Here is a 136,625-nt window from a genome sequence, read left to right on the forward strand (position 1 = left end):
TAAACTTTGACCCTTGTTTTCCTTGTGGTTTATATTTGTGTTCCTTTTATTAATAAGGTTGAATATTTTTTTAAATGCTTATTGAAACTTTATTCATTTGTGACATGCTATTCATGTTCTTCTTTTTGTCCTTTTTTTTTTCCAGTACATAGGTTTGAACCCAGGGCCTCATGCTTGCTAGGCAGGTGCTCTATCACTTGAGCCACGACCCAAGCCCTAATATTTTTAATATGTTAGAAAGTCATTTATATTTTACCTTGCCTTTTTAAAAATAATCTCTAGTACTTAGTACACTTTTGCAAGTGGAAACTGAAAAGTATTTTTTTCCAAATTATCTTAATTTTACCTTATTTTTGTTTTGTTGGTACTGAGATTTGAACTCACAGCCTTGTACTTGCTATGCAAGTGGTTTGCCACTTGAGCCACACTGCCATCCCTTCATTTTTACCTTGCTAATGGCATTTTTGCAAAGCAAAGTTTTATAACTTGGTGAACATAAATCTTGTACTTGTTTTGTTCCTTTTTGTGTTTGAAAGGTTTATGGTCCCTCTGAATGTAAGATTAGTCTCGTCCCCAAGCTTGAAGTACCATCCATAGCAGTACTAAATTTTCTTGGGGGCGGTGTTGCATTTGAACTCAGGCCTTGTACTTACTAGGCAAGAGCACTACCACTTGAGCCACACAAGCTTGTATTTTCAAATAGGGGTCTTGCGTTTTTACTTAGGCCTCAGACCACAGCCCTCCTCCCAGGCCTCTTTGTTAGTGTATGTTAATGGTACAAAGCAAGTGTGCATTTAATGTACGTTGGTCACATTCACCCCTCTATTACTCTTACCTTCCCTGCACTCAGTACAAAATTTTTGTACGAATTTGGACCTGTTTTTCATGTGCCTATTGCAGTTTTAAGTAGATCTTTTAAATAACTATATAACCTGGGTATTTTTTACAACTGCAAAGAGGAAGTGAACCTTCTGTCAGTATTTTCCTGTATATGTTTTTTGCATGGTCTTTCCAATCTAAATTTTTATAATTAGCTTGTCTGGTTCTTGGGTGGAAATTGGTACTTTTACTGAGATCAGTATTTTTAAAAATAGATTAAAATATGGAGAACAGACAAGATACAGAGCCTTCTATCTAAACCCATGAGCTTTTCAACTGCCAGCCCTTGGACCCTGCACACCTGTAAAGGTTTCTCTTGTGAGGTCTTCTGTTATATTTTCAATCTGGTTGCACACAGGACAGCTATTGATCCAGCTACCTTGTTGAGTGCTCATGAACAGTAGCTTTTACATTCTCTTGATACACCTGAAAAAAATGTCCATTTTACTCATTTTTTATATCCTTTTTCTAATTCTTGTCTGTTGGGACTGGTATATCCAGATTATAGTGAGAGCATACATGCTTATCAGTCCCATCCATCAAAAGTCTATTCGTTTTAAGAATTTATATCAAGAACAAGTTTTGCATCTTATTTCAGCAAATAAAAATTTACTTTTCCCTTTCATTTTGTTTATACATATTTGCATGTTCTTTTTTCTTTCTTCTTTGGGCCGGTGTTGAACCCAGAGCCTCATGCACGCTCAGCACATGCTCTAGCACTGAGCCACACTCCCAGACCTTTTTTTTTTTTTGGTACAACATAATGCTTGTTATCTTGTTATAGATGCACATGGGTAAGTAACACACTGGCTCATTTAAGGCGAGTGTACCTGAATTGTCTCTTGGCAACTTGCCAGTGTCCAAGTTCATTCCCGTCTTCTTGTTGTACCTTAGCCCTCCTAGGCGTATCCATTCACCAAACTGCAACTTTGCACTCTGTGACCTACACCATCTCATTTTCCCCTCACCCCTCCTAACCACTGTTACTATCTCTATGTCTCTACATACTGGATTTTTTTCTTTATTCCACCTACAAGTGAATACAAGTGTTATTCTTCTTTCAGCAGTGTCTGCCTTATTTCACTTAGCATCATGTCCTGCAGGTTGTCACAAATGGCAGGACCTCCTTTTCAGATGCTGAGTATTTTTGTGTGCTTGCATACCTACCACGATTTACCCATTTTTGTTGATGGACACTTTGGTTATCTGCACATCTTGGTAACTGCGGTGAAGACTTCATTTCCTTTTGAGTGCATGCCCAGAAGAGGGGTTGCTTGGTCCTGCCATAGTTCTTTAGTGACTTCCATGCCACTTTCCAGTGTGGCACCAGTCTCCATTTCCAACAGTGTACAGGGTCTTCTTACACCCTCCCAAATTTGTTACTTCTTGTCTTTTTGATACTTGCTGTTATAACTGTATGAGCTACCTCACCTTGCCATTTCCTGATCAGTGACTGAGTACTTTCCTGTCCCTGTTGGCTCACAATCTTTTGTCTCTGGAGAAATGTCTGTTGACATCCGTTGCTCACTTTTTCAGCAGATTATTTGGGCTTTTTACAGTTGATTTCCTGTATATAGTTTTGAATATTAACTCCTCAGATGTGGCTTGCAAATGGTTTCTAACCCATAGGCTGCCTTTTCCTTTTGCTGTTCCCTTTGTGGTAAAGCTTCTTAGTAGTCCCACTTGCTTATTTTTGCCTGTGCTTTGGTGTTCTAGCCAAAAAATCATTGCCAAGAGCAGTGTCAAGTTTTTGTTTGTTTTTTATGGTTTCAGGCAGGACTCATGTTTAGGTCTTTGGACAATTTTTGTGTGCAGTTTAAGACTAGGGTCCACTTTCATCTGTCTGTACATAGGTCCTGCAATACATTGGATCTGGAGACTCAAAAGCCCGTGAGTTTTAAGGCTCAGTCCCCAGCTTGGTGCCATTAGGAGATGGTGGAAACTAAGAAGTGGGAAGGTTTTAGGTCACTAGGGGATGCCCTTGAAGGGAATACAGGGACCATGAAGCAAGAAGCTTTGCTCCACTATACACTTCTTCCACAATGTGCAATCTGCAGGGGCCAGCCTAGTGCCAGGGCCAGTCCAGACACTGAGTCCCCTGGTCAGGCCTTTAGTCTGGGGCCACAAAGGCCTGCCAAGTGCTGGTTTTGAGGTCCAAGGCATCGGCCTGGCTGCTCAGTAGGACAAAAGTCTGGTGCTAATGCCCGTCCTTTCCCCATGTAGATGTTCCTCAATGTGTAGCCTGGGGCTGGGACCCTTGTGTCTTATTTCCGTGTTCTTGGTGGCTTCCTCAGCTCCTGTGAAGACATTTCTGCAAGAGGTTAAGTTGTTCAAATTGATGTTTCCAGGAGGGAGGAAGAGGAGGAGTACTGGTGTCCCAGAAGGAACTGTTGCTTTTATTAACAGTCCTTTCTTCCTATCTCTATTTGAATTCAGTGTTTTTTAACTTATACCTTTTACAAGAGAGGTATGAAGACAGGTAAGACACCTAAAAAACTAGATAGCATTTGTTGCCCTCAATGCAGAGAAACTAAAGCAGATAGTTTAAAGCAACTGAGGCCAATAAGAGAAGGGGACCAGGAACTACAGAAAAGGTTAGTTCAACCAGCATTTGTTGCCCTTAACGCAGAGAAACTAAAGCAGATACCTTAAAAGCAACTGAGGCCAATAGGAAAAGGGGAACAGGTACTAGAGAAAAGGTTAGATCAAAAAGAATTAACCTAGAAGGTAACACCCACGCACAGGAAATCAATGTGAGTTAATGCCCTGTATAGCTATCCTTATCTCAACCAGCAAAAACCCTTGTTCCTTCCTATTATTGCTTATACTCTCTCTACAACAAAATTAGAAATAAGGGCAAAATAGTTTCTGCTGGGTATTGGGGGTGGGGAGAAGGAGGGGGCAGAGTGGGTGGTAAGGGAGGGGGTGGGGGCAGGGGGGAGAAATGAACCAAGCCTTGTATGCACATATGAAAATAAAAAAGAAAAAAAAATTTAAATAATTAGGTCCAAAAAAAAAAAAAAAAAAAAGAATTAACTTACAAGGTAACACACACACATGTACAGGAAAGTAATGCGAGTAAACTCCCTGTATAGCTATCCTTATCTCAACTAGCAAAAACCCTTGGTCCTTCCTATTACTGCTTATACTCTCTCTTCAACAAAATTAGAGATAAGGGCAGAATAGTTTCTGACGGGTAGCAAGGGGTAAGGGGAGGTAAGGGGGGAAAAATGACCCAAACAGTGTATGCACATACGAATTATAAAAAAAAAAAAAAGTTGAAAAAAAGATCAAAGCAATTTAAATACTTAAGGCTCAGACGAACCCACTGAGCTGACCAAGTCCTGCTACACAGTGGCACTAACACATTACCTGCGCATCCCATGTAACCGTTTTCCCCTTTCAAAGGGAGAAAGGAACACTGGCAGGTACTGGCTGAGACACGCTCCCTATCAATTATGGCAACTGTTTACTCTGATTAGAACCAAAAGTATAAAATACAATCAATCTAGTAAGTTTGTTACCAAACGTTTATTTGGCAAAGTATATACCCGATCAATGTCTTATTTTATGCTAAAATATTTGATACCGAGGGGAGGGCAGTGCAGGCCATCATTTAAATACTCAGGCTGCTGAAGGTTTAGGTAACTGTACTACACAAAATAGAATTTGGAAAAAGGCTTAATTAGATAGCAAAATTCCCATCTCACTCAATCCAGCCCTTACCTCGTTGTCATCACTAGGGCTGTGGGGTCCAGTCAGTACGTTCACCATGAGCCACATGTGGCTACTGAGCATGTAAATTATAGCCTGACAGTGTAAGTGTGAAATGCCAGATTTTAAAAACTTAGTACAAAAAAATGATGAAAAACAGTATTTGAAGTACATTTTAAGCTCTCTGAAGGAGACTGCTCCCTCCCTTTATTAGCAACCTTCCCTATTCTCTTCTGAGATGCCAGTGTGTACTTTCAGTGGTCTCCTTCCATCCTGCTGCCGTGTCTGCACAACAGCATGAGGCTGCTCCGTGGTTCTTCACAGCCTCAACAGCAGGGGATGCAGATCTATCTCAGGCTGAGCAGCAGTTCATTAGCTGGCAGACCCATCACCCTAGAATTCTTCCTAGGTCTCCCTTCCTTCATCAGCACACTTAATATGCCTTCCTTTGGCCATATGAAGACAGCAGCACCACGATGCCAGTTTAGTGTTAGCATTTATTTTTAAAATACACAAAATATAAATTCTTTACATCAAAGTGTGATAACCTCACTTATACATTGTTCCACACTTACCTGGTTTTGTTTGCATCTTTATGCAAACAGAGAAGATGGATTTGATTCTAATTTTTTGCTATGGTTCATGTAAACAGTAGAGACTGCTACATAAAGTAGGTTGTTGTAAAAGGTGAAGTGGCCACAGAAACCCAACGTAAAACAATCCAATTTGATTTAACGAAATTGGCAGAAGTCTTAGCAGATAGACAATCTAAGACTAGATAACTGGCTTCTGGGCATTTTAAATATTAAAAACCTTGAGGTTTTTCATCTTGTAAACATAACTTTGACTTTGTTGGCATTAAGTTTAACAAGGAAAATATTAAACCATGACTTTCATTATCCTGCATGTATCAGTTACACTCTCTTTATTATGAGAATGAAACCAAATAACAAGCAAATTACACAGGAACTTCAAATTGTACTGCAAAGGTCTGGCTGGTCTTTGCTGGGAGCGATCTCACTTAAGCTGATCCTGCCACTGGCCGAGTAGGAGCCCCTCTGTCCGCTGGACTGTGCAGTGCCGCAGGCCCTGAGGCGGGCAGTTGCTCTTGCTGTGTCTTTGGAGGAAGTCGACACTCTACTTCCAGCTCTGCCATCCTTCCTTGGGCTTGGAGTCGTTGGGTTAGTGGTATACTACTATTGTCAAGACTGCACTGTCCCTTTAAGGTACCACATGCCACCATAGCTTACACAGCAGTCCTAAGAAGAGAGAGGAACAGGTTAAAGAGCAGACTTTACCAGGAAAGGTAACTTTATTATATCCAGGGTATCAAAATCTAAGTTGGGCCCCAGCAATTCACACCTGGCATCCCAGCTAGGCCAAAGGCTGAGATCCACAGGATGGCAGTTTCAGGTCAGTCCAGGATAAAAAAGTTCCTAAGACTCCCATTTCAACAGAAAAAAGCTGAGTATGGTGGTGTACCTGTCATACCAGTGATGGTGAGAAGTGTAAAACACAAACAGTAAATCAATAAAAGGATAACTACTACTGTGGTGACTACCTGGTCTCTTCATGGGGTTTAGGGCCTTGAACCCTTTCCCCAGGGTCCAGTTCCTTTTAAGAGGAACTGTAAGATGAATGTGCTTTATAAACACAAAATGTTATTAAATTGATTAGAACAAAGGTGTTCAGTACATTGTATCACTTACATGTCTTGACTATTTAACAGGTTAAAATATAGGGGAAACATCTTCAGCTTTCTGTGTCCAAGTCTCTGTAAATCGCAGACAACTCAGAAAAGCACCAGGTGGTATGTGAAGAACTCTGACATATCAGAAACACTATTCCTTTCCAAACTTAAGCTTAAAAATGGATTCTAGGGCTGGGGGCATGGCTCAAGTAACAGAGCAAGCTCGAGGCCCTGAGTTCAAACCCCATTATCGCCAAAACAAAAACAAACAAAAATGGATTCTATCGAAGTTTACATCACACAAGTGCTACGTTTGTGGCCATGGCAACAATCATGAGAGCAGTGCAAGACTGATGGGTTGGAGCCAGGACTCTAATCTCCAGGCCTTGTCCTTTGAGGACAACCCTCGAGCTCATGCCGTGTGCAGAGGGTGACCCTCTTGCACATAACACCAGACCAGAGTCCTTGCACATGGCCAGGCTTCCTCATGCTAAGTCAGTGGGCAGAGCTGAGGCCGAGTCTCTGGGTGTAGTGATGCACGAGATGCCCATACCTTTAGCACTTTATCCACCTCCTGTTTGCTTAGGTCCTCTCCACACTCTTGAGTCAACCGAGACTGGATCAGATTCCGGCGTACCCGATAATTTTTGGAAAAAATTTCAAGCAAAACCTGTCGATGCTTTAGTAGTGAAAATGTGTTATTATGGGAAACAGTGAAAACAAACAAGACACCCAAAGTTGTGGGTAACCCACACTGTAAACTAGTAAGTGCGTGGCCCTGCACTCCTGGTTAAATATTAGCCAGTTTGGCCAACTGTCATCACTCCAGACCCAGGCAAGGTTTATGGTAGCAAGAACAAAAGCACTGGCGAAGGAACTCAAGAGGATAAGCAGTGTGGACATGCGTTCTCAGGACAAACCCTAGGAGTGAAAACTGACTTAGCAGGCAGAGAAGCCACAATCTGGGAATAGACATCAAAACTGGTTCAGAGTTTTGACATGCAAGCATACCACCCCAAATAAACATTAATTAGAAAGATAGCTGAAATCTCCCCAAAAAGAGTTACATAAGATTAAGCCTACCAATTTAATGTGTAACAGAATTCCACAAGAACAGAAAAAGATAAATTATCAAGTCACAGGATTTCCTAAGAACTATTCAACTAGTAAAATAATAACTTAAAAGAGTATATAAGAAATTGCACCAATATACAGAACAATGTAAAGCTCTTCAGGCTGTGATAAAGGGAAGATATGGCTCAAAGGCCAAGAAGAATGTGACTGAGCTTCAATGACTCTGAAACAGAAACCTTACATTCAGAGGGAACGAGGGAAAATGACTTGCCCCTTAAAATTCTAATTCCATCATTACAAGCGATTCTTGAGGGCAAAAGAAAGACATTTTAAGTCATGACAATCTGAAATGAAAATCAGAAGCTGAAATAAAAACAAGGAGGAATCAAGATTCTAGAAAGGAACATGACATGGGGTAGAACCAGTCACCCAGCGAAGCAGAAAGCAGTGTCAGGTTCCAGAGACTCACACTAACAGGTGTCACTGCTGGTCTGCATGTGTTGATAACTTCTTTCAAGTGGAAACATCAAGTAGTATAAAAGTGCCAATCACAGTGTGCTACTGAATTCTGGCCCTGTCATGAACACGTCATCAGACTTCTTTCGAGTCTGATGCTCTGACTGACTAAACTAAGAGGCAGTGCTCAGACATCTACCGCACCTCCCCACATTCCCCCAGCACAGCCACAAGGAAGCTAGTGACAGCACCCAGCCACACAGTCAAGGCAGCAGCACATTCTGTGCATTACACAGTGGCAACTCTCTCTTCATGGATCTACTGGGAGTTATAGGCGGCCTCTCTGAGGGGCAGGTGTAGGGTCCAGCAAGGCGGAGTCAGCTTTCCCATGAAGTTCCCAAAGCCTCATCTTCCAGGAGGTCTTAACTACTCCCCACTCCCAGGGAGAGGGCAGCGAAGGTCACCTCACCTGATCACTCATGTCTCCAGACTCCCAGAGGGCAAACACCTTCTGCTCATCCGGGGAAGCAGCAGTCTGTGGGGGAAACTGGCCCAGACCCAGACATGACGTGGTTATTTATGTGCCATGTGGACCCACAGCCCTGCCTGCCTCACCCCTCAGTCTGCAGCAGCCCAGCACTAGAGAGCTGTATTCTAAGCCCAGTCCTGCCACTTGCAGGCCTCCATGAGGAGTGTGACACTGGTGAGATGTCAACATGAAGCCTAGAGGGGCTTAGGGTGAGGGAAGACAGGTCCTTCCAGTTTTCCACCTGTCTGGCATTAGCTCAATCCTCAGGTGGGTCCTGAGATGCCCTTCCCCCTCACTCTGGAGGGGTAACCGGGGCTCCTTTCAGTTGTTCCGCACAAGCACTGAATCAAGTGTGGCCCAGATCCCAGGACACCCATCACACTTGGTTCTTGGGCCAGGAAAAGGATGGTAAAGGCCTGGTACCTGGAGAGGGGACACAGGAAATGGGCCCCTGAACAGCGGGCTCCAGTTCTGGTTCCACAAGTGACACTAGTAACCACTTTCACGTAAAGCCCCATGTAGGGCTTCATACACTCACTTGATCATTAGAAACTGAGCAGTCCAAGGTGTTGCAATCCCCTTTCTCCATGGCCACACAGCTAACAAGGAACAGAACCACAAACGCTCAAGTCTTCCCTTTTTTAGGGGTATGGGAAGGATTTGAGACAGACTCTCACTATGTAGCCCAGGCTGTCTTCCAATTCACAATCTCCGACCTCTGCCTCCTGAGTGCTGGGATTAGAGCCGTTCAACACCACACCTGGCTTAACCTCAAGTCTTTGTGAGTCTACTTGCTCTCTCTAGGCCTTCTCTCCCTTGTGTAAAAAAAAGAGAAGGCTGGACAGATCCAAGGCCTCTTCCACCTCAGACAAGCCTGTGACATGGTCCGGGATCAGGATCACAAGAAAAGAGCTCCACAGGCCATAGAAGGTACTGGGAGCAGGCAGGGGCATCTAAGTGACCCAATCATATCTCCCACCTTTGTTCACACCAGTGGCCCAGGGCAACCTTGCCAATGTCAGGCAGACACCCATCCCTGATGCAGCCCAACATATACAGAAAGGACTGCAAAGAACTGCACTCACTTGCTAGGTGGGCAAGAGTCCCAAACCCTAGTACCTCCTACAGAAAACCTCACCAAGGAGGCTCCCTGCCAGCAGGGCCAGGTCCCCTGAGACAGCCCAGCCTGCCCAGATCCAAAGAGCCTCCTGTCCTAGATTCTGCCCCTTACGTACACAGGAGTAGCTTTGACCTAAGGACATTGCCCCAGGTTGCAGGTGCTTCTGACCTTGGCACTGCACATGTCAATACTCCCTTTTCAGGAGCTAGCCCAGTCCCATCTCATCCCATTTGCTGCCAGGGCTGGGCAGTGTCTGGGAAAAGAGAGCCACCACCACAGATAGTTGGGTGCCCTTGGCCTTAGCAAAAGGCTCTGCCACTGCTCCCCCGTGGGGTCCCTCCTGCTGACAGGAAAGAATCCTGGAGGCGAGTGGCTCCATACCCCCAGGCCTAGAACAAGTAATCCAGAGAGGCACAGACACTGTGTTGTCAGCCGGCCTGACAGAAAGGGAAGTCCAGCAGGACATAGCCTAAGCTATGTGTAGGGGTGCTTAGCTCATCTTCATTGAAGCAGATGAAAGGAGCCACTGTTCAAATTTCCACTCTACCACTCACTTACCCCAGGTCAGATGCAGGAAGGAGCATGCATCTACTGAGGCCCCCGCCTGTGCCAGACAGCAGGCAAGGGCCTTCAGACCTCTCACTCACCCCTTTGTAAAGAACCATCATATAAAAGCCAGCACCACACCACTGCAGGTGAGGACACACACAGCCACACACAAAGGAACCCTCACACCAAAGATGCCACCTGTGCCCCCCATCTGGCCTCTTAACAGCTCATTTCTCCAAAGTGGACAGGGCTCGGCCACTCCTGAGGCGTGTGGACTTCTCATGGTACCATTTGCCCACCCAGAAGCCCTCCTGAGGGATTGTGGGTGGCCTGGCTGTCCACTGCCCCAGCAGGCACAGGCTCTACTTACAGGCACCAGTATCTGCTTGCAGCCGGCAGCCAGCACCGTGTCCTGCAGCATGCGGTCTGAGATGCCACTGAAGAGCGTGTGTCCAGGGGGCAGGCTAGCTAGGTGCAGGTTGAAGAGGCGCTTGAGTTCGCTCAGTGTGAGCACAAACTGCCTCTGAAAAGTGGCCTTCACGAACGCCCCGAGTTCCCGGGCCACAGAGGTGCTGGAGCAGCCAGGGGGCGGGTGGCCATTGAAGCTATCTCCACCTGCAGCCCTCCCTGTAGGCAGCCCATTGGCCAGTCTGTTGCTGAGGCCACTGCTGGGCATGGTGTCCATTGGCTCCTCCTCCTCGGCTTCCTGCTCATCCTCATCCTCGCCCTCCTCACTCACTGGCTCCTCCTTGATGCGCACGCCACCCATGACTGTGGATGCCTGGATCTGCTCCTTCCGGCGCTGCAGCTCCCGCTCCAGGAAGGCATGGTTCTGCTGGGCCTTGCTTTTGGCTACTTGGACCCGCTGTTCCCCAGACACCAGCACAGCAGGCCCTGTGAGGACAGGCAGCATTGCTCAGGGGGGCACAGGTCTGGCAAGGGACAGCAGAGACTAACACCAGGAGCAAGGATTGTCTTTCTTCCCCACCTTGCTCAGTTGGGACTTAGCAACCCCACAGTAAGGTAAGAGAGCTGGCAGAAGTCAAAGTCTCAGGTGCAGAGTCCCCAAGAATGGGTCACTGGGGAGTTCCTGCCAATAGCTATTCCCATCCCACTGCCTATTAACCTGACAGGGCCAGGAGACCTCAGAGTCTACACTCAGCTCTGGAGGATGGCAGCTGTGCTACTGGACAAGCATATGCTGAGTCTCTGGGGGCAGGAAGGGAGCAGGGGACAGGAAGGGCAAACAGCAAGAGTCTATGTCCCTTATGCAGGCCTGTGCCCTGACCCGCTCTAGAAACTTAAGTAACCCTTTTGGACTAGAGTGTCCGAGTTGGGGGCCTGCCCAATCCAAAGTCCCACACACCTGGTTGTTCATCCAGCTTCTTTGGTATGGCTTCCTTTACAAGATTATAGACCTTTTCTAACCTGAAAAGAAGAGTAAACCCTTTTAACTTTTAAATCATGTCCCCTACCACCTGCCTCACACTACAAACAAGCCCTCAAGCTCAGGCTGCTCTGGTCACTGGGAGAGCATGCGCTCAAGAGCTCAGCCAGGTCCTCTGGGGCCAGGGTCGGGAGTGACCCACGGCTCCCTCTTCCTTTGCTGGTCTCAGTACCTTCCCTCCCCTCCCCGTGCCCTTAGAACACGGGCAGCTCTGACAAGCAAGGACTGTGCCCACCTCAGTCCTGTGCTGGGAGGATGCGAGTCCAGCCTGCAACGTCCACCTGCACTGAGGAGGGCAGCAATGCACAAAGGCCCCAGCTGCCTGCACTGTCCAGATGCAGCCTGACTGCACAGAGCTGCCAGGACTGCATGGCACAAGCCTCGCTTCATCCCATCCCACAAAGCTCTTACTTAGCCTGGATGCCTGTCCACAGCATGTGCTGTCGCTGGACCACATCTGGATGCTTCTTAATGAACTCCCGGTCATGAGGCAGTATGAACTCCCAGCCTTTGTTGATCCTCACTATGGCCATGTGCTCCAGCAAGTCCTTTACATCCTCTGCACAGAGCTGAGGGGAGGAGCAGAGTGAGGCCCAGAGGCCCTTATGCCTCTGCAGCAGGCTCTGGGGCTCAGGTCGCAAGGACTCCACTTACTTTGGTCACTGTTGCGACCTCCTTCCTCACCACCCAGCGACTCTGCGTGAACTTCCACATCTGAGAGAGAAAAGCAGCAGGTTCCCAGAGGCTGCTCAAAGGCTGCCTTGAGCCCACAGTGGCCCTGGGCCTGGGTGGCAAACAGACCAGGGTGCACTCCTGGCCCTTCCTCCCAGTCATGTGCCTTGGATAGTCCTCTCACCTGTAAGCCTCCTTCACTCTGCTCTGTAAAGGACCCAAGATTCCATCCCCAAGGCAGCTGGACCACCCACCCCACCTGGCCCAAAACACTCCCTGGGCCAGGCTCTGCCCATCTGTTCACTGCTGCATCCCCAGTGCCTCTTGAGAGGGTCGTGAGGATTTCGGGAGGTGGTATAGGGAACCAGGGCTCTCAGGGTGTTCTGCAAGGGCACCACACCGTGGTGGTGGCTCCTGGAGGAGCCACCTCAGCAGCTCTCACACCCCCAAACTGCTTCGTAGGGGTAGAGATGAGGGTAGGTGTCTGAGAGACACCCAAGGAAAGGATGACTGATTGTCCCCTACAACAACTCAGATCTGACTTAGACCCTCTCCCTGGCCCCCAAGCTGGAGGCATCTGCATGCCCAGAGAGTGGCTGAAGAAAAAGGTACCTACCCTGGTGAGCACACCTGGTGTATGCTACACTGACTTCACAGATGAAAACACACCACCCAGACCCCTGCACACTAACTGCCAAAATAAGCTGGGGAGAAAATGCAGACAGTCTTCAAGCAGCCTAAGGTCTCCCTGTGGGACAAGGCCTGTGAGTGGGTAGAAGGGCCACTACGAGAGGATATATTATAACACACATGAGTGTCAGGGTCTAGGGAGGCAGCACAAGTCCCTCGGGAGGGATTTAAGCTCAATGTGTAGTGAGGCATGGCACGGGGAGGAGGGGCAAGACAGCTCAGGAGTCACAAGCACCAAGGGAGCAAAGGCGCTAGCCTGTGAAGTGGAACCGTTAGCTTATCCAAGCTTGTGCCAGGGCCTAGAGGGGCTGGATTGTCCAATTATTCTTGATAGAAATGTGGTTTGTACCAAGATTTCTTTTCTTGGGTGGCGGGAGCCATTACTGGGGTTGTTGAACTCAGGGTCTTACACTTGCTAGGCACTTCCTTTACTACTTGAGCCATGTCCCCAGACCTTTTTTGTGATGGTTCTTTTTGAGATAGGGTCTCATTTTATGGTCTGGACCATAATCCTCCTATTTGTGTTTCCTGCATAACTGGGATGACAGGCATGTACCACCACATCCAGCCATTAGTTAAGATGGGTTCTCATCCTCTGGATTTCCACCTACAAATCCAAGCTTGTAGCTAGGATTACAAGCTTGAGCCACTACACCCAGCCTATACAAGATTTTAACCCATACAAATCCACAGTGAAGGAAAGCTTTGTAAAACACCACTTGGCCAATGAACATGGGGTTCCCAAGAAAGGAGAAGAAAGGTAGTACAGAGCCCCACAGTACAGCCTCCTCACCCATGGCTGATCCCTGGAACACTACTGCCCGCTCTGGGGCCCATGCCTACAACCCCGTGACCAGAGTGCCTGGGTACTTACAACAAAGTCTCGGCCCCTGCACAGCACCTCAGCAGGCACACCACTATGAGGACTGGATGAATCCTTGGGGTACAGGATGTCACTGCCAGAGCAAGTGGGGGTGACAGATCAGTCAGTCCCTATCCTCAGCCCTCTCCATTATGTTCTTGAATCCCAGGCTTCACAGTCCGAGCCTAGCCCAAGCTACACCTTTTCCCAGTAAGGGATGGGTACAGGCCTGGCTCCACGAACCCATGTGCTGGAAAGAACAGCGCCACCCTACCCTGAGAGTTCTCCCTCCCACTCGTTCCCAGACCAGACAAGGAGGGGTCAGGGGCTCAGACACTACAAGCCTGGGACCTCAAGGAGCCCAGGACTGCTGGGTAGACTCTAGTCATACACATGAAGTTGTTTATGGCACCAAGAAATACTGGTGCTGAAGCAAAGCAAAAACCTTCACCACCTGCCCAAAAAGGTGTGTGTGTGAGCTTAGGTCAGAGGTCAAAGGTTGGGTCTAGGCAAGCTCTGGAGCATGAAGGACTCTGAGCCTTTGGAGAAGACACTCAAGACCCAGTGGACTTCAGGATAAAGGCTGGGGACTCTGTAACAGCATGAGTCTTCCTATCCTCCTTTTCATCCCTAGCCCAAGCTGGGCCTGCCTGCAGGGCCTTTGCTACCAATGCCTGGTGCCCCTGCTAGAAGATCCTCATCGCTTCTGCCATGCCAGTCCTGCCTTGCAACTATGACCCATGCTCCAGAGATGAGCTCCATGGAAACAGTGACCTGGCCTCAGCTGTTCTGGGTGCCGAATGCAGAGAAGGCATCTACTTCCTGTGTCGTGTGCTCTACTTCAGGAGGCTAGACAGTGAGCAAATGGGAGCACAGCCAATGGCACATAACATGGAAACAAGGCTTATTCACTGAATGAGTTCTTATCTCTTCAGAAGCACACAAAGAGAGGACCTGGAAGGACCATGACCACAGGCCTGGGCACCTCAGAGTAAGGCTCAAAGAAGCCCTTGGGGATGGACAGAACATCTAAGCCCCAGGGACACATGTAGCTCCTGGCTGGACGGCCCCTTCTGGCTTTCATGCATTCATTGCATAAATCCACGCAAGTGGTTGCAGTTAACAAGTGATGAACCATCATAAAGTTCATTCATAACAGAAAACTTGGGTAACTCAGACAGCTGGCATGTTTACCAGTGAAATGGCACCACCATGTGGCAGTATGACAAACACACTTCACAACCAACTGTGAAATAATAGACTTTTTGCAGCTAAAAAGGAAACTGGAGTTATTCACATTTTGTCAGATTATTCACCTTACACTACACTATTCAGATTAAGTCTTTATCAATGTATTTTATATTACACCATTGTACATTACTAAAATTCAAGCATACATAAGATGTGGCCACACTGCTTTTATCAAGATGTCTGTGAGTGCCAGGAACCACAGTGGGCAGTAGGGACCGAAGAGAATCAGAACAGACTCTGCTGTCCTATTCCCGCGAAACTGCTGGCTTGATGGAGAAGGCAGTTAAGTCTACTGGAGGAATCAATGAAATGAAACTACTGAGAAGCCTCAAGCCACAAATTCATGGTCTATATAAGAAATCCACACTTTGACACAGCATAATGAAACTGCAGAAAGCCAAAGCAAAGAGAAATACTTCAAAGCAGCCAGAGATAAGCAAAGGAAGATGTTCAACAGAACAAGAAATTAGACTGGCAGTGGGCTTGTCAATGAAAACTAAATCAGAGTACAACAAAATCATATCAACATGTGGAAGGGAAATAATCATCAACCGATTCCTACACTCCATAAAATCACTCAAGGACAAAAGTGAAATAAACATTTCCAGATAAACAAAAACCAAGGAAAGTCATTGCCAGCAGACCTGCACTGAAGGAAACATGCAGCATTCTTTAGGCAGAAGGAGTTATCCTGACAGAAACTCAGAGATAAAACTCATCAGGAATGATAAGCCAAAGAAAATGGGAAATATGTGCAGATAAAAAGATACTGACTGGCCAATGTAATGTCTTGTGGGACCTACAATACTGACAGAATTAAAAACATACAAATACTAAAGCATAGACTTGGGAGGAAAACCAACATAAAATAATCAAAGACTATGAACTATCTTAAAAGAGTAAAAAGCAGCAATTAATACAGAGCTAAGTCATGACTGCAAGCTAAAAACAATAGTGTAACTGCTAAAAAGTCAAGAGAATAACCTCCAAGTTAACAGGAAAAAAAAAGGAAACATAATAAGAACAATGGCTGGGTGCAGGGCTCAAATGGTAGAGTTCCTGTCTAACAAGAGGAAGGCCCTGGGTTCAACACCCAGAACTGGGAAACATGAGAGTGCAAGAGAGATTGAGAGAGACAGAGAGAGACACCAGTAGCCAGGCATGGTGATGCACACTTACAATCCCAGCAATGGGGGAGGGGAGGCTTGGCAGGAGAATTACAAGTTTAAGGCCAGCCTAGGCTACACAATGAGACCCTGTATCAAAGCAAAACAAAATCAAGAACCTGTATAAGGTAAGAATGAATATGAAATATAAGACAGGCAAGACAAAGAGAAAGCACTACGGTATATAGTCAGATCCAAAACACCACTAATTCCATCAATTGGATCAACAGACTACAAAGTAACTTACCTCTTTACCACCCAGTTTCCTTGGACTAACATTGCCACCTTCTGGATACCACGCAGAACAGCCACAGAGTCCACAGAGGGGCCCAGGAGGCTCATCAAGTTGGCAAAAGGCATGACCTTCACTGAGGTGGACACCAGAGAGGGCTCATTAAAAAGGGAAGGGAGGGGGGCTGACAGAGTAGCTCAAGCAATAATAGTGCCTGCCTAGCAAGCATGAGGCCCTGAGTTCAAACCCACTGCTACCAAAAAAGAATAGAAGGGAGGAGGGGACTGATCCTTCCCTCTTCCCCACCAAGAGTCTGCAAGCATCAAGTTCCCACAGCACCCTCAGAATGGGAGCAATATCAACATCAAGAAATCAATAGCTAGCCTCTGCCGGCCGCTGTGTGGGCCAGGGGCTGTCTGTGCAGCTTGCTGCGTGCTGTGGAGAATCTCCAAGAAAGCAGACTCTGACCCTCAAATCTCACCTGCATTCACCTGGTGAGAAAGTAGAAGAGCCAGGATTTAAGACTAGGCCTCCAACTCTGTGCCCTCAGTCACCACTTTGCTGACCCCCAAAGGAGCCTGGGGTAGACGCAGCATCCTCTATAGGCCATGGGCCTGGCATACTGGCATCCCCGGCACAGCAGGAGCCAATCTAATCAGGCTCTGAGACCTCGAGCCGGCATCTCAGAGAACCTCAGGTGCTATGCATGCACTCCTGAAAACCCTGAGAAAAAGACGGCAGACCCTACTGGGCAGAGAGCCAGGAGAGCCAAGACACCTTGCAAGACAAAGCACTTTACGACAAAAATGACCCATGCAAGGCTCTGAATTAAGACTTCTCGCATCCTCATCCCTGAATCTCCCATCAACCCCCAGAGTTGCTATTAGATAGATAAACTGAGACTCAGGTCAGTGACCTATCTAGGTTCCTAAATTAGGGACATCACAAGGAAGAAGGTTCAGAGCTGTCAAAAGAAGCCTCTGCACCATTGTGGTATATTACTAGCCCACACAAGTGTGGAGATATAAACCTAGGCAGCATGAATCTCTGGCCTTGCCCCTGGGGCCTCTGACTGTCCCATAAACTCCTCTGTCCCTGGGAGAAGAGGGCAGTACCCACCGTTCTTCATCAGTATCTTGATCTGGTCAGCCAGGGGCAGCGTGCGCAGCTGAGCCATGGACAGGATGTTGCTGGGGGCCACAGGCTTGTCTCTGTTGACAATGAAGGTAAGGGGGTTAGAGAATGTCCACAGGAGAGGGGGAGGGAAGCAACCAGCCCCTTACTCACTTCTCCTCCTCCTGGCTAGGTGGCATCAGCATCATGAGGTACTCACTGTGGGGAGAGGGCAGGGGGTCAGAGGCTCTAGCCCTCATATGACCACAGGCTGCAGACAGCCCTGGCTTCCTTAGGTGCAGCCTCGGCTCTGCAGATGATATAAAGCCCTACCAAAGTGGGGCTCACGTCTTCCCAGGGGCAATAGCTCTCCCTCCCTTTTCCATGCAGAGAAGGGGCCACAGTACCAAGGAAGGACTGCACCCCAGGAACCCTCCCAGGCCATCAGCCAATGCCAGTCCCACCTGGGAGACTTGACAAGCTCTGTGTTCTCCACCCCGCTGGAGCCCTGGCACAGCAGGTACTGACGCTCATGCTCTGAGCGGCTGTCCTGTTGGGAAGAGGAGCAAGGCAAAGGGTTATCCAACGTCCTCCATCCCATCCCACTCCAGCCCTGCTATCCCGCTCCAGTGTCAGCCACAGGGCCCCACTTTGCCTCATAAGTACAGCACCCCAAGCATCCGGCTTTATGGCTTGCCTGGCCTCAGCGTCCTGTCTATAATGCAGAAACACTGCTACCAATGGCCAAAATCATAGCTGAGCACCTATCATGTGCCAGGCTCTGTTCCAATGCCTGTGTATGTACAAAATAATTCTGTAAGGTTTTTATAATGCCAATTTTACAGATAAGTAAACTGAAGCTCAGAGAAGCTAGATAACTTGCCCACAGTGAGTGTCTGGAAATCTGACCCTAAATTTAAGGTTCTGTCAATACAAATCTCTTCCAAGGAGTTTCCAAAGAAATGAAGAGCTGTTCTCCTTTGCAAAGAACATTGGGGAGCTGCAGTCCAGGTGTCCTTGGGAGCTAATATTCAATTGCTTTCCTTGCTAAATACAGTTTCACAGCTAAGGTTCATAAATTAATACATGAATTGAAACCTAGCGTAGTGAAAATTCCCCCAGGCAGGTAGGAATTGAACCTTAAAGCACAAAACAAATAGCATTCTCTACCACAGCCACTGATAAAATGCCTGGCCTGCAACTAGAGCCCATGATATGCAAAAAACACATTCCAAACGCTAGCCCCGCTGGGAACCCAGCAAGCCACTTCCCGTCCTGCTCCAAGAGAGCCCAGAGTCTAGGAGGAATCACAGGCTGGCATTTCAGCCTCCCGTTCCCTCAAGTGCATGTAAGTAGGATGGGGGAAGGGACAGAAGCTGCCTACAGGACTTCATACTCTTTCATAGTGTGGTATTAGCATGTGGCAAGGACAGCGTGAAGGAGCTCAGACGGGAGACAATGCACCTGGCTCACCCTCAGGCCACAGTAGTGCAGCTGGACCCAGGGCTCTTCTGCCTGCCTCTTCTGCAGGAACTCGTAGGACTGTACACGCCGCTGGCGGGCCTGCTCTGACTCCGGTCGTGAGAACCGTACCTGATGGGGTGGGGGGATCACACTCTCAGCCTATAGTCCTCCCTGGGCTGAGTCCCAGCCCTTACCAGGAAATCAAAGAACCCCATATTGTTCATTTCTACTCTACCTCACTCGTTTACTGACATACGCTAACCACATGCCTGTCTCTGTGCTGCCCAATTGGGGGACAGCTTGCCCTGCTCAGGGGTTCTGCCAATGTAAAACCCTGGGGCACCAAGGCACACCTTATCAGACAGGGGTTTGAGTCCCAAGAGGGAATGAGAGGTTTCTAAGGTTGCCCACCAAACTGCTGAGAACAGGACAAACCTCTTGCAGGCTGACCATCCTGTCAGTTCAGGATGCATACAAATATCCTTAAGGGTGCACCAACACCCACAACTTCAGTCATATCATGTGCCAGCTACATCAGTGTTTGTGCAGCATTTTTCTTTCAATACTCATTGTAATCTACATCCTTTTAAATAATATTCTTCAAATAATCTTTCAAGTTCAGGAGTAAGTATGAGAATGACAGCTGGTCTTCAGTGCACCATTGGAAGTGCAGAACGACACGAGTAAATGAACTTTGTGTGCCTACCTGATGTTCAGCAGGGATAAGCCATGGCTTCCCTCCACTTCTATCCCCAACCCAGGATCCTACACCTCCCACACAGAAAGAGGCTGTCCTCCCACTCACAGCAACACACCCAGCTGAGCAGAGTTAGATTGCTGCCTCCAGGCAGCCAGCAAGTAGGCCAAGAGGATGGACAGTCTCCATCACACCCAGGACAGGCAAGTCCCTTCCACCCCTTACTGTCCTGCAGCCTAGGCTGCTCCCTCCCATCCAGGGCTAGAGCTCACAGTGATCTGCTTCACATCTTCTTCCGCCTCGTCCTGTGAAGAGTCCCCAGCTGCAAGAGAAGCAAGCCACTGCTCTCTGCCTCTGCTGGGGTTGCTGGCCCAGTCTTGCCTGAACCCTACCCACAGGGAAGCCAGTCAGAGTACCTGCCCACTCGCCAACAGTCTTAGGAACCTGCCTCAGTCAGTTGTCTCCACTAAGGGCAGTTTACCCCAAGGGGCATTTGGCAATGTATGGAGACATGTTTTATTGTTCCACATGTGGGTGGGTGGGTGGGTGCTGCTGGGGAACAGTAATGGGTAGAGGACCTTTTTCCCAAGCAGGGGCCCAAGTCAGCCCACAAAGACAGGTAACAGAGCTAGGGATCCAGGGCTCACCTTCATTGGCGGCTTCTCTCTCACGGTGCTTGGCGTCTGCCTTGTCCAGGTAGGAGAAGCTGGGCCGCAGCTGTAGGATGCCATGTAAAGGCGTCAGGTGGAGCTCACCTGGCAGAGGAAGAAGGGCTTGAACCTGCCTCTAGGAACTGAAGGTGACACACCCAAGCTGACTCAAAGGACTCACCACATCCCCTGAAGGCCTAGGCCCACTGCCAAACCACTTCCCATGCCTACTCCACCCCTAGACACTAGAGCCTTGGGACCCCCAGGCCAGGGGCCATTCCTAATTTCAGCAAGTCCTACAAAGCACAGCAAGCACAGACCCAGCCCAGGACAGGAGTCTGGATGCTTCTGCTCAAAGCCACTTCCTGCAGGTTGCCTCCCAATGCTCCCCAACACTCAAGGCTGCTCTCCTAGCACTGTTTGCACCAGCAAGGATGGGTACCCGACCCACTTTCCTTTCCCCTCCAGGCCTCACCAGACCTCTCTTGCTTCCCCACCTTGCAACCCACTTTCCTCTTCTCATCCTCCCACCTCTTCTTGCCAAAATCCCATTAAAAAGTCTGCTAGTGCCAATGTGGGTGGAGAAGTGGCACTGCCAGAGCCTGGAGGAGTCTGTGGCCTCTGACTAGGACTATGACCTATCCTGATGGCGTGGCTGCAGGAAATGTGACTTTAAGGAGCTACATCCTTGAAATACAGTTCAAAATATAAAATTGTAATTGTGTGACCCTACTTTTGATTGTATTGTTTCTTCGGTGTTCAGATTAGTTTCACTTATTGCTTTCTAAGACTCATTTTTTATCAAGCACCTTCTACTTTTCACCAGTTTATTGAGCTATGACTTAGATACCATACAATTCCCCCACTTAAAGCACACCACTGAACGTATGTTAATGTATTCAGAGTCATGGCCCCAGCACCACAATCAATTTTAGCACATTCTCATCACCCCCAAAAGAACTAGTCAATCCCAACATCACCCTCCCCTTTGTCCCTGGAAACCACCTATCAGTTCTCTGTCTCTGTGAATTTGCTTACTCTAGACATTTCATAGAAATGGGGGCATACAGTGTGTGGTCCTGAGCTTGGCTTTCTCCACTGAGCTTAATGTCGGCAAGGTTCATCCACAAGAAAAGCATGTATCAGGGCTTTACTCCTTTGTATGGCCAACTGCCACTTCATTGTACAGATGACACCATGTGTCACCCATACATCAGTTGGTCACCTTTGGGTTGTTTCCACTTTTGAACTATCATGAATGGAATCTCTGGGTCATAGGTAATTGCAATTTAACAAAATCCCACCACCTGGTCCCAAAGTTATGCTATGCTCTATGAGTGTAGGAAGAGTTCCGGACAGTGTATCTGTGTCCCAGGAAGAAGAGATTTTGGAACCAGGGCTGTATCAGGTTGGGGTGTGTCTAGCCCCAAGTGCCACCCCAGAGGCAGTCCCTTCTAGTGCCCTGATTCCTACAGTTATTTCCACACTGCCCAGACCCTGCAGGGTCTAGTGCTCAGTAGAGGCAGGTACCAGACACAAGACTGGGTAAAGTCTCCCTGTCCAGCCAGCCCCAAGATGACCAACCCAGTACCTTGCCTGTAGAGTGCAGCTGCATAACGGGAGGTGTTACTGGTGGTCTGGGAAGAGCAGAAGGTCTGCTTGTCCATCAGCTTCCTGGGACAGCAGGGAAGACAACATCAAAGGAAGGAAGCTCCAGATGGAGGCTGGCAGGTCCAGCCCACACCACCCCAGACACCTAAGAAATGCACCTGCCACAGACCACAGCCAATACCAAGAGTGACCTCCATCTGACTCCAGAGGGGTGTCAGGAGATGAGAAACCCACAGCCTTGTTTTTGGACCAAAAGATGCATTGAGGAGGGGCCCAGAGGAAAGCTTAGAAGAGGAGGGTCTGTGACAGCCTAGCCCTCCAAAGGTGGGGACAGAGTAGAGCTCAAAGGGCTGGGCCAGGGGACTCACGAGGAGTATGTGCTGGTCTCATCAGCGCAGGCACCGTCCACATTCAGCGCGATCTGCTCCCCTTTGCTGCGGCAATAGTTGGGATTCAGGGTGTCGATGGCCATCTCAAGCTCTACCTTGGGGCACCAAGCACCAATCCCAGGTGTGAGGACCACAACACATCTTCCCAAGGACACCCCCAACCCAACCCAGAAACAATACTGACTGACATGGGTCTCCTCCTACGGGCATGGGCCACAACCCCCAATTCCTACAGAAATACCACAATTCTTTCTTCTGGGGGTGGAGGTAGCTCACACAGTCTTTTATGTCCCCCACATTCCATCCCCAAGATCTGAATTAGGTGGCATGGTTTAAAAATGGAGCAGTTTCTTATAAACACCCTCATCTCCAACCTCACTTGAAAAACTCAGAACTGGCAATCCTGTGGTAGCATTTCTGTAACCACAGAGGGTGAAAGCTATAGCCAACCCCACGACCATGGCATGTGTCTCCACTCTTGCCCCTTACCCCATCCTGCTGGGCATATATTTTCCTGTTGAGCCTGCTTCACATCAAAACTGCCCTGCCCTGAGAACCTGAGCTTCTATTCGCCCACCCATTCTCCACTTCATATGGAGCCTCTTTCAGTCCGAAAGCAGCCCCTCCCTTTCCTTCCTCAGTCTTTAAGACCCTGAAAGCTGCTATTCTAATCCTCCAATCTCCCCTTCTCTGGGCTTCCATCTCCTCACATCCATGAGACCCCTCCCCAGTGCCTCCATCACCTTTTGCTGCCTGGGCTTGATCCTGGCTGAAAGGTGTGGAATGTCATCGTAGGTCATCGAGGCTGGTCGCACAGGGTACTGGAAACAGACGGAGAAGAAGGGAGCCATCAGTCCATCCTGAACAGCCTTGACAAGAGCTGGGCTTCAGGGGCCCCAGCCACCCCAATTCTGCCCCAAGCAGAGACCAGCGCAGTCCAAGTCCAACACACCCTACCATGAGCCCCCCTCACCTCCTACCCTACCCCCGCAGTCTCCACCGCAGTCCCACTACACTGACTCCTCTCAACCTTTTTCCCCAGGGCAGTTTTAGAATGCCCTTCACAACATCAGCAAGTCAAACCGGGGTTATGAGGCTCTAGTAACTCACAGCATGGCTGGAGAGGCAAGAGTAAAGGCATGAGGTCAAACTACCAGTTGACAGGCCATGTGTGAGAAATGAGACCACAAGTATCAGAGAACACTGTGGCCTAGTGTTGCTCACAGCTGAGTTCAGCTGGACAAGGGACAGTGGAATTCACAATCCCATTCTCTCCTTTTGCCTGTGTGTGAACTTTCCCACAGTTTCACACCACTGGTTGGGATGTACCAGTTACCAGCCCCATGCCCTCTCTGGGCTACAGTGCCCTGTGTAAAGTCCTCTTTATGTAAATGGCTTGCGCTGGACAGTCTGATCTGAAACCCGAGTCCTCGCTCTGAACACACAGGACCCTCTGCACACTCGTCCCCACAGGTGCACTTTCCCTCTCCTCCTCCTCCTCCCCCTCTGTGGGCTGTGGTAGACAAGCCATGGTTTGGTCCCATCGTCCAAAGCTCAGGCCATCACTGCCTGGAACTATGGCAGCCTCTGCAGGGAGCCTGTAGGAAGCATGGCAGTGCTACCTTGGGGCCACTGAGGATCAGCCACCTTCTAGCTAAAAAGGCAGCCATTTTCTAAAAGCTCACTCAACAACAACACAGCAGCTCCTGCCACTCTGTTGACTGGGGCAGCTTTGGTGGAGAAGCAGCCTGGAGTCCAGCTGCTCTGCACAGAGGCCTTGAGAAGGGCCAGCACTGGGTGGGAAAGGCCTTCCCCAACAGCCCAGAAGACCCTGGTATGCTGAGGCCCGAGGCTAGGGCTGCCCTGACACCGCTGGACCTGGGCTGAGATGAGTGATGGGGAAGACCACAGGTTCTAGAAGCAGACAGGCCTGAGCTCCCGCCCACTGTTGCTTGTGTTCCCCCTACCAGGTCTGCTGAGTATGGACAAGGCAAATGGAACTGGCACCAGCACAAGGCCCAGCATACAATGCACACACAAGCCTCCGTCTCTGTCACCACCACTCTGCAGTCAGACAAGGATGCAGGCTCAGAAGGCCCAAATGACAGGCCCCATCTCCACAGCTATAGAAGCAGAACCTGAAGAACGAACACCAGGCCCATTTTCAGCAGGTGTCACTCTGCACCTGCCCCAGGCCCTGGGGAAGTCAGAGCCTGCCTGCGCCTCCTTCTCTTATGTGAAACACAGAATCGAAGTACTCAAACTGGCCAGGTATAGGTGGAGACTGGATCACTATTGGAAGACAGCTTTTTGCCTGGGCAAAAAGTAAGACTCCACCTCAACCAATAAGCTGGGCGTGATGGCACAAACATGTAATCCCAGCTTTGTGAGAGGTATAAACAGATTGAGGTCCAGGTTGGTCAGAACAAGAACACAATACCCTATTTGAAAAATAACTAAAGGTTGGGTGCTGGTGGCTCATGCCTGTAATCCTAGCTACTCAGGAGGCAGAGATCAGGAGGATTGAGGTTTGTAGCCAGTCCTGGAAAATAGCTTGCAAGACCCTATCTCGAAAAAAACCCATCACCAAAAAATAAAGCTCAAGGTATAGGCCCTGAGTCCAAAACCACAGAACTACAAAAGAAAAAAAAAAAAAAAAGAAAGAAAGAAAGAAAAGGAACTAAAGATTCAAGTGGTAGATCCTTGCAACTGCAAGTTCAAACTCCAGTATCACCAAGAAAAGAAGTACTCGTAACTTTTTTTTTTTAGGCAGAGTCTCACTACATAGTCCAGAATGCCCTCAAACTTGTGATCTTCCTGCTCCAAGTCTGGGATTACAGCCATAAACCACCACGCCTGGCTTATGAGTACTTAAAATAACCACATTATTGTTGAAAATGTAAAATGGTGCCAAACAGTCCAGCAGTTCTCCCCAAATTTAAACAGTGTGACCATATGGCCTCCTAGGTGTATTCCTCTCACAGGTATACGCCTGTAACAAACAAAAACACACATCCACACAAAACCTTGTGCACTCATTCAGAAGAACATTATTCAGGATGGCCAAAAAGTGGAAACAAGCCAAACAGCCATCAACTGATGAATGGGTAAACAAACTACTATATCGACGAGTCATAAAAAACGAAGTACAGAAATATGCTACAACATGGGTGAAGTCTACATCAAAGAGGCCAGCCACAAAAGGCGTATATGCTTGATGCCATGGGTATGAAATGTCCAAAACAGACACATTCACAAATGGAAAGTGAGTCGATGGTTGCCATGGACTGGAGGTGGGAAGGGGACTGAGTGTAGATACAGGGTCACTTTTGGAAAAGCTAAAATAGATTGTGGTAAGATAGATTAAAAGCCACTGCACTTTAGACTTGAATGGAAATTGTACATGTGAATTGTATCTTACTAAAACTACTATAAAAACATACCCACCACCATCGTGGTGATTCTGGGACTAAATGAGTTAACTTACAAAAAAGTGCTTTATACCGACACTGGTGGCTCCTATAAAACTAACTACTTGGGAGGCTGAAATTGAGAGGATCTCTGTTCAAGGCCAGTTCAGGCAAATAGTTTGAGAGACACCATCTCCAAAATAATCAGAGCAAAATAGACTCAAGGCATGGCTCAAGCAGTAGAGCACCTGCCTTACAAATGCAAAGCCCTGAGTTCAAACCTAGTCCCACAAAAATAAATAAATAAATAGGGCTTTAAACAGTGCATGTATACAGTAAGTGCTCAATACATGTTCACCACTACTGGCCCAGCAGGGAGGGGCAATGACAGCTAGCAGGACTAAAACTACCTCCATGACAGCAGCAGTAGTCACTATCAGCACAAACAACATGCCAGCAGTGTCCCAAGCATTTAATGTGGACACATCCAATCCTCACAGGGTCTCTGATGCAGGCATTACTGTGATCAGCACTTTGTAAGTGAGGAAGCTGAGGCTCACGGAGATTAACTTGCCCAAAAGTTGCAACCTGAATCTTTTTTTTTTTCTTTTTTTCTTTCTTCTCACACCTTATTCACAATACAGACCAGGCACAAGGCCTGGGCTGAGGTGTTCATGGGGTGGGTTTACCTTCTCTCCTCTTCCTGTAGGGTCAGTCTAAGAACACAGCCTATAGTAAGCACCAGGAAGCTTGGAAGCTAAATCCTGATGATCCCAGGGCCTGAGGTAACTACTGCTTAGCTCTGCCTCCCTTGCTTTCACATCTTGAAGAAACTAGTGTCAGCCACCCACACCAGTAAAGAAGCTAGCTTTTCAAACTCCATGTGGAGAATTCTAAGCAAGACCAATGTTTCCCGTGCTGTCTCATCCTCTCCACTGCTCCAGAACACTGGCTTATTCCCCTTTACCTTAAAGTCCCGTATTTACCTGAAACAGATACAGCTTCTCTGCCAGACTTTTGGCCAAGTACACGTCGATCTGGGAACAAGGGGAGAAGACTTAACCAGGACACAGAACACAGGGCTGTTGGCCCCAGCATAAACTCTCCTTGAATTTTAGTTAGGGGCAGTGACTCAGAGGCAGTTTGAGGGAGGAGGAAATAGCTCAGCTCATGCTAAAAACAAACGGAACCAGGTCTCCAAACCAGACATATGCAGGGCTCCCTCCTAACAGCTCCCAGTGACCAGGACAAGAGCTCACCTAGCCCGCCCCATCAGGATGCCTTACAGAGCCAGGTTAGATGTTTTCTGTGAGCTGAGCAAAGGAGGGTTCCCTATTATATCTGCCTGTGTTTCTGTTCTGTGCCTCCCATCTCACCTCTCCTGGATTGGCCTGCCACCTTATTTTAAGATAGCTTGGAGGCCCTTCATGACCCACCTGGCACTTCTTCCTTCCTCACAATAACCACCCCAAACCCACTGCGCAGTTTCCCTCCTGCTTCCCAGCTCTGCACATGATCAGTGTTCTATCCTGTCCCAGGCCTGTGCACATATTCTTCCTTCATGCATACCCCAAGCCTCAACAATTCACTAAGAGTCATCACCTGAGCAGAAGCACATGAAGCTGTTGCCCCTGTCCTCAAGTCCCTTGGGCTCCCTTAATGCCAGCACCAATCACCTCTGCCATAACTTGGTTTCTGCAGTGTAACTGCAGTTAAAATGTGTTTAAATAGCTCAAATCCTTAAGCTTAGTGAGCAGCACTCCCTAAACAAGCAAGAACTACTTTATTTGTGTCCACAGACCCTCACCATGCCTGGGCCCTCACTCACATGGGGTGGCCATGGGCAGATGCAGCTAGTTTGGCCTTCCAAAGGCGAGTCCTGGATTGGAAGGGTGCTGAGGACCAAGTTTGACCAAAAACAATTTTCTCTTTTCATGGTGACTCTGGAATTTGCCTCCCCTCAGTCTGCATCCTGAAACTCATCCCTATCCCAAAAGCTTCCTGGGGACAAGGCCATGGCCTTGCTCGCTGTTGTGTCACAGTCCTGGCACTTTTTTTTTTTTTTTTAATTCATATGTGCATACAAGGCTTGGGTCATTTCTGCCCCCTGCCCCCACCCCCTCCTTTACCACCCACTCTGTCCCCTCCCTCTCCCCCCCACCCCCTCAATACCCAGCAGAAACTATTTTGCCTTTATTTCTAATTTTGTTACAGAGAGAGTATAAGCAATAATAGGAAGGAACAAGGGTTTTTGCTGGTTGAGACAAGGATAGCTACACAGGGAGCTGACTCACATTAATTTCTTGTGCGTGTGTGTTACCTTCTAGGTTAATTCTTTTTGATCTAACCTTTTCTCTAGTTCCTGGTCCCCTTTTCCTATTGGCCTCAGTTGCTTTTAAGATATCTGCTTTAGTTTCTCTGCTCTAAAGGCAACAAATGCTAGCCAATTTTTTAGGTGTCGTACCTATCCTCACACCTCCCTTGTGTGCTCTCGCTTCCATCATGTCCTGGCACACTGTTGATCAAGTGAATGGTTGAACAACTAGATCCAATAAGCCCAGGAGGGGGGCTGTCAAATCTTTTATCTCACTCAAGAGTCGACAGAGAGCCAGGCCCTATACTGACTTTGCACACCTAGTGGTCAACAGGCAGAACAGCCAGTGAACCTACATCTAGGGGCCATCATGGATCCTGCACTATGATCAGGGTGCTGGATCAGAGACCTGAAGGAAGGAAAGGTCAGTATACAGATGTCTGGGGATGGCAGGGGCAACAGCCAGGAGTAGGAACCCCTAGGGCACTGACTGAGGACATGGGAAAGGGCTTGGCCCTGCTGCCAACAACCTGGGAAGGGCACAAGTGACAGTGGTTACCTCCTGTACAACTGGGTCATCCTCTTCATTGGCCATACTAGGGACAGCCAGCCGTGTAGTCCTCGCCTCGGTCTGCAAAGGAGAATAAAAGACCCAGATCATCAGCCAATCATTCAACGAACACTGCGGGGGGGCTATTCCTAGACAGGCCCCACACATGGAGTGGGGAACTCAAGACAAACACAAACCAACCTCTGGGTCTACAGTAGACTCAACAGCAGACAGCTAACATACACTCTATTGACAAAAAAAGGAGGGAGGAAGAGAGGGAAGGGACAGAAGGGAAAGACAGATACAACCAAGAAATAGGTGTAAGTGAGTAGAACCAAGTCAACACATAGGCTGTACCTCTGGGAAAAAAAATTAATGACTGGTTTTAAGAGTTTCTTGACCACTCACAGCCAGGGCAGAGGATGGACATGGCTGGTCAACAGCCACAATCAAAACACTCGACACAAAGCCTTGGGGAAGTGGTAAAAAAACAGTGTCAAATGAGGAGACGGGTCAGGGGACTTTCAGGGAGACTCTGCCCTGATATTTGATTATCAAGCTGCCTCTGATCCTACATCAAGTGAGCCAACAACTCTTCTGTGTTTCTGGCATAAAAATGACTATCTTTACACACTGTTCTCTCACATATATTATGCAACAACCCTGGGAGGTACCTTGACTGTCCCCACTTGGTAAGCAATACAGCCCACTAGACTTCAAGTCCAAGCCTTGAAACCTGAGGTGACAACTATGGGTAGGGGCTCAGGAGAAGGACCTCACCACTGGGGAAGGACAAACAGCCTGGGCTAACGGAAGGGAAGGGTTGGGACAAACCAAAAACAGAGGGAGGAGGAACTCCAGGCAAAGGGAGAAGGAAAGGTCTCCCTGCTGGGGGAAGAAGGGCTGACTTCTCCTCTGCCCCCGGGTAGGGGTGGTCATGGTTAGGAAGGCAGCTGGGTACCCCCAGACCTCAGCAGATCCCAAACCTCTGTATCTGGCCAAGAGCACCCCACTGTTTATCTGAACTGGTCAAGATGTAAAGGGCATAATCCCTCACCATAAGGTTCAAGATCATCTAGGCCTCCCACCAGAAATCCTCTCGATTACAGTCCTGAGCTAGAGACTACCCAGGCCAAACCACTGGCATCATCCTTGGCTTCTCTTCCCCTTGTCCTATACCAGAAAATCCCATTAGTTCTACTTGCAAAAGATGGCTGGATCACAGCAATAGCCTCCTGGCTGGTCTCCTGCTTCACCCTGCAGTCATTCCTTGACCATACAGCCAGCCAGTGGCCCATTAGCAAGCTAAATCAGATGGTGCCACTCAGCACAAGAGCCTTTGAGGGCTTGCTCAGACCCTGCCTCCATCATCCCACATGAGGGAAAAACCCTCCACCCCTTTTCCCTCTCAGACCCTGTCCCCAGAAGCCTCTGACCCTTCTGTTCCCTCCCAGTCCACCTCTGGGCCTGAGCAACTGCTCTATTCTGACAACCTCACATCTCCCTCCTGCACCTTTTTTAGGTTTTTACTCAAATGTCACTCATCCCTAAGACCATGTCTGTTGTTGCATTCAAAACTCCAAAGTGCCCCTTTCTCTGCTCTGGCTTTCTCCATAAATGTATCACCAGGAGACAATTTGTGGTGGTCTCTATCTGTCCCCACTGCCACCAAGTTTTACTCGGGCTTTACTTTAGACTATTTTTCCCTTGCTGTGCCTCCAGTGCTTAGCACACAGCAAGCATGCAGTATCTGTTTGTAGTTTGAAAAAAAATGGACCACTAGGATGCTAATAGAAAGCTACATAAAAGTTTTGAGCACTGAAGGTCTGGAGTGGTAGAATGTTGAGAGTGGCAGAAACAGGCCATCATTCTGTCCAGGAATAGGGAGTTGGGTCAAAGTCCAGACCATCAAGTTGACCAGTTTAAAAGGCTTGTGTTACTGTACAGAAAGAGGGCGTGCACACCACCATCCCCCAGCTCCACAGATATATGCATGGCAACCATCTTCTGTCCCCCAGCTGGCTCTGTGGCCAACTGAGACTGGGGACTTACTTCTAAGTGAACAAGGAAAACAGAGTGCACACTGAGAGGGTGCGGCCTTCACGCAGCCCTGGGAAATGGGAGTACAAGGTGTCTTCTGGGGGGAGGGCTGCCATACTTCCCCCTGGATCCCACATCTGATTCGGTTACTGCAAAGTAACCGGTGGTCACCTCCCTTCAGCTTCTCCTCAGTGAGTGGCTTTCTAAGTTTTTAGCCTAAGACCCAGGGTAAGAAGTTCTTTTTGTATCTAGGACCAGGACACATGCTCAATTGCGTGACTGAAGCAAGTTTTCACAGAACCCTGCTATACATGATGCAGTGATGTTTTCTACCCTTGTTCATTCAAATAAAAATGCTGGTGATAATCCCTTTAAGAAGACTACATCCCACAAATAAATCTTCACCTACAGCCTGAAGAGCAAGGATCTGACACGCCCCCAACTAAGAACTAAGGCCCCTCTTTCCTAACACCAGTTCTCCCAGCAAAAGCCAGTCCTTGTAATAAGTAAATCACACCACCTACTGCTCAAAACCCTTCAACTGTCATATAAAATAATATCCAAACTCTTTCCCATGGCCCCTAAGGCCCTACTTGATCTTGCCCCTGCCTCCCTATCCTAAGGACCTCTGCCCAGTATCCATTTCCCCCAGGGCTTTTCCAATCACCCTTTGTCATTAGCCATAAGCACTCTTGCACTCCTACCCACTCCATGACTGGACCCCCCGGCCCTTAAAAGCCTCCTCCAACCCCTGGTTCCAGTCACCCCACAGCTCCTTTTTCTTTTTGGAAGTACTGGGATTTGAACTCAGGACCTGTATTTGTTAAGCAGGCACGGTACCACCTGAGGCATACCCCTCAGTTCTTCTTTTAGGCTTGTTTTTCAAAGAGGGTCTCATGTTTATTCTCAGGAGGGCTATCCTTCTACTGGCACTTCCCTGACACACAGGGGAAGGTCCAGGCCTCTATGGCCAGCTTTTACTGGTTGAGATGGGATCTCAGTGAACTTTTTCTCCAGGGCTGGCTTTGAACCCAGATACCCCCGATCTCTACTCCTGAATAGATTATAGGCCTGTACCACTGCACTGCCTCAGCTCTTTGGGTTATTTCCTGAGTGGCTGGTATCACAACCTGGAACTTCCTGGTCAATCCCAGCTTAGGGTTTGGCTGTCTCCTGCACCAGCATGTAAACTCCATGAAAGTTTCTCAGTTCTTCAGTTTCCTCAACCACAACGTGGAAATAGTAATGACACTTCATTAAGGTTGTTATGGGATCATTACTTTTTAAAATTCACTGCTGTTCTCCCAATACCTGACAATGCCCAGCATCAAAAATTGATGATAATAATTTAATCTGCTCATTAGCCACACAAATCAAGATTTACCATCCCCAATGGAGAAATGGGGAAACTGAGGTTCAGAGAGTAGGTAAATTGCCCAAGGTCACAGCACCAGAGAACTGTGTGACCAGCTCAAGAACCCCGTGTCTAAGTGATACAAAAAGCTTGTTCTTATTCTTAACCAGCCTTCTGCACACCTCTCTGACAAGAGGCAGTATAGTACAGTGGGTAAGAGATTGGACTCTGGAGCTAAACTCAGTAGGTTCAAATCCCACCTCTACTGATAATCACCTATGACCTACAACGAACTACTTAACACGAGCATCCTTTCCTATTTTCATCCCCAAAACGGGCACAATGAAAGTACCAGCCTCCACAGGACTGCAGCGAGGATTAAATAGGGACTACATGCAGCCTATGGGAAGATTTGTTATTACGTGGCGAGTGTTTTCTTTCAATATACGAAGGTCTGAGGCATAGCCACACCGAAGAGCTTTCCCTTGGCTGTCGAAGAGACCCCGAGGTAGGGCTCCTATTGCCCCATTTCACAGACCGGCCACGGAGAGGACTGCTCAGATCTTTTGGTCCCACGCCCAACGACTCGGAAGCTGACGGCCCGCACGACCGTGCCCGTGAGCGACGCCCCCGTGGCCGCCGGGGTAAAAATGAATGAGGCGGCCGAGCCGGAGGTTGCGAGGGCGGCCGTGCTTGCCATCGAGCCCGCCACGTTGCCCCACAGGCCTGGTCTCCGTCGCGAGGGTCAGCCCCCTTCGCGCCCGCCCCACGGCGCCACGCCGGCCGGCACGGACGCCCGGGACAGGAGCTCCGGCCTGGCTGGACCCTGAGTCAGCGCGGGCGGCCGGGGTCTCCGGGGCGGTCGGCGCGTCCCCCCGCCCGAGTCCCGCGAGGCCCCGGCTCCGCGGCCCGGCACAGCGCGGGCCTCCTCGGCCTACTCGGGAACCCGGCCTGAGCCCGCCTTGGAGGGCGGCGGTTCACGGCGAGCCCCGACGCTGTCAGACAGGGTCTCACCTCTGCGGCGGGGCCGCGCACGGGCGGCGGCAACCAGCAGGTACCCGCGGGCTGCAGAGGCGGCGGCAGTCGGGCTCTCCTCTCAGGCAGCGGCCATGTTGCTGCTGTAGAAACTCCGGCGGACACGTGGGGGGGAGCGGGCCGGCCCTCGCGCTTCCTCTTACCCACAATGCCCCGCCCCGGCGCGCGCGGGCCCGCCCCCTCCGCCGAGCAAGACCCACAGCAGGGGGCGCTGGTGCGGATGCAAAACGGAGCCGGAGCGAAGGCCCAACGGGCACAAAAAACAGGAGCAAGCTTGGCAGCGGTGGGATTCGAACCCACGCCCCCGAAGAGACTGGAGCCTTAATCCAGCGCCTTAGACCGCTCGGCCACGCTACCCGCCTGGCAAGTGGTTTTTCTAAGAAGCTACTTAATGCTTGTGTATGCATTTAACTTTTTACCTGATCTCAACAGAATTATTCGGAATATGCAATATATCTAAAAACAAACTTTTGCTCCGATATGTAAATCCGGGCTTGTTCCAAACGGGTCTCAGATTGAAAAGCAGTTTAAGAATCTGTACAGCGAGACGGACGATAACCTGTCTGTCTGCCTAACCCAGTAGGACCCACGTGACCTGGTTGGGCGTGGGGAAGAAAGACCGTCCTGCGTGACCGCGCCCGGCTGTGACCGCCCATTCAGCTCCGGGCAGGGCTCTCAGGAAAATCTTGTATTAACACAAATAAAATCTAAACTTTGCAGATAAGGCACAAGTGTCCTTGACTTGGCCTGCCATTCTAGTCCCCTCTGCAGAAGTGAACTTCATCAGTTGAGTTTATATCCTTCCATATCTTCTGTTGTCAATTTATATGGATACGCCTGGATATGTTCATGTGAATATATATTTCTCTGGAAAATAGCTTTGTTTTTATTGTCTATGGACTGTTAAATATTATCATACTAGTATTAACATACATCTGCAACTGACTGGTTTTCACCAGACTTTATTTTAAATATCTGTCCATGTTAATGCATATAGACATTTGAAGACTGAGAAAAGTACAAGGAAAAAAAAAATCATGATTTTTCCAATCCTTTTCATATATATGTATACCTGCACACATATATACATTTTATTTAAAGTTACACAGGTAATATAGAAATATCTTGCCCTTTTTAAAATCCACTGAAATCTCTATTAGACTATCACAAATAAAAATTACTGCGTTATTCTCAGCCCTTGAACTCCAGAAAAAAAATTATTACAGTACAAATAAAAATAAAGCCCTCTTGAGGTAGGCTGAAGTAGGGAAAGTTCGGGACTTGTAGAAAAAAAAATTACATCTTAGATTAACCACGCTTTGGCTCAGGAACTACCCTCACCTAGCCTGGAACCACGCATGCCCCGTCCCACTTACTGATTATTGGATGGGAGTCACCTGGTTCTCCCCTTCCCATAGGTTATGGTAGGTTTTAAAAGCACCTGAAGAGCAGAAACACTTGCTCTTGGCTTCCAGCTACCATGCTTCCCTTTGTGTTTCTCTTCCCTAACTTTTAATAAACTCCACTTATACCCATGTGATCTGCCATGGATTCTTCCCAGTGGGATATAAAGAATTTGGAAGGTGTCTGGATCGCAGACTGCACCAGCGCCATGGACACTCTCACTCACTTATGATCCCCTTGCTTATAGGTGTGTAGCTGTCAGTAACTTCGTATAGTTACACATATATATATCCACGGACAATATATAGTAGGATTGTACACATGTCATTCTAAACTTGTTTTTCTTCCTTCCACCTTCCGTTTTTGACTTTTCTTTAGCATTCTGTTTTTGAGTTCTCTTATGCTAACTCATTCCATTCAAATGGTATTGAAGCTGTTTCTGACTGTCATTGCACACAATATGGCAGGAGATATCCTAGCACGCAGGTCCTTGTGCGCCTGTGGATATGCCTCTAGCGTACATACCAGAAATGGAAGTACACAATCTTATGTGTTTTCCATTTTACTTAATGTTGCCAAAACATGTGACTTTTGACAGTTTCTTTTCTCACTTTTTCCTAGATTTTCCACTTCTTCCTGAGTTCATTTTGATGTTTTTGTTTTGGGGAAACAAAGCACTTCACTTGTTTTTTCACATTTGTTGGTATAAGAATCCTCAAATCTTCCTCATATCTGCTGTTCCCTTTATTATTCTCTACCATCTTCCTTCCTGCCCCCACTGCTTCAGCTCAACATGGTGAGACAATACCTGGTCCCACTTGCTTGGGTGACCAGGCAGCACGTTCACTGCAGGCTTGGACACATGCCTAGCAAGCCATGTAAACCACACTTTTGTAAATAGAATTCTGGTTTTATGTTGACTTGATTACACTTTTCAGTGCCACAATTCAAGCTGCTGGTACCAGTTGGTACACACTTAACATTTAGGCAGTCCATCTTTCTCCTTCCCTTCAATCACTCCTCAGTCTGTTTTTTGTTTTGTTTTGTTTTTTCTCTGGGCACCTGTAACATATGTAATGATATGCAAAGATTTCATCATTCTGGGAAAGTTTGTTGCTTTAAAAGTAACTTTTAAAAATACAGAAGCAGCCATCTATAGAGGTCAGGGACTGGGCATAGCAGGGGTTCAGAGCTGAATAAGGACTAGTGATTCAAGTCAACAGAGGTGTCAGTCTAGACATGGTGTTTCAGTACCAGGAGGGACTATTTGTTTGTGAACTGCATGCTGGGTTTTCCAAAGGAAAATATCCCCAAAGCAGAGAATGATTGCTAGAATCTCTGTCCAGTCCCACTTTTTTTAGAATTGCAACTTGTTGAGAGAGTGGGTGCTTGGTAGCAGCTTTGTGCTGTGCATCCCTACCCTCCCACCCACCAATCCCCATACCCTCAACCGTGGATTCAGATCGCTCCAATCATACTGTTTCTGGAGAATTGGAACTCAGGCATAATGAGTTATTGATTTGTTCATAAATTGGGTTGGAATTAGTCTCTGGAACTAAAGAGGAAGGGAGGCTTGGGGTGGCCATGCTCTGTGACATGGATTGGAGAGGTACAGATAGCCAGCACACAGAAAAAGAATGACAGAGAAGACCAAAGCTATAGAGAAATCCTAAGGCTTTTCCAGCTGCCCCCACCAGATCTTCCCAAAGCCCAGTGCGATGCTCCTTCTTGGAGACATCTTCATATTATTTTAATAAATTTCCCATTTCTGTTAAAGTTAATGCTACCCAGTTGCTGCCAATTGCAACCAATAACCCACCTCTTGGCTGATAAGAGCTCAAATGAAACCAGAGATATTTCCACCAGAACCTTCTGGAGAAATCCAAGTCTGTCTCTACCAACACGAACTGAGCAGGATCTTTATTTAACTGAAATGCAAGCCACTAATCCTGAAAGACAGCACCCAAGACCCCCTTCTGGAAGTTTCTTACAGCCTGCGCCCCACTGCACAGTCACTTGTGACAATCAGCTGTGACACTAACCAGCAGGAGAAACAGAGTGATGCCTCAGAGCTCTGAACCCGCAGGCCTGGGGAGGGAGGGCAGGGCTGAGCCCAGACTACTCCTGTGGTGCCCACTTCGCTGAGGTGGCTATGGGAGCTGGAGAGGCAAGCACTGCAGATCAAACACTGCCCACTTGTCCTCACCCTCAGTGTAGGGGCTGTCAGGCAAAGGATGTCTGTCTCCATATCCAAAGCTGTAGGCTGTGGGCATCGGGAATAAGTGTGGGGGCTTGGTCCTGGATCCCCTCCATTCTTCACTCTTTTGCCCCCTAAAAGGAAAATTATTCCAGCTGTGGTCTGAGACCAACTCTTTCTACATGAACTTCCTTCTGGAAAGAAATTGGCATCCCTGATAAAATGCTTTAAGAATTGGGCTGGCAGAGTGGCTCAAGTGGTAGAGCACCTGCCTACGAAAAAGAATTGTTCATATGACCTCGTATATAACTATCATATCATTTGTCAGTATTTCAGAGGTCCTTAATGGAAGATTCTTTTTAATCTTGTCCACCAAGGCAGAGGGTCAGGGAGCGGCTCCCTTTGTCTGAGGTGGGGTGGAGGTGTGTTGCCTAGGAGGCCTCCTGAGGGAGCTCTCTGTGGTCTGTAAATGTTCTGTATCTTAGTCTGGGTTGCTGGGTACATGGATGTCTTGATACATAAACATTGATCAAGCTGTAGACTTAAAATTAAGAAACTTATTCCTTAAGCTTGTAAGAGGTGCTTAAACTGTTTTTGCTGAAAGCACTGACTCCTCACTTGGATCCATGAATTAGTGAAACACAGGAGAAAAGCCTGGCATCTCTGTCTCCATTTTGTACCTGTTGTCTTTTGCTCTGAGCCATTCTCTCCTGCAGTCACCTTGGAGTCAAGGAAAGACAGGAATGATAAGTAACATCTTTATGACAAGGGCTGGAAACTATCCCCAACAGTAGAGCTTTCTCAGGATAACTGCCTGACCCTCTAGGTAACAGCTCTGGAACCTCTCCCAGAACAAGGATTGAGATAATGACCAACCAAACCACACCTGTGACTGGAACTGTTTATTGTATACCTTACCTCTCTCTTTCTACCCCCAGTTCTTTCTCTGTTAAAACCTTTAGCTCATGCCTGTATCCCAAAGATGGCTGAAGATGAGCTGTGTGCTTATTCTGCCTCTTCCCATGGCATGTCCCAAGCCGTGTAATAAACTTCCTTTCTCTGCCTTCACCATGCCTCTATTTGGCACATCAGGGCAAATGGCAGGACCTGGCATGTGGAATCCTAGGAGTTTAAGCCTTGCATCCAAAATTCTGCTTTCAAGATGAGGGTGTAATGATAATTTTTTTGAGAATGTCCCTAACCAAGTTCTAATCTGAATCCACTTCCCAGTAGGTTCTCACTTGAAGCAAGACTATAATAAAATGCTGACATCTGCTTGCAATGAAGCCACTGAAAAGTTTTAACACTTCCCTCTAATCATTAGGGCCTTTCTCCGCTTCCTTTCATCTGTTAGTTTTGCCTTCCTAGCATCCATTGCATATTTTGGCTCCAACACAAGTTAAATATCCCTTATCCACTTGGAACCATGAGTGTTTCAGATTTTGTAATATTTGCATATACATGAGATTTCTTAGGGGTGGGACCCAAATGTAAGCATGGAATTTACTTATGTTTCATGTACACCTTATATTATATATGTGACCTACAGGCAATTTTATACTTTGTTTTTTCAGTGCTGGGGCTGAACTTAGGGCCTGGTGCATGCTAAGCAAGTGCTCTACCATTGAGCCATATTGCCAGCCATGTACAATAATTTTGTGAATGAAAATGTTTCATGATGTGGAATTTTCCTCTGTAGCATCATATTGGCGCTGTTTAACATTTTGCAGTATTGAGGCTTTCAGATTAGAGAAGTTCAACCTGTATGTAGGAAGAAAAGCAACTGGATACCTCAGCTTGCTCATAAAAGAAAAAACAAACCCAGTGCTAATAAACTTCTGAGTTCCTTTTGGTGATCTGAAATACTGATAAGTCAAGGTAGGAGGAAAGAAACCACACCTTTTTGAAATCACAACTTGCATTATAGTTCTAGTATTTTCTTATGATGAAAGCATAGGCTAACCGGGCACCTGTAATTCCAGTTACTTAGGAGACAGAGATCAAGAGGATTGCAGTTTGAGGCCAACTCAGGCAAATAGTTCTCGAGACTGCATATAAAAAAAACCCAACACAAAAAAGGACTGGTGGAGTGCCTCAGGTGTAGAGTGCCTACCTAGCAAGTGTGAGGCCTTGAGTTTAAAATCTCAAGTACCACCAAAAATAATAAATAAAAGTATAGGTTAAATGATGTGTATACTGGGGAGTTGTCTTTACATTTGATCAGAATTAAATTGATAATTTAGTCTATATTAAAGGTAAAGGAGTATATCTCAATCCTAAATGCTTTTCTTTTTTCTTTTAGGAGCCATTTGAAGTATCCAGTTTGTTTTCTCAAGAGCTCTTTTATTGTGTGGATTTTAGATTTGCACCTTGTTCTCTTTTTCATAGGTGCAATATTTTACCTAGGAGTATTGGTTTCTTTTTAATGTCTTAGTCCTCTGCAATGCTGTGTGGTTGCTTTGTTTTGTTTTTTCATATTAAATGCTCCCTTGCATGGTGGTCTTTGTCCATGGTTAAGAATGTGGTTCTACTGAGTTGTTTGGAAGTTTTAAGGGTGGGTCTGGTTGTTTGCTTTTTCCTGTCGGCTGCTCCTCTGGCCAGCCTATTTTATCAGGAGGCAATACCTTTGTTCAGTCAGATACCTTGTTTTTCAATTGTCTGCCTTCTGCCAGGAAGATTAGATTGCCAGTGCCTGAAAGCACTGAAGGAGAAGGCTGGTGGATGGTCTACTTCCACTTCTGAAACTTCCCTTCCCCCTCCTCCCAGCACAGCAGCCTCACTAGGCTGTGCGGAGCTACACACAGGCAGTGGTGAGCAGGTCTAAAGGTTTGAGGCTGTAATAGTCTTCCAACTGGTCCTTCAATTGTAAATTTAAAATTATCTTTAACTGATAAAAATTGTAGTGTTTGTGGGTACTATGGAATGTAGTCCTCCATTTTTAGGCCCATCTTGGACCCCCTTTCCAGAAATTCCTCATGCCAATTCCAATGAGACAGAAGGGCCCACTGGAAACCTCCAGTGACCTTAAAGGGTGGAAAGAAGGAAAATCTGGCTGGACCAGAATAAGGACAGTGTGAGGATTAGGACATGACCAATCAAAACGCTGCAGGCATAGTCAACCAAAATGCTGCTTTTTGCATACCTAATTAGCATAGAGATTGAGCAACACCCTGGAGAAAATGGATAAAAACCTCAAACCACATCACTTCTCCGGCAACCCTCTTGGGACCCCTCTACAGTCACTCTTTGTTGTCTGTGTTCATTCTTTGGTTTGTGAGACAAGAACCTGGAACACCAACCCTTCCTCTGGCTAAACACCTAAGTCAGCAAAGTTGAATGGAGGCTTTCAGTCCTACACAAATCTCCTACTTCACCAATGGAAAGCAAGTTGTTTTTCTCCTGTTGACCCAGGATCCAGCGTTCTTGGGGTTGACAAGAACCCCAAGATTTTTTTTTTAAGAAAAAAAAATCCTTCTGTCATTGTATTGGCAATTTTGGAGCAAGAGGACTTAAATGTATGTGTTTAATCTACTGAGCATAGTAATGAAAATGCTCAACTTTCTTAAAATTAAAAACTATTAGCCTGAAATCAAATGATTACAAGATTTTCTTAAGCCCTGGATCAAAAAGTACTGAAACATTATCTTATCTGAAGCTGTTGTGGCAAAGATTATTCTGTTTTATATAAGCAAATATAGAAAGGAGATGTTCACATATTTTTCCAAAGCAAATTGACATCATAGGAGCCAAATGAGAATTTATTACAAAGGTTAAAAATCAGGAGACATTGCATAAAAAAATCTTCAGCAGCTCATGAAAATTTGGAAATGGGGCCACATTGGGCCTGCGCTTCTGGTGGCGAAAATCATTTGCAGGTAAACATGGCTGTCCCTTTGCTGTGGAGCATGAACCCTTCAGGTGTATTTCAGCCTCTGGACAGCTGCTTCACTTTTTTTTTAAATAATTTTTTATTAGGATATTCATTATACAGGGGGGTTCACGTGACAATTCCAGCTACATTTACACTGCACATTAACACTGCCCCCATCGTCTCTCCTCCAGCCCCCTCCACACCTCACTTAAAGCAACTGCAAGAGGTTTCTTAGTTCTGTTTCATGTAGGTATATGAAGTCCATCTACCTATACCCTCATCTTAATCTTTCATTTACCCTCCCTTCACTTTTTTTGTTTGTTTTTTAAACAGGGAGACATTTGAATTTGAGACAGAAAAGAAACTATTTTATTTGGAAAGATGAAATATACATATGCAAAATTAAATCTGTAACACAAGCCACTTGTCTGAGTTCCACCAGATTCACCTTGAGCAGGTGAAATGGTTACTTCAGAGACTGGGAAGGTAAGAGGCAGAAATCTACAAAGAATATGCAATATTTTGTCTCCCTCAGAAGCTGCACATACTTGTGTAAACATTTGTTGATTTGTGAAATGAGCACAGCAGTGCTGGCAAATGTGCTGCGATGAAGGAAACGGAATCACTAAAATAGCAGAAAGGGTAATTTACCTGCCTTAGCTCATCAAGGTTGTATTTGATAAATTCCCACAGTGCCTCAGGTGAGGAGGGGATCAGGGATCTCTAAAGCACTGGTATCCGGGGCCGTTTGCTTCTTATATCCACAAAGCCCATCCACAGGTGTTTATATGCAGTGCTGGGGCCCAAACTCAGGGCCTTGTGCATGGTAGGCAAGCATTCCACCAAGTTACGCCCTTAGTCCTACCTAATTTAAATTTTTCTTTCATCTGTAGCTAAATTGAACAGATCATTAAATTCCAGTTTAACTTTAAGTTTGTTCCCAGGACCCTCTAAATAACAGCAGCTCATAAGCTCTAGGTTCAGTTTAGCCATGAGCTAGAGCATCATGGAGAGAATCTTTCTGAAACCTCAGTTTCTCCACTCTTGAGAAGGCACAGGATGCTAATTGCAGCTCTGCTAATCTGTACTTTCACCTGCTTCTTGCACTTGAAGACAAGTACTGGGTCTTCCTAGTTGAGCTGGAACATCCTGGGCCTGTCTTGGTTTTGTGGCATGCCCAGTGCTGTGGGAAGAGATGTCCTAACCAGTCTTCGAAAGCACATGCCTAGGTTTTGAAGGTGGAGTAAGTGCTTCTGCTGACTCGGGAAGGTCTCAACATCTCACAAGTTTCTTTTTCACTCTTGAGGGCTCATGAAGTATTTGCTAAGGGCCAGGCTGCATGCCTGCAATCCCAGCTACCTGGGAGGCAGAGATAGGAGGATAGAGGTCCGAGGGCCAGCCTGGGAAAAAGTGTGAGACCCTATCTGAAAAACAAACTAGAAGTTTAAGTTTAGCTGTGCATCCAGGCCATCCAACCTCCTGCAGGAGAAAGAGATCATTTCCTGACAGGCCATGTGCGTGCATGGGAGGTTCACTGATGGCACAAAGGTAGCAGAGCCTTGGAGGGTAAGCACAGCCATGGGAGCCGGGTCTTCATGTGTGCACTCATTCATTTGGTACCAAGGCGCTGTGTTTAAAAGCTCTGCAGACCACAAAGTTGGAATAGCCCCTGCCCTGAGGCTTCATAAAGTAGCTCTTATCAAGGGTTAAGCAGGGAGTCCACAAGCTACAGCCCCAGAGGGCCACCTGGTTTTATGAACAAAGTTGTTTTGGAACACTAGCCACACCCATTGTCTATGTCTTGTTCATGGCTGGCTTTTCACTTCAATAGGAGGGCTGAGTCATTCCAACAGAGGCCATATTACCTGCAAAGTCCCAAATCTTTACTACCTGGCCCCTTCACCAAAAAGTTTGCCATTTCTTGCTAGAGAAGAGATGACATATAACTGAGAAATCAGGTGGTCAGAAAACACAATTATTTGCATATTAAAATCTGAGAGAGAGAAAGAGAGAGAGAGGAGGGAGGAGAGAGAGACTGGCTGAAGGAACAAGAACAAACATGATGAATTATATGAGGCTTGATTACTTTGAAGGATTACATCACAATAAACTTGCTTCTTAAATTTGATGTATGCAAGGCAACTATATGCACTGGTTTACAACACACACAAGACACACAAAAGAGAGATCACAGTGTCAGTTTCTAAAGGGAAACCAACTGTGATGAGCTCATCCACGGAGACCATGGATGCTGTCAGTTTGGGTGGACCAAGGGATTTTTCATGAGCCATTTTGACTGTTTGATTTTTCCTTGAAGGGCACGCTCCAGACTTTGGAACCTGATGCTTACACAAATTCATGAGCCTGCAGAGCTCAACATGAAAGTTCTGAAGGACCTATTTGAATGCACACAAAGCCAGAGGCTGCTGTAGCATTTGTGGCTGATCAAAGCAGGCTGTTTTCTTGGCTATTTGAGTGACACCAACTGAAGCCATACTCATATTAAATCTGAACTCCTTTTAAAGAGAAAGCTCATTAAATAAAGACACTCATAGCCTGGCCCTGGGGAAACTGCTGGAACTGATGAGTGTTTACAGTTTTTGCCCTCTTATTCTTGAATAACTTAGATAAATCTCAAGGGGCTGCTGCTGAATACAGCCTGCTACAAATTACAGAAAAATTAGCCTGGCTTCAAGCAGAAATGCCAAGGCCAGGGTTGGGGAAGCAGATTCCACATAAGAACATATTTACATAGGAAAAGGTCAATGATGCTGTACAAGGGCACTTCAGTCACACTGTGGATGCTGCCACTGAGACGTAGCAGGTATGGCTGCTGGGAGGAAAGGCGCCCACATTCCAGTCACTGACCTTACAGATAAAAGCTTTGAGGCACACCCTCTTCCATACAGGCTGATTTAGGAGTTAGAGGTAGTAAATGTGTGCATACAAAATTCAAATCTGTTTTGTAAAGTCCACAGTAGAAAGCATGCTTACAAAACTGGAAGTTGGCTATATGCCAGAACATCAGGTAGGAGGAATTAAACTAAAGTAAGTGTACAGATCTTGCCCCCTGGAGGAGGGGGGCCCGGGTACTGAACAATTTCACATCCACTGAATAATGCCATGCACGCTTCCAAACACACTAAGTTGGGACAAAACACACCAATGAAAAAGTTAACGTGGGGCCACACTCCCCATCGTCATTCACGAAGCATAGGGCTCTGAGGACTGAGATCAGAATCCAGCCTGGAAGATTGGAGCAAAGCCCCAGTACTGTCCATCCAAAGTGGAAAAGCACTTACCTCATGACAAAAAAAAGAAATGAAAATTGAAACAGAACCTCAACACAATGCATTGGTTCATTAGGCTGCATTTTCAATCCCCACTCCCCCAAAATGCTATCCTACAGGACAGCTGTAGTCTCTGCTACTAGCAAAGACTTTTTCAAGAGTCAAAAAGTGAAGTACAAAAGTTGATTTACAGCACATTAAAAATACTTTTCCCCCCCTCCCAAACTAAATAAGTCGCCCCCCACCCTCACCCCCTCCCGCCCAAGTCCTTTTGCTTAGGACTAGGTGGCAGATTTTCCTGGCAAGTTATTCCTCCATCTGGGCCCAGGCCTCTTCTGCCTTCTCATAGTACTGGTTGGCTAGTCGGCCCTTCATGGCTTCCATCGCCGCCTCAGCTGCCTGGGTGTACAAGTCTCCTGAAAGACAGCAAAGAGGGGCACAAAGTGAGCCACCCATTGTCCTTGCCAGCCCAGCATTCTCCACCTCACCCAGAAACCCTGATGCTGCTATAGGGCCCAAACCACTTGTGATCTGAGCAGCTAGGAGTGGATACGTGATCAAACCTAGCCAATCAGAGCACTCCTCACTTCCCCAACCAGGCCAGAAGGGTTAGTCTACACTTAGGCATGGCTAATCAGCCACCTCAATGATAGTGACTGGTTTAGGAGTGCGCAGATGATTCAATTGGTTAAGGAAAGCTCTGCCCTACCATCACCACCAAAAAAAGCACTGATACATGCTATAACACAGATGAATCTTGAAAACATTAGCCAAAGTGAAAGAAGCCAGACAGACACACAAGGCCACAGATTGTGTGATTCCATTTGTATAATAAGTACAGAACAGGCAAGTCCATAGAGGCAGGAAGTGGATCAGTGGTTTCCAGGAATGGAAGTGAGTGCTAACCAGAATAGTCTTTCTTTTAGGGGTGATGGAATGTTCTGGAATTAGATAGTGGTGATGGCTGCACAACATGTGAAAACTATGAAGATCCTCTACATTGAACACCTCAAGATGGAGAATTTTATATTGTGAAAATCTTAGCTCAATGTTTGAAATTGCAAAGAACCCTCCAAACCCTAACATATAGCTGTCTCTTGGAATGTGGAGGGGATTTGGTCCAGGACCCCCTTGGATACCAAAATCTGCAGATCTCATAAAATGGCCTAAGTACTTGCACGTAACCTTCGAATTCTCCCGTAGACTCTGAATCATCTCTACATTACTTATAATACCTAACACAATGTAAATACTATGTAAATAGCTGTTGTATTGTATTGTTTAGGGAATAATGATAAGAAAAATGTCTCTATGTATTTAGGCACATATGCAATTTTTGTTTTTATTTTTTTTGTTTTGTTTAGATATGGGGTCTTGCTATGTAGTCCAGGTTGGCTTGGAACTCAAGATGCTACTGTCTCAGCCTTCTAATCGCTGGGATTACAGCAATGTGCCGTGATGCCTGGCTTTACAGATCCAATTAAAAAAAAATATTTTCTGATCTATGGTTGGTTGAATCTGCAGATGCAGAACCTGCAGATACAGAATGCCAACTATGCAAAATGCTCATGTGCATACCAGCTTCATAAAGCCCCCTCTGGGGAAGAGACGGCTGGCCCCTTGTCATAATTCTCCGTGGGATGAGAATAACAGCCCTCGCTGTCTGCCCACCTGATTTTTGCGGGTCCTTCTTCAGCCCGCAGCCACCTGTGCACAGCATCTCGGCCTCCCTGGCCAGCAGCGCATACCGGGGCTCATCCTGCATCCCATCGTACTCCCCGCCCTCATCGCAGTCAGTTGTCTCCAGGGCAGTGCTGTACCAGTGCAGGGCCTCAGGCCAGTCTTGGCACCTTGCCAAAACACACAGAGGAAAAGAGGGATGTTACCATGGCAAAGGGCTGGACGGACCATCCAGCATACAGGCAAGTTAAGAATCCCATCAGGGCCACCACCTCTTGTTCACAGCCTACAGTACCTAGGATCACCACATCCAAAGAGCATCTTCATATTGTAGGTTTATGGACTTATTAAGAGAGCTGTCAAGAAACTTTCCTTAACAAATGGGTGTGTTGTGGGAATTTACTAAACAGGTAGCACTATAGCCATCTGTGAAGGGGACATTTTTCTAGGACTGCACTAAGCTAGCAGCAGCAGTAGCTGAGGGTCCTCGTTAAGCTGCCCTCTGAGCAGACAAGAGAAAGGCAAGGGAACCCTTTGTTTTTGTAGAGGCCGCTGGAACCATCTGAGCGAACAACAATCATTTTGCCCCCATGTACACTCTGCCTGTGCCGGCCAGCTTGGCTCTCCTGCACACGTGGAGACCACCCCTCCTCTAGCTGAGCTCCTCACCCCCTAGTTTTTCCTCCCACAGTGGCACACACCCTGACAAACTGCCAAGGGGATACAAGGGTCTCAGCCAGACTCGTGCAACATAAACTACAGGACTAACAGGGCAGCAGCTGCTTCTCTTTGAATATAAAGCCACGTGTCTAACTATTTCCAGTATATCACGAAAGAGCAGAGAGAGTTACAGGTGAGTCACAGGTAACACCATGGGTGTCCTGAAATGTCCAGGAACAGCAGCTCTAATGACCTGCTGTCCTGTCCTCATTGCCTTGGCTTCCTCTGCCCTCCAGTCTCCACTTTTCATCTCCCTTCATGCAGGCTTGCAATCCCCCTAACAAGCTAGCATTGGCTGCCCTTTGGCCTTTGCACCTGCTGTTCCTGGCCATGGGACATCCTTCCCCTAGCTCTGTGCACACCTAGCTGGCAACGGTCCAGTTTCAGTTCCCATGTCACCCTTCAGAGGTGCCATCTACAAAACCCAATTGACCACGGTCATCAATTCTTCTCACTCCCTCATTTACTACCATCTCCCTGACCAGAACATACACCCCAAGAAGGCAAGAGCTTTGCCTGCTGTGCTCGCTGCTGCATTCCCAGGCCTGGATAGCAGCACAGATGCAATGTCTGTTGAATGAACAAATGTAAACAATGGCTGGTTGTGCTGTGTTCAAGACCTAACCCCGACTCCATTTTATCTCATTAAAAAATGGAGTGGCTCAGGTGGTAGAGCATGTGAAGCTCTGAGTTTAAACCCCAATGCCACCAAAACAGAAAAAAAAAAAAAAAAAGAAAAATTGGAGTGCCAAACAAACCAGGATTGTACCACTGAACCAGAAGCCACTTTACCCCTTCAGCTCTGACCCTCCCCAGTATTAAAGGATAAAGAATAATTGCCCTGAAAACATTAAATGGGAAAGGGCCTCATCTCTCTGTGTCCCCCCTGGTCACCCCATGTCATCCCAGTGATAGGGTGCCCACATTGCCTGGGAATTTTCCATGACTTTTCGTTCTCCTATTACATGTAACTTCTGAGAGGGTCAAAACCCCTTCACTATGAATGTGGGTCTACACAGGGCCTGCCTTACTCACAGCTTGCCCTTAATTAGCACTCCCTGAATGGAAGAGGCTGGAGCTGCTTGACTGAGGAAGAACAAGAGAATGGCTGCAGCAGAAAGTATGAAAGAAAATTTTGATAGACTTAGTTATGTACATATTAAAAGCCATTGTGTTCCCAAACCCAATAAACAATGATCATTGTATAGCACCTGTCCACTCCCCAATCTATGGTAGCTATCGTTGAAAAAAAAGCTTAAAGAGAAATATATGTCAAAGGGTTGATAGCTCTAATAGATAAAGAGTCCTGATAAATTAATAAGAAACTGTCACCTCAAGTAAAATTAAAAGTAGAAATACAAATTTAAAAAATAGAGGACTGGGGGTGTGGCTCAAGTAGTAGAGTACTTGCCTAGCAAGCTCGAGGCCTTGAGTTCAATTCCCAGTACTACCCCAAAAAATAAAATAAAAAAAAGTAGACAGGAAGAGAAAGCACAGATAGCGAAGACATTTCAAGGGCCCTATGATAGGTAAATATTTGATGCTCATCTACAGCTCCCCGACCCCATGTCACACCTCTCCACTGCACTCAGTAGGCACCATATACACTGGCGTTTGAGCTCACACGATCATGCCAGGCCTTTTGTGTTTGCTTCCCTCCATGCCAGCTTAGTTCCAAGTCAGTAGACAGCATGCTGACAGAGGAGAGAAAAGACCTAAGTTCTGGCTCTGCCACTTATAGGTAAAGGTCAAACATCCTAATCTAAAAATCCAAAATCCAAAAGGCTCCACAATCTAAAGGTTTTTTTTGGGGGTGGGGATTGAGGGGAGGTGCTAGAGTTTGAACTCAGGTCCTTGTGCTTGCTAGGCAGGTGCTCAACCAGTTGAGCCACAGCCCCAGCCCTTTGTGCTCTGGTTGGTTTGATTTATACCCAGGCTAGCCTGGACCACAGTCCTCCCATTTGCACTTCTTACACAACAGGAATGAGAGATGCACACCACCTCACTCAGCCTTTTTAAAAGTTGAGATGGTGTCTCATGAACTTTTTGCTTAGGCTGGCCTTAATTTCAATCCTCAATATCTCTGCCTCCTGAGTAGCTAAGATTACAGATGTGAGCCACCACACCCGAGCAGAATCTGAAGTTTTTGGAGTGCCAGCATGATGCAATAAGTGATCCCCTGATCTCATGAGGATGAGTTGTAATCATATTGCAGGTGCCCTAAAAATATTGTATAAGATTACCTTTAGGCTATGTGTATAAAGCATAGATGAAACAAATGAATTTCAAATTTCGACTTGGGTCAGCAGGCATCTCATTATGTATACACTAATATTCTGAAATCTGAAAAAATCCAAAATCCAAAACACTTCTGGGGCTGGGATGTAGCTCGGTGGTACAGCGCTTGCCTAGCATGCGTGAGGCCCTGGGTTTGATCCCAGCACCAAAAAAGAAAAGACAAAAAAAAAAAAAAAACCTCTCCCCAAAACACTTCTGGTGCCAAGCATTTCAGATAAGGGATACTCAACCTTTATTGGACCAAAGGCAAGTCACTTCACATCTCAGAACTATAGTTCTGAGACACAGTCAAAAATACCTGCCTTGTCTGTGTCATCAAGATGTGTTAGTTCATTCATTCAAACTAGCCTTGAGCTGGGCCCTGTGCTACACACCAGGACACAGAGGTATAGGAGACCAGATGACTATTCTCTGTGAAATCAAAGCCCACGAAGAAAAGTGCTGTCCAATTGGACTGCTATTATGAGTAGGTGTCTGATAAATGATGGACTGTGTAATATGTAATACAGGTAGGATGTCACGTATCTACAAGTTTTTGACACTGAGAACCTGATATGATACAGCCACAGACCTGACTTTCCTTCTGAATGCAATGAGAGAAATGAGCTTTCGACATAAAAAAAAAGGGACTTACTAAGCCGTCCCAACCCAACCTGGAGATTTAAGACAATGAATGTCCCTTCCTCACTCCCTTCCAGAAGTCGCAGAGACTCCAGAATAGCCAAGTTCCAATGGGAACCACGGAGGGTGACCTCCCATTATGAGTTAGATTCCACAGCCAACCTCTGCCCTTGGACTTCCAGAATCTCCCACTGGTAAGCTAAGGAGCGGAGATGAAGCTGGGCCTCCTCCATAACTCCCACTGCAGAAACTAGCCATGAAAGACAAATGAAAAGTATTGACACCTGCATTGCCAGAGCCTTGAGGAGCCTCACTTGGGAAAACTCACCCTGAAAAGCCTGCCTCTTTCCTTTCCCTGCCTTTTTTCTTTCTGTAGTACTAGGGTTTGAACTCAAGACCTTGAATTCTGCCACATGAGCCATGCCTTTTGAGATAGGGTCTGGTCTGGACTGTGATCCTCCTATTACACACTTCCTATGTAGCTGGGATAACAGGCGCATACCACCATACACAGCTTTTATTGGTTGGGATGGGGTCTCACTAACTTCTTGCCTGAATTGGTCTTGAATGGTGATCTTCCCTATCTCTGCCTCCCAAGTAGCCAGGATTACAGGCTTGATCCACTGCACCTGGTCTTCTTTCCCTGCCTCTTAGAAGTGAAAGATACATATAAAAACAAAAGTAGGAAAAGTCTAGTAAAATCACCCCTAATCCTACTATCTAGTAGCAATTACTCTGAACCTGGGGCTGAATAACCTTTCAGATTTTTTTCTTAGCAAATCTTTACCTATGCTGGCTAAAATGGCTGCCATCTATTACATGATTTAAGGGCCAGACACTGTAAGAATTACAGGCATGATCTCATTTAACTTTCACGTGACAATCTTCAGAGACAGGTATTATGATTATTCCCAATTCACAAAATGAAGAAACTAAGGCAAAGGAGGGAAAATATCTTGCCCACAGTCAAAGGACTGGTAATGGGGAGAGCTAAGACTGGAACCTGGGTCTGTCCTGATTCCAGAGGGGAAGCGCCCACCTGCTGCCAGGTTCCCAGCAGCTCCACCTCAGTGACAACCACATTACCTGTCTGGGCTGAGGTTCTGGCCAGTGTCAAAAGCTCGTGCCACCAGGATCATGGACTGTCTGTCGCCAGCTTCAGCCGCTTTCAGTAAGTAATCGAACCCTTTTGTTTTATTCTCTTCAGTCTCCTGTCAATACAAACCAAAAAGAGGGGAAAATTAAAAAAAAAAAAAAAAAAAAAAGCAATCAAGTCTGGGCGCTGGTGGCTCACACCTGTAATTCTAGCTATTCAGGAGGCAGAGATCAGGAGGATCGTGGTTCAAAGCCAGCCCGGCTTTGAAGTTTGCAAGACCCTATCTCAAAAATACCCATCATAAAGAAGGGCTGGCAGAGTGGCTCAAGGTGTAGGCCCTGAGTCAAGCCCCCACTATCACAAAAAAAAAAAAAAATTAATCAAGGTTTTCCTGAGATGGGGCTGCCAAGATCTCACTCACTAATCTTCTCCCATTTTCTTGAATTATTTGAGAGTTTTAAGCTGGAGCCATGGTAGAATTACATGTCAGTAGTTCTTAGTGTATTCATGGGTCATCGCCACAATCAGTTTCAGAGTATTTTCATCAACTCCCCCCAAAATGCCCTTAACTGTCTCTCACTACACCAAATCTCTCCATCCTGCCCCATCTCTGGGCAATGCTTGGTCTACTTTCCCTTTGTATGGATTCTGGCACAGTGGTGTGTACCTGTAATTCCAGCACTGGGGAGGCTGAGGCAGAAGGATCATGAGTTTGAGGCTACTTTGGGCTACACAGCAAGACCCTGTCTCAAAAATCAATAAATAACTAAATAAATGCAGTCACACAATATGTGCCCTTTTGTGTCTGGCTTCTTTATCTTAGCATGTTTTCAAAGTTCATTGTGTTCCTTCATTTATCTACTCATGAACTTTTAAATTGTTTCCACTTTGGGCTATCTGAATAATGCTGCTATGAACATTCATGTGTAAGGTTTTGTGTGGATGTACGTTTTTAATTCTCGAGTACACACCTACTTGGGTGGAACTGTCAGTCACTTGAAGCTCTGTGTTTAGCCTTTTGAGAAGCTCTCCAACTGTTTTTCCAGAGCTCTGCACCCTGTACATTCCCACCAGCAGTGCCCCAGGGCTCCTGCTTCCAGTCTGCTTCCCCATGATCCATCCCACAGCAACCAGAGAGATGCGGGAAAGCCTGGGTCATTACTCTCAACATGCTGTTCCCTGGCTTCCTAACTCATCACAGACAAATCCAAAACCCTTGTATCAGCCTGCGATGGCCTCCTCAAACTTCGAGCTTCAAAAAGTGTGGCAGGGCTGGGTGTAGTGTACACCCTTGTAATTCCAGCACCCAGGAGGCTGAGGCAGGAGGATCTCAAGTTTGAGGCCAACTGAGCTACACAGTTAGACTCTATCTCAAAAACAAACCAAAAACGTGGCAGGAACTACCTGTTGTTCCCATATTTGTTCTTTCCTGCTATGTTTTTGCTGGGCCCACAGCTGACCACCTGAAGACTACATTTCCCAGCCCTCCATTCAGCCAGGACCTATGTCCTAATACAAGAGGCCTATCTAGTTTTTCTGGGACACATTTCCTGTCCTATTTCTCCCTAGCACTTTAGAACATGCTTGGCATGGGAAGTGCTCAATAAAGGTTATTTTTAATTCTACTGGAAATATTTTTACTTAGCATATATTAGTTGTACAAAGGGGTTTCATTGCAATATTTCCACACATACATATAATACACAATGATCAAACTCAATCTCTTTAACCCTCCCTCGATCCTCCCCAATTCTTAAAACAATTTCAAAAGATTTCACAGTTCCATTTTCATACATGGGTATAAAGGACTTTGACCATATTCACCCCCTACTCCACCTTCTCCTTTCACCCTCCCCACTCCTGCTGATACCCACCCCAAATATGACCTGTTTTCTATCATCACCCTTTCCCATCTGCAAAGTTTGCTCCATGAGAGCAAGCCATTTCTATCTCATTCACTGTTGAGAATAAAAACCTAGGATGGCGCCTGGAGTGCAGGAGATGCTCAGAAATCATGTGCTTCTGAGTGAATGGATGTCTTCAAGACCACAGCAAAAGGACAAAACAATGCAGGCTTTCTGGGCACACGGTGGCCTCTCGGGGTCTACAGCCATCATTTTCCTTGCTAAGACACAAGGCTGGCTGGAACACAGCTTCCTTCCTTGTGCCTGTGTTTTCTGACCCCACAGGTCTCTGCACCTGCACCCCTGCCAGGGTCAGAACCCTTGAGAAAGGCTCATGGGCTCCCACAGAAGAGGAAGCTGAATTTGCTTCTTAATCCTCTACAATCTAATTAGGTGCAGCTGGTGCAAGCAGCAAGGAGTTATCAGAGAGCCTCAGAGAGACAGAACCCCCACCATACTGGGGCCAGTCCCTCACATTTTTAATGCTAGGAATAATGCATGGGCTTTGTGCAACATCACAAGCCAGTGATTCTTGTGGTATCAGAAGAATGGAACCAACTCAAGTACTCGTGAATAGGGCACAGGTTAAACAAGTGTGTCATATCCATTCGATAGGACATTGTCAAAAAGAACCAGGAAGGGAGGGGACAGGGGAGATGGCCCAAATAATTGTACACATGTATAATTATGAAATAAAATTTTAAAAATAAAATAAAAGAATTAGGAAGCTTTCAGGCCTATAATTCTGGCTACTTAGGAGGCAGAGATCAGGAGGATTGTGGTTTGAAGTCAGCCCGGGCAAATAGTTTGCAAGACCCTATCTTGAAAGGGTGTAGGCCCTGAATACCAAAAAAAAGGAAAAAAGAAAAAATCAGGAAGCTTTCTCTGTATCACTGAGGGAGAGAGTATGCTTGCTAACTTCGGAGGGAAAAAAAGAGGATCAAATAAGAATCTATATTTACGTATGGAAATTGTGTACTGGGCTGAACATTATTCTCACCCACCCCAAAAAAAAAATTCATGTCCACCCAGAATCTCTGAATGTGATCTGACTTGGAAACAGGGTCTTCGAAGATGTAATTAGTTATGTTAAGATGAGCTTGTATTGGCTTAGGATTGTCCTAAATCCCGAATGACTGGTGTCTTTATAAGAGCAGAAGAGACAGACAACAAGACAAAGCCTTATGAGGGAGAAAGTTATGGGAAAAAAGAAACAGAGATTGGAATAATCCAAGCCAAGAAACGTCAGTGATTGCCAGAAGTCCCCAAAGTCTGAAAGAAACAAGGAAGGATTCTCCCCTAACATTCTCAGAGGGAGCACAGCCCTGCCAACACATTGGTTTTGGACTTCTGGCCTTCAGAACTGTGAGAGAATGCATTTCTGTTGTTATAGCTGCCAGTCTGTGGTAATTTGTTATGGTAGTCTTATGTAATTAATACATTCTGGAATTATATATGTAAAACTAGTAATAACAGTTACTTGTTATTAAGAAAAGAGAGGATGAGAGAAACAGTAGAGTTTTCACTGCAAATCTTTTTGCACTCAAAAAAATAATCTCTGGGTGCCAGTGGCTTGCACCTGTAATCCTAGGTACTTAAGAAGATGAGATCAGGACTGCGGTTTGAGGCCAACCAGGGCAAATACTTTGTGAGACATCATCTCCAAAGTAAAAGGGACTGGAGCAAAATGGACTGGAGGTATGGCTCAAGTGGTAAAGCGCCTGCTTTGCAAGTGCCAAGTCCTGAGTTCAAAGCCCAATCCCACCAAATTTTTAAAATTTTTTTTACCTATTTAAAAAGTTAAATAAATAGGGCTGGCAGCGTGGATCAAGTGGTACAGTGCCTGTCTAGCAAGCAGGAGGACCTGAGTCCAAATCCCAGTACCACCAAAAAGAAAAAAAGTTAAATAAATAAAGGACTATAGAGCATCTTTCTCCACGCTCTTCTGGTCTGAGATCCACCACTCACTAGCCACAGTCAGGCCCAAAGTATAGATGGTGCCCTCTGCCCTGTGTAGGTCAGTCCCAGACCATGTAAAGAGGAGGTTGAGGACAGATGGGGACAGACACACCCTCCAAGAGTGTCTCAACCTCTCCTAGGAAAAGATCACATTGCCTAAGGCCTTTCCAGGTCTGTCCACTCAGTCCTTCACTTCTGTGCCCATAGACAGGGAAGAAAAGACGAGGGGAACCCCAACTATTTCCAGCACATCCACATCCTGCTGCTTTAGATCCAACCCTGGTCGGCTCTTCAGCCCCAACTCTTGCACCATCTTGCCCCTGCTCATGACCTCTCCCTGCCATCTTGTCTCTCATTGCTGGACCTGAGCTTGTGCAGTTCCTTCCCCTTGCATTGCTCCCCTCCTACACTGTCTAGCGCACTCCCATTTAGCCTTGCAGTCTAACTTCGACATCCCTTTGTTCATTCACTCCTCAAATGCCAGGCTCTGCTCTTGCCACTAGTGATATAAAAGTTAGGAAACCTGATGGCTGAGAATGATGACTTGGATATTGATAAGGAATCACACTCAAACACTCTGACGTTAATAGAATGACCTATGACATACAGCACAGTCTTGCTGTCCCAAAGTCCCCACACCCACAGAAAATGACAGTATTGGTATGACCATCAAAGACCAAGATCTCCCCTGCCTGATGTGTAGGAGGTTGGATGCATAAACCAGTCTCCAGAAGTCAATGACACATTAACCCAGTTTTCCAGGACTGACCCCATGTCAGCAGATCTTAATAAAAGTTTGAGGTCCTGGGACCCCAGCACAGCACTCCTTTTTGAGCCAGCCGCCCTCCATAGGAAGTGTGTACTCTTCCTTCACTTTTGTTTTGCATTAACAAACCTGCTCCTGGTTAAGTCTCATGTGTCTATCCTTGAATTCTTTCTCTGACAAGAGGAAGAACTTTGTGATGCCCAGACCATACTCCGAATCTTGCAGCACCAGGAGTATGGTGGAGGTGATGATCAGGAGGTCTGCACCCACCCCTCAAAGCCCCAGTTGAGGGCCCTTCCTCATTTCTTTCCACCAATGTCCTCTGTCTTCCCAACATACCCTGTCATTTATTGCTTGGATATATGACTGCCCCCTTCCACTTACTCTCCAAAGATAGAGATCAATTCTACCTCTTTCAACTATTTTTTTTGGTTTTTGGTTTTTTTGCCGTACTGGGGTTTGAACTCAGGGCCTACACCTTGAGCCACTCCAACAGCCCTTTTTTGTGATGGGCTTTTTCAAGATAGTGTCTTGAGAATTATTTGCCCACACTGGCTTCAAACCATGATCCTCCTGATATCTGCCTCTTGAATAGCTAGAATTACAGACGTGAGCCACCTGTGCCCGTCTTCAACTAACTTTGAAACCTCTGGATCCAAACCAATGTTTGGTGATGGATTGGTCAAACTTCCTACTTCCTGGTGTGTCACTGCCACCCCTCACCTTCAGAGAAACATCAGCCAGGATGTGGTGGGGCAGCTGTGAGTACATGAGTCCCAGGCCCACAATGGCCTCCAGCTCGCCCAGGTCAGCTGCATGCTCCAGATGGAAGACTGCCGACTCGCGGTCCCACTCCTCATCCTTCTCGCAGAAGCGCCCGCCCTCATGGTAGCGCACCATGGCCAGATGGACCTGCCACACAGACTGTGATGTTGGCTGACCATCTGGGAGGCCAAGGCCACACCCAAGGGCCACCCATCCAGCCTATGGAAGGAAGCAATTAGTGCAGGAGAAATGTGAGGCAGAGGCTCTGGGTTAGTGCGGAGAGGTCTCCAAAATGGGCATCACCAATACCTTCCCCAAAATAGACTTCCCGATTTTCTTGTCAAGGTCCAGAGCATTAAGCCTTTGCACTTCCAGGGCCACAGCAGAAGGCCTCGGTAGGTGGAGGCGGGAAGGGTTGAGGAGGTTCCACGTGTCCACACAGACCTAGGGAGGGAGACCAGTGGGTGGAGTTTACAGGCCAAAGAACAAGGGGCTGGTGCTGGATACGCTGTTACAGCTGTCTGCAGCCCCTATGACATGGAAGCCTGGCTAGCAAGAGAGGGGGCAAATCCTCACAGTGTCAAACTATATTTGGCAAATGTGGCTGCAGTTCTAACCATTCAAATGTCACTGGCTTGTGGGTGCTGAGAGATGGCAGCACCAGGACATAATGACCAGCAGGATGGACTGTGGCAGCTCTGAGAAGCACTGCTCCCTTATGTGTCAATTTGGATGAGGCTGGGAGGGGTTCAATGCTAAACTTCCTCCTTTGCAGCTCCCCATACAAGGCACCCAGAAAGTTTGGCTTCACCAAGTCCATTTGTTTTCCCTATGGGCCAACCTGATGCCAGGGGAAACACCACCAGGGTACTCTGGCAATGGGTTTAGAAAACATCCTTTCTGGCAGGGCATGGTGGCATGCACCTGTCATCTCAGCTACTCAAGAGGTAAAGGTAGCAGGATTGTGATCCAAACCCAATCGAGTCAAATCATGAGACCCTACTTGAAAACAAACTAAAAAGTAAAGGACTGAGAGCATGGCTCAAGTGATAGAGCATTTGTGCAGCAAGAGAGAGGCCCTTAGTTCAATCCCCTACTGCAAAAAGAAGAAAAGGAGAGAAAGAGAAAAGAAGAAGAAGAATGAGGAGGAGGAGGGGCAGGAGAGGGGGAGGGAGGGAGGGAGCGAGGGAGGGAGCAAGGAAGGGAGGGAGGAAGGCAGGAAGGAAGGCAGGCAGGAAGGAAGGCAGGAAGGAAGGCAGGAAGGAAGGAAGGCTGGAAGGGAAGGAGGGAGAGAGGGAGGGAGGGAGAGAGGGAGAGAGGGAGGAAGGAAAAGAAAATGTCATTTCTCCCAGCCAAAAACATTCTGTCCAGAGGTTCTTGCAGGACAGAACCATGCAGCTGTGTACTTGCATGCATGCATACTCAGCACCCTACAATACACAGGACAGCCCCACAGCACAAAACCATCCAGCTCAGAGCACCAACAGTGCCACAGTTGAGCAGTCCTGACTCAACCGGAGATAGTTTGTGTTCATAGTCAGTGTGCTGGGAGAAGCAAGAGCCAAGCCCACTGGAGTGGTTAGGGGAGGGTCCCAGAGGAAATGCCACAGTGGCACAGGTATAGAGTGTGATTTGAGGAGAAAGGGATAGAAAGGCAGGAGGAGCATGCAAGTGGGAGATTCACCTTAGCAAAAGCTCAGAGATATGAGGTTCAAAGTGTGTTTGGGACTTGGCTAGAGAAGAGTGTGTAAGGTGGAGGTCTTGTCTTTCCCAGACGTGCCTTTTGCTAGCCATCATCTGAGATGCTTGTTACATATAGATAGCACTCCTAATCCAAAAATCATAAATCTGAAAGGCTCCAAAGTATGAACCACAAGGGGAAAATTCCACACCTGGCCTCATGGGTCATTGTGGCAGTCAAAATCCTAAAACACTAAAAGTACTGAATAAGATCACCTTAGGCTATCTGTCTACGTGTATGGAAACACAAATGAATTTCCTATTTTACTTGGGTGCCATCCCCAAATTACTTCCTTATGTGTATGCAAATATTGCAAAATCCAAAACACTCCTGGTATCAAGCATTTCAGGGAAGGATTCTCAACCTGGACTGGCTGGGTAACCTGGGGAAGTTGCTGAGGATCCCCACTTTCTCAAACATAAAATGGGGGTGAAGGACTTTAGTCTATCTCACTGGTGATTACAGACGTAAGTGATTTTTGTAAATGGCTGAGGCACCTCCACGTCAGATACCATAACATGGGCTGCAGCTCTTTGTGTCATTTCTCCTCCAGGACCAAGTCTTCTTTAATCCTCCCCACAAATCCCCCGGCATCCTGCCCAGGACAGGGCCTCAAATTTGTCCAGGGAATTTGTGCCTTTACATGCATGAGATAGAAGAAGAGGGAGAATGACATGGGAGGAGAAAAAGCAACAAAGCCTACAAGAGGTGAATAAGCAGATGTCACTAGGCTCCTAAGGCCACATTACCCGTCCAGAGCTGCCCAGGCTGTCTTCGTCAGACTCAAGCCTCTGGTTGCCGTTTGAGTGGCCCTGCAAAGAAGCACAGATTGAAAGATGCGAACGGTAGACCTTCCCCCTAGATCCAACTCCCAGGGAACCAGCCCCATGCTCCCAGATGAAGCTGAACCCCTTGTCTGACAAGCCAAAGGGTTTCTGGGTCTCAGGCAGGAATAAGGGATTGCTGCGGATGAAGCCTTCCTGTCCCTCCATCTGTGTGAACAGATGGAACTGACCCAGAGGCACTGGGTCCCAGCACAAAGCCACTGGGGAATGGTACTGACTCCTTCCTCTAGAGAAGGCCTCTCCTGCGTGTTTTTTTATTCACTCACACAGCTGAGATCAGAGACCTCCCAAAGGCTGACCTTGAAGCACAGGCTTGATTTTGACACACGAGACCTCTGAATGGCTAATCCCCAAAGGTGCCCTTGAAGCTGCTGTGAGGGAGCCTGAGGAAACCTACCTCTCACATACTCCCATGACTGCCAGGGCCCTGTGCCCATAAGCTGGGCCCTCCCACCTGCACCAGCACTGGTTCAGCCTATTACCCAGCATCCTCTCTGCTGAGCAATCCACTCTAGCTTTATCATGAGATTGGTCTGCCACTTTCAATCTTGTATCCAAGCATCCATAGTTGTTCCCTTCCTAGTCCACACCACTCTGCTTTATTGTCATCCCTGCATTTACTTTTATTGGAAATCATCTTGTTTGTTATTTAAATTTACTTGCTGTGATCTCAGGACCCACTTACATTCCTACTCTGGCTTTTTATCCTTACTGGAGGGGTAGACGAGGCAACAGTGGACTCTGGTCTCTTTGCCTAGGAGGTCCTTACATGTTCTCGGGGATCTGGGTCATCCAGTTCACCCCGCTTCTCACTGGGGTATCCGCTGTCCCCACTGTTCTCAGAGTCCTGTGGAGACAAGATGACCTTAAGGTTCTAGTGATCCTCTGGACATCCCAATCATTTGCTTTCTCTCCTTTATCCCACCACCTCACTTAACATTCACTTCCTCCTGCCCCTTGCTGGCAGAAAGTAGTGAGAAGAGCCTGGGCTCTGGAGCTGGACTGCCAAACTCACTCAAATCCTGGCTGTGTAACACACCAGCTGGGACCTGAGCATTTGCTCAATCTCTTGTGTCAGTTTCCTTAGCTGTGGGGATTCATGCTAGAGCCTATTTCAAAGGGCTGTGCTACAGTTAGGATATGAAATGTCCTCCCCATTGTTGAAGGCTTGGTCTGCAGCTGGTGGTGCTACTGAGAGGTGATTGGATCGTGAGGTGCCGACTTCATCAATGGATTAATCCATAGCTGAGTTCATAGGTCAGTGGGCTATTAGGAGGTATGGCCTAGCTGGAGGAAGTAGGTCACTGGCTTTGAAGGTATATATTGTTCCCGGACCCTTCCTCTCTTCAGGTGAGCTTTCCTGTTTTACCACTCACTCCCGCCATGATGTTCTGCTTTACCATGGCCCAGAAACAATGACCATGGACTGAAACTCTGCAACTGTGAGCCAAAATCATTCTTTCCTTCTTTTAAGTTGTTCATGTCAGATATTTTGTCACAATGATGAAAAAGTGACCAATGGGCTGTGAGGAGGAAGGAGATCTGCATTCCACCCTGAGAATGCAGATCACAGTGAAGGGCTGTCACTCAAGAGGGGCTCACGTGTCACAAGCAGAAAACAAAGGTGTATTAGGGCCATGACCCATCTACAAAACCATGACACTGGGAACAGCATTTACCACAGCTAAGCTGTATCACTCAGACTTTTCCCTGAGGTGACCAAATACCTGACAGAAATAACAGAAGAGGAAGGATTTATTTTGGACACAGTCTCAGTCTGAAGTCCTTGGCTCCACAGAGTCTGGGCCCATGGTAGGGGGAATAACATGGCAGTGGAAGCAGGTGGAGGAAGAGGCTGTTCATGTCTGGGTGGACGGGAAGAAGAGAATGAGAAAGGGACTGAGGACCAGGTATAACCTTTAAAGTCCCGCCCCCCATACCCTACTTCCTCCAGCTAGGCCCCACCTCCCAATGTTTCCAGAACCTCCCAAAATAGCACCATCAGCAGGGGACCAAGTGTTCAACACACAAGCCTGTGGAACACATTTCATATCCAAACCATAACTTCAGCCCTCTATCAAGGTGGCACAGGCCCCTTGGGCATATTTTTTATCTTCCAGATCCAAGTTCTGTTCTGAAAGGGAATTTGGCATAACTCAGAATCTCTAGGTGGGTGATGCTGCATGCCTGTGATCCTAGCTATGTGGCAAGTATAGTTAGGAGGATCGAGGTCGGGGGCCAGCCCTGGCAAAAAGTGTGAGACACTTTTTGAAAAACAACTAAAAGCAAAAAAGAGCTGGGGTTTGGCTCAAGTGGTAGGGCACTTGTCTTGCATGTGTGAGGCCCTGAGTTCAAACCCCAGTGCCACCAAAAAATTAAAATAAAAAATAAGTAAAATAAAGGGAACAAAAAGTAATATTTGCCTCCTAAATTTTGAAGATCAAATGAGAATATCTACCAAGCCCTAAAATCATCTGTCCTAAGTGACAATCTCAGAGTGCAATGCACAGTGGGATGGCAGGCTGTGTAAGTATGACATTTCTGCAAAGTCTATTTCTTTATACATTTGAAATTTAAATTTCTAATTTGATGGCACATATACACTTGGGTAGAGGCAAACAAGATCCCTTTAGTTTCTCACACTAAAATTGCAGGAAGCATTTTTATACAGCTCAAGAGCATCACGGACCCTGTGCTCTGTGTTCTAAGCCTGAGACCTACAAAAAGGGACCCCTTTTGGTCCACACACGTGGCCAAACCCCACCTGAGCCTGACATCAACTAGGTCATTCTGTTGCTGACTTGGAATCTTCCTTCCCTAAACATCTCCTCCCAGAGGAAAGTTCTTCCCCTTCTCTGCTGCCCTATCCCATGGCCTCCTGGTGGTGTTCGCAGCAGACGTGGGCTGGGATGCCCACCTGAATGTGAAGTCTCCCTCAGTTACCACTCTTCCCATTCTGCTGAGGACTGGAGCCTGCAGCCTCTCTCCCTCCCTCCCACTCCACTCACCCGGTGGTTGTCTAGTCGGTCATGGTCTCTGGGTACCATGTTATCGAAGTCACCAAACACTGGCCAATCTGAGCAGGAACAAATAAATAGACATACTGTGCTGATTTCATGGCTGGAACATTCATAAGACCAGTCAATGGCCTAGACCCTACCTATACTAAGCTTTTTTTTTTTTTTTTTTTTTTTTAAGGCACAGAATGGAAGAAGGTTGTCAGCCTCTAGAGGGTTCTGTCTCAAGAACTTATCCTAAGTTGCGAGCTGTAAGGAGTAAGCAGCTTCCCTTTTATGCCTCTATCATAATGCAATTACACTTGTAATGTGCTTATCAGCACACTCAGCAATGAATAAAATGAGGTTATAAGGGAAAAAAAGCCATTTGTACATTTTGGGCTTCAAAACCAACCTTCTACTAGAAGGTTTTTTATACAATTTCAAATTTTTATTTCTAGAGTTACCTATTAAGGCCTAAATTGATGTTACTTACAGTTGAAGCATTCCACTACTAATAGTTCACCAATTAATTATAGATTAATTAACTATATATAGAATAATCAGTTCTCAAATACTCCTAGAAAACACGTTACTCATTAACAAGTAAGTTAATTAAACTAAAAAGAATCCCAAAAGATAGATAATACATGTAAACATTTCACATAGGTCTCTCACATAACATTATTTAACAGTTAATGACAATTTTAGTTCCCTATCTCTGCCCACCCCACTCATCACCAAAAGCTTTTTTGAGTCAAATATGTCTAGCTGCCAGTTTTATAGTTAGTCAGAATGGGGACTGAAGGTATAGCTCAGTGTGTAAAGTGTGTGCCTAGCAGGCATGAGGCCTGGTTGAACCCCTAGCCTACCGCTCCACACACACACAGTATTCAAGAATGGTTTTTACATTTTTAAATAGCTGAAAAAACTACATGAAATTTAAATTTCAGTGTCCATAAACAGAATTGTTTGGGAACACAGACATACTCATTCTTCTAAGGTTTTTCTACAGCTGCAAACACACAGACCATATGGTCTGTAGTTTAAATATTTACTCTCTAACCCTTTAGGAAAAACTTTGTTGACCTCTGCTCCTGACTGTTCCAAAGGTCTTCCAGTGGAGACGTCTAAACGGCTGCCCTTATGTCCTGACATCACAATCTTCTTCTCCTGCTCAGTCAAATTGCTCACAGACTCTTCCAGCTGAATAAAAAGTCACATCACTTTTCTAGCTCTTCAGGTCAGTCTCACCTCCCAACTCTTCTGCAGACCTCACATCAAACATCAGCAAACTCTGCCACTTCCTCAGAAATAATGATTCAGCTTTGCTTCTTTGACCTCTTAATATGATAACAGATGCCCTAATGTTAAACAATCCTCAGGTTTGACTGTGACATACTATTATTGGTTTCTATTTGTTAATACTTTAATTCAGAATTTTAATATTGTGCATATATAATTGAGATTGGAATAAAATCTTTCTGACAGTTTTGGTATAAGAATTTTGCTAGTTTCATAAAACATGCTGAAAAAATGCTACCTTGTTTTCACAAGAACGATTGTTTTCATAGCATTTGGATGATCTATACCTTGAAAGTTATTCGAGGAACTCACCTGTAAAGCTACCTGGACTGTGAATCTTTTTGGGTAGCATGTTAGATTTTCTAACATCAGTGAAAATCTACCTGGTGCCTGTCCCTTCCAATTTCAGTGATCAGTGACCAAACCATTACTCACGGAGGTGGTCCAGTTTCTGGCTGAGTGGTGTGGCAGAAGACGGGGAGGAAGGGAGAGAGTCGAAGGTCACATCACTCATGTTCTCATCTCCAGAGTTCTCTGAGAGGCGAAAGAGCAGTGGGGGTCGGCTGCCAGAGAGGGTCCTTATTCGGGGGCTCCCACACTTTTCTTCTGTTCCCCTCAAGATGGTCTTGGCTGATTGCTGGGGACAGTAATGTGGATATTCATGTCATGCTGGCACCCCTCTGGGGAATGAAGTACTCCTTTTATTGTCCCTCTAGCTCTGAATCCCTTTTAGACATGCCTTTTATACACACTTAATAGACAATACAGATTCAGATTTTTTGTTTTGGTGGTACTAGAGTTTGAACTCAGAACTTCACACTTGCTAGGTAGGAGCTCTACCACTTGAGCCTCTCTGCCAGCCCAAAAAAACCCAAAACAAAGCTGGATGTGGTGAAGGGGCACATAGACCAGAGCTCAAAGGGCCTGCCAACCAGCATCCCCTAAAGTAATGGTCATGTTTTCCAGCTCCAATCTAGAGAGTATTTCCCAGAGTTCTAAGTTGGCCTTACCAATATTCTCCTGCATCTGGTCTGTGCAGCACGGATGGGGCAGGGTGGTCCCAGCCCACTCACAGTGTGGTACCTAGAGGACCAAACCTAATTCTAGTCCACTCATCCAACAACCCAACAACCTCCTCTCACTTTTCTACCTTTCTGTTTTTCTTACTCTGGTCACAAATATGCCCAACTCAAGCAGACTCCAGTGACTCTGTTACGGGATACTCAGCAGGGGTCTGTGTGCTGAGCAGGAGGGAATGGGGACATGGATTGGATAGGTCTTTCCAGCCCTGATACCCTTCAGTTAAGCATTGCTGGGCCTGGCCACCATCACACAGGGAAGCTAGGCTTACTGTGTGGGTGGCAAAAGGGCCAGCCAGTCCCAGTGGGTACCCACCAGCAGCTTGGTGCTCTGATTTACTGCATTCTGCTCCCGTGGTGAGAGGTCAAAAGGAGCAAGGCCCATGCTATTGCAAATCCGGTTGCAGGCATGAGAGTAGAAGAAGAGAGCCATCCCCCGGACACCTGCAGACAGAACAGGGGTGTTGACTGTTGTCTGGCACAGTGACAGGAAGGAGCACTGTGGTGGAAAGGGGTCAGACCTCCCATGCTCCCATGTCAATGAACTTGGGAGAGCCCAGACATTGTCTTAGCTGCTTCCATGGTTTCCAAAGAACTTGCAGATTTAAGGGGAGCATGGTCTCCGTGGAAAGTGGCTGGCTGTCCAACCTACCGAGGTTGCCATCTCCAAAATCAGTGCCTGTCTCAGTGTGGATCTGGGGGTCAGTGTAGAGGTCGCCCACACCTTGGATGTCCACTACAATCAGCTGATGGCCAGAACGCTCAAATGTGAAGTGGCTGAAGGCCTGTGGGGAGGCAGAAAGAAAAGGGTGGTTCCAAGAGACCAGGTGGTGGGCTATGTAGACACTGGCCAGCCACTGTTCTGGGGGTTAGAACACTCCAGCTCTGCCCAAGTTGGGGGCTTCCTCCACAAGGATTTGAGAAAGGAGAAAAAGAAAAAGACAGAAGCACTGTTCAACTCTCCAGGGACCTCGGGGACGCAGGCCCTGTGGCCATTTCTGGGTCTGCTGATAGAATCCCACTATAGAATCTCCTTCTGAATGTTCCAAGGGACTTGAGGAGCCTCTGGGGATGTGAGATCCCCCCCTGCCCATACCAACAGGGATCTTCCTTTCTAGGGCTGATTCTGGCCAGGGTGGGTAGAGAGTAGCAGTGTGGGCAGAGCAAGTCTGGGGCCTCACCTGCGGCGTCAGGCGGATGTTGTCATCACGGACAAAGCCGGAGTTAGAGTTGTACTTGATGTATTTGCCCTCAATGTAGTGCTCCAGGTGGAAAAGGGGTTGGTCTGGTCTTTCCTTCATCTCGATGATGCACATCTGCATGATGTCCACCTGGTGGGAAGGCAGAGAGTGTGGTCTGTCTGAGCTCAGATCCCGGCTCTCTCACTTTTTTTCTGTGGTTATGGCAAGAACTGCTGACTGTCCCCAGAACCCATTCTCCCCTTTTCCTTTTAGAATAAAACCCACATCCCTGAGTTTTAACAGGATACACAGCCAGTATGCATCATGAAGGGATCACATGTTCAGCCTCCCTACTTAACAGTTAGGTGTGGTCATGTGATCACATCTGACCAATAGGAAGTGAGCAACAGCAATATTGTAACTGCAGCCCCATCCTGCAAGATGGATGCTGCCTGGGAGCCAGAGCTGACCCCATCCTCCACAGCAACCCCAGGGGGTGGCAGAGCAACAAGACAGAAGGACCCAGGCCTCTGGATGACATCAAGGTCACAAGGCACCAGCTCACCCAGAACCAGCCCCAAACACAGGACTGTCACATGAGCAAGAAAGAAACCGTTTGTGTCAGCACACATTCATGGGTAGGTTTGCCAGCAACTTAGCCTTTGCCTTACACTAAAATTGTATAAATTTTAGCAAGTCATTATAAACTCTCCATGCCTCCATTTACCCACCTGTGGAGAGGGGATTGCAGACTTAGCACGAAGATTAAATTTACTGATGCAGGGAGGGTCTGTCAATGTTTACAACATTATTATTCTAAGTACACACAGTTCTAGTCACACATTTCAATGTGGAAACAGTGGCTGTCTTCCTTCACAGGGGGTCATGAAAAACCTGTATGTTCAGTGCTCAATTATTTTTTACAAAGTATATGTTCAATTTTGTACAGAGAAGGAAATGCGTAAGTACTATATATGATTTGTAAAGTGGGGTAGGGGAGACCTGTCATATTTATCTCCTGCCTTGTCACACAAGGACACAACCATAGCACCTGCCAGCTCAGTGCCTCCCACAATAAGAGAGGAGCAAGGTTCAGGGATTTCCCAAGAAAATGACTCATCCAGGGAGGCTGAGTCACCAGACAGGTAGACAGGAACTGCAGAAGCCAAAAGACCCCAGAGCTGAAAGCTGAGAGCTTCTGTATGTACGGTTGTAGTTCCCAGAACCAGACTGATGGGAGGAGGGTGGTGTTGAGGGGGTTCCCACCATCAAACTTAGCCCTATCCCAACAAGGGCACCTGCTTGGCCAGAAGGCTTGCTGAGTGAGGGGCAGTGCACAGGCTGAGTGGACATCCACTACCAGTACCTGCTCGAACAACCACACCCCTCTCCCTCCTTTAATTCAACAATGATTACTTCCTGGGCAACTAGACACTAGGAGATAGCAGTGAGCAAGATGGATAAAAATCCCAGTCCACAGGGGAAAGCAATTAAAATAGGAACTAAATGGACAAGACCCTTTTGGGAAGCACTAACTGCTCTAAGAATGGAAAACAAAACAAACCAGAATGTGGCAGAGGTGACTGGGTAGAAGGGCAACTTCATTTAGGGTGGGCTCAGACCGTTACTGAGGAGATAACACACAAGCTGAGACCTGAACTGTCAAAAGGAGCTGTCTTTGCAAGGACTGGAAGACAAATGATGCAGGCCAAGGCCACAACCAGAGCAAAAGTCCTGGGGCAAGGACAGGTTCAGGAATGAAGAGAAAGGACATCAGGCCAGAGCGTAGTGAATTACTGAGGAAGTTACAATTATTCAGGAAAATGAGGACTGTGGTTTCTTGTGCACACTCCAAGTGTGCTTAATCCAGGGCCCTGTGAATAGCAGGCTCATTACCTGGAAGCATGGCTCTCCTGGGGCACCAAGGTGTCACTGACTATAGCTATTAGGTGCTCAAACAATGGAGCCATGAGTTTTGGCAGGGCAGTGGCATGGAGCAAATCCTCAAGTCTCCACAGGCAACAGGAATCTACTTGGCCATAGCCAAGACAGTCTATAGTCTGTAGGACTCTAGAGACTCAAGTGGAGAAGCTAACCTGGCAAAGGGTGGGAAGGCCTGGATTTCAGCGTGGCTCCATTCTAGCCTTGCTGGGAAAGTCATTTAACTTCACTGAGACCTAGGATTCCTAGGGAGCCAACAGGGCATTCACTCCCCTCCTGTTTTGCTTGGAGCCACCTGTCCTCAATCTCAGCCCATGTGGTCTGGGTGGAATATCTTATCTTCCTGGCTCTAAGGGTGGGCAACTGGCTGAGGCTTGCCCAATCTGCATATTCCCTACCCTCGACGTTGCAATTGGCTCAGTCATAGCATCTGACCTTATCAGAGTCAATGAAATCCAGTTCTGAGACCTTAATTGAACCTTCTAGGAAAAAAGTGTTACCATTCCAACAAGGTTGCTGAGGAAAGAGAAAGTGAGCCTGCAGCTGCTATGATCAACATCCTACTACAGGTGAAGAGGCTGCCTGAGAGTGATGTCAAAACAGAACGACCAGGCCAGAGATGGAGCAAGATTCTTAATAACCTCAGCTTGGTCCAGGATCCAGCCATGCCTGTAGCTGGATCTATTTTTTAGATGCATGAGACAACTGAATTTCCTTTTTGGATTAAGTCAGTCTATGTGGGCTTCTGTCATTTGCAAACAAAAGTCTTGACGAGTAGATCCCAATTTTAAGTGGGGACAAAAATACTCCCTCAGAGCTCTATTTTTAGGAATAAATGACTCTCTGCTCACAAAGAACATGGCTTGGATGGTAGTTGTCACTGGCTACTGTTAAGAGTGAAGAAGGGACCCCAGCTGCTGGCATCACCATCACTCCAATCCCTAGACACTGTCCTGAGCTGCTCTCTGCTGCTCTGTGTACCAAGTAGGCAGGTTGCCACATACCTGCTTGGGGGGCTTGTGCCGATTATACTCCTCCCCCCAAAGCTTGGCCTCCATCTGGAGACGTACATCTTCAAAGTACACATCTCTGTCCACTGGCTCGATGTAGCGCTTGGCCACGTAGTTGGAGGCCCCCTTCCACTGCTGGGCATGCAGAAAGTTGGAAAGTTTCTTCCTAGGGAAAAGGCAAGAGGGGGCGTCTGCCTGGGTCTCTGAGATTCACTGAAAACACATCCTGGGGCCTCAGCAGAGCCAGAACCTTCCCGACCTGGCTGGCTGGAGAAAGGAAATGCAGGAGACTGTGAGAGTCCCCACCCTACTGCATTCTTCAAAGAGGTAGGAAGGTGGCTAAAGGTCACTGTTAAAGGTCTACTATCCCACCAGTTTCTGTGACCTCCAAACACTAGTGGGATTTTCCTTGTTCTCCTAGAGCCGATCCCTATAGCTGGACCCAATATATGATCCAATAGAGACCAGACAGAGAGGCACTTGTGCTACAAGAAGGCAGAGGCCACTGTTTCCAGTCTTTGGGTGGAAGTGTCCCAATGTCTCAGCTTGGAGGAGCCTGGAGAAGTTTGGGCAGGGCCCAAAACACCAGGCCAAGACACTTACGTTCTAAAGCACTCCCTCATCGCTCCACGGCCAAAGGGCTGAAAAACACAACATAGAGAGATATCAGGCCCCTATCCCAGTCCCCTTGGACATCAACCACCCAGTGGGTGCACTGGACCTCATCCCAATCCTAATAACCTGGATCCTCCCTCCTTCACCCTAATGCCAAAGCCTGGAGGCCGCTGGGACAAGAAGGACCCCCTGTTCCAACACCCCAACCCAGGGTAAGAACCTATGGAGAATAGGATGTTGGGGGAGGGGCAGTACATGTCAAAGGATGTGTTTGTAGCCCTTCTGTAACAGAAAGTGGAAACAAAATGGCTAGGCATGGTGGTTCATGCCTATAACCCCAGCTACTTGGAAAACAAAGGTAGGATGACTGAGGTCTGAGGCCAGCCCAGGCAAAGTTAGCGTGAGACCCTATCTGAAAAACAAACTAAAAGCAAAAGGATTAGGGGTATGGCTCAAGGAGTAGAGTGTTTACCTAGTAAGAGTAAGGCCCTGAGTTCAATCCCCAGTACTGCAAAACAAAGCAAAAGGTAGAAACAAAGCTGGGGTGGTGGCACACACCTTTCTCTGAGTCCAGGAATTCAAGGAAAGTCTGGGCAACAAAGTGAAACTCCTCCAAGCTCCTCCAAGCCTGCTATCCTTTGGATAATTTATTTGGTTTTCTTTGTTAGTTTGTGATTATATTGCTCAGGCTAGTCATGAGCTAGTGGGCTCAAGCAACCCTCCTGTCTGAGTGTTGGGACTACAGGACTGTACCACTGTGCCTAACTTCTATAGTTTGGATCCTGAATGTCCCCCTAAAGGCCCTTGGAGGCATGGCTGCCAAACCACAGTGTGTTTGGGAGGTAGTGGAACCTAGAAGAGGAGGGGTGTAGTGGAAGGAAGTTAAGTCATTGGGATTGAAAGGATGTTAAGACCCCAACTCTTCCTCTCTTTGCTTCCGGGCTATCACGAGACAAACAGGCATCCTTCACCTGTTACTCCCGCCATGATGTATTTGTGCCATCACAGGCTTAAAGCAAAAGGCCCAAGCAATCATGGACTGGAAGTTCTGAAGCTATAAGCAAAAGGCCCAAGCAATCATGGACTGGAAGTTCTGAAGCTATAAGCCAAAACATGCCCCTTTCCTTTTTAAAGTTGATTATGTTAGGTATTTTGTCAAAGTGAAGTAAAGCTCACTAACATAATGTCTCAAAGCAAAGGAAGCGGGGAGGGGAAACAATCCAGGCACATCTTAGTAATATACTGAATAAACCCACTAGGTCTACTCATTCAATGAGATATTACACAGCAATGAGAATTATGGGAAATAATGACTAAAAAACCCATACTTGCAGCTATATGAATATGATAGGAACTTGCAAAAATAACTGAAGGTATAGAATTCAAACTGGTGCTTATCTTTGGGGAGAGGGGAGCAGTGACAGAGGGGCTTTTTGGGGTGCTGGTTATATTATTTCTTCGTCTGGGTGCTTCTGACCCAGTATATCTACTTTGTGAAACTTACCAAGCTGTATGCTTTTCTTTTCTTTTTGATGCTAGGATGGAGCCCAGGACCTCATGCACACTAAGCATGTACTCTACCCCTGAGCTATGGCCCCAGCCAAGCTGGGTACTTTTTCTGTATGTACGCCATACTGAAAAGCTTTCATAGACAATCCTTATCCCCTCCCCCTTGTTTTGAACTCAGAGCCTCACACCTGCTCGGTAAGAGGAGCCACTCTACCAGCCCCTTTATCCTAACCCTTAATATGCAGAAAGAACTATTTTCTAGTCCTTTAAAAAATCTCGTTTTAAAAGCTGACTACAACCCACTGAATTTATTTTACAGCTCAGTAATAGGTAAGGACCTGCAAGGTTTTGGTTTTTTACAGTGCTGGAGCTCGAACCCATGCTAAGTGAGTATTCTACCCCTGAGCCACATCCCCAGACCGGGACCTGCAAGTTTTAAAAACTGATATATTTACTGCTAACTGATTTTTAACAAGAGTTCAGAGGACAACCTTTTGATGTCTGGTATCGTACTACTGAAATGTCTAGAATTGGCCAATGTATAGGAACGGAAAGTGGACTAGTGGCTGCCAGGAGTGGAAGATGAAGGAATAAGGAGAGACTGCTAATGGGCATGGGATTTCATCTGGGGAGGTGAAAATGTTTTGGAATTGATACTGGTGATGGTCACACAACTCTGAATATTCTAAAAACCACTGAACCATATACTTTAAATGGGCAAATTGTTTGGTACATTTGTAAGAAATGTAATATGTAAACAATAACATAAAGAATCCCCAAAGTTAAAAAATTTAACTAAAGAGAAGGTGGAGGGGAGGGCACAGGGACTGAAACTTGAGAAAATCTTCACTCAGCCCTGTCACCTCAGAACTCAAGAGTTTTGCTTACCTGAGATGCCATCTTGATTAGAACTTCATCTTCTAGCCACTCCCCAGTGACAGCATTGTACCTGCAGAGATCAGAGCACAGCCCAGGGCACACATGATCTGTCCCTCATTGGTTAAAAGACCCTCAGGATTCCCCATGGCCCTCAGGACCCAGACCATTCTCTATGTGGGCCTAAGGGCCCTGCTGACCTCCTGATTTGGGTTGTACACTTTCCCTCCCTCTAAGCCCCACCACACTTGCTTCCTTTCCTTTCCTCAAACACCCGGTTCCCTCTCCATGGTATTCTCATGTTAACAAGCCCCCATTCTCTGCTTTACTGTTTGCTGGCTTGTTCCACATCTGGCATCCACAAAGTACACCCATGTCTGTCTTGTTCATCATGGGGCCTGGTGTATATGGGTCTTAACAAATACATGTTGGATAACTGACTGAATACACAAACATCCTTCTTATAACTGGTCTGTGTAACAAATAGCACACTCCAAGGAGAAAGACAGCAGTACCCTCAACCACCTAGGCCAGATCCAGCCCAGGGATCTGGACACATCTCCCAAGAAGTAAGGGTTGTTCCAGTGCACACAGAGGAGGGAGAGGGTCCTGCCTGGGAGTCCAGCCAGGACAGGGGCTGCTGGGTACACACAGGGAAGGGTGCTAGGGGTGGAGGCTCCAGAATATTTCCATTTCTCCTCTCCCAAGATTCCTCTTTCCCAGAGTACATCTGGCCCTGGGCCTGGCTGGGCCTCGAACAAATTTGTCTGGTGGGAAGCTCCTGGCCTTAGTGAATCACTAACATCTAAAACCTCCTCTGTGCTGGTATTCTTAGCTCTGGTTGGAGGCCTCCCATGGCCCACTTCTTGGCAGACTCCAGAACACTCCCTACCCTGGTGAGAACAGGTTTCTCAGAGCTCAAAACTTCTGCAAGGAGAAATAAGCCAAGGTCTGGCAGGTAACCTTGTGCAGACTTAGAGGAGGAGGGCTCCCCAGAGCTGCAAACATGCTTGCAGCCAATCTGACACACATACTCTGCTCAATAAATAATAGCAGTGATTTGTTTAAAAACTAGATAGGGACTAAGGTAATGGAAATAATCCTCCTTTGCCTGCAAACTGATAAGCACCAGAGGCTGGGGTATGGGAGAAGGGTCTTACTTCCCACTCACAACCACTAATATGACAGTGATAACACTTGCTCAGAATTCACTGAGGTGGTGGTCTGTTTAAGCCCACATGCTGAGGGCTTAAATGGACTGCTTCATTTAACCTTTGCAGCAACTCTGAAATTGCTAAAAATCATTGTGCCATTTTCCAGATGGGGAAACTGAGACTTGGAGAGGCAAAGTCACCTGTCTGAGAGACAGGATTCAAATATGGGTGAGCTTAGACCATAACCTTGCTCTTAGCCAGCCTGAATACAACCCATACGGACAGGAAATCTGTCCCAATAAAGGGGTGGCTTGCACCAGAGCTCTTAAAATGCCAGGGCTGGAGAAGCGTGCCATCAATGCCTGGCCTCCCACCACTGGCAACCAGGGCAAGTGAAGTCAATCACTTTCATTAGGAAATAAACAAATTGGTGCGATTCCAAATTCCAGAGGGGCTCCGGGACACCCAAAACCAGCTCAAGTCATGGATCCTGCTTGCCCAGGCTGGTGATCCCCAGGACCTGCCTGGGTGACCAGTGTCCTCAACCTGGAAGCTGTGCCACCAACCAGCTACCACAGTGCTCTTGCAGGTGAATGGCATAGAATCTATCTAGCCTGCCCTGCAGGGGTCCCCACAATGCTGACCATGGCTGCTAGGCATACAGCACAGACCCCACTAGGAGGTGGACCTCCAGTGGCAGGAGGAGAGGTACATAAGAGACTCTAAAGCCATTTCCTTGCAGGACGGGAACAGAAACATGCTATACAATGTGAAGAAGGCAAAGGATACTTCTTGGCCCCCTGAAACTAGATAAGGCTGTGTAACTAGATCTCATCAATGAAATGCAGGCAAAATTGATACCACTTCCTGGGCCCCAGCATCGAAAAGCTATGGTGCTAACTCAATGCTGTTTGTCTGTTTGGTAGCAGTTGTGGGGGTCACATGTTGAGAAGATGGAGTCACAAGATGAAAGTAGCCTGATTCCTGAACTGCATGAACTCTTGCCCAACTTCAAATGTGTGAGAAATATACCTTTGTTGCACAAAGCCCTGGGAATATCTGTTACTGCAGCAGAGCTCAACCTAGCTGTCTAATGTGTACCTTAGAGAACTTCAAATGTGAGAAATGTTTGAAGGCCTCAGAGAGATGATGTGTACTGTCTGGAGCCTGCACAAATCCTCAAATACTGGCTGCTGTTATTACAGGCTGAGTATCCCCTATCCAAAATGCTTGGGACCAGAACCATTCCAGATTTCAAGTGTGTTTTGATTTTGGAATATTTGCACAGACCTGACTTATTGAACATCCCTAATTTGAAAATCAAAAATGCTCCAAAATTTGAAACTTGGGTTTTTAGATTGGGGATGTTTGATCTATACTATTCCCTTCTCCTTGATTCCAAAGGTCTTGGGCCTCACTGACTATGAGTAGAAACAAGATACATGGCCCCCAGGACCCCTCAAAGCCCCCAGACAAGCTACTGACCTGTGCCTAGAAGCTCGTTCTGTGGCAATGTCCTCAAGGTGGAACTCAGCCCAGGGGTCAGGCATGTGCTTAGCCTTCTCAATTGCGTGCTTCCAGGCTTCCTGCGGAAGGCAAAGAGGGCATTAGGCCCACAAGTAGCCCAGCTGCCTCTCCCCTGCTATTTTCCCTGGAGAGGCCTGCAGCATTCCAGCCGTAGAATTCCCAGCTACTGTCCTTTCAGGAAGGGTCCCCAGAAGACCCCGGTGCTCTCATGCACACACAGCCTTCCTTTCTGTGGGCATAAGTGATACACCTTAATTACACACCTTTTTATTTACAGCCTAAAAGTTGACAATTGAAATACACTGGACTGTCAGTGTAGTTCAGTAGGAGGGGTGTTTGCCTAGTATCTCAAAACAAGAGTTTAAACATTTTAGTGAGTGCTGTCCAGGACAAGGGGAAATAAGTACCCTTATACACCACCAGTGGGGATAAAGCTTTTCTAAAAGGCAACTGGCAAGATACTAAAATGAAAAAATGCATTTCTTAATTATGACCTAGCAACTCCATCTAGGAATCAGTTCTACAGAAACAGAAACACAAGTATGCAAACATATAAATGTCATTGAGGTTGTGCAAAACCAAACCCACCCCAAATGTCTGTCTGCAGCAATTGGCAAACACATTTATTCTTTCCATCTAAAAGGCTAAGCAATTATGTCTTCTCTTCAACAAAATTGGAGAAGAGGGATCAGGTCTGCCTGGAAGAGAGGAGGGGGAGGGGGAGAGGAAGGGGTCGGGGGACGGGGAGAAACGGCCCAAACAATGTATGCACATATGAATAAGTAAGAAAATAACAACAATTAAATTAACTAATACAAATAAATAAATAAATGGCTAAGCAAAACCAGGTTTGGTGGTGCACACCTGTCATCCCGTCTACTCAGAAGGCTGAGGTCAGAGGATCACTTGAACCAGCACAGGCAATATAGTGAGACCTTGTCTCAAAAATCAATAAATCAATAAACGACTGAGTAAATAAATAACTAAATGGCTAAGGCTGCATTCATTCCGTAGAGGGAATTCCTGGCCCTATCAGACCCAACACCCCCTTTTAATAATAAATATCATGTAACACCCCAATTCACTGTCCCAAATGCAACTCACAGGTAACATAACCTTCCAAAGCTCAGAGGATGGAGCACCATGTCAAAGATATGTGGTCTTACATGTAACATAGCGTTAAGCTCTGGACTCCTATAATTCTGAACCAATTCTCCAAAGACAGGACAACGTGTCAGGTAAATAGAACTTCCCTGCCCATTTCAGGGTTTCTACCATCCCGAGCCTCCACCCACTCAATGTTAGGAGAGCCTCCTCCCATCATTGTGATGGTCAAAAACGCCCTCCAAAACTTTGAAAGCCGGCTGAGAACCAGAGCGTTTGGGGTATTCAAAGCACACTGTGAAGAAAGCAAGCTGCTAAACGGCATTGGTCTGGCCAGTTGGGATGTGTTCCCTGAAACTTCATGGGTTAGAAACTTAAGCTCCAAATTCCTATGATGATGGTATTTGGAGGCCGGCCTTTGGGAGCAGACTGGGATAGATGAGGTCATGAAGGTGGGTCTCTCACAAGGGCATTGGTGGCTTTATGGGAAGAGGAAGAGACCCAAGCTGGTACACTTGCTCTGTCTCACCACATGACGTCCTTCACTGTGAAGCCAAGTCAGTGTCAGTGCCATGCTCTTGAGCCAAATGTACTTCTATTCTTTATAAACTACCCAGCCTCAGTTATTTTGTTACAGCAACAGAAACCAGACTAAGAACTACAACAATCCCACTTTGTTTTATTCAGCCCACTTTACTGCTTTTGTGATACCAGGGTAGAATCCTCTTGTCCCTCCCAAACAAACACTCTTACCTCCAGGGCGGGTAGCAACCCCTTTTATTTTCTTACTGAAAAATTTGAATCTTTGTCCTGTGGCCTCTCCAGAGTCAGTGTGACCAAAACTCCCTTCTAGACCAGAGGCCAAGTCATGGGGAAGAAAATGGATGGGTAGCTGGACATTGTAGGTATGGCAGGCCCACAGCAGATGAGGTGGGAGAGAACTCAAGGGACAACAATTCCAGACTTCCCACATCTACTGGCATCTATCAGCCATCCTAGCCAGACTGCAGGAGCCCAGCTTGTCAGGGACTTCAGCCAAAATAGGGCTGTACCATGCCCACCCACCTGGTCTGGGCATTCTGGACCCTGCTGAAAACCCAAGAGATCATAGGCCTCGTGTGTGTCTCTGTCTGTCTGTCTGTCTGTCTGTCTCTCTCTCTCTCTCTCTCTCTCCTCTCTCTCTCTCTCTCTCTCTCTCTCTCTCTCTCTCTCTCTCACACACACACACACACACACACACACACATACACACACGGCTCCTTTTGCTGGGGCTGTCTAATCTTTGCAAAGTACAGTAAATAAAGTTAGTATTCCTTTCTTCTCATTTGGAAGCTAATTTAGCTTGATGAAAACACTTGGAAAATACAGAAGACAGCTGGGCATAGGTGGTTCATGCCTGTAATCCTAGCTACTCAGGAGGCAGAGATCAGGAGGATCATGGTTCAAAGCCAGCCCCAGGCAAATTGTAAAAAAGGACTAAGTGGCTCAAGCCCTAAGAGTGCCTGCCTACCAAGCATGAGGCCCTGAGTTCAAACTCCAGTGCTGCCAAAAAAACAAAATACAGAAGACAAAGAAACGTCAAATCTGCTATAAGCCTTCCACTTGGAGTGGCTATACCTGTGCCTTGGGTGAGTTCTTTTTATTAGCATTCTAAAAAAAATTTCGAATCACACAGTAAGTATAATTTATATCCTTTTAGGAGAGTGGTCATGACATGTGACTTCATATTTTATTTAGTAGTCATGATTTTCCTCCGATTCCAAAAGGATGATCTGCTTGGCATAAAAGCTGCAAGCACTATAAAATTCTGAACTAAAAAGTGAAGTTCTCCTGACCCCTCTCCTTCTAAAAACCACCACTGACAGCTGGTGCAACTACTCTGCAAGTTTTTCCTCTGCCTCTGTGAGCACAGGCACACATTTAAGAGCCACAGGGACCTACCATACATTTTTTTCTGCATTTTTACTCTCTCCACTTAACTCAGAATCTGGGATAGCTTTCTTTCATGTGCACAGAATGCCTGGCTGATGTCATTTCCTTCCCAGGGCTATAGGACACATAATTGTATAAACATGCCTGGTACACTTGATGGTACCTGGATTTGCTCCAATATGTCCTAGTATACAATGCTGAGGTGAACGCCCTCGGATCTGCATCCTCACACATCTGTGCAAATCCACAGAGGACAGACATCTATCTTTTGTGAAAATGTAATTGCTGAATTACATTTAAAATCTAGAGGGGCTGAGCAGTAGCTCAGAGGCAGAGCACTTGCCCAGTCAGTACGTGTGAGGTCCTAGTTCCAATCTCTAGCATGAAAAAAAAAAATCTAGAAATTACCATACTCTCTTTCAAAAAGTTCCCATAAGTTACATTCCAAACAGCAATAAACAAGTCACTTCAATTTTTGTTTGTTTGTTTTTTAAGTCAGGGTCTTGCTATGTAGCTCAAGCTAGCCTCAACTGTGCAATTCTCCTGCTTTGGCCCCTGAGTGCTGGGATTACAAAGATGTTCACCACCACAGCCTGTTCACTTAAATTTTTTTATCAAATCATGTAATTGTAAATTTAGTTTGCAACCTGTTTTAACAGTAGCATAATAATCCCCTGTAGGAGTTTGTCATTACTGACTTAACTTACTCACATGTTCTTCTTACTATATTTTGAGCTTATACTGATTTTTCCCTGTTATAAATGACTCCACAACATCTTTACACCTTAGAAAATTTTCTGAATTTTGATTTCTGTACTATAAAAAAAAAAAAGGTGCCACAAAGCCAGATGTGGTGACACATGCCTGTACTCCCAGCTACTTGGGTGGGGGGAGCAGGAGAATCTTGAGTTCAAGCCAGCCCAGGCAAAGTTAGGGAGACCCTACCTAGAAAACAAAACAAAAACAAAAGTGCTAAGGGCATGGTTCAAGCAGTCCAGTGCTTGCCTAAGCCTGAGGCCCTGTTTATCCCCAGTATGGAAAAAAAAAAAAAAAGCACCACAGTCATCTGTCATATTTCAGCTGCTGGAGTAGCTGGGATAGTCTTAGACCACGCTTGTCAGTCTGGGAAGTTGGCAGGCTGCCCTTCTGAGCAGGTGACCTGATCTCTGCTGGAAATACACAAGCCTCACTATCCCAAATGGTGACTCTACCACTCCCTACACAACCAGTGACAGGGACTGGACCCATTCAATAATTATCACAGAAATCACCTCCTGGCTGCATACAGTGCCACCACCCAAAATAACAGTCAAAGACTGGAAGTGTGGCTCAAGCGGTAGAGCAGCTGCTTTGTGAGCACCAGTTTTGCAAGTGAGTAGCCTTGAGTTCAAATCCCAATCCCTCCAAAAAACAGTAACAATCAAGAAAGAAAGTACTTCACAGTTAAAGGGTATGGCATCTCAAAGGGTCAAAATTACCTTTTCTCCAGACCCAGGAAAGAATCACATCACACTGCACTGGCAACAGACGAGTTCAATACACTTGACTCTTTTTTAAGCATAATATAAAAAATCCTGTACCAGAATTCAGGTCCCTTTCCTCTGGTTCTACCACCATTGACCAGCTGTGTGGAGCCGCCATACAAATGAGGACGAAAAAGGTTGTGACTCTGCTGGCAATGTGTTTTGCAGCCCCTGCACCAGGGGTAGATATGCTCCAAGCAGACACTGTTTCCCTGAGGTAGCAATGCTCATTTGGGGGACCCTACACAAGCTGACTGTCACTGGTGCATATATTTTACCATCAGGTCAGGAAACATACACTGCTGTCAGCATGGGAAGTGGACATTCCCAGAGACTTCCTGGGGGAGTGGAAGAAGTTTGGCAGTGGCTATGAACCTTCTTCTGCACTAACTTGTGATCCAGCTATTCCCATCACCTACTCAGGTGTGCCCAGGCGAGTTGGCCAAGGATGGCACTAATTATTAATCAGAGTCAAGTGGGCAGCACCTTCCTGTCACTGCCGGATAGTTACATACATTTGTATGATGCCAATGATAATGATAAGGTACTGACATGGGTGACATCTAAGACATCTTATTTAGAAGGAAGAGAGTGAGTTGCAGAATAATACAAACACAATTCCTCCACAGTTTACTGGTACAGGAAACCCAAAGATTGACTGATTTTCCTATAGAGACACATATCCTTCACACCAAACTATCTGTGGTTGTCTCTGGAAATAGATGGTGGTAAGGGGTTGAAGTTGTTTGCATGCTTTTTTTCAATGAGAATGTATTCTTATATTGCATGTGTAAGTAAAAGTTAATAAACAACAAAAACCTTCTAGGTTAGATGATTCTTTTTCCTTTTTCTCCCGGTGCTGGGGATGGAACCCAGGCCCTCCCACACACTAGGCAAGCACTACCACTGAGCTACATCAACAGCCCTGGATGATTCTTAAGGTTGTGCCAGCTTTAGTGTTCTCTAGTTCTAAAGATTCTAAAACTCAATTTCGAGTGAGTTAATAAATCTTACATAGTATGTTATAGGGGTGTTTCATAAAAAAGGAAAACATAGTCACCAGGTACAGTGGTGCATACCTGTAGCCCCAGCTACTCAGGAGGCTAAGGCAGGAGGATCCAAGTTTGAGGTCAGCCTGGGCAACACAGTAAGGCCATGTCTCAAAAAAAAAAAAAAAAAGGCTAAGGATATAGCTCAGTAATAAAGCACTTCCCTGGCATGACCAAGGCACTGCAAAAAGGCGGGGGTGGGGGACCAAGGTAGTATAAAGAGCATCAGACGATACGAAATAAAAATATTATAAATGTATTTTCTGGAAGATGCTAGGAGAGAGGCCAGATGAGCAGGTCCTCCTTGGCACATAGGATGTTATTGTTATGGCTGTTTTTATATTACTATTATTAGGAGTACTATCACAGCACTTGGGGCATCTGGGACCGAGACCTCCTTAGGGAAGGTGACACTCACCAAGTGGATGTTATAAAACGCTTTTCTATCCCATCATCTCTTGTGTGTGCTGGGGATCGAACCTGAGGCCTCGTGCATGCTATGCAAGTGCCCTACCACTGAGCCACCCTGCCCCCCCAGTCCCCATCACTACTTCTGTAGACTCTAAGAAATACAGCTCTGAGTCAGTCCAACTCTCCTCTCCTGGAGGACATGAAAGGACTTAAACCAAACTCAACAGGAAAAGAAAAGAAGCAGGAAGAAGTGAGGAAATGCAGCCAAGCTCTGGGAGGGGAGGAGACCAACAGTGCTGTGCAGCTGCCTCATCCTGTACCACAGGTAAGATTGTCAGTGCAGCCCAGCATCGCACACAGCAACAACGACAACAAAAACCTAGAAATCTTCTAAGTGTCCCCCAAGACCCAATGCTTAAAGAAACTATAGTATATCCGTATAAGGGGCTGCCATGGTGCTGTCCAAAAAAGTCACATCTTTTAAAAAAATTCCTGGAAAGTGACGATGATCTACTGTCTGCAGAGTGTGTCTAGCATGACCCCACAACAGCAAGAAAAAGTTCATGTTTGTTTATTTGTTCTATCTGTATACTGAAATACAGAAAAGTCTGAAATACCAAGACTTTAACAGCAATGACAGTTGCACTTTCACTGTTTCCTGCAAAGAACATGCATTGTGTCTAGAATTAATAAGCAAACAATTATAAAAGAAACTGAACTAAAAATCCTAAAGAAATATCTCAGTGTTGTGAAGAGTACCTACAACTAACTGCTCTCTCCAGACCAGCAGGGATTCCAAATCCTGGCTACAGAGGAAGGGAAGAACGGAAATCCATAATAAACCAGTAACACTGGCTAGGATGACAGATGCCTCAGCCTCTTGGGAGTTCCTGCTCAGACAGCATCCTCCCCACACCTTACCGCAACTTGTATGGACAGATGAGAAGGCAGAAACTTCCCCAGTCTGCAGATGAGGATCCCAGGCTCAGAGGACAAGGGAGGTTTCTTGTCCAAAGATCAGCAGCAGCCTGGAAATGGCAGGCCCAGGCCTCAAACCTGAGCTTGCGATAACCCTGACTGCCTGATCTTTTACACAAAGCATAAGGTGCTAAACACACAATTACCACCTGACCTAGCAATTCCACTCCTTGGTATCCACCCAAGAGAAACGAAAACACATCCACACAACAGCAGCACCACTGATTGTAACCATGAAGGTGGAACTAACCCAAACAGATGTTTTAAATGCAGTATCCATACAAGGGAACAACATTTAGCAATAAGAAGGAATGACACAGGTCCTAACAACATGTTCTAACACGGATAAACATTTAAAACATTATGTAAGTGACAGAAGCCTGACACAACACACTACATAGTGTATGACTCTGTGTATAGAAAATGTCCAAAAAAAAAAAGGCACTTCCAGAGAGACAGAAAGTAGATTAGTGGTTACTAGGGCTAGGTGGAATGGACATATTAGGGGGTCATGGGGTTTCTTTTGGGATAATAATAATGTCCTAAAATTGATTGTGGTGATACAGAATTTTATGAACATATTAAAAGCCACTGAATCATACATTTTAAATGGGTAAATTGTGTGATTTATGAATTGATTTCAATAAAACTGCTAGAAAAAAATTAAGAATAAAAAAAAGAAGGGGACCCACGTTAATAAATACCCCAGAACATTTCACAAAGCATTTCAGCATTTTAGCACTTTTTTTGTGCTAAAATTTTTTTGTGTGTATGGTTCCGAGGTTTGAACTCAAGGCCTACACCTTGAGCCACTCTGCCAGCCCTGTTTTGTAACGGGTTTTTTGACATAGGGTCTGGCACACTATTTCCACAAGGCTGCCTTTAACATGCCATCTTCTTGATCTTGCCTCCTGAGTAGCTAGGATTACAGGTGTGAGCCACTGCAGTCCAGCTCACATGTGCATTCTTTGAGAAAGGTGATTCCTGACAGCCAGGCTCAGACATCCTTAGCCCCCACCTGGGCTCCAGGTCTCCAGGTGGCTTCCTGCCTATGCCAGTGTCTTCCTGCAGGTCCAGAGCTTTTTCATCTTTACTTTCTTTTCATCTATTTATTTATTTTTGTGCTGGGAATTGAACCCAGGCCTCAAGTTTGCCACACACATGCATTACTGCTGAGTCACAGCCTTAGCCTGTAAGTTCTGCTTTCTGATTCTGCATTCCCTGAGCACAAAACATGTACATTGCCTCTGGGTTATTTCCTATGGTGACCAGGCACAGGCTGAACCTGAGGCTGCCAGATTGGGGCCTCCTGGGGCTCCATGGGCAGTGACACCTCTCTGTCTGGTGACTCATCAGGCGCTGGCCCCTTATCTCATTCCTGAGTGACCACTATTCAAGCCGTTCCAGCTACCCTTAATGGATTAACAGCAATCGAAGATTGCTAATGAAGGCCTGGGAAGCAGGTGTGTCACACACAGGGAAAGGGGGAGTGCTGGTGAGATCTCTTTCGAAAGAGGCACCGCCTAGTCAAGTTTAAATGCAAATTGTTTTGCCCCAAGCACTCCATGCTGTGGAGTTCTCTGGCAAGCACACCCCTGGATGGGCACAAAGGCAAATGTATAAAGGACTACTGTCTTCCAGTGAAATAATATTCAGCCATTAAAAACAAAACACACCAGCATGCACAGGCCCTGAGTTCCATCCCCAGCTCTGAGCGACAATAAAAACAAAAACTACAAAATAAGCAAAACCAACAAAACTGCAGTCAGTAACCGCACTAGACCAAGATCTTGGTCCACTCTAGACCAAGATCTCCTGGGATGGAACACAGCTTATCATTTCCAGGGCAAGCAGCAAGTTCTCAGAGCCTGGGGTTTACTAGCTGGCAAAACGCCAATGGTCAGGGACTTGCTGTACACAGTAAGTTGAATTCATGTGCAGAAGGCACGTACAGCAGGGCCTGCCAGGCCCATGGCGCATGGTGCAAAGTTCTAGCTCATGTCAGCTCCCAGGGGCCAGTGTGAGAGAATGGCCACAAGGGTGCAGAACAGATTTGTAAATCTCTGTGAAAAACAAAAGGAGAAAGGTCACATGCAGGCATGTGCTTCTTACTGTATGTGAGGAACCTTTCTAGAAGGATAGTCCAGGGCTCAGAGGTGGAAGGCCTAGCTTTCAAATGTCCTACCTATGCTGTTTAGATTTGTTTTACCTTGAGTATGTATTACTTACATGTTATAGAAGTATGTATTTTTAAGGTTTGCATACATATGTGTGTGCATGCATACATATGTGTATATTTATATATTTTGTTTGTTATACAATTTGAAATGGGGGGGCAGAAGACAATGAAAATGTCCTTCAAAAGGCTGGGGTGTAGCTCAGTGGTAGAGTACTTGCTTAACATAACAAGGTCCTGGGTTTAAACCCTAGTACTGCAATTGCTAGTCCTTTTTGTTAGTTTTGCAACCAAAAGTCCTTAATTAGGGCTCAAGGGCTGGCAGAGTGGCTCAAGCGGTAAGAGCACCCGCCTACCAAGTGCAAGGCCCTGAGTTCAAATCCCAGTGCCACCAAAAAAAATAAGGAGGGCTCAATGTCATATAAAATACAATGTAATACACTCAAAATTTAAAACAAAAAAATTTGGTAATGTGCTGATGTGGAATGATCCCCACAATATTCTCAGAAGTGGAAAACAATTCTTGTAAAATAAAATAAAAAATTTAAATTAAAAACACATATGAGGCAGAACAGATAGATGAAAAGACAGGGAGATTATATTATTTTTAATAAATATTAACAGGACCAGACTCAAATATTGGAAGGAGGAAGTAAAAACTGAAAAGCCAGGGCAGCTAGTCCTGCCCCTCTACCTCCTTTTAGATATTAAGTTACAAGAACAAGGAGACATAAAGCAGATATCTGGCCAGATGCTGGTGGCTCACAGCTGTAATCCTAGTTACTTGGGAGGCTAAGATCAGGAGGATCTCGGTTTGAGGCCAGCCCAGGTAAGTAGATCGTGGGACCCCATCTCCAAAATGAGCAGAGCAAGGGCTGACAGAGTGGCTCAATAGGTAGAGCATCTGCCTAACAAGCATGAAGCCCTGAGTTCAAATCTCAGTGTAACCAAAAAATAAGTTTGAGATGTTAAAAAGCTGCCAGGCTTCTTAAATGGGTAGAGGAAGAAAAATGGAAGGTGTTTCTAGCAAAAGAAAGCCCTAGCTGGGTGCCAGTAGCTCATGCCTATAATCCAAGCTACTCAGGAGGCAGAGATCAGGAGGATCTTAGCTCAAAGCCAGCACAGGAAAATAGTTCTCAAGACCTCTATCTCAAAAAAACCCATCACAACAAAGGGCTGGTGGAGTGGCTCAAGGTGTAGGCCCTGAGTTCAAGCCCCAAAACTAAAATTATTAATTTTCCTAGAGTGGGTTCAAGCCCAGTGCCAAAAAAAAAAAAAAAAAAGTCCTAAAATGCCTATTGCCCCTGTGCTTTGGGATCCCTAGATCACACCTTCCATGTTTTACAATATTAAACAGCAGCCATCCTAGCCACCCAAAACCAATGTCTAGTGATTGGGGGTGACCCTCAGCTTAGAAAACTACAGATAAGAACCATCACTTTAAGCCTTTGCTCCATTTCCCTACTTTACACTGTTAAAACTTTCACCTTGTGACTGCTTGTCATGAGACACCTTCTAATTCTTTTGAGGTTTATGAACCTCACGTACTTGTGATTTTTCCTGGAAACTGCGACTCTAAGGGAAACCCGTCCCCTCATCCCTCATCCAGTAACAATATTGTGCTACATGTTTACTCTAGAAAATGTAGAAATGGTAAGAGTCGTAGAAAGAGAATACAGTCACTCCTGATCCTATCCCAAGGCGAACCTGTTGCGGTGGTGACGAGCTTCCTCCCAGGCTGTTGTTCTCCGTTAGTGGGCGTGTGTGTGTGTGTGGTGTGGAGTGGATGGGATGTGTGTTAATCTACTCCACATTCTGCTTTTTAAATGGAACTTGGCACTTTCCCACATAATGCTAAACATTCTTTGTTGGCAGCCTGACATTTTAGTAAGAGGCCCCCTAAATGATTCTGCCATATTCCCAGGGAGCCTGGCCTTTCACAGTACCTGGGGCCATGTTCCTTGGAGAAAGGACATGTGGCTATTATGGTTAAACAACCCAGGTTACCATATCAACGGTTGGGAGGGGTGGAAATGAGGTTTGGAAAAGGAAGCTGGAGTCACCAGGGCAACAGTAACCAACAGAGCCAGACCTAGTGAGGCAGGCTGGAAGTAAGGAAAGTTCAGGACCCATACGGATATGTAGGTTGCCTATATCTGGTTCAGGGACAGCCCAGACCACCCTCACCTGGCTGGGAACCACCCATGTCCCTCCCCACTCACTGATTATCAGATGGGAATCACCTGGGTCTCCCTTCCTATAGGTCAGCATAAGTTTTAAAAGCACCTGGAGAAGGGACACACTTTCTCTGCCTGTAGATTCCACCTGTGCCCACCATGTTCTCTCTTGTATTTCCTTTCCCTAACTTTTAATAAACTCCCTTTACACCCACATGTCCTGCCTGAATTCTTCTCATGGGACACAAAGAATTTGGAAGTCTTCTGAACAGACTGAACTGGTGCCATTAACATTTAGACCTTCCATACATGGTCAAAAGTTTTAACGAGCACCTCTATACTCAACCAAGGGAACAGACACAGCTCCTGGCCTGCAATCAGGGGCTGACTCAGAGAGAATGACATCAGAGAATAACAGATGCATACAGTCCTGATGACAGCCCTGGGGACAGGGGACAACAGGAGAGAGCCAGGAAGACTGTGGAGCTACCCCTGTAATTTTCATACACCCAGGCATCAGTTGAAAGAGGTTTTAGGCAGAGGTGTGAAAAAGGAAACCCATTCCAGAGCTTCAAGGCCAGGCATATGCAGGGGTGAATACAGCTCAGAGGAAGGTGCCCCAGGGCCAGGATTTTGAACTTTGCCTTGTAGAAGTGATGAGTTTTGGGGAAGGGCTATTTGTCAATTTATTCATGGGAGGAGGGGATGTTACCTGGTGGTGTTTATTTTTCTTCTTTTAAAAACTTTTTTTGAGAGAAATGACCCAAACAATGTATGCACATGTGAATAAATGAATAAAAAACAACTTTTTTTTTCCTGCCACATAAGTAAAACATACTTGTAAGCTTTAACATTTTTGAGCATATATGTGTGTATATAATCACCATAGTAACTGTGATGCAAATTCCTCCTTCAATTTTTGCTATCAGATAGTAATATATGTATGTATATATACACATATTAGTTTTTAATAAAAGTAGAATTGTATATTTCAAACTGCCTTTTTGGGGCTGGAGGAGTGGCTCAAGTGGTAGAGCACTTGCCTAGCAAGTGTGAGGCCCTGAGTTCAAACCCCAGTACTGCCAAAAAACAAAATAATTGGAATCAAATTGCCTTTTTGCTTAATAGCATATTTTAAAAAATAGCTAGGGGCTGGAGGTGTAGCTCAGTGGTAGAGCAAATGCTTAGCTTGTTCAAGGCTCTAGATTTGATACCAGGACCTGTAAAAGTTTTTTTTTTTTTTTAATTTTTAAATAGGTAACTTTTTTTCCCTATTATGGATCAGGACTGTGTCAAGGGTTTTTTAGATTTTTTTTTCACACACATACATATATGAATTTCTTTTCTGGTGGTGGTGCTGACTGGGGGTCAAACCTAGGGCTTCCCACTTGTGAGACAAGCACTTGAGGGCTAGGTCACACCATTGCATCTGCAGACCCTGAAATATTTACAGGCACTGTTTTTAAGTCTATCCTATAGAAGTGTTATGTTTGTTTGCATGTAAAGTCAGCATTCTTTAAGATCATGGTCTGTCATTTAAAAAGGCCCCTCTTGATGGACATCTGAGCTGCCTGAAGATCTCCTCCCCGAGCCCACCCTCCCCAGGGCTGGGACTGTGTTCCAAAGCTGCTTTGGGATGGAAAATGGGATAAGCTTCAATTAGCCCCTCCAGGGCCTCCAATCCCAGAGGAGACCTACAGGGCCATTTCTGGAGCTGCCTGCCTAAGAGGGAGTTAAGCTAGAACTATGGCCAAGAAAGGAAAAAAGTAACTCAACGGTCCCCCAAAACAAAAATTATTAATTTTCTAAAAACAGACTAATTCTGAAATTACAGAAGAATGGTTTTAACTTCAAATCCCGAAGTATGCTAGGAATTTTTCCTAGAGTGCTAACAGAATCTTAGAGGTTGTAAAGACTAAATTAAATCGGACAACAATGCTGTCTTTTTAATTGTGCCCCCACCACTTATTACACAAAGCCCAGTAACATTCACCTTTCCTTCCCCTTTATGCCGGCTCTGCCATGGTGTAGACACAAATCCCAAAATCCCTAACAAAGTAAATAGCCCTTCCCCAACTCAGAACTCTAAAAAACGGCTTTTTTTTTTTGACTACACAAACATGAAGAACTCTATTTTACATGTCCCTGTACCCACATAAATACACATGTACAGGGGTAATATTAAAATATTTAACAAAAATTGGATGAATGTAGATGTTTGAGATGGAAACCTTCCAAATTTGGAAAATCCATAGAAAGGTGTTTTTGTTTGTTTTTTGTGGCGGTGAGGATTGAACCCAGGTCCCTGCACATGCTAAGCACACGTGATACCAGTGATCTACATCTCCAGCCCACAGAAGGCCTTCAAACCATTAATGTTCACAGTCAATGATACATCGTGAGGGCACATGCTAGAACGTGGAAACGGAAAGGGAGAACACTTATCAAGCACCTATAGTGACAGGACATAATGCTAGGTACTGAGATTATCAAAAAATTAGCCTGTCCCTCACAGCTGAAAGCACACAGGATGCCTGTAACTGGTAAAGGAGGTCATTTTCTCAGTGCTCCTAAAACAGGCTAGCTAAATACCTAATAGCTCACACCTTCTTCTCTACTTCAACGTTTATGCTGGATAAATGGAAGACTTATGTCTGCAGACATTTGCCTCTCTGTACTCAGTGCTAAACACATGCAGGTTTAATTAATTCATCTAATCCTATACTGACGCTGGTTCAGTAAAAGCATGTGGTTAAATGACTCTCTAAAAATAACCATGGGCCCATCACAAGAGGCCAATTATCAGCAATAGTCAGCACATTTGTCTGTGTGCAGGTGCACAGTGCCTTCCCTTGTCTGTGGCTATATTTACTTGTGGCCACCCATGGATAGTATGGAACACCTCACATACAGTGCAGTGAGGTATTGTGAGAGACACTAGGTCCACTTAACCTTTGCGATACTACACTGTTGTAATTGCTAATTTCTTAATGTGCCTAATTAAGAAGTTGAATTTATGGTAAGTATGTATGTACAGAAAAAGAAGTATATATGTGTATATATATACACATACATATATATAAGTATCATTCAAGATTTTTAGGCATTCCCTAGATAATGGATACTGTACTTATGATTTCTTTTTTTTTTGGCCGTTCTGGGGCTTGAGCTCAGGGCCTTGCACATGCAAAACAGGCATGCTATCACTTGAGCTACACATCCAGTCTGTTTTTTGCTCTGGTTATTTTGGAGATGGGGGTGGGGTCTCTCAAACTAGTTGCCGGGGCTGGCCTCAAACCATGATCTTCCTGGTCTCAGCCTACAAAGTAGCTAGGATTACGGGCCTAAGCCATTGGCACCCAGCTGTACATCTGTTTTAAGAAATAAGACTTTTACACTTTGTAGGGCTCTCTAATATTTTCTGTTCTATGTTCTTTTCTAAAGACAAATGTTTGGACTCTGATGGTAAGTTTATGTGTGTATGTTACACCCATATTCAAGAAGTAAGATGTTTACTATGTGCAATGCTCTCCAATATTTTCTATTTTATTCTGTTCTAGTCCAGGTCTTTAAACAAACAAGGAAAAAAAACATGGGCAAAGACTCACAGAATGGTTTGTAATCTATTTGGAAAATACAGCTTTAAGGCAATGAAACTTGTTTGAAGACACCAGAGTCCTCCCACCTTAACGAGTACAGCCTCAGACCCAGAATGGACAGCCCTACCTAGAGAAGATCCCCAACCAGTGACCTCAACTCCCATTCCTCTTGGGACAGGTGTTCACTCACCTTGAAGTGGAAGGAGCTGGCCGGGGACCCGCAGGAGCTGTACTGCTCACTTTTCGTTAGGCTGCTGTAGTAGTTATTAACCTTGCAGTTGGCATTCTGGTTGGACCTGGGGTCCTCAGTGATTGGGCAGATGAAGTAACCCTCCTCATCATCACTATCTGCATCAGAATCAGCATCATGGCCAGCCCGGGAGGCCCGGCCACCGTCGACGCCTTCCAGGCGGAAGATGAGGTCTTCGTCTGCCATGTCCCAGGGGCGCCCAAGTCACCCGAAGAGTCTGCGGTGCAGCCAGAGTTACTGGGCAAATACAGCAGCGAGAGTCCTGCAAGGAAGCAGAGCCAGATCCAGGCGTGAGAGCTGGCTGGGCACCAATGCCTAATGCCACGTGCTTCTGGTGATAGCAAGCACAGCGCCCTTGGAGTAAAACCTAGTGCTATCTTTTGTGAGGCAGTGAAGCATTCAGGAACATTTTAAACGTCCAAACCCGTGGACCCAGTCTTTCTACTTCTAAGAACTTGTAGCACTTGGAAACACTGGAACAAGAAACGCCTCTCAAGCAACCAGAGTGATCCTTTGAGGACATAAATTAGATAAAGTCACTCCTTGGCTTAACACCCTCCAGCAACTTCTCCTGTATTTGTAATAAAATCCAATCACCCTATGTAGACTACAGGGCTGGGCTCACCTGGCCCCCTGCCCGTTCTCCTTGGGCCTTGGCTGCTCTCCAGGGACACTGGTTTCTTTCTGTACTGTGAACACATCAAGTGCATCCCCACCTCGGGGGTCTTTTACTCACTGTTTCCTGGGCCTGGCACAACCTTCCTACAGTGGGTTTTCTCATCCTTAGGATCCCAGTTCAAAAACCACCTTTTTAGAGAAATCTTCTCTGAATCCTTAAATGAAAGAACCGCCCACCCAAATGCAAATCCAGCCACTCCCCAGCACATCTCCCTGTTTCATTTTCTTCCTAGTCACTTTCCCAAGCTGAAACTGTCCATTGCCTACCAGGTGGCTCAGAGTGCGCCTGGCAGAGGAGGAGCTCCATGCACTTCCCCAAATGAGCCCACACCCCTGACGGTGTTCTCTATAGCATGAGAACTAACAGCAAGCAACTGCTAACAGCCCCAAATGTCCATCAGTGGAGGTCCGTTAGATAAACTACTTCTTCTACACTAGCAAGTACTGTGTGACCGCTGGAAGGAAAGGGGAAGCTCCGATACCCACAGATAGTCAGGGGTCAGTTTCCCAAGACTGTAGGATAGAATGCTCACATTACGCTTGCGGCCAGTGGGTTTTCAACAAGAGTGCTAAGAAAACTGAACGGGGAAAGAAGTGTAGTGGGATAACTGAATACCCACATATAAAAGAGTGAACACGGATCCCTTGCTCACACCATGGGCAAAAGTTATCTCAAAAATGGATCAAAGAGCTGGGCAGCAGTGGCTCACGTCTGTAATCCTAGCTACTCAGCAGACAGAGGTCAAGAGGATAGCAGTTCAAAGCCAGCTGGGACAAATACTTCGTGAGACCCTATCTCGAAAAAATCCATTACAAAAAAGGGCTGGTGAAGTAGCTCAAGGTTCAAGCCTCAGTACTACAAAAAAAAAAAGGATCAAAGACTCCAGTGTGTGAGCTGAAACTGTTAGAAGAGAATACAGAACGTCTTCATGATCTTGGCTCTGGCCAAGTTTTCTTCAGCGTGACAGCATAAAGTGCCGAGCACAAAAACAGGTAAATCGGCACTATCAAAACCAAAGCCTTTGTGCCTCCAAGTGAAGAGCTGACACAGAATGGAGAAATGTTTTGTGAATTACGTACTGGTAAGGGAGAATATAAAGAATCTACGACTCAATACAAAGGCAAATAGCCCAAATAAAAATGGACAAGGATGTGAATGGCTGTCTAAAAGACGCACAAATGCCCAATAAGCACATGCAAGTTTGTTTAGTGTCATCAGCTATTAGGGAAATAAAAGTGGAAGTGTCATCCATGAGGATGGCAAGGCCAATGAAGGTGGCAAGGCTGTGGACAAACTGAAACCTTATATACTGTTGGTGGGAATGTAAAATGGCACAGCCACTTCAAAAAACCGTCTGGCAATTTCTCAAAAAGTTAAACACTGAGTTACCATATGGTCCTGTGATTCTACCCTAAGGTGGACACCAGCAGAAATGAAAACTTGTATACAAATGTTCATGGAAGCATTACTCACAGTAGTCCAAAGAGTGAAGAGCCCGTATGCCCAGCACTAATGAACGGATAAGCAAAATGTGATCTACTCACAGAATGCAATGTTATCAGCAGGATCTATTTTCAAGATGGATGCAACTTGAAAGTACTACAAAAAGCGGAAGGAGACAGTTACTAAAGATTACTTTTGCATGACTCCATTTACACGAAACCCAGAGAAGGCAAATCTTTAGAAAGAAAGTAGATGCAGTGTTGCCTCGGGCTGCAGGTGAGAGAAGGCTGGTGGTAGAGAAATGGAGAATGATTGTTCATGCAGATGGGATTTCTTCTGAGTTGATGAAAATGCTCTAGAATTGACAGTAGTGTTGGTTGTATGACCGCAAATATACTAAAAATCACCCACTTTACATGGGTGGATTGTAAAGTATGTGAATTATACCTGGATAAGCCAAAATTTAAAAAAAATAGCCAAGAAAAACTTAAATTTAGAAAGTTGTAGAAGAGTGGGTGTACTATACTAAATGAAAAAGGAAAGGTCATTTTGTGCTCACACTAAAACTCTCCCAAAGGACACAGAACTGTACCTGTGCGGAAGGAGCAATGGAGCAGGAAACGGAGGAAACTTTTAAAAGCTTTGTACATTTCTATACTGTTGACATTTTACAAAATAATTAGTTTTAAAAATCTAAGAGCCAGGCATGGTAGTGTATACCTGCAGTCCCAGCTATTCTGGAGACTGAGGTGGGAAAATTGCTTGAGCCTAGGAGTCAAGCCAGCTTGGCCAATATGGCAAAAGAAAAAGGAGAAAAAATTAGATCAAGCCAGTAACTCCAATCATTCTTTTTCTTTTCTTGAGACAAGAAGTCACTACTTAGCCCAATTCTCCTTGCAATTCTCCTGCCTTCAGCCTCCTGACTGCTGGGATTATAAGTGTATGCCACCATGACCTGCTAATTCCAACCATTCTTGGCAGCTCTGTCCATCACGCGAACAGTGTTCTAGATATAAAGCTTTGTCATTTTCTTGATAACCTCTTGAAGCAGGAAAGAGATTTAGATTCTAACTAATACATCCCTATAAAGTAGAAATTAAAATCCCAGGAAACTTTGTCTTCCTTTGTATAGGCATTTGCTATTTTCTATTTTACTTGTCTATTATTTTTCTCTTTATCCTTTTTCCCTTATGCACCACCCACACACTGATTTCTCCACTTGCAGTTTGAAACTCAATGTCAATTGACAAGTTTGTTTCTTACTTTCTGGGCAGGACAGAGTCACCAGTCTGGAGCCAGGGCCAGAGCCACCTGTTCCTGCTTGTCTAGAATATACCTTGGTGGGCAGCTTCGGGTGTCAGTGCCTCCTCTGCTCTGGCCAGCCCATGGCCAGAATCCGTGCTGACTGAGACAATGTGTCCAGAGCTGCTGGAAGCCAGAAGCACAGCTATAGCTGCAGTCCCAGGCAATGTAGCCCAGTAAAAAACACCCCAGAGGCAAGACCCTGGCTGCCAGGGAGCAAATCCTGGCTCTGTTGCTGAGGACTTGCCAAATTAATTCATCTCACCAACTCCCCTGTCTATCGGTGACAGGAGCTGAGTGGGAAGTGGCCTGACTGTGGTTCTGTAGCTAGTTTCTTCTGGAAAGAACCAGAAGGCCTATGGCCTCATCCTACCACAGACCTGACATCCTCTTGACCCTGGGAACCAAGAGTCCCTGCAGACAAGCAGCTGTGACCCTGCCTGGCTCTGGGTCTTGTACCAGGCACTTGGAGTGTATCCAGAACTGAGCGGGCATGATCCATCTTGTGGCCTGTGAATTGTCACAAGTCAGCTCTTAAGGCACTTGTGGCAGTCCATCAAAGCCTTTCAATCCTTCTACTTATTCCACGCCCACTTGGAATAAGGCTATATTCCCAGACTCCTTTGCTGCTATGCGTGACCATGTGACTAAGTTCTGGCCAACAGGATAGAAGCAGAAGGGTCGTGTGCAACTTTATTTTATTTATTTATTTACTCTACTAGGGTCTGAACTATTTATGAAGAGAGTCTTGCATTTATGCCCAGGCCAGCCTAGATTACAATCCTATTTATTCCTCCTGTGTAGATGAGATGACATGTGCATTCAACCATATCCAGCTTCACTGGTTGAGATGGGGGGGTTCCCAAGAACTTTGTGCTCAGGCTGGCCTTGAACTGTGATCCTCCCAATCACTGCCTCCTGGATAGCTAGGATTACAGGCATGAGCCACCACATCTGGCTTGTGTGCGACTTTAGTGGAGGGTTTTTGAAGGGAAGGGAGTAGGCCCTTTTGCTCTCCTCCTTCCTTCTGGCTGGAATGCAGGTGTGATTGCTGGAGCTCAAGCAGCTCTATCACAGGCTATGAGGTGGAAGCCATGCGCTGAGGCTGACAGAGCCGTGAGAAAGAGAGCCGGGGTCTCTCACATCATGAGGCAGTGTAACAGTACTAGACTCACGATCTCTCTGTCTCGATCCCTAAACCTGCATAATCTATTGTAATTTTCTTTTTTCCCTTACTATTTTTTTTTCTTTGCTAATCCTACCTGGTGTGATAGTCCTTTCTCTTCCATACCGTAAAATATTACATCCCTTATAACAAGATGCCTAGGCAGGGTCAGCCTGGAAACACTGTGGCCTCAATTCAGAGCCCTAACTTAGCAGCTGCTCTCACATTTCCACATGTGGGGGTGTTGGATTCCCCCGAGAAGGGGTGAGCCTCCTAGCAATCTCCACCTTACCTGTGCATCCCTCAACCCAAAGACAGAGCTTGCCCCTGTGAGCAGAGAGCCCCAGGACACCAGCTTCTCCAGAAAGCTGCCTCTCCCTCACTCAGGCACTCACATTTTCCCCACAGAGAGGCTACTAAGTAAAGTTCTCAGTCAGGGACCCCAGTTCCACCCCTGCTGCACCCTTAACCAGCCGTGTGGCTTCAACAATGGAGCCTCAGCAGTGATACTGTATGAGGTACTCAAACCACTTTAGCTGAAAACCATGGACTCCTTTCTCAGGCCCACAAATTAACTAAAAGCAGGAAAAAGCATGGCATGTCTCCTCCGTTTTGTATCTGTTTTTGCTCTGAACCACTCTCTCTTGTCACTTTGCAACCACCTTGGAATCAAGGAAGGACAGGAATGATCAATGATATCTTCATGACAAGGAACCAAAACCACCCCCAACAGTAGACCTTCCTCAGGATGACCAGCTTCCTGGCTCCAGATAACAACTCTGGAACCTCTCCCAGGACATGGACTGAGATAATGACCGACAAGACCAAACCTGCAACTGAAATGTTTATGCTTACTTTCATCTCCTGTCCCCAGTTCAGTTTTTAAACCTATAGCTCAGGTCTGTACCCCAAAGATGGCTGAAGATGGGCTGAGTGCTTCCTCTGCCTCTTCCCAGCACATGTCCTGAGCTGTGTAATAAGTCTTTCTCTGCCTTCACCGTGCCTAATTGGCATTTAGGTATGGATGGCAGGACGTGGCTATGCAATCTGTGGAGTTTGGGTCTTAAGTTCAAAACTCCAGTTTCCGTACCATAAAGCGGGGTGCAGAACTGTGCTGGCCCCACTAGCTCGCCAGTGCCAGCACAAAGTCAATGATAAGACAGAGTAGCTGTCATCTTCAGCATTCTTATTATGACAGATAGCAGGGTGAGCTTTGGGTGCCAGCCAGGCTGGTGGTCTGGATGTCTGGTTTAGTAAGCAGCCTGCCAAGCTTCCTCCAGGGTCCTTAGGGAGCAGGCTATTTGAGGCTCTGGCTACAAGACACCATTCTCTCCCTCTGCATCTTGCTATTCATGGCTCCTCTGGAAGCCATGGGAGGAGAAAAGGATGCTTGCAATGCCTGGGGCCAGGCCTGTGGGTCAAGCGGCATTGGCTGCTGGCCCTCCTCCAGCCACTCTCACCCTGAGACCTTCCCATCTGCTGCAGAGAGAGCTGGAATATCCCCGCCCCCACCAGTCAGCATCCCAGGGCAAGGATGGTCCACCCTGGGAATATGCTCGGAGGTGAACTGATTGACTAACCACACCTCACATGATGCTACTGCTGCTATAGGGGGATCTTCTTCTCCCCGCCCCCAGGTCATGTGGTTGGAGGAACTGGATGTATTACAATGGTCCAGGTCTAAACTAACTACAGCAGCAGGATGCCTGCCCATGGTGACTGGTTCAGAGATGGCATGTGACTCAAACTGAACCAACCTGCCCAATCCTGGGCCTGGGGCTTCTGCTAGAGTGACTTGAGAGCAGGGTCAATCCTTTTCCTGCCGGATGTGAAGCTGAGGCTGGGGCTGAGGCCACCACAGAAGGACATTTAGGTGGAGAGGAGAACAGAGTAAAAGATTTTGAGACCTGGAATGCAAATATATCTGAAGCCGAAAGCCTCCTCCTTCTGAACCTCTGGATACAGAGCATACTAGCCCTGTTTCTGGGGCCAGGAGGATCACACACCTGGTACAGGTGGATTTTCTGACACCTGAAGTAGGAAAAAACCCAAAATTCAGCCAGGACATAGGGCTACTGTGTAATATTTATATAATTTTAAAATAGTAGGGGGCTCAGGGCTATAGCTCAGTGGTAGAATGCTTGCCTAGCATGCACAAGGCCCCTGGGTTCCATCCCTAGCACAACAAAAAAATTAAAAATAAAAATATTAAGCGGGGCACAGGTGGCTCACACCTGTAATCCTAGCTCAGGAGGCAGAGATCAGGAGGACAGAGGCACAAAGCCAGCCTTAGGCAAATAGTTCATGAGACCCTATCACCTCAAAAAAAAAAAAAAAAAATTACAAAAAAGGGCTCACTGCCTAGCAAGCATGAAGCCCTGAGTTCAAGCTCCAGTGCTGCAAAAAAAAAAACAAAAAACCAGGGTTGAGGGTGTAACTCAAAGAAGAAAGTGCTTAGGCCCTGGGTATCAAACCCAGCATGCTGGAGGAAGGAGAGGGAAATACTTTTATTTAAAGCACACAGTTAAAAATAACACCCTCTTCTTACCAGGGTCACCTGTGACCACACATGTTGGGTACTGCTCACTCTTGTGAACAACCTTTGCAACTATGCATGGGCAACTGAGTCTCCCGCTCCTAGCAGCAACGGCTTCCAGCTGTTCTCAGCAGTCCTTCCCAGCTATTTCATGGCCTCATGCTAAGTGCTTACCACCTGAGTCATGCCCTAGTCTTTCTGGTTTTAGTTTGTTTTTCAGATAGGGTCCCATGTTTTTGCTTGATCAGGCCTTGCACTGAGAATCTTCTACCTCTGTCTCTCAAGTAGGTGAGATAACAGGCACACAACACCACTCCCAGCTGTTTGTGTTTCTCGTTCGAAGGAAACTGAAAATTCATGCTGGAGTTCAAGGTGGACTGGAATGAGGGGAACAGCCCAGGGTAGCCTCACTCAGCTTGTTTCCTTTCCATGGTGATCTTTTCAGAGGCAGGGGCTGCTTCTCCCAGCCTCACCAGCTCCTGTTGCTATCAAATGCAAGTGAGCATTGACTGCTTGATCTGTCTTATTTCTATAAAAATTATGTCACTTTGAGGTCCATAGGAGCCTAGGTCACCTCAGTTTTCTTGTCACCCATCGGCAGCACAAAAGCCACACCTTGCTGTCTCAGGCAGAGAGGAACTCAGCCTACACTGGGGAATTACCAGGAACAGAGTCCTGGCCTGGTGTCTGAGGGGGCCTCACTAGTGTGAGGCTGAGGCGGAGCAGGGAGGGAAGTGGTTGGGGGGAAGCAGTGGGGGGAAGGGGTGGGGTAGTTGGGGGAGGAGCGGAGCCAAAGCCTCAATCATCACACTGAGAGATCAGTGACAGGAGATGGGATAAACAGAAGTCAGGTGGTTTGTAATCCCAGCACTCAGGAGGAGGAGGCAGAAGGCCAGCTTGGGCTACATAGTGAGACCCTTTCTCAAAAACAAAAACAAACCACAAAGCAAGCCCAACACAGTAACTGACAGTCTGTGCTCTGAAGCCTGCTGGCCAGAGTTTGATGCCCAGCTCCTCTGGTAGGAGCAGAACCTGTCCAAAACAGCAGAATAGGGTAGGGCAGACGGTGACTGCCTGGGGTCTGTATCCCATGGGCCTTTGCTGTGCTGTGCTGTGCTCAGCAGGTGTTGGTGAAATGTCTTTCTGCTCTGTTTTATGCATTTACTGGCGGTGCGGCACCAGGAGTTACAGAGCTAAGCGTTCGCGCCAGCGTCTCACTGAAGTTCACACCACCACCATGCAGTTAGAATATTAAGAGAAATAGAACTTTGTGTCAAAATAAAAGGGCAGGTTTACAGATGCTTATCTGTCCCTCTCCCCTAACATCTCATGGCCCCTTACTTTCCAGGCTCAGAACCAGTCACCTTGGCACACCTGGCAATGCTCCCTGCCCTGCACCCGCAGGTCCTTCAGCCCCAGTGCCTTTCCTACTCATAAGCAAACCTGTTTTCTCCTCTTCAAGATCCAGTTTGAATTCTGACCTCTTCCAGAAAGCCTGCCTAGATCACTTCCTCATCTATAAAACAGCAGAGAGCGAACAGTCCCAGCCCCGGGGTTATTTGGAAGATTCAACAAATCTGGCACAGACTTGGACTTGGAAGTAGCAGCTGCTATTGTGACCCAACCACCCTGCCTCCTACCACCGTCCCCCACCCCCACCCCCACCCCCGGGCACTTCCTTCCTCCTAGGCCCATAAACCTTTCCATTGCACCAGAGACCAAGCAGTCTAAGCGGCAGACAGAATAATGATCCCCTAAAGATGTCCAACCCTTGTAACCTGTGACTATGTGACCTTACATTGCAAAAAGTCCTTTTGATTAATGGGCAGACTGTCCTGGATTATCTAGTGACAGGTCTTCATAAAGAGGAGGCAGGAGCTGGGCATCATGCCGGTTACCCTAGCTACTCAGAAGGCAGAGATCTAGAGGATCAGGATTCAAAGCCAGCCCAGGCAAATAGTTCCCAAGACCCTATCTCAAAAAAACCCATCACAAAAAAGGGCTGGTGGAGTGGCTCAAGTGGTAAGAGAACCTGCCTAGCAAATGTGAGGCCCTGAGTGCCACCCCCAAAAAAAAAAAAAAGGAGGCAGGAGGATCCAGAAAGAAGAGAGGTGACAAGGGAAGCAGAGGCTGTAGACAAAGAAAAACTAAGAAAAAATTAGGGCTGGGGGTGTAGATCAGTGGTAGAATGCTTGCCTAGCATGCACAAGATCCTGGGTGCATCCCCAGCAATGAAAAACAAAAGTAAACAACAACAACAAAACCAGAAAGATCTGAAGATGCTATGCTGATGGCTCCAAAGGAGGGGCAGGGGCCAGGAGCCGTGGAGTGCAGGAAGCTCTAAGAGCTAGAAAAGGCTGAAGAATGGATTCTCCTCTAGACTTTCCAGACGTAACACTACCATACTGACATTCTGGATTTAGAACTTCTGCCCCCAGAACTGAGAGATAGTAACTTTGTGTTGTCTCAACGGATCAAGTTTGTAGTTATTTGTTAAGGCAGCAATAAAAAACTAATACAATTTTGCTGGGCACCAGTGGCTCATTCCTATAATGCTAGCTACTCGGGAGACTGAGATCAGGAGGATCACAGTTCAAGGTCAGCCTGGGCAAATAGTTTGAGACCCCCCCATTTCCAAAATAACCACAGCAAAATAGACTGGAGGTGTGGCTCAAGTGGTAATCCACCTGCTTTGCAAGCACAAAGCCCAGACCCACTCAAAAAAAAAAAAAAAAAAGAAAAAAAGAAAGGAACGATCTAGAGCAATGGCTCTGAACCTGAGGCAATTTTGCTCCCTCAGAGGGCACTTGGTGATGTCTGGACACATTTTTGGTGTTGTGACTCTGGGTGTAACTGGCTAGTAGATAAAGACCCAAAAAGCTCAGAGGAGCCCTACAACAAGGAATTATGTGGTCAGAATGTTATTATGTGATCAACAGTGCCGAGGCTGAGGAGCCCAGCCCCAGGAGGACTCTGGTGGAATGTTAACAGTCCTTCCTACCTCTTCCTTTTCTCCTCTTTAAAAACAAATCTCCGAGCATCCCTCAAAGAGACAGAGAAATTAATTTCCTCACTGATGCAAACAGCAACCTTACTGTGGAAACCTAAGAACCAGGTCGACACCACTCTGCGGACAGGTTCATGAAAATGTGTGACCACACTGGGCTTTGTTCACATAAAACAGACAAGGTGTAAAGACTATTTTATTGTTCTAGAAATTAGACGGTTGTGGTTTAGAGTACAAGGCAGAAAGGATTTTAATTACAGCTTCAATTGGCAAAATGCACAAGAGTGCTTTGAATTTCAATGTTTTTCTTCTTAGAATTCAATTTGATAAGAAATCTTAGATTTCATTAGTACCATTATTGTTTTCCTTGAATTTGTGTATTATATTGGTACATGGCCTCCAAAATGGCAAATCTTTTGAAAAATTCCAACGTTTTAAAAGCTCTTTAAGTATATTTCATATCATCACTAAGGTTGGCCTGTATATTTGTATGTCTGATTTTACCTGCATTTGGGATTTAAGAAATGTGTGGTACTACTGGATACAGTGGCTCACACCTATAATCCCAGCTACCTGTGAGGTAGAGATTGGGCAAAATGTTAGCAGGACCTCATCTCAATCAAGCTGAGTCTAGTGGGTCACTTCTGTAATCCCTGCTATGTGGAAGGCCATAGGCAGAATGCCATAGGCAGAAGGATCATGGTCTAAGGCCAGTTGGGGCAAAAAATGTGAGGCCCTAACTGAAAAATAACTGAAGTGAAAAAGGCTGGAGGAATGATTCAAGTGGCACAGCGTCTGCCTAGCAAGTACAAGGTCCTGAATTTAAACCAATACCACCAAAAAAAAAAAAAAAAGTATGATTTTGTTCACATAGTATAAGTTATTTCTACAGCTCAACAACCAATAATAGCCTTTTTTATTGGAACATTCCATACTTTAGAGATAAAATTTACAAAAATTCTCTGGGTATTGGCTGAGAAAAATGTTTGTGATTAAATTTTAACGCTTAGTCATTCACCAGGCACTCTCCGTGTGTGCCCAGGACACCGTGTACTACTGGCAGGTCAGACAGGAATACAGTGTGTCTCACTTCTCACATTGAACTCTCTGTTTACATTGCCCTCTTAGTGGCCAGACCATGTGAGCCAAACAAAAGGAACCGTGTCTTACTCCTCTGTCTCTGCTGGTCTCAGCCTAGAGTGCAATGCCTGGCACACACCAAACAGGCACGTTGCATGAATGAGTAACCAGAGAAAAGGTAGCAGAATGGGCACTGTGAGTGAAGAAGGGCAGAAGGACTACTAAGGGTTATCACCAGGGATCCACTGGCCCAATGACATGGCTGAGACTCTGAGTGGAAAAGCCTAGATCATGAGAACCTGAAAGACACCAAGGCCAGTATCTAACCAAACAAGAGCTTTGGGACAAACAGATCTGAGTTCAAGTCCCAACTCTGCCACTGTTAGCTGAGCAACGTTGGTTGGCACATTAATTCCCTCTCTCTCTGAACCTCAGCTTCCTCATCTGCAAAATTCATTCTTCCAATAGAGTGGAGCAAAGCAAACGAGGTGGAAAAGAGGGAGAAAGGTGGCTAGGAAAAGCCACTAGGGCAGACAGCTAGCTCTCCTGGAGGGCGTACCTTGCCCAGCCAGTGACTACATTTCCCAGCATCTCCTACACCTTGGTAAACCATGTGACTGCATTCAGCCAATGGAACGTGGGGCAGAAATAACTTACATTACTCCCAGGCTGGCCCAGCAGCCCACTTCCCAGGCCCTGGCCAGCCTCCCCTCCCCCACAATCCTGCCCAGAGCAGAATCACTTATAAAGCTCTTGCTTTGTAGCTCCTCTGAGCCCCCTGGAGAACACCAGCTCCCTACTCCCTGGGCTTTAAACGTTGTCAGGCACGTGGCCCAGGCTACTGTCCCTCTCGTCCTCTGGCCAACTCATCTGCTCCTCTATCAGGTCTCATTTTGAAATGTCACCTCTTCCAGGAAGCCTCCTCTGATCCCAGGAGACAGGCACTTTTACTTTCATTCCATAAATGGGGAAACTGAGATCACACAGCTAGAAAGTGGACAAGGTGGGTTTGAATTAACCTAGCCGAATCCAGAACTTTTAACACAGTCATTGCTTCTTGACCAGATGAATCTAAACTCCAGGGGCCCCCAGCACCACCTCACCTGAGGACTTGCTAGAAAAGAAATTCCACAGCCTCACTTCAGACATTCAGAATGAAACTCTGGGGTAGGCCCAGCAGGGTTGCTGATGTGCCCTGAAGTTTGAGGTCCACTGTCAGGAGACATGCTCTGCAGTTTAGCCCTCTGCTATCCACCACTTCCTGTGGCTCACCACATCCAGAAGGACTCACAGCTGGAGAAGAGCATGCATGCCATCTCTGACTTTGCAACCATCTAAAATGATTCACTGGGACTTCCACAGTCCCTGGCTTTGGGGGCCTGGTGGGGGGCGGGTAGAGGAAGTCATCATCTTTGGCTTTCATTATGGTCGTGTGTTAAGTGGCCCACTCTTTCCATTGTCTAAAGCCTCCTTTCTTGGCCCCATGGCCCTGCCCAAACCACTTTTATCACAGGTGTACACATTGTCCTCCCTCTAACTACTTTCTTCTAGGGGTGTCCTCAGCTCAGCAGGGTAATCAACTGTCAGCAGCTGCTTCGTCACCAGAAGGGATCTCCCTCCACACAAAATCAGTCCAGTCAGCCACTCTTATTTTGCCTCTCCTTCTGGTCATGAAATTTTCTGCCTCAGGGAAAGTTTCCTCACTATTTTCTGCAGAAATAGTGAATCCTAGAGAAGGAATGTGAGTGAACCCAAGCCTCAGCTTTCTCTGCATGGCTCCCAGAGTCTAGGCAAACCAGCTGCCAACCCTGCAAAAACAAGACAAGACTTCTTTGGGGACTGTGACCAGTGCAGGATAAAAAGTCTTAAAAGTCACCCTTCTGGGGTGGAACAACCTGGCCAGAACCTGGCAAGGAGGGGACAGACAAGCCACAGCACAGACCTTCCAAAGAGCTTATGGAAACCCCATTCTTTTCAACAGACAGCCAAGGACCCTCAGGGGTGGTGAGAAAGGTCCCCAGACTCCTCCTAGCTCCTGGCTGGGTCCTCCTTGAGCCCCAAGAGTCCAGGACAGAAAAGGGGGAAAGAGGGAGATTTCTTCAGTCCAGGCTTGAGAGAAACACACACCATCTACTGGGCTGGCATCCCTTCCCCACCCAGCTCAAACATCTCTTCCTCCAGGAAGCATTCCTGAGTATCCTCACCTTCACTCCCTACACACTCCCTCCCACCACTGTCAGCTCTCACCGACTCGCTATGTCCCCCACTTAGTCCATGTTGCTTAGGACAGTGTGCGGTTTATGTGGTTCGCTCCCACTTGGGTAGCTTCTGGGGGCCTGGGGACCCCTCTGGGCCTCGGTTTCCTTCTCTGTTAAATCTGCTGTCCTGCTTTGAGTGGCCCCAAGGCAGGGAAAGCCCACCCAGGAGAATCAGAACCCAGACTCTGATAGGAGAATTTCCCCAAATTGGGGAAAGGAGAATTATCCTCCCCACCCCCCGCCCCCATCATCGGTCACACGGCAGGCGCAGCTGGGCTGGCTCCCCGCAATTCCGGACGCGGGCCAGGCGGCTCTAGGCAGGGCTTCCCGCGGAGGCCCCCGCCCCCGCACTCTCGGAGTCATGCTCTGCCCCTTGGCGCACAAGTCATCAGCTCCTGCCAACCCTCCCCCCAACTCCCGCGGCCAACAATGCAGCAAGGGCGTACACGGCTGTGGAGGTTCCGGGAATGGGGACCCACCCATGGGCCTCTCTTTCAGGGGCCGGGCCAGGGGAAAGCCGCTTTGGGCACTTTGGGGGTTAGGTGAACGCTGCGGGCCCCACGGGCGCCACAGGCAGAGGACCCCACCCCCACCAGCGGCCTCTCGCAGGCAAACACCACGCACCGCTTGACAAGTGCTTTCCCCACCGACATGGCTGTGACCCCCTTGCTCGACTCCCCCACTTTACAGCCGCACACACTGAGCCCCGAGAGTTTGGCAACCGAGAAGCTCCCCACTGTCCTGCAGCGATGCCTTGGGGCGCGCAGGCCCGGAGGGCCCCGTCCGATCTGCACCCAGCACCGCAAGCCGCACCTACCTCCCTCGGGCAGGCAGGCGCCGCAGCCGCTGCCCACGGCCGCTAGGATCCCGAGCAGCCCGCAGAGGCTCGCGGCGCGGCGCTCCAGGGTGCAGGACAGGCGGCCCCCGGGAGAGCCGGGGAGCGGCGGGCGGGCGGCGCTCCGGGGAGACCGGGCGATTGCAGCGACCCGGGGACTCGTGCCCAGGACGCCGGCGCAGGCGACAACGAGCGGGACCGGGCTGGGGCAGCGACCGCGCTGGGCTCAGCGGCGTTGGACCTAAAGGAGCGGGGCTGGGACAAGGCTGCGGCGGGGGAAAGGGCGGGACTGCGGGGCGGCAAGGCGCGGAGCGGCGGGGCGCACGTGGTCGCCCCCTTGCGGCCGTCACCGCACCTGCACCCGCCGCGCTGGCCTCCGGCTCCACGCGGCCGCCGAGTCCCCTCAGTGACGCGGGCTCAGTGAACACTACTCGGTTGTGTAAATCCCCATACATGATCGTAAAAATCAGAAATGCTGCTTTGTCTGGTTTCTGTTTGTAAAATTTAGGCACTTTGACAATTGCAGTTATTTGTCATCATTTAATTAATATCTCATCCAAATATCCCTTATCTGCGTTGGATTCAGTGTTGTATTCCTAACTCTGAACCCAAGGCTTGGTATACAGCAGGTGCTTAATAACTCTGGAATGAATGGATAATGGATAAATATGGAAAGGTCTGGAGAAAAAAAGAAAATTAATGATTGCTACTAAGAACATCTTGAAATATCCTCCCAGATACTTTTCTAATAAAATTGTTCAAAATTTCACAGGATTTTTTTTTTTTTTTTTAGTGAAAGTGATAGTAAAGTTTATTACGGAAGGAACACATTTTCAATAGACTGAAAGCAGGTGGTCTCTAGAGTGAGGAGAACAATCTCATAGATTTTATTTTAGAATAAAAATAATAACAGTTGCATTTACTGAGCAACTAACTTCACTCCAGCTCTGTAAGGTGGGTAGGATTCATTAGCCCCGTTTTACACATCATAAAGTCCAGGCTTATGGAAATAAAGGCTTGCTGGTGACCAGCCAGGAAAGGACAGAGCTAGAACAAAGCCAACCTTGCCTGATTTCAAACCCTGCAAAAGACTTATGAGGTAGTTTCTCTTGGCAAAACACCTCCAGATTGCAGGACTCTGGATGTAGGGATCTGCTGAGTTGCTCTGCATAGTAATACAGGAGAGGAATCTGAACAATCCTCCAGGGGGAGAGAAGGAGAAGGCAGGCCAAAATTTGAGGATATTAGGGCTGAGAAACTGATACCCAAAGTGAAGTTCTCAGCAGTAAAGTATTTCTCTGCCTTTTTCCCACCCTCCTGTCTCTGGCCCTCATTCTCCTCCAGGCAAGCCACAAGAATTACAATTCCTCTTCCCCAAGATGGGACATAGGAAACACAACCCCGTTTCCCCAAAGCCAACCATAAAACCTAAAATACCTCTCTAGCTTTCCCCGCCTCTGTGTAAGCACACATTCTTTGGCCCGTCTTGTTTGGTTGGAGGTCCTTGCCTCACACCCAGGAGAAGACACCCTAACAACAGAGGGGCCAGAAAGTATCGGAAGGGAGGCCTTGCTGGTCTCCCCACTCCATAATTTCCATTAGCTCAGACCTTTCTGTCCTGTCTCATTTCTACATTTCTGTCCATGCTTCGAGGAATTTAACCATGAAGATGGATAGTTCACTCCAGGTTTTTAGGTCTTCAGTCTAAAGACTGAAGTGATCAAATAAATGTATTGTCATTTTTCTTCTATCTGCAGGAGAAACTGAACTTCCCCAGATCCTCCTGGGAGCACTCAGTCCTTCAGGCCTGAACAATGTTGGCTGCAAGATTATTTCTGCATTCTTGCCACTCTATCAGGCCAGAGGCCAATGCTTGTAGCTGGAGCTGCCTCCGAACTTCCCTACACTGTGGGAAGGAGTGGAAAGGGCCTGCTCCAGTAGGGGAGAGCCTAGGGGACATTTACATAGTTTGCTGTGGGATATGCAATGCAAACCTGCTCCCATGCCCCAAAGAGTCCTTCTTTGGCCAGAGTGGGGGTGGATGAGGAGTTCTCCTGTGGAGCTGGAGGTTGTGCCAAGTTCTTTATCCAGGTGAGGCCCAGGCAAACACAGAGATGGCACCTGGGTATGCATGTGGGTATATTTAGGTTTGTCCTAACACAGTGAACTCCTATCTGCATGCTGTTCTTTTTTTCCTCTTATCACTGATGGTGAACGTTTCTCATTTGGAATGCCTGCTTTGATATGCCTTTGGGAGACTATTATTGACAGCTGACATTTACAGGGCATTTGCTTTTTGCCAGGCACTGTGGTAATTGCTTTCCAGGCTGCTGTGCTTGGATGTGGTTTGGTTGTGTCCCCCAAGGTTCATGTGCTGACACTGAAAGTCCATTGGGAGTATTAAGAGGGCAGGAGGCTAGTTCAACCATAATGTTTAGATGTGGGGCTTTTGAGAGGTGAATGGAACTATGTAGGGTCATTAGACGGGAGCTCTCATGATTGAATCCTGATGGCTTTATAAGATGGAAGAGAAATGACACCCATATGTACACATGCTTCCTGTCTCTCACCCTGTGATGCTCTGCACCACCTCAGGCTTCTGTCAGCAAGAAGGCTGTCACCAGATGCAGCCCCTTGACCTTGCACCTCCAGAACCATGACCAAAATAAATCTCCTTTCTTTATCATCTACCCTGTCTTTGGTTCTGAGTTCCTGGCAACAGAAAACAGTCTAATACATAGGCGTGTCCCTTTTAACTTTCATCACAACCTTCTTACTTTCTCCTACTTTGTACACAAAAACATTGAGGCACATTAAGTGACTGTCCCAACTGACACACCTAGTTTATTGACAGAGACAGGGTTTGGCCCAGGTCTGTGTAGACACAGGTCTCTAAGCTTTGGCTCTCTGGTGTTTGAAACCTGTAAAAGTTCAGATTCTCCTGGGAGAGCTCAGGCCTTGAGGACTGAACAGTGTTGGCAGCAAGAATAGTCTTTAAAAAAATGGTTTTCCATTCTTGGTTAAGGCCTCTCCATCTTGCCGTGTGACCCTAGAGTCAGAGGCAAACAGTTCTGGCTGGAGCTGCCCATCTTGAGTCACAAAACTTGTTGGGACATGGACAGATGATTGCCTGCCCTTCTGGAAGGTCATCTCCTGTGTCCACAGGAAGGAAGAGTTCTCTCTCTCTCTCTCTCTCTCTCTCTCTCTCTCTCTCTCTCATAGTCATCCTAGTGAATTTGCATTTTTTATTTGCATTTTCCTAATGGCCAACGATTTGAGTATGTTTCATGCATTTATTTGCCATTTGTATATTTCTATATACAGAATTTCACTCCTAGGTATATACCCAAGAGAAATGAGAATATATGCCCACACAAAAATTTATGGATGAACATTCACAGCAGCATTGCTCTGATGATATCAAATGTGAGAACAACCCAGATGGCATGAAGTGAGGAATGGATAATTCAAGAGGCCTAGCTATACAGTGGCATATTACTTGGCAATAAAAAAGGAAAGCAGTGCTGACACATGCTCTGATGTTGACGGACCCTGATGACATTCTACTAAGTAAAAAATTCAGGCACAAAAGACAACAGATTGTATGATTTCATTTATATGAGATGCCCAGAATAGGAAAATCCGTAAAGACAGAAAGTAGGTTAGTGGTTGTGAGGGGCTTGGAAGGCTGTTTGAGGGAATGGGGAGTGACTACTTATGAGAACAGGGCTTCACTTTGGGGGTGATGAAAATGTTCTAAAATTGATTGTGGTGATGGCTGTGCAACTCTAAAAACATACTAAAAGTCACCAAATTATACACTTTAAATGGGTAGATTATATGTACGGTATGTGAATTATATTCCGATAAGGCTGTTACTAAAAACAAACAAACAACAAAAAGACAACCCACAATTATGCTATCTCTGTCTCAGCGGGATGCTTCAATGTGTGGCAAAAGACAGATGACAGGGAACAGTGCTGCCACCCAGCCACCCTCGAGGGGCCATCCCCAACTCCAACAGAGTCAGCCGGGCTTGGAGAGCAGTGTTGGCTAAACACACAGAGGATGCCCCTAAAGAAGACAGTAAGGCTAAGGCATTACTGCTCAGATTCTCTCTCCACCCGGGCTTGGTGTATATGTTTTAGGCAGCAGAACAACAGACCTCCCTGGCTCAAAAGGTCCTGGACTGCCGGGCATGAGAAACACCCACCATAAAGCCAGCCAGCTGATTGGCTCACATGTAGCTGTAGAAAGACTTGCAGGCCAGGTGTGGTGGTGTCTGTCTGTAATCCCAGCACTTGGAAGGCAATTTGAGGACAGCCTAGGCTACATACAAAGTAAGACCATGTCTCAGAACAAACAAAAAGACTTGTAGGAACTATGAAGTGAGCCGTCCCCTGTCTCAGTGTGCTCCCAGGGTGGGGTGAGCTTCTAGTTCCATTTGCCTATGTATTTGCATAGTGAAAGATCTGGAAGAATCCACCTCAAACTTTTGCAGCAGTTGTGTCTAAGCTGTAAGATTTGCTGGTGAAAGAGGGCTGTGATTAGGGAGAAAAATTTCCTCTAATGTTACACCTATAATTTAACCTTCAAAATTTTTTCAATGAGCACTTAGGTATTATTTAATTAAAATTTAAAATTTTAAAAATTTAAAAAAGATTTAAATTTAAAAAGATGAAAAAATTTAAAAAGATGAAAACCAGCTTCCTTTATTTCAAGGCTGAGCAGAGTCTCACTTGGTGGAGAAATGAAAAGTGATCTTATTTTATTTGTGCTTTTCTTTTTTAGCTCCAGTACCAACAAGGAGCACGGATGACTTTTGCAAAAGTTATTTCTGAAGTTCATATAGAAACCACAAAAAGGAAACAGAGTCCAGTTGCTCAGCCTCTGTGACCTCCCCACCCTTGCCTGGCTGTGGCTGGGCTTTGCATATGATCTGCTCTTGCAGTGTCTTGAGGGCATAAATCACCAGAGAAGCCCAGTCAGCAGGTCTGCAGGAGGCCAGCAGGGAGGTGGCCCTGGATAAGGGCTGGGCAGGGCCACAAATCCAAGGCCTTGCTGCCAGTGGGTTTGTGTTCTGTTGGAGAAGAGACTTTGGCATGAGGGTTCAGAGCAGTTCTAGAAACAGCCACTCAGCCCCCAGCCTGATTTCTGCCTGATCAGGCTGAGTAAATACAGGATAAGTGTTGACTTGAATTAAATTCTCAGAGAGAGAGAGGGAGAGAGAGAGAGCAAGAAGGAGAATTGGAGCCAATGCTGCCAGCAAATGGTCCTATTGCTGAAGAATGATCTGAGTAACGTGGGGAGATGAATCTGTCTTCTAGTGGCCGCCAGTGGTGTTTTCCCAGCACAGGCAATAGTCTGGCCATCTGTAGACAAAAGTTCTGTGAGCTCTTAGGTTTGGCAACTCCAGCCAGAATTTTTTCTGCAGTGTCTCTGACTCTAAGTTCATATGGCAAAATGAAGTGGCCTTAACCAAGAATGAAAAACTAGGGCTGAGGAGGGCTGAGTCCTAGCTCAGTTGGTAGAGCACAAACTTAGCATGTGTGAGGTTCTGGGTTTGATCTCCAGCTCACACACACACACATACACACACCTCACATCTCACACACACCTCATATATCACACACCACACACCTCACACACACCTCACACACAGCACACACACACCTCTCACACATCACACGAAGCACAACCACTTTTTCCAGGTATATTATTGCTACCAACACTGTTGTAGGTCCTGAGAATGTAGCACTGAGTGAACAAGACACCATCACCTGTCTTCCTGGAGTTGACATCATAGCAGGGCCAGGTTACAACCTAGAAGAGACCCATAAATACCTCCTTGCAACAGCGAGACGGGGAGGTATCCATGGAATGCCAAGTGGCCAGTGCCCAGATAAACACTCTTGTGGAGAGGGCCTTGAGAGACCGGGAGGTGGGGGCGAATGCAGAGCTCGGCATCCCCCCCCAACCCAGAATGTGCCAGAGATTCCTCTAAATGCCTGACCCTTCTTGCCACATTTGATCTTTGCTTCATTCTCACAGGACCAGAACATGCTTCAGAAATATTTACAGAGTGAAGGAATTTAATCCTCCCAGCAGATCCTGTCAGGTGGCTACTGTCATTTTCACCCATTGTAAGGGTGAGCAACACAGGCCCAGAGAGAAGTGAGTTTCCCAAGGTCACACAGCTAGGGAAGCTTGGGTCTCGAGTTCATTGATTTACTCACTGTTCTAGCTTTCTATTGCTGCTGTAACAAATTTAGTGGCTCAAAACAACACAAATTGGTTGCCTTACCCTTCTGGAGGTCAGAATTCTAACTGGCATGTCCTTGGTTTGTGGCTGCATCACTCAGACCCCTCCTATCTCTTTCTGTAATTCCTGCCTCCCTCTTGTAAAGCCCCTTGTGATTACATTAGGACCATCTGAATAATCCAGGCTACTCTTCCCACCTGAAGATCCTTAATTCAATCCCATGTGCAAAGTCCTTTTTGCCATATAAGGTAACATATTTACAAGTTCTGGGGATTTGGAAGTGGACATTCACTTACCCAGCTGTTTTATGACCCTGGGTTTTTGTTTGCTTTTTTCCTTAAACATGCAAGGAAATGGATAACCAAATGTAAAATTAGGGAAAAGTGGCCTGGGAGGCCACGCTTGAGGAAAGAGGAAGAGTTTCATATCTTTCCAGGCCACTCACTTGGGGATTTCAAGAGACTTGAATTTTATCTAGTGTTCATTTTTTTTTTTTTTAATTTAAAAAGAGTTGAAGAAAATCTGCAAAATGTTAGCAATTCTGAAAGGCGGGTACTTGAAAGTTTGCTATGTATTGCTCTAAATTTGTTGCACTTTTCTGAAAACACTGAAACAGTCTACAGGGAAGTTGGGTTTGGGGGAGCTGGGTAGCGCTGGCTCCGGTTGGACCCCTGAAACAAGTTAGCAGCCCTGTCCTCCACTGTAAAATGAGTTATGACCATGGGAGCCCACACTTGCTAAGGATCTGTAACAAGCTGAACGACTCTCTTCTCTGGCAAGGGCCGGCCATGAGGCCACTTAGTGCTGCAGAGGCAACTTGATGTGGGAGTGGAGGAGCCGCAGGACCGGTTCTCTCCAAACTCCGATTTCCTGCGGGAAGCGCCTGCCCAGCCTGGAGAAAGCAGCAGCGCGGCACTGCCCCCTTGTGGTCGCAGGGAACGTCACGTCCGTGAAAATGCAAAACTCAAATTTGACACCCGAGAAGACTGAATATTAGTATTTAACAGTTAGGGGGTATTTTTTCCTTTCAAATGATACATTTCTACTGTACTTAATGCTCTTGGCCACAACGCCATTGTAATTCTAAACACTCCTTGGAAGCCAGCGGCCAACAGTGGGCGACCGGCGGAAACATTGGTTTCTCATTGGGCATGCGCAAACCTCCAGGATTGGGCAGAGCTTGCAGAGGGAGGCGAATGCGTCATCACCCTAACACTAGCTGAGTGGATGGCCATGCAAAGCGGAGGTAGCGTGGCCGAGTGGTCTAAGGCGCTGGATTTAGGCTCCAGTCATTTCGATGGCGTGGGTTCGAATCCCACCGCTGCCAAAACCCGGTGTTCTTTTTTCCATGTCTCCTGACGCTCACTTTTTCTTTTTTTCTTTCTTTTTTAAATGGGATAGAGAGAGGGAAGAAACTTTTCAGCACAAGTGCTCTCACTCTCTAGCCCAGTACACAAACCTCTCGCCCACTAATTCATTGCTTTAAAACAAAATAAAGCAAAAAAAAAAAAAAAAACACCAACAAAAACCTGATCTTTTTTCCAGGGAACATCTGGGATACCCTGCAAAGTTCCCAACAAGCTGCCTGGGGTCGTTAAAGCTTCCAGGCCTGAAGCCAAAGGGACTGGGTCTTAATCTCCCAAGGCCAAATGTTAACTGGAGGGTGACTGTAATCATGCCCTGAGTTAGGGAGTGAACTTTACTGGTCCAGGGCCTTTGGAGGATCTGCCTGAAGAAAAGGTGTAAGGTGACTGCAGAGGGGTGGGGTAGGTGGGGTGGGGCCCCACTTAGGGATGTCAACCTTGAGATCCCAGCTTCAATGATTCACTTCCTGCTTGGACTGTGGGGCTTGGTGTAGGGGTCCCTCACTTATTTATTCATTCAACAACTGTTATAAAGGACCTACTATGTAGCGAACAAGGTAGTCATGTAAACCCATAGCATTTATAGATATTGTAATTTCACTAATTATATCTGTGAGGGGTGTTTATCAGTGCAGAATGCTAACTTGGCCCAGGAGAAACAAGGAAGTAACATTTAACTGACCCTGAAATTGGACAGCAGCTAAGTGAAGGTGGGAGAGGGGATTTCCAAGAAAAGGGAAACCCTAGAGACAAGTGAGAACCTGGTGATTCTGAGGCATAGAGTGGATGGATGGTAAGAGACGAGGTTCAAGAGGTAGGCAAAGGGGGCCATGACTTTGAACTTGATTCTGAGGGCAATGGGAAACCACTCACCATTTTAAGCTGGTGAGTGACATGTTCTAATCTGGGATTTAGTAAATTCAGCAGGGGCCTGGGATCCTGTTCTGGTGGAAAGGACAGTGGAAGTCCACTACAGTTGTCTGGTAGAAAGGACAGTGGTTTGTGCCATGGTGGTGGCAGGGTGTAAGACTGAATGGAGGTGGATCTGACAGAACACACTGATGGGGATGGTGTGAAGAAGAGGAATTTGTCAAATGGGATGCCCAAGGATTGCACTCAGTCTGGCAGTGCCTCTCCTCTCCCTGGGATGTAACACAGGACAGACAATGAGCAAATTTTGGGGTAAGAGGATGAGTTCAGTCTGACTGATGTTGGGTTTGAGATGCTTCTGGGCATGTGGTTGGACACAGAACTGTGGATGTCAAGAAAGCATCTGGCCGGGCACAGGTGGCTCACAGCTGTAATCCTAGCAACTCAGGAGGCAGAGATCAGGAGGATGGAGGTTGGAAGCCAGCTGGGGCAAACAGTTCGAGAGACTATCTCGAAAACACTCATCACAAAAAAAGGGTTGGTGGAGTGGCTCAAGGTGTAGGCTCTGAGTTCAGGCCCCAGTAACACACCAAAAAAGAAAAAAAAAAAAAAAAGCATTCTGAGTAGACAGCACATATTTGAGAGGCAATGGGAATGGATGCACTCACCTGGAAAGATCTGAAGAAGAGGGGCTAAGAGAGAGTCCTGAGGGACAGAACCTGAAAGGGAGGGCAGGAAAGAAGTCAGAGAAGGACAGGTGAGAGAAACAGGTGTGGTGTCACAGACCAAGAAAAAAAGATTCAAGAAGGAAGAGGAGCCAACCTTTAGCCAACTCTGTTAAGAGGCCTGGCAAGATCAAGACTGGAAAATATCCATTGGGTTTATGGTTATGGACAAAGTCACTGATGATATTGATTGAAATGGCTTGAGGAGAAGAAATTGAAACATAACTATGGACAACTCATCACAAAATTCTATTCTGAGATTGGGGGAGTAGTAGGAACAGTAGTGGGAGAGGAAATGGGGAACCCTGGGAAAATCCAGGGTCTCATGCACACAAGGCAAGCATTCTACCATTGAGCTACATCTCCAGCCCTAGGGAAGGTATTTTTAAGATGATCAAGAAGCTTGAGGATGTTTTAGACACCTGGCATTGGGTCTATAATTAGGGATATCTACAGTACCCATAACGGTGAAACCTGTAAATTTGTCTTGATGGTCCATTTTGATTGGTTGTGTCACCTGGGCTCCCCACTATGACAACTCTGTTTTATGCATTCATGATGCTTCCTTTAGTGCCTCCAGCCGTATGGAGGCACTATATCTCACAGAGATTCAATTGGTCTGTTGGGTGGAGGTACCACCTCCCTTTCCACTGGCTAAAGAGAGGAAGCTTTCTTGGAATAGTGATCCTGTTACCCCATGCTCAGAACTTTTTTTGGTTGCATTTGCAAAGCAGGCCCTCTACCACCTGCACCACACCTCCAGTCTATTTTGCTCTGGTTATTTTGGAGAAGGGGTCATGACAACTATTTGACCAAGCTGGCCTGAAACCTCAATCCTCTCGATCTTAGCCTCCTAAATAGCTAGGATTACAGGTGTGAGCCACTGGTCCATGCTCAGCGTTCAGTCCTTCTACTTTCAGAGCCTTGCGGGAGAGATGCTGTGGAGAAATACAGAAAACAACAAAGGTTGATTCTTGGCTTTTAGGTTTCAAAAGATGAAGCTGAGTAGGGAAGCTCTAGAAGGTAATATGAACAGTGTGAGTCTGTTTTCCTGCCCTAAGATTTCTGAGGATTGGTAAAGGAAATTCAGAAAAAAAGATGAATTTAGACATAAACATGTCACTGAGAACAAAGAGAATTCAAGAAATGACAGTTTCAAATGGCCCAAGATTTACAGATCTGAGAGAATGAGGCAGATCCGAGTCCAGCCCAAGCCATGGCCAGGGAGCAAGGAGTAGAAAGAATATGTGTCATGCTTTGGTCAGTGGGCTTTGGGCAGCTTCTCTAAATTACCCCAGCTACAAAGCAGTAACCCCCACCCCGCTCTGCTCTTGAAATTAGATACAGGCTCAGTTTCCTCATCTAATAAACCCCCACTGTGCTGGTGGGCCTAAGAATTAAATAAAATCATATAAATGAAAACCCAATTATTACTGAGCTTTTAAAAATTATATACACACATGCAATTCCACCCAACAGGAAAGCAGCAGTTTTTCTTTTCTTTTCTTTTTAGCTCCTTCACAAACTGTTTTCCTTGTTCACCACAGAGGGATACTTCCTGGGAAGGCCAGCATGGTTGACTAACACATTCCTTCCTCTCCACTGCCAGGATCCATGGGGTTCAGCCAATTCCATGTGTGCACATTATGATACATATGCGCGGATCTATTTACTCACAGTCCATACCGAGATGACAGGGGGTGACATTTCTGTGGAGAGCAGGTCTGGATTAAGAAGTTCTGTGACTTTAACCCTTAAAGATAACGGTGATTAGCCAGGTGTGGTGGTACATGCCTGTAATCCTAGCTACTCAGGAGGCAGAGATCAGGAGGATCGCAGTTCGAAGCCAGCCTGGGCAAATAGTTCATGGGACCCTATCTCGAAAAATCCTTTACAAGAAAGGGCTGGTGGAGTGGCTCAAGGTGTGAGCCCCCACTCAAAAAAAGGATGATGGTGATCGCCACTACCCTTCATCAACAACAAATAAAAAACAATACGAAAGCATAAAGTATGACCAACTGAACTCTATTTTCCCATTATAACTATATTGGTACTTTTTTTTTTTTTTGAGACAATTCTTTGCAAGTTTTTTTTCCCCCCCCATGCTCTTTCTGGTACTGAAACCTGGGTTTACCAAGCATAACCCAGGAACCCAAAAAGGCCAGGTTGGGCGGCGAAGCCTGGGTCTCCAGAGTCCCTCCAAACCCTGGCTATCAACACACAGAGATCTGCGTGAATGAACAAACCCACATTATTATCCGGGCGGCTCAAACGCAACGCTACTAAAATGGGTCTAACCCAAGATTCCTAAACGATCTCAGGCCAAGCCCAGAGAAGCCCGGGCAGTGAGGAGTCACTGACCCAAGAAGCGGCAGCAGAGGACGCAAACTCCACAAACACCACCCATGTAGTAACATCGCAGCCACGAGGCTCCAGGTAAACCCACCCAAGAGGCGGGGCTGGAGCGGGGAGCAGCCAGAGGGTGGGGCCAACGGGGAGGAGCAAGGCCAGTCCCGGAAGAGATGGGCTCAAGAATAGCCATCCATGGTGCCAAAAAGGGAGGGGAACCAGAGCGAGGGAGAATCCGGGCCGGGAGTAGGCAGGTACGAGAGTCCCCCAGGCGAAGCAGGCTGTGAGTCTGGGGACTTGGTCAGTAGTAAACTCGACCGGGTCAAGGGGTGGAGCAAGAAGCGGGACCAGGACGCAGAGGGCTTGGGCACGACCAGGACCTAGGTGGCTGCGAGGAGGCGTGCCCAAGCCCGGAGGGCTGGTCGAGTACAAAAGTCCAGACACGGACACCGGCAGCCTTCCGGGGGCGGGATCAGGACACCCAGACTTGCCCCGACCTGCAGGGCCAGTGAAAGCCCGGAGGAGCCGGCGCGGGTGTGGTCAGGGTGCCAGGAGCGTTTGCCAGCCGGGCCTGGGTAGAGCTGGGCAGGCAGGCACTGCGGTGGCAGGCGGTCAGAGCCGCTGCATGGCCGCCTGCAGAGGCCGCAGGCTTAGCAAGTGCAGGGCCAGGCCCAGCAGGCAGAGGAGCAGCAGCAGTCCGAGCAGCAACCGCAGAAACGTCCGCGCCGGGGCCCCGCGCGGCTGTGGAGTCGTGGACTGCACGTATCGCTCCACGGCGTCCGCGAAGCTGAACTTGTCAGGCGCGTAGCCAAGCTGAGCACGGGCCTTGGCGATCTGGAAGGTGTGCGTCACCGCCACGCTGTGCACCTGCGGGAGAGGCGGGACAGCGGAGGGCCAGGCTAGTGGGAGGGGCGAGCATTCGGAGGACACCATTTGTCCCTCCAGCACACAGCTATTGAAAAGGACGCTCTGCTGCCTCTCGCTCTTGCAAGGCCCTCATCGGGGGACTCCCTTTCTGACACCTGCATTTTCCTGGAGGACGCCACCTCCAGGATGCCTTTTCTGAATCTCTCCCTCCAGCCCTGCTTAACTCGCCCCCTGTGCGTCCTTAGGAGGAGCGTCCTCAGGAGCAGCCTTCACACCCTGGGGCTGATTAAGCGATTCTAAGTAGGCACAAGTGATTACTCACCAAGGTCTTAACTGTTTTCCTTGCTGCCAGATGGGCTGGGGCCCACCGGCTTCAAGGGTAATGATGGCAGCTATCAATTATGGAACAGGACTTTGTGCTTGGCCTGGGCTAAATCCTTTTACATGGCTTATCTCATTTGGTCCTGAGAGAACACCATTTTCCTCTTTGCAAACTTGGAAACTGAAGAGGACAGAGGTTAAGTGACTTGCCCAGAGTCACCCAGGAAAGCCACATTCTAGTTCATGTTCTTCCCTGCTGTGCTGGGGCCTAGAGATGCCCTCCCACCTTTTCATTTCCTCCTCATTCCTCAGCTGGACAGTGAGGAAGAATCCACTAGCTACAGGATTTACCCATGGCAACGAAACAGCCCTTGGAGTCAAGCCCCTGTTCCTAGGCACTTTGGTGAAAGAGACAGAGAGGCCAGTTACTGTCCCTTTTTGCCCAAGGCACAGCCAAGTTAGTCAATGTTCTGAAAGATATTTACCAAGCGCCTACTAGATGGGGATACAGCTGTGAACTACACATACAGGTCCTGGCACACAGTGTTCCCGGGGATCAGGCTGACCTGTGACCTACTCCCAGACTTCCACATAGCTGGCTTAGGTGGCACCGTGAAGGTCCTCTTAATGTCCTCCAGTGTAGTTCTTATCACAGTGTGCCAAGATGCCCTGTTTCTGGAATACTTCCGCTTTGGACTGTGACCTTCCAGTCAGTCAGTGTCTGACATTGTGTTCAGTAGGTAAGAGGACTGACCAGCAGAGGGTGGCTGAGCCACAGTTCCCAAATCTCCTCAGCTAAGGCTCCTGAATGGAACAAGGAAATCCACCATCTAGACAAGTAGAGCGACCACAGCTCCGCAGCACCTTGGTTGGCAGCTCCCTTGCATTGATGGGATTCCTGATGCATCTCACAAGCGAGTAGTGAAGCCTGGGATAACTTAGATCTAAGTTTGGAACCCAACAATACCACTGCTGTGAGTAATCCTGGGTAGGTTATCTCATTGTTTCATTTCCTCGTGTATCAATGGACATGATGACCGAATCTACAACAGTAGTGAAGATTAAATGACACTACAGGACTGGGCCTGGCCTATCACCACCACTCAACAAATGCTCACTGTTGTCATTCTCTCTGCTAGTCTGGATGGCTCAAAGGAGAAATCTTCAGTATTGCTTTTTTTTTTTTTTTTTCCATTTCTTTTCTTTTTGTTTTTTTGTTGGTGGTGGGTTTTTTTGTTTGTTTTGTTTTGTTTGAGATAGAGTCTTGCTATCCCAAGTTATGACCCACTTGCCTCACCCTCCCAAATGTGCACCATCACATCTGGAGGTGTTGCTCCTTTCTGTGGCACCTGTTCCACTCTCCCAATCCCTTCTCAGATTAGACAGCACTAGACATGGAGTCCAGTTTCAGTATGGTTTAATCTTAACAAGTCACTAATTTCTCTAATGATCAGTTTCTTATCAAAGAGTGTCATAATCTTTTTGTCCTTCCTAAATTAGCAGGGCTTCGGTGAATCAAATGAGAGTGGACTACAAGGATTTTTGGAAATAACCCAGAACACCACCTGTTGCCTTGGTGTACAATCTTCGTTAAAACATGCTCTCTTTTAAAATGTATGTGTTAGCAGCAGCATTACCGAGAACACTACACTGCACACAGTACGCACTTGATTTACACTTAGTATTTGGTGGCATGAACTGAGCCCACCCGCCAGGCTCTGTGCATGTGTGTGCACGCGAATGTGCGCTGACAGCGGGTAGGTTGGTGGTCCTGCCTTTGGAGCCTCCGTCCATGATAGAAATATAAGCAGCGCGTGGATTAAACAACAGTGAAGAGAGGTGAGCTTGGCGCTGTCGCATTTCAGACCAAGAAGGCGGCACAGTCCAAGCAAAAGTCCAGGGGTGGGGAGGATTATAACGGTGTCAGCACCAGATTTGGGCCTTCATGGAAGGTTCAGAGACCCAAGACAAGTGTGCAGCCATGGAGTCAAAAGTGAAGCGGCAAAGGGGGTTTGGAGAAGGGGAGGAAGGTGTAGGGCGGTACTCCCCTGGCAGCAGCCCACTTACCTCGCTGCGGGTGAGCAGTGGCTGGACGCTGCAGACGGGCCTCAGAGCCAGATGCAGATACTCCATCACCACCGCTGCGGAAGAGGGGTGGGTGAGGGGAGAGGTTCCAGGGACCAGCGAGGGGGGAGGGGCCGCGAGGGGCGGAGCCTTGGAAGGGGAGGGGCTTGGAGGAGGGCCCTAGGGAAAGGGGGACAGTAAGCAGGGGTGATCAGTCGGAGTGAACCCGTTGGGAGAGAGACCTGGGGAGGCGGGGGCGGCGAGCGGGGAGGGAGTGTGGGGCTAAACTGGTGGGGATGCAGTGAGGGGGGAGGGCCCGATGAGGAGGCGAGGGGAAGAGGCCAGTGTAGGGGGAACCGACGTGGGGAGGGACCGTGAGGGCAGTGGGCCTGTGAGGAGAGAGGACGGATGAGGGACAGGTGTGGGGGGAACCGGTGGGGAGGAAGGGTCGGGAGGAGGGGGGCGGGACCAGTGAGAGGAAAGGGAAAGGAGGTGGGGAAGGACAGGAACCGGTGAGGGGGAGGGCCAGTGAGGATAGGGGACAAATGCAGGTGGGGCCGTGAGGAAGGGAGGGGCCGATGAGAAGAGGAGGGGGGTCGGGACCGGGGAGGAGCCTGCGAGGGTGGGGCCGGTGACGAAGGGGGAGGGGCTTGTGAGAAAGGGAGGGGGTTGCGGTGAGGCGAGAAGCCAATGAGGGTGGAGCTGGTGAAGAGTGGCGGGGAAAGGGTCTGGAGAGAGGGGGAGAAGATAGGGGGAGGCGAGCCGGAGGGGAGGGACCAGTGAGGAGGCGGGGCCAGTGACTTGGGGGCGAGAAGGAGTCGGCCTGGCTTTACGCAAACTGCGGGGAGGGCCTAGGAGGCAAATCAGTTGGGGGCATTATTTGCTTTGCTTGGGGTCCCTTTGCAAAAGTCACTGGATTCCTTTCAGTCAGCAGCACGCGCCGGGGTGCCTTGTTAGCTGAGAAATATGTCTTGAGTGACTTGAAGCTTTTAAATAAATCTGAGAAAACTCCAGTATCCGTGTTTCCCTTTCCTAGTTTACTAGACTGTCTTGGGTAGGAGAGAGAGGAGGTTGGAGCAGCGCTTCTCACTCTGGCTGCACACTGGGCCACTTTAAGAAACACTGCTGGCTCCCCGACATCTCCCTCCTGCTGATGTTATTGGCCCGGGGTGTGGCTGAGGCAGTCGTTCTATTTTCAGGTGATTCTAGCGGGTGGCCAGGGTGAAGAAGCACTGAGTTACAGAGCCAGTTCGCTGGGAACTGGGTATTTATATACAATCCTCCCAAACTGCTACCACCTGCAGGTGAAGGTGAGTCAATGCTGTGCGTGGAAAGTCGCCCTGCAGGGACGCTTGAGTGAAGAGTTCCTGCAAATTCTTTTTTTTTTTTTACTGCAAGCATCCCAATGCATTGAAAGTAGAGATCTAGCCAAAGGTGTGCCAGGAACACAGCCCTTTGTGACTTGAGAGCCATCTGTCCCCATGGGCTGGCCTGCTACTTTTTGATCTGCATTTCAGAGATGGAAGGAGACCAGCAGAGGGGTGCAGGGCTAGGCGGGTGGAGGACAGCAGCCAGACACAATGTCAGGGTGGGGTTGGAAACAGAGACTGACTCTACAGGGTGAGGAGGAGAATCTAGTGTAGAAATGGAACCTCCATGTTACGACTGATGTTAAACAGTCTTAACATTAGGGTGCCCTTGGGGAAGGGGACAGCCCCAAGTCTCCACCTGCCTCTACCTGGCAAGATGGCTTCCAGCACAGGCCCAGGTGGGAATGGTATGTCTCCCACCTTTTCTCAGAGCCTTAGCCTGATAATCTTTGCAACGGGCCCAATCATGTGGGCCTTGTAAAAGGGTTAGGATTCAAAAACAGAACCAGGACTGTGGTGAAGAGAGCAAGGCACCTTCTTTTCTTTTTTTTTTTGGTGCTGGAGATCCAACCCAGGTTGTATACACTAAGCTACACCTCCAGCCAACAATGATAAATTTAGAGGCTCATCCACGTGCAGGATTAGGCTTGGCGTACCTGCACAGCCTATTTAAATTCTGGGCCCTCCCTCAGTGCCTCCCTAACCTCATCCTGGTCCCAGCCCTGTGTTTCAAACAAGGTAAAGTCCATATGCACACACAGAGCTGGTAGAAGGAGGGCTTTAATACACCAGTGACTTTCCTTACCTGTCAGGTAAACCAAGGAGGTGGGCACTTGGATCCAAGGCTGACTGTACCCCAGCTTCTCAAACTGCAAAAGAACATGGCCTGAGATGAGAACAAGTTGTTCTGGGGCTGGTGTGGAAAGCCATCTGCTCCCTCTACCCCAGGACAGCAGAGGATCCCCACCCACTAGTGGACTGGGGCAGAGCCTGAGCCAGCCCCAGCCTGCACCAATCTCTCTCTCTCTCTCTCTCTCTTTTGCTGTAGTGGGGCTTGAACTCAGGGCCTGAACCTTGAACCATTCCACCAGTCATTTGGTGTGATGGTTTTTTCAAGATAGGGTCTCTTGAACTATTTGCCTGTGCTGGCTTGAAACCTCAATCCTCCTGATCTCTGCCTTCTGAGTAGCCAGGCTTACAGTTGTGAGCCATCAGCACCTGACTTCCATGGCATGTCTTTGCTGTTATTTGGATTTTTTTTTTGGCGGCACTGGGGTTTGAACTCAGGGCCTCACACTTGCTAAGCAGGTGCTCTTACAGCTTGAGCTGTAAGAGAGCTACTCTGCCAGCCCTCTGCACCAGTCTTGAAATGAAATCCACTCCTTGGTCTGGACAACTCAAGCAGAAATGGAATGTATAGGGTGGTTCGCTAACCTGGGCTTAAACATATTACTTAGCTATTACACCTGTCTTCACCTAAAGATGCTCCAGGCATTACAGGGAATTTGAATCCTGCCTCTAGCCCTAGAATTGAGTTTTTCTGCTATTGAAGAAAACAAAACAAGTGTGTGGAAGGCGGGAGGACATGCACAGAAACAGGCTGGCACAAAATGAATGGATCTCCCCACTTGCATAAAAAACTCTTCCCATCAAAAAGAAAGACTGTAACAAGGGCTGGCAGGATGTAGAGAAGTTGGAACCCTCTTACGCTGCAAAATAGCACAGCCACTTCAGAAAGCAGTCTGGCAGTTTCTCTAATCAACAACAAAAAAAAGGTAAACATAGAGTTTCTTTCCACTTCTAGGTATAGACCCAAAAGAACTGAAAATGTGTCCACACAAAAATGTTTGTACATGAATGTTCCTAATGGTACTCTTCATATTAGCTTAGAAGTAGAGAACCCCAAATTTCCATCAACTAATGGATGGGTAAGACAGCATGTGGTATATCCATAGAATGGGGTATTTGTGGAGATGAAAAGGAATGAAGTCCTGACATGGTACATGTCACAACATAGATCAACCTTTAGATTAAGGGAAAGAAGAAGCTAGACACAAAAGGTCACAAATTGAGTCCACTTACATGAAATGTCCATGAACAAACTGATAGAGACAGGAGCTTTGTAGTGACCTGGGGCTGGGGGTGGGTGGGTGGGGTAAGACAGTGACTGTTAATGGGTACAGGTTTGTTTTGTTTTCCTAAGGATGGTAAACTGTTTTAAAATTAATTATTGTGATGCACAACTCTAATACTGAAAACCATTGAATTGTATCCCTTAAGTAGTTGAATCAATGAAGAAGCTGTTATATAAACAAACAAACCAAAGCCTGTATCGGGTTTAAGAGTTAAGAAGACAGGCCCTTCTTGGCCTCTGGCCCAGGGTTCTGCTGTCCCCCAGGAGGACTCCAAGGGTTGCTGAGAAGAGCCCCAGAGGCGGACCCTCCTTTTTTATTTCAGTAACTGAAGCAGTTCCTGCTTTAGAGTTTCCACACATAGGATGGCAGATTGCAACAAAACCCCACAGCTCAGTGATACAGTGCTTGCCTAGCATGTGCAAGGCCCTTTGTTCAATCCCCACCACCACAAAAACAAAAACAGAACAAAACACCCACAAGGCTAGAAGCCAATGTAAAACAGGAAGCAGGTTGGAAGGGGGCTGTGATGAACTGGGGGAGCACATAGTCTCCTTAAGGGGTAGCCACAACTCAGCTCCAGCCAGTTTCAATGTCATCTACGGGACACTGTGGCCTAAGCTGATGTGTAGTGTGACACCTTCCAATTTTTTGGAAGTAGGAGAGGATGAGAGGGAGAGAAGATGGGATTCTTGCTCCAGGAAGGGTGATGTCTGTAAACCTACCAGTGGAGCCATCCACTCAAAGACGTTGACGTTCTCCCCGTCATTGATGTAGTACGCCTGCCCACTCTGAGGGGGACATGAAGGAGAGGGGACAGTCAGACATCATTTTTCTGATGGCACCCAGCAGCTGCTGTAGCTCCCAGGCATGGGAAGAGACCTGGGTCATTTCTTGTGCATTCTGGGGCCACCACACTGACAGGTTGTGTGGTCCCATGCAGCCACCCAAACTCTCAGTTTCAAGTTTCTTCATCTAAGTAATGGGAGAACAATGGACTATCCCTTGTGGGCTGTTGTGAAGATTAAATGTGACAATATGTGTGAAATGCTTAGTGTTATCTTGGAATCAACACTAACCTCACAGGGTCACTGTGAAGAGCTAATGATATGCTATAAGGATGCCACCCCCACCCCAGTGTTCCTGGGACTCCCCTAGGGATAGGCCCCCTGCCGTGGTGATGGGGGGCGTCACAGGACACTCACAGCCACATAGCCCTTGGCTGCAGTAAGGGCCTCAGCTGCCAGCACATGTGCCTGCACCAGATTGCACACATGGACCCAGTTCATCCTCGTCCTGCGGTCCCCAAATCGGAACATCAACAGCCTCCTCTTGATGTGGCTCTAGTGTAGCGGAGAGGATGACAAACAAGAGCTCAAGCCTGGGTGGCTTTCCACTCCATTTACATGCTCACAGCTCCCTCGCGTCCAGCTCCAGGCCAGACCCCTTGGCCCAACTCTGGTGTCACATGCCCTCCCCACCTCTCCTCCTGGTTGTCTAACAGATGAGACAGAGCCAACTTTGACGTGTCCTCCTCCCTCACTCCACACCCAGCCCACCCACACTTCCAGCTGGTCTAACTCCTCAAACCTGTGTAGAACTGGACCACTCCTCACCTCTCAATGGCCACCCTCACTGCTCCCCTAGACCTCACAGCAGCTTCCTTCCGCCTCATCCTATACACCCCTATAGTCAGACCCCTGCACAGTTAGGGGGGATCCCTTTATTCTTGAATGGGACCATGTCTCTCCCTGGCTCAGAACGGTCCAGGGGCACCCATGCTGGCATGTTGAAAGCTGAAGTCTTGACAGTGGTCTGCAAACCCACCCTGATCTGGCCCTGGCTACTCTGTGACTTAGTCTCTGACTGACACACCTCTCTGGCTCTGCCATGGCCACATAGCCACCTCACTGTTCAGGGACAATTTCAGGGCTTTGGAAGAACCACCCCCTGCCTGGAAGGCTCTTCCTCCAAGCGCTCCTGTGATGAGCTGGGCCACCTCCCACCTTGGATGCTCAAAATGTCACTTTTTCCAGGGGGTTTCCCTGACTCCTTGGCAAGCCCAATTCTCTCACCCTACTCCACTTTTTCTTTTTCTGCACAGTGCCTGGCACCTTCCAACATATTTAGAATGTAACAGGTCTCCTCAGGCCCAAGGAAATAAATTGACTGCTTTGTTCATAGACCTGTCTTAACTAGAACAGTACTGGGCACATAGTAGGAATTCAGTAAGAATTTGTTGGACGAATAAATGAATGACTGGGAAGAGTCACTGGAGTTGGCCCAGGATCCCCTGCGATGATGTCATGAGTATCCACCTGATTGGCTTGAGAAGCGCCCATCTGGGGATATCTGTGAGGACAGTTCCTTAAGAGAGAAGATCATGAGGGCTCTGACCAAGTGATTGATTTAATCCATTGAGAGATTCAAATTTTAAATAGATTATCAGGAGGCAGTGAAACTTCTTGCCTGGCTGGAACAAGTAGGTGACAGGGTTTGTGCTTGGGAGCTACATCTTACTCTTGCCTCTTCCTGTTACAACTCCGCTGTTTCCTGTTCACCGCGATGTGAGCTGCTGTACCCTGCTTTCCAGCTGTCCTGAGCTGAACAGTTCTGCTCCACCACAGCCTTCCCACCCTGATGAACTGAAACTCTGACTGTGAATTATACCTATACATAAGTATGTATATATATATATATATAAAATTCCTCTCTCCCTTTAAGTTGTCTATATCAGATATTTTGTCACAGCAAACTAATACATCCCTGAGAACCCCAACAGAGGAATGTTGAAACTGCAGAGGGGAGTCTCGCTCCTGGTAACTTCTATAGCTCCCATAACCTTGCCCTTCTGATCAGATCCAGTCGCAGGGACCTCTTGCTGCTTCCTACACTGACTGTTTTAGATTTGTGCCCAAGTTGCCTTCTATACTTGACCTACCTTCTTTCTGCCACCCCAGTTCTCAATGAATCCCTTTTTCCCCTTCTAAGCACAGGCATCACTGCCTCCAGAAAGTCCTCCTGGGCCTCTCCTGCCAGGCCTTTCCTCATATGTACCTCTACATGGCTCTCACTACCGACATGATGTCTATCTCCCTTACTAGGCTATGTGGACAGGCCCATATTCCCGTCACCCAGCTTTTTCTAGAGACAGGTTTTCAGCATGAAGACTCTTGCATGAGATGATCCACCCAGCTCACATGAGAGTCAGGGAGCCCACATGAGAGTCTCTTTGGGGTCCTGGTTCTGTCTCCCCCACCAGAACCTAGGCCTGAGGGCAAAGGACATCTGGGGTAGGTGTGTCTCCCAGAACTGAGGGTCCCAAGTGGAGCCATTCTGCTTCCAGATCAATGTGGTGACATGCACATGGGCCTGGCCCCCTCTGCCCTGGTTCCAGAAGGCTGGGGTGACATACCGCCACTCGGGGCAGGTGCCTCTGCTCTTCAGGGCCATAGATCCCTGGGGGCCTCAGCACACAGGTCCGAAGAATTCCTCCTCCTAGACAAAGGGGAGGTGGTCAGCAGCTTATGGAGGAGCAGCCCAGCAGGGAGAGGGAGTACCTTCCCATCCTTATCCAGTCTGAGTCCAATGCAGACCCTCTGCCACCATCAGCCTGCCTTCCTTTGGGGACCCCTCCCCTCTGCAGAGGTCTTGGGAACTGTCTGTCTAGATGGTGGCCGTGTGATGTTCTCACCTGAGAGTAGCTCTCAGCATCACTGACACCAAGACCCAAAATCCGAGAAAAGGACCCACCCTGAAGACACTGATTATCAGCTCTTGTCACCTAGGTCCCCAGGGCTGCCCTGACCCTGTCCTTTCCAAGCTTGGTGGTCATTTTTCTGGAAATCTGTTTTATAGAGTCTATGTCACATCCTTCCAATGTAAGTTCCCATTCCCCCACAAATGAGCCAGGGCTGGCATCTCTGTGTTATAACCAAACACCCCAACTGCTGCATCCTATGATAGCCTGAGGGATATACAAGGCCCAGGGTAGTGGGTGACATGGTAGCCTCTGAAGAGGTATGTCTGCACTCCAGAATCTGTATATCATGATGTTATTTGGCAAGTGTTGTACCACTGAGCTACGTCCCTAGCCCTGTGATGTTACTTGGGAAAAGGGTTTTCATAGTTGTAGTTAAGAGCTTGAGATGAGATCATCCTGGATTATTCAGCTGGGTCCCAAATCCAATGACAAGTCCTCTTAAGGAGACCCACAGAGAATGGGGCTAGGGGATGGAGTTTTGTAGCTATAAGCCAAGGAACTCCTGGGGCCACCAAAGCTGAAAGACAAGGAGGGGCTCCCCAGGCCCAAAGACAGAGTTTGGTCCAAGGGGTACCTCAATTTCAGGTCCCAGATTCCAAATGACAAGAGAATGTTCTGGCTTATTTATTTGATTCGCCATACTGGGGTTTGAACTTAAGGCTTCATGCTTGCTAGGAGATGCTCTATTGCTTGAGCCACATCCCCAGTACCTCTCCATTGTTTCAAACAACCAATTATGTGGGAGCCATAGGACAGTAACACACACAGAGCCAGGAGGACACAGCACTCAGTCAGTGAGCTGTAACCCACACACCTCAGGAATCTGCTACCTAGACCAGGGCCCTCTGTGCCAAGTGAGAAGAACAGTCTCAGGGACAGCCTGGGTATCAGGGTGTGGAAATCACCTCCGGTGACCATGACTGGACTCCTGGGAGGCAGGTATCAGGTGAGCTTTTCTGTAAACAGCCATAGCTAAGTTTAAACCTTGGGTCCCCAGGGCATGGTGGAGGAAGATCGGGTTGCAGTTGGCAGTGGCCAGCATCACAGAGGGCCTGGCCTAGGGTATCCATGACTCTCAGGACCATGGAAAGCAGGAGATGCTTGTATGAATAATTCTCAGCCAGAGGATTAGGTGTCTAGCATGCAGGCTGTGGTCTGGCCTGGATAGGGGAGGCCTCAGGAGAGAAGGAATTCAACTCCACTGGGTCAAATCCCTGGGAAAATACAGCTGGATGTTCCCACTGGGACCAGGAATCATGGCTAGGGAGCCCAGGGTGATGGGGGTCAGGGACATCTTAGGGAAAAGTGCCCATACTCCAGAACCTGCTCCCCTGCGCCTATGGCACAGCACAGTGGTTAGGTCCCAGGCTCTGGTGCTAATAGTGCCGTCAAGTTCAAGTCCCACCTCTACCAGCTATTTGCTGCATGACCTTGAATGAAGCTGGTTAATCAGTCTGGATTTTCTCACCTGTAAGTTGGGGATTATAATTTCAAGCATCCTTTGGTCTCCAAATCTACTTAGCTCCCAAAATTAGATAGCACTGATAATAAAGGGAAGATAAGCTGTCTGATTCTTTTTAGTTTCTGCATTTCAGAAAACAAGTAGTGATAATTTGGATGGTAAACAATTTATCTGAATAGATTTGGCTCCTGAGTTTGTAAGGCCAAGGACTTCCTTACAGGATGTTTCAGACAGTGAATGAACCTCTTACATATGAAATTAATATGCAAACATGGCCTGTCATGTAGTAAGCACTCAATCAGTGTGAACTGTTTATATTCTATTGTTACTTCTCTATAATCAGAAGAGATCATGCAGCTAGGAACTTGAGGCAGATTTTTTTGGACAGTTATTGGAGGTTAAGGTCCCTCACTTGCACAACCCTTTTTAAGAGCTATAGCTCATTTCATATAAAATGTTGTACTCTTTTATCTGGAGAGAGCCCCTGAAACTGGACCCACTCCCATGACGCAGAAAAGAGCTAGGTTAGCCCATATCTCTTCCTCACCAGATCTTGAGCAATGTGAGGGCAGAGGCTGGGCCTGACCCTATCTGGGCTGCATCCCTGGTGGTGAGACACCCAGCAGGTGCTCAGAGCGCTTTGAGTGATGAAAAACCAAGTCTTTAGGGGCTGTACCTTGGAAGGACACTGGGTCTCAGAAGTGTGTCATTGTTGCTAAGAGCCACAATCACACATATATTTTGAGGAGGCAGCAGTAGGCAGACACATTTGTCGTGAGCAGACATGGTACTTACTCACCAGGGAGAGGTGTCCCATTGGCCATTAGGGTCAACTGGTCAGCGATGGCTTTGGTTCGGGAATAGTGGTCCATGTGCTGCCGGAGGACAGGGGGAACAGAGCCACCAGACAGGTCAGCAGTGCTGTTGGCAGCGCCTGCCCAGCCCAGCCTGGCCCAGTGCTGCACCTTCCTGTCTGATCATGCAGGTGTGGATTCAGGGGACTCTTGCTGGGATGTGACCAAGCCATGAATGCCATGGCCCTTGCCCTCCCCTGGGAGAGGACAGTATGTCACCTTCCAGAGTCACAGAGACAAAGGAGCACTGGACTCAGAGCTGTAAGTCAAACATGGCACCTTGATTCAGGTGTCTGTCAGCCCCCAGTGCCTGCCCTGCAACACTGATGCTGGACTTGCAGACATGCATTGGACAAGCTACTCATGTCATTCTTTAGTGTTCCCATGGTGTTTTCACAACCATTGTCTCATTTCCTGCTCTCCACAACTCCCCTTGATGGTGTTGTCTTGCCCATATGAAGAAATAGAGTCTGACAGTGTGAAATGACTTGCTTATGGTCACAGGTGGAAAGAGACCAGGCTGAAGGCTCAAGGCCAGGTCTGTCTGATTTCAAAGCCCCCTGTGGGCATGGAAAGCTAAATCAGAAGCAGGTTCATGCCATCCAGCTTGGGGACCCTTCCTGATGGACCCTGAGGTGTGAGGTGGACCCTGGTTTCACCCACCCCTGCCCTTTGGGCTATTGGTCCCAAGCTCTCTGGACCCACCCACTTCTCCTGGAAGCTGGGTACCTTGTCCAGGGGCAGGTATGGCACAGAATCCTCATCGCCCTGCTCTATGGGCTTCCCGCCAAATGCCACATTCACGGTGCTGGTGTAGACGAGCCTTGGAACCCGCCGGCGGACACAGACTGCAGCGACAAGTGCACATATGCACGGACACAGACAGATGGTGTGAGCAAGGCATCAGCTGAGAGGACCTCCTTGGACAAACCACATTCTCTACCCAGTCTTCAACACACACCCTGACTCCAGGGCCCTCCCAGAATTCAGAGCTGCTATGGAGGAAAGGGTCTCCTCCCCTTCACTTGGGGTTTGGGTAGGCCCCCTGCTCTGTGAGCCCTGGGGACTAGGTCTGCTCATTCTTCCTCCTAGTGTGGCCTTTGTCCTGAGCTACCCTGCCAGGGACAAGTCAGAAGAAAGTCTCACTCCGTGGGGACAGAGAAAAAAGACACTCTAGAATCAGAGAAACACAGATGCAGGACAAGGCTGAACAGACTCAGAGGCCCCAGATGTGTGTTTTCTATTTGGTGCTTCAATGACTTTTCTTACTGCCCCATATCTCCTGGTCCCAAGTGCCCCCTCTGCTCCCTGTGCTCCCAGACACCCTGAGGCCCTGAAGCTCCTGTGCAGGGCCCCAGACAGATATGCACAGAGAAAGGGTACAGGACCCACAGACCCTTGGCTGGGGCAGGCAGGGTAAGACAAGAGGGTCCCATCTCTATGCCCCAGCCCTGCCCCCCAGGAGCTGGACCTGTGGCAGGACAGCGGGGAGGAAGAGGAAACACACAGCAGACCACACTCCACTCTGAGAGCCTACCATTGATCACTAGTTTGGTGCCTCCAACATTTATAGACTCAATCTGCTCTTTTTGCAGCTAAAAGACAAGACAGGGGTGGGAAGTCATGGTGCTGCCTCCTGCCTTGTCACTGAGGCCAGAGGCTGGGCCCTCAGCTCTCTCATGTATAAAGTGAGGCTGACCTCTTAGATGTCAGCAGGGTTCTTATTTAAAGATATTTAGGTGGGAGGATGGTGGTGGTGGGGGATCTTAGTTCAGGACATGGCACAGAAGGGTGGGGGGCACACAAAACATGTCTGTTTTTTTGTCTGAGAGATGAACTCTGTCAAACTGGCCATGCTGGGGTATGAAAAACAGAACTGGTCTGTGGAACAGGCATCTCACTTAATTCTCACATCACCACTAAGAGGTGAATACTAAACTGTTGAGGGTTTTTTTCTTTCTTTTTTTTTTTTTTTGGTGGTTCTGGAGTTTGAACTCAGAGCCTTGCTCTACCACTTAAGCCACCCACCCACACCTTTTTGCTTTAGTTTATTTTTCAGGTAGTGTCTTGAGGTTTTTGCCTGGGCCAGCCTCAAACTGAGATCTTCCTACCTCTGTCTCCTAATGACTAGGATGACAGGTGTGTGTTACCACACCCAGTCTAGGTGGTTTTTGTTTAATAGGTAATATACCAACAAGGTTAAGAATAATTCAGACAGCAAAAAGTGTGTGTAGTAAAAGGAAAGTTCCCTCCCACTCCTGATTCTAAGTCTTCCTTTTCCCTCCCCAGAGGCAACTACTGCTAACAGTTTTGTGTGTTTGTAGAGATAGTTATATTAATCTGTTAACTTTGGCATAGAAGCTTATGTGAGTATTTAAATACTTATCCTAGCATTTTTTAAAGCAAAGAGGAGGATACCAAACACTATTTTGAACTTTGGAGATTGTTCTGTTATCAACGTATGAAGTCACTTCATTCTTTTGAACAATTTCCTTGTGTAGATACAAGATATAGTTAAATAGTCCCCAAGCCCCCTCCCCCACGTGGTTGGCAGAGCAAGAATTCAAACCCCACTCTAACTCTAGGTGCATATGTAAGGGCCTTACCTTCTCAACCCCGGACATCCCATAGGAGGCCACGTGAAAGACACAGCCCACCCCATCGAAGGTGCGGTACAGGGCTTCTTCATCTCGGACATCAGCCTGGAACAGAGAAGATGGAGCTGAGGCAGGAGGTTCAAGTCGAAGGCACACTGACACACCAGCTCGTGCTGGGCCCCAAAGCCAGCCCTTCACCGGCCCAGGCCAAACACCTACATGGCCAGGATTTACTATATATTGACTCTGAGGGGTGTCATTGTGGTTGTCTGTCCCCACTCATCCAGCACTCTAGGATTCAGGGCTGGGCTGGGTGCTTCACATATACTTTCACATCATTTTCCCATCAGACCCTTAGTGGGTTTTAGTGGATCTTTGTCTTTTGCTGTTGTTTTGTGGATGAAGACCCTGAGGCTCAGAGAGGTAGGAACTTGTGACCATGGCTGTCCAGCTGAGAAGAATGGGAACTAGAGCTGGAGTTGAGGCTGGCTTTGTCACTGGTTTCATGCTGGACCTGGCCCTTGACCACCACCACTACCAGTCCCCAGGACCCCGTTCCTGCACCTGGATGAACTCAGTTCCAGGGGGTAGTTCCCACTGGGGTCTGCGGAGGTCAAGCAAGATGACAGAAGTGCCGCTCTTGGCCAGGCTGGAGCCCAGGCTAAAGCCAAGGTAGCCGCCTCCTCCTGTCACCAGAACCTTCTGTCTGGGAGCCTGTGCATGTCTGGCTTGAGTCTTCTGCTGCAGAACTGGTGCTGTGGTTGTGGCTGATTCACGGAGTTTGTGCCCAGGCCCAGGTAACGGAGCAGCTCTTGACCCAGGTCCCAGTCCAGCTTCTGGTCCAGATACTGACTCAGCTTCTGACATAGGTACTGACCTAGCTTCTGGACCAGGTCCTGATCCAGCTCCTGGTCTAGGTATTGACCCAGGTCCCGACCCAGATTCTGGTGCATGTACTGACCCAGCTCCTGACCCAGGTACTGACCCAGTTCCCAACCCAAGTACTGACTTAGCTTCTGGCCCAGATCCTGATCTAGCTCCTGATCTAGGTACTGACCCAGCTCCTAGTCCAGATGCTGACCCAGCTCCTGGCCCAGGTCCCAACCCAGGTACTGACACAGGTCCCACCTCAGCTCCTGGCCCAGGTACTGTCTTAGCTCCTGGCTCAGGTCCCAGAGTAGCACCAGGCCCTGAAACAGCACTAGGCCCTGGCCCAGACCCTGGAAAAACACTGGGTCCTGGCCCTGGTACTAGAATAGCACCAGGCCCTAAAACAGCAGCAGGTCCCAGACCAAGCCCTGACCCAGACCCTAAACCAGATCCTGGACTTGAGACCCCTCCGCAGGCCTGGCAGACAGGGCAGCTCTTTTCGCCCTGGCCTGCCGCTCTGCAGGGCTCTGGTGAGGAGCCTGAGGGTTTGGGCTTCATCTTCTACAGAGCCATACAGCCCAGAAGCTGTCCACCTGTGGAGAAAAACAGAAGAGAACCTTCCAGAGTTGTCTAAGGTCACACAGATCAGCAGATCCCCAGGACTGAGAGGATCTCCAGATGGAAATCAGAGACCCTCTGAGCGCCCAGGGAACCTGGCCCTTTTAGAGCCCCCCCAAACTTCCAGGTGGTTGCAGATCCCACAGGGAGTCAGAGAAGGCAGTCAAGTTTTGGACTTTATAGCCGGGGAGGCTGGGGCCCAGTCATGCAAGACTGAGATTTGCTTGGCGTTTCTGATTTCCCAAGCCCAGTTCCATGTAGTACGGAGGGATCCATATCTAAGAGGAGCCTCACCAGTTGGGAGGTGAGTGCTTTCTGACTAGGAAGGTGAGAGGGCTTCCTGGAGAGGAGGGAAAAGAGGAGAGAGAACAGGAGGAGGAGAAGAATTACATGGGACCCAAAAGGGCTCAGCACCCTAGAAACTTGTACTTGATTCCAACATCTACACCTGCCCCAGTCTGACACCTGCTGCCTCTTCCTCTCCCAGACCACCCAGGAGAGCAAGTGGCTAACACCATACGGTCTGCAAAAACCACTTCCAGACTTCAGGATCAGGTCGATGAGCCCCAGGAATTCAGTACTGAAAATCCCATTCTCCTCACTCTAGAACTTGAGAGTCATCACTGTAGTAGCTGTCAGTCACTGTCACCATCATGGCCTCCAACTCATTCCACCTGAGGATGAGGTTGGTCAAGGGCCAGGTCATCATCATTATAAGGCAGGCCTACTGTGCACGGGATCTCACAGAGGTCAAGCAGAAGGTCACAGATATGTAAGTCTCTGCCCTGCATGGCACATATTGGCTACACAAAAGTGCAGGTGTTTGTTGAATGACTGACAAGCTCTGTCATTGTGCTGGGAGTGGCTATAGGGCAGGGACTCTGACAGTATTGTTAAGTCTCCTGTCACTGCCCTGCTTGCCAAAGTTCTGGGAGAAGAATATAGTCTTGCCTTGTGCAAGCACAAATACTCACCAGCTTAATGGGGGTGGGAATATATACCCAAGTCTTTACAGAAGATGAGCCTAATTTCCCCATGGAAGGGTGGGGAGGCCAAAGAACTTTTTTTTTTTTTTCTACCAAGGCCCAAAGAACTTTATTTTGGTCTTTGGGACCAGAGCTGCCCTCCTACCCTGAGGAGATGTTTATTGTGGCACAGGCTGGGACCCAGCCTTGGCTACCCATTTGCTGGGTGTGCCCTTGGGCAAAATCCCAAAAAACCTCACTGCACCTCAGTATCAGCAGCTGTAAAATGGGCCCAAATAACCCTGGCTTTTGGGGCTACCTCACAGCACCCTGTGTGGTCTAGAGAGAAAAAAATGACAAAGCACTTTGCAAACCATTAGAATACAAGCGGTGCTGTGGTGTTCCCCCTACCCAGAACTGTGCCTGGCACACAGTAGGCGGCCAACACAGAGCTGCTGAATGAATGGAGCCACTCGAGCCTGTTCCATGTCAGGGAGTGCTCTGGCCAAGTGCAGGGTTGACCCTGGTGGCTGCATTTCATTCTCTTGGCAGCCCCAGGAATGTGGACGTCACTGTTCCATCATCCAGAGGTGGAAACTGAGGCCCAGAGAACATTTGAGAATTGGGACGGTGTTACAGTAAATGGCTATGTTCGAATTCGAATCCATGCTGGGATTTGGTGAAAGGAAGTGGTGAACGGTTAGGGAGTACGAGGGATCGCCCCGGGGCGCGTCGGCTGCCTGGTGGCAGAAAGAAGCGCGTGCCCCCCACAGCCAAGGGCAGCCAGGCCCGGCCAGCTGGCGCGCGAGTCCCCTTCCTTAAGTTTTCCCTGGCCCTCTTCCCCCAGCCCGCACCGCATCCCTGGGCCTGCGCTCACCTGGCCCGGGCTCCCGCGGCGCAGCGTGCTGCTTGCTCTGAGCGGGTCTCCGCGCCAAGGCGGGCACCGCCGGAGCAGCGCCAGCTCGGGACGGGGCGGGGCCAGGAGCAAGGACCGCCCCCTGTTCCGGCCCCGCCTCCTCCCTGCTCCGGCCCCGCCTCCTCTCCGCCCCGCCCGTTCCGAATACCTGCGCCATGGAGGTGGAGCCCGCAGCCTCTCATAGTCCTTAGGAGGTGGAATGCAATGGGCCGCGCTTCTGGTGCGGGGAGGATGAAAGGCTCTGTCCTGCCTGCGCAGTCCTCCCAAAGACCCAGGAACGGTGCTTCTTCCTCCACCTACCCACCCGCCATCCATTCTCTCACCTGTGCTTTTGTTCTGCCCTCCTTTTCGCTCCTTTCCTGTTTCCCCTCTTCCTTCTAGTCATCATTCCATCTATTCTTCCAGCCATGTCTTTATCCATTCAGCCATCCTTCCACTCATTTTTTACCAATCTTTTTGTCAGTCCACTTGCCTATCCACCGATTTTTTTTAGCCTGATTTTTTGCGGTACTGGGGTTTGAACTCAGGGTCTACCCCTTGAGGCACACCACCAGCTCTTTTTTGTGATGGTTTTTTTTTTTTTTTTTTTTTTTTTTTTTCCCGCGGTAGGGTTTCTCGAAACTATTTGCCTGGGCTGGCTTCGACCCGTGATCCTCCTGATCTCTGCCTCCTCAGTAATTAGGGTTACAGGAGTGAGCCACCAGAGCCTGGCTAGTCTGATTTTTTTAAAGCCTTATTTTAGAGACAGGGAAATAGACTCAGCAAAGAGGCTCAACACACAGTGGGCAAAGGCAAGAGAGTCAACTCTGGGTTCAAATTTTGGCCTTGTTTATTCTCTCTCTTGCCTTCTTTCTTATTGTCATTCCATCCGTCTTTGTATCTGTCCATTAAGACTTCCACCCGTTCACCAACCTATTTTTTATTTATTTTCTTTTTTTTAGAGCCTACAGCTTAAAAAAAACACAAAACTCATAGGGAATGGGTTCCAGCACCTCAGCTCCTTTCCATTGGTTCTCACGAAGAGGGCTTTGTGGAGCAGGCTGGTTCCTGTTGAACTCAGGTTCCTTTCACTTTCTGGTCATTTTTCTTCAGGAGTGTCAGGAAGCTATCTTGGCTCTTAGAGTGCTTAGGATGCTCGATATGCACCTTAATTCTCTTGGCAAGAACCTTGCCCTTAGTGGGGCTCCAGTGACTCACACCTGTAATCCTAGCTACTTGGGAGGCTGAATCAGAAGGATCATAGTTCAAGGCTAGGCGGGGCAAATAGTTAGTAAAAGCCCCATCTCCAAAATAACCAGAGGAAAATGGACTGGAAATGTGGCTCAAGCGGTAGAGTGCCTGCTTTGTAAGTGGGAAGCCCTGAGTTCAAACCTCAGTCCTAACCCCCTCACTCACCCCCCAAAAAAATCTTTGGCCTTGTTTGTTCTCAACAATGCTAACAGCCTGCTGGGCAACACTGTAGACTATCTTTCCTTGGCCATGATAACATTTGGAAGCCATTCCTTTTTGAACAGTCAGTACCCATCCCCTAAGCTTTACAACAACATCCTTCCTGTAGATTCACATAGATGTGGCCAGCACCAACGCCACACTTTCTAAAAGGCCTAGAGACAATACATCAGGCACTTCTCCTCTTTCTCTGTGTTTGTCATTTTGGAGAATTCCTGGAAGGTTGTCAAAAATGTCAATCCATCTTTTCTTCACTCAACCTTCCATGTATCCATCCAAACTTCATCCATGCATCCTTCCACCTATCCATCCAGCTCACTGTCCATTCACCTGTCCTGCAACTATCCAAACGTTCATTCATTCAGTCCATCTCATATCTCCTTCCTTCCTTCCACCCATGCACCTACCCTTCCTTTCTTGCATTTTTCTGCCCACTTCTGTGTTCATCTAGTCACTAATCCACTTTTAAGGGTTGTTTGTTTCCCCTAAGCTGGGGATCCAGGTGACTCTCCCATCCCTGAAAAGGTTATATTTAAGTGGCAGTAGCAGAGGGGCAGACGTGTGCCCAACAGCACACACAACTACTACAATGGAGCAATAGGGGCTGAGCAGGGAGCATTGTCTACTTTGGTCTGAAGAGGGCCACTGAAAAGACTCCACCATATGAACAAGTGCTACGGGCATAGATGTGGGGAAGAGAACAGAATTTTAGCCTGCTCATGTCATGTGCCAAGTGGTAAGACATCCTGTTCATGCCTAGTGATTATTTTAGCCTGATTTTTAGAGACAGGGAAATAGGTTCAGCAAAGAGTCTCCAAACGTGTGGGTTAAGGCAGAGGGGTCAACCCTGGGTTCAAATCTTGGCTTTGATGTCCTTTCATCTTTCTTTTCTTCCTTCTTTCCTTTTTTCTTTCTTTCTTCCTTCCTTGCATTACTTTTTGTGTGTGTGTGTGATACTGGGGTTTGAACTCAGGATCTACACCTTGAGCCACTCCACCAGTCCTTTTTTTTGTGTGTGTGATAGATTTTTTCGAGATAGGGTCTGGCAAACTCTTTACCTGGGCTGGCTTCAAACTGTGATCCTCCTGATCTCTGCCTCCCGAGTAGCTAGGATTACAAGCATGAGCCACTGGTGCCCAGCAGTTACTTTTCTAACAGGGTCTTGCATTTTTGCCCAGGTCAACCTGGACCACAGTCCTGTTTATGCCCCCCCACATAGCTTGGATGACAGGTGCACACCACCACACCCAGCTTATTGGTTGAGATAGAGTCTCACAAACTTTTTGCCTTGGCTGACTTTGAACACCATCCTTTTGAATAGGTGAGATTAAGGCATGAGCCACCAAGCCCAGCCTCTGGCTTGTTCTTTGAGATAGGCTCTCACTAACTTTTTACCTAGGTTCTCCTCAAACTGAGATCTTCCTGTCTCTACCTCCTAAGTAGCTGGGATTATAGGTGTGAGCCACTGGGCAATTTTGGTTTTGGTGGTACTAGAGTTTGAAGTCAGGCATTGAGCTTACTAGGCAAGGACTCTACCACTTGAGCCTGTCAAGAAGGCACTGGTCAAGCTTTAGAAAGTTGAGTGGTTTTTGTTTTGTTTGAGGCAAGGTCTTGTTATATAGCCCAGGCTGGCCAGAACTGTGATCCTTCTGCCTTAGCCTTCTGAGTTGCTGGGATTAAAAGTGTGCACCACCACCTTGGCTTAGTCTGATTTTGTTATTATAACCTGATACTGGGTAACTTTAGGAAAAAAAGACATTTATTTTGGCTCACAGTTCTGGAGGTACAAGGCCAAGGGGCCAGACCTAGTGATAGTCTTCTTGCTGGTAGTTCTGAGGTAGTATGGTATGCTTGCATCTTTTGGTCTCTTTTGTTGCTAACTTTTGTTTTGTGGTACTGAGGTTTGAACTCAGGGCCTTGCACTTGCTGGGCAGGCACTTTACCTCTTGAGCCATATACCCAGCCCTTTTTGCTTTAGCTATTTTTCAGGTAGGC

The 136,625-nt window shown here is 47.3% G+C and overlaps 3 protein-coding genes and 3 non-coding genes across 11 annotated transcripts; 1 reads left to right on the forward strand and 5 right to left on the reverse strand.

Moving 5' to 3' along the window:
• Positions 1–5,057: 5,057 nt before the first annotated feature.
• Positions 5,058–33,131, reverse strand: Polr3e (RNA polymerase III subunit E). Of its 4 annotated transcripts, none has more exons than XM_020163537.2 (21): positions 32,938–33,125; positions 28,539–28,610; positions 26,652–26,702; positions 22,999–23,076; positions 22,235–22,350; positions 21,847–21,929; positions 20,253–20,360; positions 19,878–19,927; positions 18,909–19,037; positions 17,909–17,994; positions 17,619–17,663; positions 17,451–17,542; positions 16,347–16,467; positions 13,695–13,776; positions 12,113–12,172; positions 11,870–12,027; positions 11,378–11,439; positions 10,382–10,905; positions 8,283–8,360; positions 6,837–6,962; positions 5,059–5,852 (listed from the first exon to the last, which is right to left on the reverse strand). In XM_020163537.2, exons 2-21 carry the CDS (start codon positions 28,572–28,574, stop codon positions 5,796–5,798), a joined length of 2,142 nt encoding a protein of 713 aa, XP_020019126.1. In that variant the 5' UTR covers positions 28,575–28,610; positions 32,938–33,125; the 3' UTR covers positions 5,059–5,795. The 4 variants fall into 4 exon arrangements, with proteins under 4 accessions (XP_073916325.1, XP_020019125.1, XP_020019126.1 ...); XM_020163533.2 differs by having other exon boundaries at positions 18,918–19,037; positions 32,938–33,121; XM_074060224.1 differs by lacking the exon at positions 26,652–26,702 and having other exon boundaries at positions 5,058–5,852; positions 32,938–33,131.
• On the reverse strand, positions 26,285–26,416 carry LOC141418715 (small nucleolar RNA SNORA51). The gene has a single exon (XR_012443369.1). It is a non-coding gene; the product is annotated as a small nucleolar RNA SNORA51 (small nucleolar RNA).
• Positions 33,132–33,233: 102 nt separating the features above from the next.
• On the reverse strand, positions 33,234–33,315 carry Trnal-aag (transfer RNA leucine (anticodon AAG)). Its single transcript has one exon. It is a non-coding gene; the product is annotated as a tRNA-Leu (tRNA).
• Positions 33,316–40,299: 6,984 nt separating this feature from the next.
• Eef2k (eukaryotic elongation factor 2 kinase) lies at positions 40,300–103,083 on the reverse strand. Of its 3 annotated transcripts, XM_020163538.2 has the most exons (18): positions 102,795–103,082; positions 88,448–88,769; positions 73,267–73,367; positions 70,640–70,700; positions 68,231–68,268; positions 67,622–67,793; positions 64,677–64,826; positions 64,148–64,280; positions 63,812–63,939; positions 62,852–63,053; positions 61,124–61,191; positions 58,885–58,962; positions 58,020–58,082; positions 55,839–55,973; positions 55,488–55,676; positions 50,126–50,250; positions 45,392–45,570; positions 40,300–44,136 (listed from the first exon to the last, which is right to left on the reverse strand). In XM_020163538.2, exons 2-18 carry the CDS (start codon positions 88,691–88,693, stop codon positions 44,027–44,029), a joined length of 2,178 nt encoding a protein of 725 aa, XP_020019127.1. In that variant the 5' UTR covers positions 88,694–88,769; positions 102,795–103,082; the 3' UTR covers positions 40,300–44,026. The 3 variants fall into 3 exon arrangements, with proteins under 3 accessions (XP_020019127.1, XP_073915678.1, XP_073915679.1); XM_074059577.1 differs by lacking the exon at positions 55,839–55,973 and having other exon boundaries at positions 102,795–103,083; XM_074059578.1 differs by lacking the exons at positions 88,448–88,769; positions 102,795–103,082 and adding an exon at positions 80,249–80,417.
• Positions 103,084–110,319: 7,236 nt separating this feature from the next.
• On the forward strand, positions 110,320–110,401 carry Trnal-uag (transfer RNA leucine (anticodon UAG)). The gene has a single exon. It is a non-coding gene; the product is annotated as a tRNA-Leu (tRNA).
• Positions 110,402–113,204: 2,803 nt separating this feature from the next.
• On the reverse strand, positions 113,205–132,168 carry Sdr42e2 (short chain dehydrogenase/reductase family 42E, member 2). The gene is made up of 11 exons (XM_074059580.1): positions 130,377–132,168; positions 129,822–129,917; positions 128,753–128,810; positions 127,945–128,063; positions 127,161–127,236; positions 124,552–124,634; positions 122,342–122,479; positions 121,862–121,927; positions 119,810–119,873; positions 117,638–117,711; positions 113,205–115,249 (listed from the first exon to the last, which is right to left on the reverse strand). The coding sequence occupies exons 1-11, from the start codon at positions 131,238–131,240 to the stop codon at positions 114,995–114,997; spliced, it is 1,893 nt and encodes a 630-aa protein (XP_073915681.1). The 5' UTR covers positions 131,241–132,168; the 3' UTR covers positions 113,205–114,994.
• Between the last annotated feature and the right edge of the window lie 4,457 nt (positions 132,169–136,625).

This window comes from Castor canadensis, chromosome 17 (assembly GCF_047511655.1).
Source record: "Castor canadensis chromosome 17, mCasCan1.hap1v2, whole genome shotgun sequence".
In the NCBI taxonomy this organism is placed as follows: Eukaryota; Metazoa; Chordata; class Mammalia; order Rodentia; family Castoridae; genus Castor; species Castor canadensis.

What these genes read in the sequence shown, in the direction of transcription:
- Polr3e (XM_020163537.2), bottom strand. Translation starts at nt 28,574, where the DNA reads ATGGCCAATGAAGAGGATGACCCAGTTGTACAGGAG. An exon ending in CAAGATACTGATGAAGAACG is followed by an intron (nt 16,468 to 17,450) that starts GTGGGTACTGCC and finishes TGTCCACCTCAG; the next exon opens with TGAAGGTCATGCCTTTTGCC. An exon ending in AGGTGGATAAAGTGCTAAAG is followed by an intron (nt 5,853 to 6,836) that starts GTATGGGCATCT and finishes CTCTCTTCTTAG; the next exon opens with GACTGCTGTGTAAGCTATGG.
- Eef2k (XM_020163538.2), bottom strand. Translation starts at nt 88,693, where the DNA reads ATGGCAGACGAAGACCTCATCTTCCGCCTGGAAGGCGTCGACGGTGGC. An exon ending in TGGCTGATGTTTCTCTGAAG is followed by an intron (nt 50,251 to 55,487) that starts GTGAGGGGTGGC and finishes TTGTATTGACAG; the next exon opens with GAGACTGAAGAGAATAAAAC. An exon ending in CAGAACCTCAGCCCAGACAG is followed by an intron (nt 45,571 to 50,125) that starts GTAATGTGGTTG and finishes TGTTTTGGCAAG; the next exon opens with GTGCCAAGACTGGCCTGAGG.
- Sdr42e2 (XM_074059580.1), bottom strand. Translation starts at nt 131,240, where the DNA reads ATGAAGCCCAAACCCTCAGGCTCCTCACCAGAGCCCTGCAGAGCGGCA. An exon ending in CTGGAACTGAGTTCATCCAG is followed by an intron (nt 129,918 to 130,376) that starts GTGCAGGAACGG and finishes TCTCTGTTCCAG; the next exon opens with GCTGATGTCCGAGATGAAGA. An exon ending in CAATGGGACACCTCTCCCTG is followed by an intron (nt 124,635 to 127,160) that starts GTGAGTAAGTAC and finishes CCCTTTGTCTAG; the next exon opens with GAGGAGGAATTCTTCGGACC.